This window comes from Desmodus rotundus, chromosome 1 (assembly GCF_022682495.2).
Source record: "Desmodus rotundus isolate HL8 chromosome 1, HLdesRot8A.1, whole genome shotgun sequence".
Classification (NCBI taxonomy): Eukaryota; Metazoa; Chordata; class Mammalia; order Chiroptera; family Phyllostomidae; genus Desmodus; species Desmodus rotundus.
The window spans coordinates 169,465,873-169,606,062 of NC_071387.1; the positions used below are offsets into that span (position 1 = coordinate 169,465,873).

General features: G+C 40.3%; 4 protein-coding genes and 1 non-coding gene across 20 annotated transcripts; 2 read left to right on the plus strand and 3 right to left on the minus strand.

Moving 5' to 3' along the window:
- Window positions 1–367: 367 nt before the first annotated feature.
- On the minus strand, window positions 368–43,512 carry NAIP (NLR family apoptosis inhibitory protein). Of its 8 annotated transcripts, none has more exons than XM_053912904.2 (17): window positions 42,343–43,512; window positions 42,054–42,112; window positions 36,250–36,323; window positions 33,039–33,870; window positions 31,061–31,160; window positions 27,885–27,966; window positions 26,872–26,923; window positions 25,082–25,201; window positions 23,143–23,242; window positions 15,655–15,736; window positions 14,428–14,485; window positions 11,183–13,306; window positions 8,449–8,613; window positions 6,560–6,712; window positions 6,160–6,246; window positions 3,512–3,676; window positions 368–2,439 (listed from the first exon to the last, which is right to left on the minus strand). In XM_053912904.2, exons 4-17 carry the CDS (start codon window positions 33,604–33,606, stop codon window positions 2,075–2,077), a joined length of 4,221 nt encoding a protein of 1,406 aa, XP_053768879.1. In that variant the 5' UTR covers window positions 33,607–33,870; window positions 36,250–36,323; window positions 42,054–42,112; window positions 42,343–43,512; the 3' UTR covers window positions 368–2,074. The 8 variants fall into 8 exon arrangements, with proteins under 8 accessions (XP_053768879.1, XP_053768862.1, XP_053768875.1 ...); XM_053912887.2 differs by having other exon boundaries at window positions 33,039–34,564; XM_053912900.2 differs by lacking the exon at window positions 42,054–42,112 and having other exon boundaries at window positions 33,039–34,351.
- Window positions 43,513–49,101: 5,589 nt separating this feature from the next.
- On the minus strand, window positions 49,102–74,778 carry GTF2H2 (general transcription factor IIH subunit 2). Of its 4 annotated transcripts, none has more exons than XM_045186384.2 (16): window positions 74,737–74,778; window positions 71,874–72,027; window positions 70,258–70,335; window positions 69,904–69,940; window positions 69,606–69,692; window positions 68,490–68,540; window positions 68,106–68,160; window positions 61,920–62,025; window positions 60,688–60,778; window positions 60,437–60,524; window positions 59,820–59,927; window positions 58,108–58,171; window positions 56,315–56,418; window positions 55,657–55,759; window positions 53,113–53,152; window positions 49,102–49,554 (listed from the first exon to the last, which is right to left on the minus strand). In XM_045186384.2, exons 2-16 carry the CDS (start codon window positions 71,927–71,929, stop codon window positions 49,435–49,437), a joined length of 1,188 nt encoding a protein of 395 aa, XP_045042319.1. In that variant the 5' UTR covers window positions 71,930–72,027; window positions 74,737–74,778; the 3' UTR covers window positions 49,102–49,434. The 4 variants fall into 4 exon arrangements, with proteins under 4 accessions (XP_045042319.1, XP_045042320.1, XP_024434351.1 ...); XM_045186385.2 differs by lacking the exon at window positions 74,737–74,778 and adding an exon at window positions 74,390–74,726; XM_024578583.3 differs by lacking the exon at window positions 74,737–74,778 and adding an exon at window positions 74,347–74,726.
- Window positions 74,779–79,841: 5,063 nt separating this feature from the next.
- OCLN (occludin) lies at window positions 79,842–129,345 on the minus strand. 6 transcript variants are annotated; one of them, XM_053912947.2, is made up of 11 exons: window positions 129,227–129,345; window positions 128,003–128,121; window positions 122,844–122,954; window positions 119,318–119,391; window positions 116,945–117,620; window positions 113,784–113,945; window positions 96,659–96,804; window positions 88,776–88,991; window positions 87,003–87,174; window positions 84,056–84,097; window positions 79,842–82,608 (listed from the first exon to the last, which is right to left on the minus strand). In XM_053912947.2, exons 5-11 carry the CDS (start codon window positions 117,587–117,589, stop codon window positions 82,486–82,488), a joined length of 1,506 nt encoding a protein of 501 aa, XP_053768922.1. In that variant the 5' UTR covers window positions 117,590–117,620; window positions 119,318–119,391; window positions 122,844–122,954; window positions 128,003–128,121; window positions 129,227–129,345; the 3' UTR covers window positions 79,842–82,485. The 6 variants fall into 6 exon arrangements, with proteins under 6 accessions (XP_053768922.1, XP_024434288.2, XP_053768916.1 ...); XM_024578520.4 differs by lacking the exon at window positions 119,318–119,391 and having other exon boundaries at window positions 129,227–129,342; XM_053912941.2 differs by lacking the exons at window positions 119,318–119,391; window positions 129,227–129,345 and adding an exon at window positions 129,057–129,105.
- LOC112321230 (U6 spliceosomal RNA) lies at window positions 101,922–102,032 on the plus strand. The gene has a single exon (XR_002976509.1). It is a non-coding gene; the product is annotated as a U6 spliceosomal RNA (small nuclear RNA).
- Window positions 128,083–129,296, plus strand: LOC139440706 (uncharacterized). Its single transcript, XM_071220681.1, has 4 exons — window positions 128,083–128,162; window positions 128,246–128,429; window positions 128,557–128,734; window positions 128,803–129,296. The coding sequence occupies exons 1-4, from the start codon at window positions 128,083–128,085 to the stop codon at window positions 129,294–129,296; spliced, it is 936 nt and encodes a 311-aa protein (XP_071076782.1).
- Window positions 129,346–140,190: the final 10,845 nt, after the last annotated feature.

The window sequence follows — 140,190 nt, forward strand, 5'->3', positions numbered from 1 at the left end:
GTTGTTTTCCAACTTATACTAGCATTATGAATTTGGAATGGTCTTCCGGCCATTCAGAAAGTTCTGCTTAACCAATAGGAGTGAAATTCTGGAGACAGACAAAGATGTAGCAGGGGTGTCTAACCCGCAGCCCATAGGCCGCATGCAGCCCAGGATGGCTGTGAATGTGGCCCAACACAAAATTGTACATTTACTTAAAATCTTTTTTTGCTCATCAGTTTTCATTACTGTTTGTGTATTTAATGTATGGCCCAAGACAACTCTTCTTCCAGTGTGGCTCAGAGACACCAAAAGGTTGGACACCCCGATTGTAGACACATCAAATTTAACACCTTGAGCCATATTGTAACAGGGTGCAGCCGGCGGGGGGGGGGGGGTGGGCGTCAAGTAGTGATTTGTAATGGGGTCCAGAACTCAAGGTGTCCAGGAAATATTAGAAAAATATATAGGATGTCCTCAACCCCACAAGCCTAAGCAGGGGGAAGGGACACATGGAACAGGACCCTTCAGAGCTGTTTTGTATAGCAACAGCTGTGCAGCTAACCTCTGGCATGGTCATTTAACGTATCTATAACCTTTAACTGGTTTCATGGATATGTTAAATAGCTGTGGCTATGCTTTGAGCCAGGGAGATGGGAGTGACTTCCACTCAAATCTAACTGGGAAGCAACTCCCCCTGATTACAGAACCTGCGTGAGAGCTTGAAGAAGACTGGCTCCATGTCATGGGGCCACACCTGCCCAGACTTACTGTGGCAGCCCAGTAAAGCTGGAAGAATATGGGAATGCTGGCAGGTGCAACTGATTGTAGGAAGAGTCGGAAATGGGGCTGCAGAGGAAGACTGGCGCTGGTATTAAAACCCAGGCAGCAGCCATACCAGGGAGAGAACCACACAGCTTTAGCAGAGTGGGGACCCTGTGGCGGTGACACAGCTGATGGTGCCGGGAGCCTGAATCACGGACTTCTACTTCTTTTCCTGAGATATGGTACCCCGGACTGGGCAGAGGGAGAAGGAAGGACTGTGTGCATCTGTGGGTATTCTAGAGGACTTTAGTATTTTAAGAAAGACATTAAGTCATTACTCTAAGTTTGTATAACTTTTAAATAAATAATTCCTTTCCTTTTCACCAGTCTCTGGCATTGAGAGACTTCTTTCCTCTGGCGGCAGGCAAGGCGAACCTAGTGCGGGGGAGCCCAGAGAGAAAGGGGGGACCTTTTGGTAATAGTATATTCACCCCCCCATCTGTTCTGTAACAATATGAGGTCACAAAAGAGACAGTGTATTCTCCCTGAGCAGAGTGGATTATAAGAAAATGCTAAGGCCATTATAGCATATGTTGAACTCTCAAACATTGTCATCTAAAAAGGCATTGATAATCAATTTTCTGGAAAACAAATATAGCTAATCTGCAGTAATACTAAATTCTGCTTTTTTGCTTATGCAGTAATGTTGAATTAAAAGCCTCTGGAATTAAAGTATTTTCCCCTAAGTCCTATTTCTTCTTCCCATTGGCAATGGATAAAGGGAAGGTATAAGTAAACTCAACTACACCGAAGTGAAATACGCAGAACAGATCCTGCAAGGATTAAGGGATGTCTTTGGCCCAACAGATACAGCTGCACCAGTGTTAAAGTGAACTCTTGTTTCACCTATGTGTGAAACTGATTCAACCCTTAAGTTAGTCATTTCATATGTAACCTGAATTCTTCCATATTGTAGCTTTAAGATAGATCAGCGTAACTCCGTCAACCCCCTCCCTGTGGCTTTGTTATTCTTTACCGTAATTAGCCTGAAAACCTGATATTGATGCTGGATGATGGAGGGTTAGATGCTTCAACTTTAGTTGGGAGGATCATTCAGAGACTTCAAAAGTACTAGTGATTTTCTTTTCCCTTTTAAATCTGTTTCTTAAGCTCAGTGATGTGCAGGCAGGGTTGTTGTTATTTTTTACATGCCTGTACATGTTTTATAAATATTATTTTGTACATAACATTAATAAAATGTTTTTGGATAATTAGGTTTTTAGACTTTTTGACCAATATTTTCTTGATTCAGTAGTTTTTAACTAAACTTCTATTTCTGAATGATTGGAGAGAATGGCAATACCCATTTCCAGTCAATAGTTAAGTGTTCAGATTGAGGATGTTTTTCTTTCATAGAAGTAAGCAGTGTGATGTCTTCTGTATCCAGGAGCCAGCCGAACATGTCAATTCTGGTGAGGCGTGGCAGCCGCAACATGCACTGACTCAGAGACTTGACCGTGGCGGCCTGCGCTCTGATACATTGAGTGAAATGCCTGGAAATTCCCAGCTCTTGCAAGTTTGGCAAGTTGTGCAGTGCTCGAAAGAAATTTCTGTATCCTTCCTCTGTAATCTTGTGATTCACTGAAAGATCTAAGTTCTCAAGTTTCTGGAAACCTCCGTTGAGTGCTACTTTGGCTATAAAAGCAAAATATTTATGAAATCAGAATCATCAGGACTTTTATTTCGATAATGGTAGGCCCGGTTATTTGAATCAGCCTCTTCTCCCATCACTACCACCACCACCACTGAAAGTAGAAAATGCCAATAAAATATTTTAAAAATATCTTCTAAAAAGTCCCAAAGAGCTGACTGGTTAATGAAGAACTGGCCAAAACCCCAGGGAAAAGCAGAAACCAGAGACATAAAGCTAAGCCCTAGAGCAGTGAAGCCTTTTTTGCTGTGAGAGTTTTGTCATTCTGTGCCTATCTGGACTTCTCTTCTGGTCTCCCAGGAAGCCAGGTGTACAAGCACAGCATGGCTGAGAAACAGGCTGAGTTTCAAGGGGCAGTAGAGATTGTGGCAACCACACCATCTCCCCTTTCACAGAGAAGATTTGACATCCCTCAGACCATGTCTTCTCACTGTCTACTGCTGTACACTACACCTATGGCCCAAAGGGGGTCCTCTTGTTGTTGAGGGTTTGGAAGGGTGGGGGGCCTGGCACACAGTAAGTTCTCAATTAATAAAGGTTGAATTCAGTTTGGAAGTGGATACCTAGCAAGGTTTTTGTTTTTGGCTTTAAATGTTAAATTTCTTTTTCCTCATTTGGGCAAAGGGTAGGTCTGGTTTCACTCTAGAATCCATGGCTGTAGCATGACTAACTTTAGAGACTGAGGTACTGAGAAAATGGAAATTATTGAGCTGTACATTTATGTACTTTTCTGTATGTGTATTAATATTCAATTTTTTTAAATACTATAAAAAGAAGTGCATAGAAGGTGTGTGGCCAGGAGTCTGAGCACTGGGTGTTAAGAACACAGACTTGAGGGCTTATAGAGTCTGAAACAGGAGGACATCTTTCATTTCCAAATCTGAGCAGAATGCCCAAATCAACAGAACGTGAGAGGGAACTATAAGATAGTGAAAATTAGGAAGTGGCTTGAGCACTTTGAGAGACACAAGAGGTTTCATCGACATCTTGCAGCAGAAAACTTGAATAATGTCACTGGCTTTCATGCAAGCTGAGACAAGCCTGAGGATAACTCACCAATTTCCATTATACTGTCATCATTTAAAGTATCGGTAAATGAGAGAACTCGGAGGCATCGAAGATGCTGACACTGTTGGATAATCAGTTTGGCCACTTGATAAATCCCATCTCCATTAGGAAGGATCAATTCTTCCAGGTTATTAAGAGACCCTAAAGTGTAGGCTATCAGAAGAGACAAAAAAAAAAAAAAAGCTCCTTTTTGTACTGTGTCCCCAAACAGGGATCTCTAGCTTCAAAATCATGCACAGTGCAGGAGGCCCCATGTAGCATAGAGACTGTTCCTCTTCCTCTCCAAGGACAAGAGAAAGGGGTCAGCCTACACCTTGATCTTCACTGCTACTTCCAGACAACCGTTTTTTAACCCTCCTCAATCAATCTTTCCTGCACTGGATTCCAGAATACCTATCATGTATCCATTTCCTCTTTTAGACTGTAGCTTCTACTGGCGTCCTGGATACTCTCCTAGCTCCTCAAGGCCTTCATCCCCCATTTCAATCCAACCTCCTGCTGTTATCTCAGTGATTTCTACCTCCACCTCACAGCACTAAAGCTTCACAATCCACCACTCTTTCTTTTGATTCCTCCTTAACATGGTATGTTATGGATCGCTTGATCCCTAAAAGTTCTCTACTTCTGAGGCCTCACACCTGCAGATGTTTTGAAGATTTCTACCATAAAACAATATTCCAGGCTTATCTTTTACTTTCTCTGTCCCAGTTCTTATATCAGCCATTTCTCCAAGCACTTGGGTTCCTTTTGGGAAAGCCAGTATTAAAAGTCAAGATCTGGGCGATTGGTTTGCTCATTGCTCTTAAGGTGCTTTCTGGTCTCTTAGTTGACTGAACTTAGAAATGCTGGGTTGACCAAAAAGTTCGTTTGGTTTTTCTTGTAAAATGGCTCTAGTTACACTTAGTTGTCTTTAACTTCATTCGAAACAATTTTTTTGGATTGTACTGAGACAGCTTTCATATCAGGGTGCATTTAAAAAAAACATCAAAATCGGGGAATTTTGGTGTAGCCATTTTAATATCGAAGATGGAAGAAAATACACAACATTTTCAACACATTATGCTTTATTATTTCAAGAAAGGTAAAAACGCAACTGAAATGCAAAAAAAGATTTGTGCAGTGTATGGAGAAGGTGCTGTAACTGATTGAACGTGTCAAAAGTGGTTTGCAAAGTTTCGTGCTGGAGATTTCTCATTGAACGATGCTCCATGGTCAGGCAGACCAGTTGAAGTTGATAGCGATCAAATTGAGACATTAATTGAGAACAGTTAACATTATACCACACAGGAGATAGCGGAGATACTCAAAATATCCACACCAATAAAGTTATTGGTGAAAATAAAAAATGTGTCTTTTATTTTATGGAAAAAAACTAAACAGACTTTTTGGCCAACCCAATATATGTGTGTTTGTATATATAGAGAGATATATAGATAACTGTGTATATCTGTGTGTATATTGATCTATTTATCAATGTGAATAGGTTAAAAATCATGAGTGCACACCAATATTTCTAATCCTAATTTAATACCTCAGAGTTCTTCCTAACCTACCCTTTCAATATTTATAAATTCATTCTCTAACCGGAGGAAACTTGGCTCTCATTATACTCAGTGTATTTGCTTAATCAACCTGTTGTATATACCAGGCACTTCCTTGACCCCTGGTCCTGCCCCTTCAGCCTTCCTGCTTCTTCCCTACCCACACGGCTGCCTCCAAAAGAAGAAAAGAGGAAGAGGCAATACAGGTGATCTTTAAGCGTGCTAAAGTTTAAGAGGCACTAACTGTTCAACACTCCGTATGTCCATTCACCTTATGTTTTCCTGTGTTAAAAATGAGACATAAGCCCAAAATGGAGTTGTTTGTGCTAAGCCCCATGTCACCAAACCAAAACTTAGACTTTCAGCTCTCTCAGAAAGAGAGATGGAATCTTAATCCAGTCAGTCAGAAATCAACTGATCAGCACTAGTTAGGGAATCTGCCTGAAAGACCCCTGCCGACCCCTAAGAGAAAGTGACCTTGCCATCACCAACTCACTTTTTTGCCTCATACGACTTCCTGGTTCCTGTTTCCTTCTGCCTATGAACGTCATTCTGTATAGCTCCCCTGTGCTTCTTTCTGTCTCCTAAACTCGATGCTGCCCAGTTCAAATCCATTTTTGCTCAAATAAACTCTTAAAAATTTTAATATGCCTCAGTTTATCTTTTATCTCCCATGGACATACATTACTTTTCTAATCATAAAAATATGCAAAAGTATTTAAGTTCTTTCTATAGCTAATCATTTTGTTAAATCCGGGCTTTTACATACTTAGTTTTCATAACCTTAAAAGACAGTTTTACCCATATCCCAGAAACTGTTAAAACAACACAGACTTAACCTGTTTGGAATGGGTGGGTACCTGCCAATGAAACTGCATAGTGCTAAAAGGAGCAACTATGTATTTGAAGAAATAAAGCACTCTGAGAACATTCAAGGCATTTAAGGGCAAGAGTTGAACAGCACTGTCCCCTTCCTCCTAATTACCTGGGGTAGTTAATACATACCATGATTTGTTGTAGGTAATGCAAACTAGGTGAAGGATTGGGGGGGGGGGACAAAGAATAAGTAAAAGGCACAGTTTTATAAAAACATACCAAATTTTTCAGATGTTTCCTTATCAGGAAAATATTGGTTTCTGAGATTTAATATCTTCAGAGAAACAAAATTTGGCAAAATGGCAACTATAAAAGGGAAAATAAAAATCTGTTATGTTAGCTACAACTCTTATACCAAAAAGTAATGCAATAATTTAGATAGAATTAATTAGTATGACTAAGTAGATAAATCTTTGCTCAGGAAATATTTTGATAACTAGGAATTTAAACTTCTAGAATCAAGTACAACTTATTTGATAACTCATTTAGGATTACATGTCTATTATAATAGTTCTTTAACATCAATTGCATGTTTAAAATTTGGCTATTTTTAGAAAGTGCTTAATATGACTGCCCACAGAAGCATCTTAAACCAAAATTTCATGATTGTACCTCTTACCAAATGGGATGGTGTTAAAAAATGCTCCGGAAAACTTAATTTCTTTGAGTTTCTTACAGGAAGCAAGCACAATCATGAGACACTCAAAATCCGGAAAGCTGTTACATTGCAGATGGAAAACTTGAAGGTTTGGAGAATTCTGAATTAATTTAACTGTAAAAGATCAAAGATTTAAGAAATTAGGGAAAATTACACATTTCTACCAGGACTGGCCACATAATTTGTTATTTTGATTCAACAATTTTGAATTAAAACATAGCACCACAATGTAATGATTCAAGAATCAGGCTTAGGTTCAGGTTCTGCAACTAACTATCGAACTATGTGAATTTGGACATGTAGTGACTCACCCTCTCTGGGGATCAGTGTACTGATAAAATTAGAGCATTGACCCAGTAAATTCACCTTCAGCTTTAACATCCTAATGTTTCTAAGTTTGTACATGACATTTACAAAATAGGAGTAGTATACAAAGAAATAAAAGCAATGACAACTCTGAAACAAAACTAAATTTGATGCAAAAATTGCTAACAAGTCAGAATTCTTTAGCTTCAGCTCAGTGAATTCTTTTACATGCAACTCTGCATGTCAGTTCCATAGAAATTTACATTTCCAGGGTCCTTAGTTTTCAGTCTTTACTAAATTAAGGAATCGATGGTGCCTAAGTCATTTTGCTAAATGACGTATTTAAGAAAGGTGGCTACACAAGCTGTCCATTAACCATGAGGATAGGATGATAAGAATAACAGGGAAATGCTTCCTTCCTATTGCTACCAACCATCACATTTCCTTCCACCTAATCTGGCAGCTCTGTAACTTAAAAACAAAATAAAAGAACTCTACAAATTATTTTGGAGAGGCAGTATACCAGTGTTTAAAGCTCAGACTTTGTAATAGTGAGAATTCCTGTGTTTAAATCACAGATCTACCATTTCCTTACCTGGGTAACCTTGAGCAAATTACTTAATCTCTTTACATCTCAATTTCCCAGATGTAAAATGAGCATAAAAATAGTACCTTACCTCAAGGAACAAGTATGAAGGTTAAGTGAGTTGATATCTGTAAAAGTACTTTTGACAATTCCCCAGCATATAGTAATAGGACAAAAGCCCCCTTTATAGGCCTTCTTTGCCAGAGCTAGCTTGACTGATTCTTGTTTAAGAGCCCCTATCCTCAAGACTGGAAAATTCCTGAAAGCGCCCTGAAGGTGCAGAGAACTTACAAAATAGGACATGCCAGACTGCAGCAACCGGACCCTGCATGCACCCAAAGTAACATGAAGCAAGCTGCAGCCTCTACGAGACCAACTGAAACATCCTGCTCTACAACCACCTTTTTTTTTTTTAATATTTTTATTGATTATGCCATTACAGTTGTCCCATTTCCCCCTCTTCACTCTACTCCATCCTGCCCACCCCACCCTCCCACATTCCCCCCTATAGTTCATGTCTATGGGTCATACTTATAAGTTCTTTGGCTTCTACATTTCCTATACTACTCTTACCCTCCCCCTATCTATTTTCTACCTACCACAACCACCCTGATTACCACATAAAAGCTCAATGCACCCACCCCTCAGTGCTGGTATATCTCTCCACCCCAAGCCCCTCTCCTCTTTTGGAAAGTGAATAAAAACTTTCTTCTCTGCACTTTCTTCTCTTTGTGAATTCTTTCACAGATGGCGTCACTGACCACACTAACATGACATAAGGGCTCAATAATTACAAATAGCTCTCTGCTTTCTTAATGAGAAAGTGCTATTCCCACAATTTACCATAGAGAGAGGCTATAGCCACAGATCCACAGAAGCTTTAACTTTTAAATGAATCATTGGCCAAGTAGCTCTACCAAGTGATGTAAAAACAAGTAAATCAAAGTGGCATTCTTACCTAGTTTGGAAGGGCTATCCTCAGCTGAAATATGGATCAATAATTTCTCCATATGGTGGAGATTTAGGAATTCTTCAGGAATGACTGCAAAAGCATTTTTTTTATTTACACTCACAGACAATTCTTTCAGGCACAGGAACTTGTCCAAATGAGGAAAGAGTTGATCTAGAAAGCAGCACACAGTTTTCCATTATTAACCTAAAGAGTTCCAAATGGAAAATTTGAAACTAACATTTTGACTCATCGAGCTATTTTCACATGAAAACTTTCCACATACCATAAAACATTACTGTCTAAAAAGTATATATATGAAGATACTGTTTTATGCAGCATTATTATCTACTATTGTATGAGAAGCCTTGTGCTACTGTCTAGAGTCACAAAAATAAGACCTTGTTTCACCAAATATTGCTGGGACAACTGGATTTCTACATGCAAAAGAATGAAGTTGGACCCACTACCTATAGCACCATATACAAAATTAATTCAAAATGGCTCAACAACCTAAATATAATAATTAAACCATACAACTCTTTGGAAAAAACATAGGGGTAAAATCTTCATGACCTTGGATTTGTCAATGGATTCTTAGATCAAAAGCACTAGCAAAAAAACAAAAACAGATAAATTGAACTTCATCAAAATTTAAAAATTAGTACATTGAAGGACATCATGGAGACATTGAAAAGACAATCTACAGCCCTGACTGGTGTGGCTCAGTGGGTTAAGTGTCATTCCTGCAAACTGAAAGGTCACTAGTTCAATTCCCAGTCAGGGCACGTGCTTGGGTTGTGGTCCAGGTCCCCGGCTGGGGGTATGCAAGAGGCAACCAGTTGATGTTTCTCTCACACACTGATATTTCTCTCCCTTTCTTTCTCCCTACTTTCCCCCCTCTCTAAAAAGTAAATAAATAAAATATTTTTTAAAAAAAGACAATCTATAGAATAGAAGAAAATATTTTCAAACCATATGTCCAATAAGGATTTAATATCCAGAATACACAAAAGAACTACAACTCAGAACACAAAGACAACACAATTTAAAATTGGGCAAAGGACTTAACAGACATGTCTCCAAAAAATGGCACAAACAGCCAATAAATAAGCACATGAAAATATGCTCAAATAATTAGTCACTCAGGAAATGCAAATCAAAGCTATAACGAAATATCACCTCACACCTAATAGGGTACCTTTATGATTAAAAACAAACAAACAAAAACAAGCATTGATGAGGATGTGGAGAGAAACTGGAGCCCCTGTACATTGCCTGTGGAATGTAAAATGGTGCAGCCACTGCAGAAAACTGTTCAGAGGTTCCTCAACAAATAAATAAAATTACTATTATTAATGTGATGCAGTAATTCCACTTCTCAGCACATATCTAAAAGAATTAAAAGTACACACATATATGCCTACATACAATGGAATATTACTCAGCTAGAAAAGGAATGAAGTTCTAATTCACGCTACAACCTGGATGAACCTTGAACATACGCTACGTGAAATAAGCCAGACACAAAAGGACAAGATGTTGTCTGATTCCATTTGTATGAAATACCTAGACTGGACAAATTCATAGAGACATAAAGTGGAATAGACATTATTAGCGGCCGAGGAGAGGAAGGAGTTATTATTTAATAATGACAGAGCTTCTGTTTGGGATGATGAAAAGGTTTTGGAAATGGATAGTGGTGATGGTCACACAACACTGGAAATGCATTTGATGTCACTGAATTGTTCAGTTAAATGGTTAGAATTGTACATGTTGCTAAAATAAAAGAAATATTGAAAATAGAAAGCAAACATTTTTATAAATTTGATGATAAATAACCCACAGATCCAAAAATGTTCAGTTACCCTCAAGCAAGACAAATACAAAGGAAAGCACACCAAGGTTTATAACAAACTGTTGAAAAACCAAAGCCATACTAGCAACAACTAGAAAAAGAAAAAAAAATTAAATATTATTTACACAAGTATCAAAAAACACAAGTGCCTAGGAATAAATTTAATGAAAGAAATATAAAGCCCACACTGAAAGCTTTCAAACATTACTTAAAGAAGTGAAAGGAGACACAAATAAATGGGAAATATTATTTACCATTTATTTATTTCCCATAATGTATAAGCCCTTCTTCCCATTAAGCAGGTAGGGGGGTAATCTTCAAGAATCATCTTTACATATGGATTATTATTTACTAATAAAAAGTAATGTGTGTCTGTTTATTAAGTTACTATTTTTATTATTACTTTAGGTTTATTGATATTAGAGAGAGAGGAAGGGAGAGAAAGAGAGGGAGAAACATCGCTGTGAGAGAGAAACATCAATTAGTTGCCTCCCATACATGCCCTGATTGGGGATCAAACCTGCACCCTAGGTATGTGCCCTGACTGGGAACTGAACCCCCAACTTTTGGTGTATGGAATGACACTCCAACCAACTGAGCCACACACAGCCGGGGCAATATTTTATTATTTTTTATCTGAGGTGTTTGAAATTAGTTAATTTCTATTAATTTTTATCTGAGTTGTTTGAAAATCATTCTGTTTAGAGGCCTTTCACTAATTCATATTACTGACAAAAATAAATTAGTGAAAGCTCATTTTGTAATAGGTATTCTATCAGCAATCATTTATGGTCTCATGCTTTCATAAGTTTCATCCACCTAAAACTAAGAGTGAGCAAATAAAATTACCATCCGAATAGCCAACTAAAATATATTCAGGTATACCTTGTATCTGGGTTGTTCCCGAGACTTCAAGAGATTCCAGGGAAGGCAGGTTGAGAAGCAATTCCTGTTCTACTTCATTCAGCTCAGATTTGCTTATGGAGCACTTGGTGAAAGAAGCCTTATACTGCTCAAGAGCTGGGCGAAGGCTTTCAACAAAGCCCCTGCTGTCCTCTAAATGAAGCTCAATGTGCTGTGAAGCTGAGAAAACTGCCATCAGAACCCTAAGCGTCTCTTGGTCCACGCCATCCATACCAGTCACGTGGACTTCCAGAAGGGGAATCTTGAACTGCTTTGGAGAAAGTTGCCAATAGCCAGTGCTGATGTCTGGTGGTGCACTGACTTTCATATTCAGAAATCTTACAATGTTTTCCTCTTTTTCAGCTAAATTCCGCTCCCATTCAATCATCGATTCAAAGGCAGAAGCACAGTCCTGATGTATAGTTGGTGCCTGTGATTTGTCCCAATACTTTTCCAGGACTGAACTATCTGGAATGTGTGTCCTGATTTTTACTTTTCCTCTTACGTAGACTTGGATGCTCCTCAACAATAACAGGCTTTCAGGATAGTCAAAAAAATACTGTAAGTTAAGCACATTCAAATTCAGGGTCTTCCCTTGAAGGAACTGCAAAATAAACGGAGAGCACACAGCAACAGTGTTGCTTTGATAAGCAATTTGTATGGCAAGAGACAGTAAACGTTCTGAAACCAGTGACAAGGAATGTTGTGGAGAATATTGCCCCACTATCTTAATTAATGTCATCGTCTTCAAAACGTCCGAATGGTGCTTCAGATTGTCATCTTTTTCAGATATATTCTCCAATGACTCCTTATTATCCAGCAGATGAAGTAAATGAGATACAATTTTTGCCCCTGCCTTTGTTGAAGGGTAGTAGAAGCAGGAGATATACTTCAAAAACCTGATACAATGACTTTTAATCACCATGGATAAGTTGATTTGTTTCAAATAATAAAGTCCCAAATCTTGATCTTCTTGCCTATCTGAATCCAGGAGTACAATCAGCCTCTGCCCAGCAAGAAATTCTTGGAATGCAGGATCTAAAAACTGATAGACTGGTCTCAGTCGCTGGGCTGTGAATTTACTCATCAGGCACATGGTGAGATCTCCGTCTTCGTCAACCCCTGCTTCTCTAAGGTCATCATCACTAAACTCAAAGCAAGATGAAAAAAACCCTTTCAAGGCTAGGTCACCACAGGAGGACACAGTTACTTTCAGAAGGTCAGCTGAAGTTTTGTACTTTGAGAAAAGGCATTCCATATAGGACTTGAAAACAGCAAAATCGTTCAAAGAGTGGTCAAAAGGATACTGGAACCAATTAGCACAGACTGCTGCTACAAAAAGAGGAGTTTTCTGAATTCCCTGCAAATTTGCATTTACTCGAAAGTGAATCATAAACTTTCGCAGACGGGCTATATCATGAGAAAAGAAACTCCGTAACACGTAGATAGCATTATAGAAGGGAAATGCTTTGATCTCCAGAGTCGTATCTAGGTACTGGCGGATGCCCCTGGCCCTGTTTGTGCGGACAGCGATCAATAAACAGGTCCTTGATGAGTGGTTTTTTTGAATCAATTTTTTTATGACTTGAGGGACTGAGCATATTTCTTTATAGTCATCCAAAAGGAATAACACCTGGTTCTTTAACTGCTGGATGATGTTCCTCAGGCACATTTCAGTAACAGATCCTTCTGTCTCTGGGAGTTGGTCACAAATGATGCTGGCCAGCCCGTGTTCCAGTCTGGTGGAGCTAAGGGAGAGATAGAAGACCAGCTGGAACCTGTTTAACAAAGGACAGCATCCTGATGCCCACAGAAGAGCTATTTTCTTCAGGAGGACTGTCTTTCCACTACCAGCCTCACCCTCCACACACATGACAGAGTTCAAGTTGGTAAAGATGTCAGACAACAGCACAGGGTGTTGCACAGGACTGCTGATGTGTTTTGAAACAAGGGACAGGTCACAGCTCAGCAAACGGTCTGTGGCTAGACAGGAAGGGAGCTCAAGCAAATACATCCGGCGGAAACTGGCATTGATGTAGGCCTCTCTCAGTCGCTGGTTCAGACTCTTCGCCTCCCGAAACCACTGGGCTTCACTCAGGGCCATGTCTGTGGAGAGAAGAAAGGAGGCACAATTACAGACCCTCTCTCTTCTAAAAGTCCCCTAATATAAATGTATGCACACATATACAAGGGGGGACCCCAAAACCAGAATTTATTTATTAAAAACTGTGTACTTGTTTTTACGTGTTTAAACTTCAGTCACCTTCCAAGTACTCTCCATTTGATGCAATATGCCTACTGAGACATTTTTTCCACTGCTCAAAACCAGTTTTTGAACTCATCAATTTTGATGCCTTTTAGTGCTTCTGCCATTTTTTATTTCACCTCTTCCACATTGGCAAAATGTTTCCCTTTGAGGACTTCTTCATCCAGGGAAACAAAGAGTCATTTGGGGCAAAATTGGATGAGTGGGGAGGATAGGGCCCAGGGGTTAATAGGACAAAAGCCTCTTTCTCAGGCCCTCTTTCCCAGATCTGGCTGGACCCCATAAAGATGACTGACCCCAATTGTTTTATGAACCTTTATCCTCAGGACTAGAAAATTACTGAAAGCACCCTGAAGGCGCAGAGGCTCCGGGAACTTACGGAACAGGACACACCAGACCACAACAACCAGACCGGACCCTGCACCCAAAGATGGCATGGAAACAAATTATCTTTCCATGTTATCCTGCTACCGCCCAACCAAAATATCCCACTCTACAACCACCTCCTTACCCGAAAAAAGCCCAAAGCCCTAACCCCTCCAGTGCATTTCTCCCTAGCACCTAACCCTTTCCCTCCCATGGGAAAATAAAAATAAAAACTTTTACTCTCTAAACTTTCTTCTCTTTGTGAATTCTTCCACAGCCCATGTCACGGACCACCCTAATAGTGTTTTGGATCAAAAACTGCTGAACACTCAGCATGGTGTGGGCAGGTGCACTCGTAAATCACCCATCATGAAATGGGCAAATGGGTTGAAAGAATCTTCAAAAAAAATCACTGAGGCCAAATGCAGCCTCTCATAACAACGCCAGCTGGTACACTAATACAGATGGGTTCCCAGAACACTCACCTAGTGGGGGAAGCCTGTACTACAAGGGACCTGCCCTCCAAAAGGTAATTCTGGGGATTTATGGGGTCCCCCTTCATACGTAATCCCATGAACTACTTAAAAATCCTTACCTGCTGCTATAGAACTCACTGCTGCTGAATCTTCAAAATTGCTTTCACTTGTGGTTTCCTTTGAAAATAAAATCCTCTATTAGGTCAAAGCTTGTATAAGAGACCCTAGCCAGGTGGGGCAGTTGGTTGGAGCATTGTCCCCAGTACACCAAGGCTGAGGTTTCGATTCCTAGTCAGGGCACATACAAGAATTAATCAGTGAATGCATCAATAAGTGGCACAACAAATTGACATTTCTCTCTCTCTCCTTTCCTCTCCCTCACTCCAATCATTCAATAAATATATTTTTAAAAATTTGCATAAGAGGGTGAGGCATCATGGTATAATTGGGAAGCAAACATCATCTAAACACAGTCCAGTCTCATATACATATTTATGCCAATCGAAGGGAAGAGTGCACAGAGTAACACATGATCTGCCAACAGCTGTGAGTGTGTGCTCCTGGGTGGTGGACATGGGTGAGTCAAACAGTGATCACGGTCCAGGTAGTCAGAATCATTGCGTCTAGAGTAAGACGAGCCTCCAAAAAGCCTTACATACAGCTGTTGACCCTCGTTATTAACATGTTTAATATTATATATCTGGGATGTAGGAAGATTATGTTTCTTCCTTAAAAAATAAGTATTTATATATCCCCAATTTTTTTCTTCAATTTTATGTTTCAGCTCACTAATATAAACTTGAATGAAATGAATAGCCCGTTACTTTTTTCCCTGTGGGATGACAAACAAAATATACCTAATGTACCACCTCAAATGAGGGGTGTGTATGCATGTGAAATGGGCAGTGGCTTATATCCCAGAGAACTAGGAGGGAGTTCTTGGGTTAAAGGGGTCAACCTATTTCCTGGGCTTATGATTTGGTTGGTCATTTGCTTTTGTAAAAGAAACATCTTTCCAGCCCTGAGAATGGCTAAGTAGCAAGTTAGACCTTACAATCCTCCAAATGAATATTGCCAGTGGAATCCAGGCAGCTGGGATGCTCATCACCTCTAAGTCTAAAGGAGTCTGGGCCCCATCATAGAAGGGATTGAGTCTACATTTAATGAAGCTACGCTTTACATCTTACTTGTTTACTGTAGTATTCCCATCCACACCTAGCACAAAATAGGTGCTCCATAGATGTTTGTAGAATTTATTCATTTACTTATTTAGGAAAGCAATTTCTGTTCAAAACCAGTTTTCAACCATGGACTGCACAAACAAACAAGATGGTATTGTTCATTACCGTTAATTCAGCCAGTTCATCATGTCTACGAAGGTTTGGGATCACTTCTGCAGAAGCTTTCAAATGTTGGAGAAACTGACAACTAAGTACAAAAGTTAGAACTTATAACATTAGTTGTAGGCAAGTAAGTGTTTACATTAGGTTTTTAAAAATACGGTTAGAGTTTAATGAAAAATATTAAATATAAAATTAACATTTCCGGCAATTTGTTCTGTCAGGGTCCTTATCAAGCAAGACATTTAGATTGTAGCTCTCAGCAATAGAATGTCAGTGGTTTATAAAGTAATGGTGGGAATAACCAGTGAATTTAGGGGCATGAAGTACATATTTACCACTTAGACATGAAACCAGCTAAAATGAACCTAAAGAATTTCCCTGGTTTGTGTGGCTCAGTGGATTGAGCACCAGCCTGAGAACCAAAGGGTCACTAGTTCGATTCCCCACTAGAGAACATGCCTGGGCTGCAGGCCAGGTTCCCGGTGGGGGGCGTGCAACCACATACTGATGTTTCCCTCTGTCTCTTCCTCCCTCCCTTCCCCTCTATCTAAAAATAAATAAATAAATAAAATATTTTTAAAAAATAGAATAAAAATAGAGAAGAAAACTTCGTGTACAGATTCAGGAACAACAAAAACAAAAACACAGTAGAAAAACTGGTGAATCCAAATAAAGTCTGGAGTTAACAATAATATACCAATGTTGGTTTCTTAATTCTAACATATGTACCATGATAATGTAAAAGATGTTAGTATTAGGGGAAACTGAGTGTGGGAATGTAGGAACTCTGTATTATCTTTGTAAACCTTTTCTCTAAATCTAAAATCATCCCCAAATCCCTGGCTTGGTAGCTCAGTTGGTTAGAGCATTGTCCCAACAAGCAAATGTTATGGGTTCGATCTCCAGTCAGGGCACATACAAGAAGCACCCAGTGAATGCATAAATAAGTGGAACCACCAATCAATCTCTCTCTGTCTCTCTTACCATTAAGCTAAAATCTTGTGAAAGTATTCCCAAATGAAAAGCTTATTTTTAAAAACCTCCATCAATATGAAGATTAAACATACTCTCTAAAATCAATTTGCTAGACTCTGGCCAAGTGGCACAGTTGACTAGAGCATCATCCCATACACCAGAAGGTTGTGGGTTCCATTCCTAGTCAGGGCACACCAAGGTTGCAGGTTCAATCCCCAGTCCAAATGCAAACAGGAGGCAAGCATTCAATGTTTCTCGCATCTCTCCCTCTCTCTCCCTCTTTCTCCCTCTCACATCAATAACATATCCTTGGGTGAGGATTAAAAACTATTTGCCAGGCATCATGAAACTGGGACATAAATACTCTCTAAACTCAGGTTAGGGAGTCTGCCTGAACAATGAAGGGAGAAAATTCTAAAAAGCTCTGCCCCAAATGATTAACTTGGATGGGGGAAAATTATAAGTGTGAGTAGGTAAATGACAAAACTAGAAACAACCAACTGCCTTGGGCTCATTTTCATGCTGCAAAATCTCAGGAAACCAGGAGAAAAAGCAACAGGACACTCGTTTTTTTATTTTCCTAGATGGCTTGGGGATGAGTCTAGGAACAGAAGGGTAGCTGCCAGTAAACAGAAAGTAGGACTTTAATGTTTCTGTCCGAGATCGCTATGCAGATGGACCCATCAAGAAAAAGGACTCTGAAGGAAGGGAAAATATAGGCTTTTACATACAAACAAAGCCAATAGAGTTAGTTGCCAGCAGACCTGCACCTCAAGAAATGTTAAAGGACGTTCTTCAGTTAAAAGGAAAATTATAAGAGAAGGAACTCCACTTGGTTCTACCCAAAGGAATGAAGAGTACCAGGGATGGTAACTAAGTGGGTAAATATGAAAGACATTTTTTCTCTTTTAAAAATGTATTTAAAAGGTAATTGTTTAAGGCAAAGATATAAAGTCCAGCCAAGATGGAGGCATAGGTACAAACCCTTCACTTCCTCACACAACTAAAAGGAGGATAACAACCAATCTAAAGTCAATAAACAACCTGAAGTGCCAGAAAATCAAACTGCGTGGAGCTCTGACAACCAAAGCATTAAAGAAACAGTCAACTAGAACAACTATACCATTAAGAATCTGCAGTGAGGCAGCGGACTGCATGGGTGGGGCTAACTGAAGGGGAAACTGGGACTGAGAGCTGGCTGTGGACTACCGCTGCATTGCCACGGTGGGAGAAACTCCCAGTCTCACATGAGAGAGTTCTTGGAAAGTGCACTAGAGACCAGCAGGGGTGCTGCACTGTTCCCTCTCTGACCCCTCCCCCACAGGCAGTGACCAAGCGCTGCAAGGAGGGTTGCCCTTCCCTGGTGAATACCTAAGGCCCCACACACTTACAACTTAAAAGGTGCACCAAGAAAAAGAAATATGGTCCATGACAAAACAGAGCAAAACTTCAGAAAGAGAGCTAAGTGATGAAGAAGATAGCCAACCTATCTGATGGAGAATTTAAAGCCCTGGTAATCAAAATGCTCATGGAACTGATTGAGCTTGGTCAAAAAATGAAAAAACAAATGAAAGATACCCAAAAGGAAATAAAGCAAAATATTCAGGGAACCAACAGTAACAGGAAGGAAACCAGGGCTCAAAGCAATGATTTGGAACAAAAGGGAAAAATAAACACCCAACCAGAAGAGAATGAAGAAACAAGAATTCCAAAAAGTAAAGAGACACTTACGAACCTCTGAGACAACCTGAAACATTATCCAATATCCAAATTTTAGGGGTGCCAGAAGGAGAAGAACAACAGCAAGAAATTGAAAACTTATTTGAACAAATAACAAAGGAAAACTTCTCCAATCTGGCGAAGGAAATAGACTTCCAGGAAGTCCAGGAAGCTCAGAGAGTCCCAAAGAAGTTGGACCCATAGAGGAACACACCAAGGCATATCATAATTAAGTTACCCAAGATTAAAGATAAAGAGAGAATCTTAAAATCAGCAAAAGAAAAGGAGACAGTTACTTACAAAGGAGTTCCCATAAGACTGTCAGCTGATTTCTCAAAAGAAACCTTGCAGGCAAGAAGGGGCTGGAAAGAAGTATTTGAAGTCATGAAAGGCAAAGACCTAGATCCAAGATTACTCTATCCAGCAAATCTTTCATTTAGAATGGAAGGGCAGATAAAGTGCTTCCAGATAAGGTCAAGTTAAAGGAGTTCATCATCACCAAGCCCTTATTATATGAAATGTTAAAGGGGCTTATCTAAGAAAAAGAAGATCAAAACTATGAACAGTAAAATGACAACAAACTCACAACTATTAACAAATGAACCTAAAAGAAAAGACAAACAACGAAAACAAAAACTAAGCAAACAACTAGAACAGGAACAGAATCAGAGAAATGGACATCACATGGAGGGATTTCAGTGGGGTGGGGGAAAGGAAGAATAGAGGGGAAAAGGTACAGGGAAGAAGCAGCATAATTGGTAGGCATAAAATAGATGGGGAGAGGTCAAAAATGGTATAGGAAACAGAATTCAAAGAACTTATATGTACAACTCATGGACATGAACTAAAGGGGTGGATGCTGGAGAGTTGAGGGGTGCAGGGCAGAGGGGGAAAAAGGGAAAAAAATTTGGAAAAACTGTAATAGCATAATCAATAAAATATACTTAAAAATAAAGCAAAGATGTAATACTACATTGTGAGATTTATATTATGTATGGAAGTAAAATATAATAATAGCATGAAGGACAGGAGGGGAGAAATGGAAGTATACTGTTACATAATTCATACATTATGTGAAGTGTTATAATATTTAAAGATGACTAATATTTTAAACATGAACATTGTAAATTCTAAAGCTGGCACTAAAAAGACAAAGATGTACATCTAATAAACCAACATAGAGATAAAACAGAACACTAAAAAATACTCAAATTCAAAGAAGTCAGGAAAAGAAGAAAAATAAAGAAGAGATGGGATAAATAGAAAGCAAATAGCAAAATAGTAGGTTTGAATACAACCATATCAATAACTACATTAAGTGTACATGTTCTATACACTCCTGTTGGAAAGCAAATATTGTCAGAGTTAAAAACAAGACCCAACTATGTTGCCTACAAGAAATTCACTTGAAATACAAAGTCATAGATAGATTAAAAGTAAAATAATGTCAAAAAAGATATCATGGTGCCCTGGCTGGGTTGCTTAGTTGGTTGGAGCATCATCCAATACACCAAAAGGTTGCAGTTTCGATTCCCAGTCAGGGCACATATCTAGGTTGCTGGTTCAATCTCCAACTGAGGCTCATTCGGGAGGCAACCGATCAAGGTTTCCCTCTTACATCAATGTTTCTCTCTCTCTCCCTCTCTCCCCCTGTCACTTCCTCTCTCTAAAATCAATAAACATATCCTTGTGTGAGGATTAAATTTTTTTTAAAGAGATATAAAACCTGAAAAAGCTAGAGTGGCTATATTAACATCATATAAAGCCTAAGAATAAGGAATACTATGAGGGATAAAGAGGGACATTTCATATATTTTCTGAATATAAAAAAGCAAAGGAAAAAAATAATGAAGACACTTCTGAAAAAAATAATAAAATTGTGTGGGAAAATAGGAAAATATGCTCAACATTATTAGTAATTAGATTGTGAAAAATTAAAATTTGGGACTTTGTCAAGATGGAGGTATAGGTAAAGGTGCTTCATCTCCCTCACAATAGAAAAAATTTAAAACTAGACCACAAAACAAATTTCACCCAGAGCCATCAGAAAATCAAGCTGTATGGAAGACCAACAACCAAGGATTTAAAGAAGAAACATTCACGCAGATGGGTAGGAGGGGTGGAGATTCAGAAATGGGCTGAGAGGTGCGGAGCCACAGTGTGGCACAGAGAGGTGGTGGAACAGGCGGTCCCACATGCACGTGTAGTGGGTAAAAATCTGGAGAGATACCTTGGGATTGAGGGGACCCCAGACCAGACCACACAGCCCAGGGTTCCAGTGCCAGGAAGATAAATCCCCATAACTTCTGGCTTTAAAAACCAGTGGGGGTTAGGGCAGGGGAAGAAACTGCCAGATTTTCAGGAGACTCATCTTAAAGGATCTGAATGACTAACAACTCACGCAGACCCACACCCTCCGGGATTCAACACCAGGGTAACAGCTGGAAGGGCACCAGTGGCATATGGGGAGGAAGCGAAGTGACTGGACACAGGTGAGTGCCAGGAGACAGCTTCCTCCTGGGCAAACCTCCAGAAGCCAGGCAGTGGAACTGTCCCCTGTCTGAGCCCTCATCTACAGAGCCACAGAGCGGTGACATGGGTTGCCCCTCCCTGCCGATTACCTACAACTTTGCCCCACAAAATTTACAGGTGTGCTTTTCTATAATAGGCCATGCTACTAAGACAGGGAGTCAAAGCAGCTCTACCTAATACACAGAAACAAACACAGGGAGGCTGCTAAAACAAAGAGACAAAGAAATATGGCCCAAATGAAACAACAGAACAACACCCCAGAAAAAGAACTAACTGAAATGGAGATAACCAAACTACCAGATACAGAATTCAAAACACTGGTGATCAGGATGCTCAAAGAACTCACTGAGTACAGCAACAACATAAAAAAGACACCGGCAGAAATGAAGGCTACATTAAGTGAAGTAATGAAAAACCTACAGGGAACAAACAGTAGAGGGAATGAAGTCAACACTCAAGTCAATGATTTGGAACATGATGAAGAAAAAGCCATTCAACCAGAGCAGCAAGAAAAAAATAATTAGAAAAAAAATGAGGACAGGCTAAGGAGACTTTGAGACATCTCCAGACGTATCAACATCCAAATCATAGAGATGCCAGAAGGAGAAGAGAAAAGAAAGAAACTGAAAAATTATTTGAAAAAATAATGAAAGAAAACTTCCCTAATTTGGCAAGAGAAATAGACATAAAAGTCCAGGAAGCACAGAGAGTACCAAAAAAGTTGGACCCAAAGAGGACCACACAAGACACATCATAATTAAATTGCCAAGGGTTAAATATAAAGAGAAAATCTTAAAAACAGCAAGAGTAAAACAGAGAGTTACCCACAAAGGAGTTTCCATAAGACTTATCAACTGATTTCTCAGAAGAAACTTTGCAGGCTAGAAGGGACTGGCAATGAAGTATTCAAAGTGAAGAAAAGCAAGGACCTACAACCAAGATTACTTTATCAAGCAAAGCTAGCATTTAGAATGGAAGGACAGATAAAGTGCTCCCCAGACAAGGTAAAGCTAAAGGAGTTCATCATCACCAAGTCATTATTACATGAAATATTAAAGAGACTTATTTAAGAAAAAGAAGAAGTTCAAAACTATGAGCATTAAAAGGGCAACGAATTCAAAACTATCAACAACTGAATCTAAAAAAACAAACTAAGCAAACAAGCAGAACAGAATCATAGATATGGAGATTATTTGGAGGGTTATCAGCTGGGAGGAGGAAAGGGGGAGAGAGGGTGAAAAGGTACAAGGAATAAGAAGCATAATTGGTAGGTACAAAATAGGCAGGGGAATTTCAAGAATATATAGTATAGGAAATGGAGAAGCCAAAGAACTTATATGCATGACCCATGGATATGAACTAAAGGGGGAAATTGCTGGAGGGAAGGGGGTTACCAGGCAGAGAGGGGCAAAGGGGGAAAATTGGGACAACTGTAATGGCATAATCAATAAAATGTATTTTTTAAAAAGGAGCTCTGGCTGGTGCAGCTCAGTGGATTGAGTGCTGGCCTGCGAAGTAAAGGGTTGTTGGTTCAATTCCAAGTCAGGGCACATGCCTGGGTTGCAGGCCAGGTCCTCAGTAGCAGGTGTGTGAGAAGCAACCACACATTGATGTTTCTCTCCCTCCCTTTCTCCCTTCATTCCCCTCTCTCTAAAAATCAATCAATCAATCAATCAATCTTTAAAAAAAAAAAGCAAGCAGATTTATAGCCCAAGGAGCTAGGCCTACTGCAATGGGGTGGGGAGCTAGGGAGTGGCTGCTTAACGAGCACGGAGTTTTCTTCTAGGGCAATGAAAGTGGAATTAGATAGAAGGGGCGGTTGGACAACATTGTGAAGATACTAAATGCTACTTGACTGTACTCTTTAAAATGATTAATATATGAATGTATTTTTTAAAAATTAAACAAACATACTCACAAGACAATTATTACTTTCTATAAAAAATAAAACTCATACAGAAAGGGAAAATGAATCCTGATTTACTACAGGCTCAGCTCTGCAGAGCGTTTATGCAGTCACAATAAGTAAACATATAATGTGAAAACACTGATCCAACCCAAACTATGCTCTGACCATAATGAGGGAAAGTCTAGCTGGAAGGGGTGTCATGAGAGCAAAGGGATAAAGGAGACAAAGACTCATCTTTCAGAGTGTGAATCAGAAGAATTACCCAAGATTTAATAAGAAAATGAGGAAGAAAACAAGGGACACATTGTTTTAAAGTACATCCAAACTCACAGACATGAAGCATTCATTCCACTCACTTAGGAAAATATCTGGTGTGATCTTCTAATGGGTCATCTCCTTCTACCCAGTCTTTCAAACACCCTCCACAGGAAAAACACTGGACAGTGTCCCCCACACCTAGATGTAAGGAAATTCAGTCAGTGCTACTCCCATGTGTATTTGTTAAGTGACACAGGTAATAACCACCAAGCCTTTATTAGCAAAACCCTGCTTGCATTTCCAATCAGATTTTGTGACAAAGTCACAACTTGGGTTACCAGTGAGGCAATCTTCTCCATAGGACCAATGGGGTAATGAGCAAATCATCGTGGATGCTCCTATGTGCCATGCACTTGGATGAACGCCCTCTCCCTGTCCCACCTTCCTTCTGTGGAGCAAGAGATTTGCACATCAGAGTGTGGAATTAAAGGTCCATGAAAGAAGACATTTTTGTCTCTTTTGCTGACCAATAAATCTCATGGACCTAGAAGAGTGCCTCGCCCTGATTAGGCACTCTGTAAGTATTTGTTTAGTAACTAAGACAGAAAGAATTTATTTAGAGCTCAGGGGGAAGAGAATGAACAACTGTTACAGCCCTTGTGTAAGTTCATGAAGAATCAAATGCCTCTCCTCTTACTACATTATTGCCAGGTTTATTCCACTAGAAGTAGGATCAAGTCTCCTTGGGAGACTATATTTCCTTGGTAGGAAATTAGCATGTGAATCTATCAGAGGATTGAACTAGAAATGGAACATCCATCATCTTCCTTCCACTCGAAGCCCTGCAGGCACTGCAAAGCGAGGGCAGAGGAGAACCTCCTTTGTGTCTGGGCAAAAGTATGAGGTCCTAGAGTGGGCAAGACCCTAAGAGGGTCAGATGGTTAGGATTTGTGGGGAGAGGTGGAGGTTCAAAAAGGAAGAGGGTGAGAACACTGGATAGAGGGGGACAGAATAGAAAGAGTAGGGACAGTGCCTTTCCAAATGCTTAAGATTGTGAACCATTAAGATTTTTTGTGCCAAAGGAACATTTGTTGGATAAAGGGACCACTACATCCCCCTACACTGTGCTGCTCTGTGGTTTTTTTGGTGTCGACTTGACCTCTCGGTATGAGATCTACATGGGCCTTCACTGCAACTCAGTTTGTGTGTTTGGTCTGAGGAAGGCCAGCAAGGTACCAAGGAAGGGCGCAGTGTCCTTTCTCTGATCCTTATTGTACCTCAGGCAGAGAGTTAGCAGAAGGGAACCAGCCTACACTTTGTGGATTACAGAGTGGAACTTCCTGATGACCAGAAGCTAAAGAAAATACTATGAACTGGTGGAGGGAAGGTTCTTAATTTAAAAATGTATTTCCTGATTTTCTCTTCCAAGGAGAGTGTGTCAAGGACTCCTTCTTCACATTCCCAGTATCACTAATTCTTCCATAGTAACAGAAACCCTAATTTTTAGCTGGGTACAATGCCACCCAGGAAAAAGATTAAATGTACCAGCTTCTCTTATAACTAGGTATGGCCAACTGACTACTAAGTTCTGGTTAAAGAGATGGAAGCAGAAGGGTCATATGACAGTTTTATTGTGCTTTGCTTTAATGCACTTCACAGATATTACATTTTTTTACAAATCCATTTGCCTCCATCAACAAATAGATTATGACTCACTTATTTGATAGCCGCTTTGCTGCAGGGGTCTGGAGCCAAACACATGGTATCTCCAAGCCCTGCCTGTACAAATGTGTGTGTCTTTCATAAAAACAAAATATCATAAAGCTAACTTTTGAAAAATGGGGGATACCTGCACTTGTATTCATTGTTTGTCTAGACCTTAAGGCTTCAGTTTGGAGCCTCTCTATCCAAGGGAGTTGTAGAAAACTAGTAGAGTGGACATTGTTGAGAGTAGATAAAAACAAGCTCAGGATTACAAGTTGCATGTGGGTTTGAATGATGAGCAATGTAAGAGCTCTGTGTAAACTACTGACTCACCTGTGTAGAAAAGACCTGCTTTGGCTAGAGCGGCAACTGCCGTAGGGGATTCATGAGGCCAGTTCTTAAAAGACTCCAGTCGTAGTTCTTCATTAGCAAAGATGCTGTCATTGCAATAAGCTTGAATAAAAGGCATATGGTGAAACCAGCAAGTTTTGATGCTGCAACTATCAGTGTTCAAGTAATCCCTTCATATTTACAGATAGAGCAATATGAGGTTTGGAATTTGTTTCTGTATAGTCGGAGGAAAGGTTAAAAAGAAGAAAGGGGTTTAGATGAACCAAGGTTGATCATGTGTTACATTGTTGAAGCAGAGTGGTGGAGTAAATACTTATTCTTGTAAACTTTCAAATTTTCCTACAATAAACCTTTAAAAATTATCTCTTCCTCATCTAGCATCAGAATAAAACAAAGAAAAAAGCTAAAGGAGATTCCCCTCCTCACAACTTAGTATCAAGATTGGAGAAAGACAAATTTTCCTTGCAGCTCACTTAAAAGCCGGCAGATTGATTTCTTGCCCTTTGGGGTGTCCACTCTATGGAGTGGTCTCCATTAGACTTCCCGTGTTGGGTGTGTTCTAGGGTTTGGTTGCTGTCCTCTGTGCCCTATAAGGACTTAACAATTAAACTTAGGTTAACTTGGTTCTGCAAATTTTCTAAATATGAAAGCTTGCTTCAACATTCCACTTAACCCCAGGATTCCTGCTGGCACTTCATTTTTAATCTGCATGTACTTAATGTACCAAAAAAATCTCAGTCTTTTCCTCCTGTGTGTCTCCTTTACACTCTCATACTACACAGCACCTGACACCAGATGTGTGATGGTTTTCCCCACCAAGCAATTCTCTGACACCAGCTGCGTGTCCTACTATGTAACTCAATTCTGACACTCTACCTGGAGGCAGAGTCAGATCCCACGAGAGTGCACCCAGCTCACTTTATTAACTAGAGTGGCTCACAGAACTCAGAGAAGCACTTACTCATGTTTACTAGTTTATTAAAGGACACACAAGATACAGATAAACAGGTAGGGGAAGAGACAGGGTGAGTCCTGGGAGAGGCCCTAGAATGGGAGCTCCCATCCCCATGGAGTCAGGGTGTGTCACCCTCCCAGTACGTGGATGTGTTCGTCCACCTGGAAGCTCCCTGAACCCTGTGGTAGTGGGATTTTTATGGAGGCTTCATCACGTAGGCATGTCATCATTAACTCCATTTCCAGCCCCTCTTCCCTCTCTGGAGAATGAGGGGAGCGACCAAAAATTCTAAGCTTCTAATCATGGCTTGGTTTTTCCAGTGACCAGCCCCCATCAGGAGTCACCCAGGAGCCCACCCAGTGTCACTTCATTAGAATAAAAGATGCTCCTAGTGCTGTTAGCACTTAGGAATTTGTCACAGATGGGGTCAAAGACCAATTTTTAGAATAAGGATGCTCCTAGTGTTCTTATCACTTGGGAAATTATGAGAATTTTAGGAGCCCTGTACCAGGAAATGGGGACAGACACTAATTCATTTAAGAATGTTTTCCAAACCATCTTATCCAGAAATTTTCATTGTTTTAGGGCAAGTGTCAGCTGGGGACCCAACCCTGCCATATTCCCTATGCTCATTTATGCTAAAAAGCTAAATCACTCCAGAAGACCAGAAATCTTGTGGGAAATTTTTTTTTAACAGTTATGGCACCATCAAATGAAGAAGAAAATGGAAGCATTAAAAAAAAGAAAAGGATAAAAACAAAAGAAAAACAAAAGAATAAATAAACAAGCAAAGCCTTTGGAAAGTCTGAGTGTTTACCTGATGCCATAGGTAAATCTCTCTGGACCCAGGAATTCACAAAATGTTCTCCCTGAAGAAAATTAAAAATTTTGACTTAGATTATGCACATATCTACCAGCGAAAACTGCAAGAACTCCCCTACCTCCAAATGAAGAGTTTCATTGGATTGAGCGGCAGGATTGTTGGAGATCATTCTTTAAATTTTTGTTTCTATTAATGTTGGACATTTTTATCCAGTGCAAAAAAAAAAAAAAAAAAAAAAAAAAAAAAACAGAAAGAACCTGTGAATGTTTATTTATACCTAACAGGAAGCCTTCTGGGGTCACTGTTTCTAGAGATCGAGCTCCAAAGCTGATTTAAACGTAGATATCACGGATGTACTTTGACTAATGAGGAAGTATAAACTATAGGAAGGCAACTGGATCCAGAAGCATGTTAGGTATTGAGCAGCTGATCCCTCTCTGATAATTGCACCGGATTTCTTTCTCAGGAAACACTTCTCCCTCACTTTCAGGTCAAGTTCTCCCTGCAGGGTTCTCATTTTCTGAGTCATGTTAGCCAATCAATTCCCTTTTGTCCTTAAGCCAATTTGAGTTGGGTTTTCTATCGCCTGCCACTAGAGAATCCTTACTAATAGTTCTAAAGTAACCAGATAGGAGACAGTAACTCTGAGGCCTTCTGTGGGGAATGGTGCCCGTGGTCTCCCGATCTTACCCAGGCACTCAGATGGGGGCAGCCAAGGGAAGCTAGGGGAGGTGGCCTCAGTCAAAAAGGGAGGAAAAACTATCGGGAAGGCAGACAAACCACACAAAAACCAGCACTGGAAAAAGGAATTTTAAGGGGTCTTGTTTAGCAAGAAAAGGCAATTTTCTTCATTCTGCCAGATGAGAAATAGGGGAAGGAAAGAAGGAAATAAGAAAGAAGTAGAGTCTGTGACCAAAAAAGAAACAAAAACTCCCACCCCCTTCTAAGTCAGATATTAAGTAATCAAAGGCCAACTTGAGAAAAAAAAAAGGGCTGTTGTACATTACCGTGACACCAACAAATCCCTCATAGCTTTGAATATACCGGGCAATTTCCTCCGAGGATTTCTTACTTTGAAGAAATGCACATCTATAGTTGATAAACAAAATTAAAATTTACCCTGATGTCGTGATAGAGATGTCCTGTATCTCTATTATTGTCGTGCTGGTTGCACAAGGAACACTGTTAAAACTTACTGAACTGTATATTTAAACTTGGTGAATTTTATTAAACTTTAAATAAAATTATCAAAAGACTTATTCCAAAACTTAACCATTATTCTTACATAATTATTCTTTATTTCTATTAATGACAACCTGAAAATTTTAAAATTAAATATTTTATCTTTTCTCTTGAAACAAAATATATAATACAGACTGATTTACAGTAATATATAGGCTGGAGTTTTTGTTTGTTAAATTAAATTATGATGAATAAATCTAGTTCCTTTGGTTCTGTGAAAGTTACTAGCAATAAGGGGAACTGTGTAAAATAATAATATATTTCATCTGGTGAATGAAACATATCACCATTCCTTAAAAAAACAATGGAAATTAATAAATATAGAATTGTTTTAAGAGAGTACATGGTGAAATCGTCGGTCATCTTCACACAATACATGATAGCTTGTACAAGAAATTTATTCCATACAACTTTATAATCCTTATGACAACCCTACAAGACATATATTACCACCTGCATTTTTACATATGAGACTCAAGAGTCACTTGTGTAGGGTCTGCTAGCTGGGAAGCAGCTCTGTGTGCTTCCCAAGCTTCTGCACTCTGCCCTGCCCTTCTTTGTATCAGCAGGCCTTAGCTCCTTCCCTCTGTGAGGCTGGTCACTGGATTGGTATCTTCCCTCCTATGCTTCTTGTCTGTCCCTCAGCCCAATGTCAGAGAAAGTATACCAGGGCCACTGCAGACAGCATGTGCTACTCTGGTTGGTCTAGTCACATGATGGTCTGTGTGAATGGTGTCACTAGGAGTTGTCCAGTATATAAACAACCCAATGGCACTGAGCACAGTGGCCCTGAGTGTAAGTAAAGCCTGAACTGAGACCAGAGCTGAGATGGGTGCCCAAGAGCCCTGATACTGAGCCAGGACTGACACTCGCCTGGTACCTACCTGTATGGTACATGCCAACCCTGAGTCTGATTAGTTGGGTCTATTCTGATTGCTCAAGGAGCCAGAGTGACCGTCAAAATATTTAGCAATCTGGCTTCAAGCATCCCTATAATTGTCTCATCTGCTTGTCTGGAAGAGCTTTCCTCTCCCTTCCCCCCTCCCCATCTCCCCCATTTCCCTCTCTCTACCTCTTTCCCTACTCCACCTTTGTCCCTTTCTCCCTCCCACCCACCCCCTCACCTTTTCTTTTCAACTTTAAAAGTAATACACACTCATTTCTAAAAAGTTAAACGAAATAGAAGTGAACAAAGTAAAATATGAAAATCTCTCTCCACTTCATCTCCTGAGAAACTCAAACCCAGATGGACCTATTGTTTGGTTCATATTTTTTCATAACTTTTTCTATGTATTTTCAAACAAGTCTGTACATAGGTTGAGTGGCTTTACATATTTTTAAGGTCTTACACTACACATTATTTTGCATATTGCTTTTTTTACTTATCACAGACACCCTTCCATTTTTGTGAGCATGGCTGTCCATATGCAAGACGACTTATAAATATAAATAACTGTCCAGTTATTTTGTGGTTGATTTATGATCCAGCCAATAACTTCTTTGCATGTCGTACGTATGTGACAGATATTTGTTAAAGAAATAGAATATGACCCTGGTCACATTCCTAGATCTAAGTCCTAGGAAATTTAGGAAGTAGAAAACCACATTAATAACCAGTTAATAAAACCACAAAAACAGGTTCAGCCAAACCTAGAGTGTAGGGAATTTGACAGGGAAGATTACATGGTTTATTTAACAAGTTAATGACAAGAAAAAGGGAAGGAGGGAATCTGTAAATTAAAAATCTTAAGAGAGAGATCAACTAAATGTAATGTGTGAACTTCCTTTGGATCCTGATTCAGATTAACCAACAGTAAAGAAAGAGCGGGAAGTAGGGGAGGCGGGCTTTGAACATCGACTCAGATATTTATTTGATAATATGCATTGAGGAGTTAATGTTAATCCTTTTTTAGGAGAGATAATATTGTGGTTTTATTTCTTAAAGATGTTTTAGTATATAACTAAAATGTAATATCAACAAGTGACATTATAAGATGTCTGGGACTGACTCTAATATAATTTCTGGGGAGAGGTGAGTGAGGGGTAGATGGAATATAATTTGGCCATGTGCTAATAAGGGTTTATTATACTATTCTCTCTAGTTTTGAAACTTTCCATAATGAAAATTAAAAATTGTAAAGGAAATGAATATGTATTTGATAGATACAAAGTCATGTAGAAAATACTAGTAAATATAACCCTGTCTGGTATAACTCAGTGGATTCACTCAGTGCCAGTCTGTGAACCAAAAGGTTGTTAGTTCGATTCCCAGTCAGGGCACATGCCTGGGTTTCAGGCTAGGTCCGCAGTTAGGGGTGTGTGAGAGGCAACCAATCAATATTTCGCTCTCACATCAGTATTTCTTTCTCTCTCTTTTTCCTTCTCTTCCCTTCTCTCTAAATATAAATATATAAAATATTTAAAAATAAAATACTAGTAAATATAGCATTAAAAATAATTAAAATGCACTTCATTTTTTAAGCAGGGAACTAAAGACCATTGCAACAATCAAAACTCTGAGTTTTTAAAATAAAATGGTAGGGGGTTTTTGGTATGTAATCAGCAGTACGTGAAACCATTTGTAGTGAAGTCTTAAATATTATTTTACTTTCCAACTTCCTTCTTATGACATTTATATCATCCCTATGTGAATTATTCCTATTTATCAATTAGGGCTGATTCTAATTCTACTTAGAAAAACATGTCTTGGTATTTAGTATAACAAAACAACATTTAAGAAATTATTTTAAAATTAAATGATTCAAAATGCTCATGATGTAATCAGGTCTTTCTTGCTTGAATGAATGCTTGAATAAATTCTGGAATGTTCCAGTTTTAGATAGGAAAAGAGTCAAACTTAAAGATGCTTCTCCAAGAAGGTGACTCTTGTCTTTAGTTTTGTTCCATCTTTTTAAGAAAAGAGACAGATTTCTCTACTTACTTAGGGAACCACTTGGCATGTTCCTTCCAAGGATCATCTCCATCCTCCCAATTTCCTAAACATCCACCACAGGAAAAACACTGCACAGTGTCCCGTTTCCCTACACATGAAGGAAAACATTTAGATTGCCCAGCAATGGCACCATGGGATAAACCAGAAGGTGTGTTTCTGTGAGTTGACTGCTCTGTGCAGGAGTAAGACGTGCTCCAACACATCTGTCCACTCACACTGTCATCTGGCTGAGTCTCTATCCACAGCCCCACTGCCCTAGGACCTCACTCCTCAGCCACAGTCATCCTTCACATACAGAACTCTAAACTGTTTAAATGAATATGCCCGCAAGGTGTTCCCAGAGCAGGTGTTTTGCTATTTGAGCTCTCAGAACCAAAGTAGTGGGGAAGCAGAGAAACCCCAGAACTCATTAAGTAAGGCACAGTTAGAAAACCTAAGTTGTAGCTTTGCAATGAAATTGCCGTGGACACTTAGGCATGTTTTTAAACTCTTGGAGCCTCAGTGAACTCAACTGTGAAATGGCAGGAAGGGGAGAGTTTGTTGGATGAGAATGAGTGCTTAGCCCAAGTCTAGCTAGTGTCAAGTGGGTACTCAGTCAATGGCAGCTGTTACCGTTACTACAGTTCTCATTCACGTCGGTCATAACATTTATGGCATGCCTAGGACAATGCAAACGAAGTGCAGTTTTCTTAAACGCAGTTTTTCCCTTTATAGTAGAGTTAGCCCTGAGGTTAAAACCAGCCATCCTACAAACAAAAAGCCCCTCCAATATCGCAGCACTTAAAAAAATCAGAAGAAGCTTTTTATTTTGATGAGGTCCCATTTGTTTATTCTTTCCTTTATGTCCCTTGCTTTAGGAGACATGTCTGTGAGGATGTTGCTGCATGGAATGCCTGAGATTTTCCTGCCAATGTTTTCCTCTAGGACTTTTATGGTGTTACGACTTATATTTAAGTCTTTTATCCACCTTGAATTTATTTTTGTGTATGGTGTAAGGTGGTGATCAAGTTTCATTTTTTTTGCATGTAGCTGTCCAGATCTCCCAACACCATTTGTTGAAGAGGCTATAGCTCCTGCCTCCTTTGTCAAATATTAATTGACCATAGAGGCTTGCACCCCAATGTTCATAGCAGCACAATTTACAATAGCTAAGTTGTAATGGGCACAACCTAAGTGCCCATCAGCAAATGAGAGAATAAAAAAACTATGGTACATCTAGACAATGGAATTCTACGCAGCTAAGAGAAAGAAGAAGCTTATACCCTTTGCGACAGCATGGATGGAACTGGAGAGCATTATGCTAAGTGAAATAAGCCAGGCGGTGAGGGACAAATACCATATGATCTCACCTTTAACTGGAACATAATCAACAGAAGAAAAAAGCAAACAAAATATAACCAGAGACATTGAAGTTAAGAACAATCTAACAATAGCCAGAGGGGAGGGGGGAAGGGATAGTGGGGAGAAGGGTTTTCAGGAACTAATATAAAGGACACATGGACAAAACCAAGGGGGAGGGTGGAAGCTGGGGAGAGAGGTGGGATTGGCTGGGGTGGGGTAGAGAGGTGGGGAGAAAATGCAGACAACTGTAATTGAACAACAATACAATACAATACAATACAATAATCAGAAGAAGGTCTTATAGGAGCAGCAAAAGGAAAATGGGTAAGGAGACTGGGGTCTGGCTCACCTTCTGGTTTATTTCAAGGACCTTAAAAATGTTGTCAGTATTGTCTAAGGTCCAAATTTAAGGAAAAGTAACTGTTTAATTTTGTATATATTTAACAAATAAATATGCTGCATGAAACGTAAAGCTAAAGTAAAATTACTGAAGTTGAATGTTAATAAAATAGACCTAGTCGAATACATTTAACAAGTGAGGAAAAATTCAGAACATAGTGCAACTGAAAAATGAAACCCAAACTTAAAACTCCAGAGAAAGACTTCAGAAAAGATTTTAAATTACCTGTAAAGACAAAGCCAGCCTCTGAGAGCTCCCTTGGGGATGTTGTCCGGGCATAAAATGGCCAGTCTTTGAAGGATTCCAGCCTGGCCTTCTCTTCCTGGTACTTTGCTTTGTCTCCTCTCAGCTCGTTCTCTGGATTCTTAACTCTTATGTCATACTTGGCAATGTTACCAACATCTTTGCCCAAAAGGAACTCACAATCTGGATGAAATTTCTTGTGCTCTTCTCTGGGGAGTCTCTGGAGGCTGTTTTGGAACAGGATGAGACTGCAGCAGAAGCACTGCAGCCTGGGCTTTACCCCAGTGAAATAGAACCCAGCCGCTGCCATCTCCTGTGGTGACCATGAGCTGTAGGAGTTATAGGTCACAAAAGTCTTTAATCTTTTTGCTTCACTGCGCATTTCTGAGTTAAAGTCTTTCTGCACTTTTTCTCGTTCTTTCTGCTCCTCTTTTTCCATTTCCTTTACATATTGAAAAGCATTGATGCCTAGAAGAGCAGTCAGGTCCAGGAGCGAATCATTGTCATACTGGGAAATCCTCTCTCCAGTGGCCTCCTCCTGAGTGGCCATCTTCTTTTTTTTTTTTCTTTTTTGGCTTCGTTTTTTTTTTTTTTTTTTTTTTTTTTTGAGAAAGAGAGAGAGAGAGAAGGGAAGAAAAAAGAGAGGGAGAGAAACATCAATGTGTGGTTGCCTCTCTGGTGCCCCCTACTGGGGACCCAGCCCACAACCCAGGCATATACACCCTGACTGGGACTCAAACCGGTGACCCCTTGGCTTGCAGGCTTGGACTCAATCCACTGAGCCACACCAGCCAGGGCCTGAGTGGTTGTCTTCCTAGAAGGAAAAGAAAAGCAGGTTAATGGACATTTTCATCGGATTGAGTAGTTCTGAGATTTTCTTCAACCCTTTTATTCCAACTGTTTCATTTCTTCTGAATCATACCGATCTTCTGTTCAGCGTTCAGCCCAAGTTGGAGCAAATATGCTAATAGGTCAGCTTCTCTCACTTCATCCTACCCCCACTCCCGCCCCCACCGGTAAGGTCACATGTGCAGTCCAAGCAGTTGGAGGCTCTCTTATCACAGCATCAATCACCACTTATGTCAAAGGCATAAAACAAGGGATACCTCAGTATAGTCATATAAGAAGTCCAAGGATGCTTGCTTATATCCTCAACACTTCAGAAACCTCAAAGAGAGTGTTCCATTTAATGCCTCCAGGTGGAATTAGATGGTTCCACTTTACGAGATGTGTTTTATGGGCCCCTGCCTTTATCCAGCTCAGCTGATTTGCAATTTGCCCATCTACCTGAATTTCTGCAAAAGTGGCAGTGAACAGAAAATCTTGATTAACACCAAGCATCCCCTTCATTTCACAGTGCCTAAGGCAAGGAAAAGCACTTCTTTGTCAATAATGCTTTAAATCTGTTTCAGCAGTGTTTCCTCAAGCAGCTCTCCGTCAGTCCACAGGGTTACTCGGCTTTTTTTTTTTTTTTAAATCCTCACCTGAGGACACTTTTTTTCATTGCCCTTTAGAGAGAGAGAGAGAGAAACATGGATGCGAGAGAGAGACATCTATTGGTTACCTCCCAAACACATTCAGACCGGGGACTGGACCTGCAACCTAGGCATGTGCCCTGATGGGGAATCGAACCTGCAACCCTTTGGCTTCAGGGTGACTTAGGTTTTTGATTGAACACCTCCTCTGTTTCAGTTCTCTTGATGCCCATTCCCTGTAGTGATTCTTTAGTGGTTCTCTGCCAGATGGGTGTCTCATTATGACTAGAAGAAATACCTGCCCACCTCTCTTTTGGCCTCATGTTCCTTTTCTTCATAGACAGAACCAGCCAAAGCCTGGTGGTGTTGGCAGCCTAAGGCTTTTTGTAGTTACTTTCATTTTTGTCAAAGCAGCCAAAACCAGCCAAGGTACAGTATTCTTGGCTGACTTCCCCTCTATCTGAATTTCTGTTTTAATCTACTTAGCTATTTCCTCTGGCTCTGGATTGACCACCTTTAAATTCCATTGCTGTGCTTTCTCTCCCACCAATAGTTACAGTACTTGAATGAATTCAAAGCAGAAATTCCTCAGCAGCCAGCCTGCCATGAGTAGTTCTAAATCTTTCTCCCACTTTTTGTCTTTCTTTCTGCCAATCAAAGCCTTAGCTATTATTTAAATTATAAAGTCAAAAACCGTTTCAATTATCCCATTCACAGCTGTCTTCAGCAATTACACAGGGTTGGGTAATTGAAAAAACTCACATGACTCTATGTAATTTACTTACATAAAACTTGAGTACAGGTAAAGGATAAAATACAAAAATAAAAATTTAAAAGAAAGGCAAACATTGGAGAGTCTCAGATTCCAGGCCCAGTTCCTTGGGGGCGTTACTCTGTTGAATAGGCTGTGTTGCATTTCAGGTAATGAACAACCCAGTATATGCAAGTTTCCTAGGTCTCAGGAAACCAGTCTCTTCTGAGGGGGGATCTTTTATGCCTTCCTAGTCACATGTCCAAAACGAGGCTGCACGACCAGTCTCAAAAACAGAAAAGCTGGTACAGGCTGCCTCTGGTCTGTCTCAGACCCTAGCCCAGTACTACATTAGTCACTAGTTAGGACATTCCACTCAGATTTCATCAAGAGACAGCACCACAGCTCCTAGACTTCCTGGAGATAAATAAGTACAAGGTTGCAACAGACCAGCTGGGAGCAATTTTGCTGGAGCAGTGGTCAATTTTGCTGATCTGGAGGCCATTTCTGAGGGAGAGAGATTTCCAAGACCCTCTCCAGATTTCATGTCCTTTGACTACAAGAACTTTGAGTGCCAAGTGAGGCAACTATGTGGTGGATCTAGGATTTAAACCCAAGTCTGTGTGACCACAGTGCCTGTCCTCTCGCCTCCAGATAAGAGAAATAAGCCCTGGATGGTGTGGTTCAGTGGATTGAGCCCCGGGCTGAGAACCAAAAGGTCGCTGGTTCAATTCCTGCTCATGGCACATGCCTGGATTGCTGACCAGTCCCTGGTTTGGGGAGTGCAAGAGACGGCCAACTGATGTTTCTGTCTCACATCGATGTTTCTGTACCTCTCTTTCTCTCCCCTTCCCCTCTCTATGAAAATAAATAGATAAAATTTTAAAAAAGAAAAGGGAGAGATAAGAGGGCTATTACTTTAGGTGTGGAAGGAAAGCCCTTTTGCCAGAAATGGTAATTTACTTACCAAGAGGTTTATCCAGAGTCCCAGTCAAATGGAAGGAGAATGGGTGGCTTGAGTACAAATGCTCGGTGTTTGTCCTTGAATAGGAAGCAATGAAAACGTATTTGAAGAACCAAAACTCAAAACAAATTACGGTCACTGAGAGACTTCCAGTAAGTGCTCTAATGTAGTATGTCAAAAAGGCTTAGTCAGGACCCAAAAGGAGTAACGCGACTGGCCAAGTCCCACAACAGGAAGTATTTCCCCCTAAACAGCTGAGATTGGTTAATGTTTACAGTGCTAGTATAAGTCTTATTCCTTGGATGGTGATAGTTTCTATCTTTCTGGTATCTTTTAGGATTTTCTTTTTTCTTTGGGGTTATAAAACTTCAAAATGTTGTGTATAGTTTTGGGTCTGTCCACATTCATTGTACTGGGCACTCATTCGGCCTTTTCAGTCTGATCCCGTCAGTGACCCATCAGCCCTAGGACATTATCTTCTATGATTTTCTCTGATAATTTCCTACTGTCTGCTACTATCTTTTCACTCTTTCTAGTATTCCCATTATTCAGGTGGGGATTTAATTGACCACCTAAATTTGTATTTCCCCTCATCTATTCTCTCTTAGTGCTCTTGCTCTACTTTCTGTGAAACTGCCTCTTCATCATCTTCCAACTCTCCAATAGCAATTCTTAATCTCAGCAATTATACTTTTAACTTCTCATGGCTCTTTATTGTTCTCTGACTGTTCTTCATTCTTATGACATCATCTTATTTTTTTAACCAACTCAACCTTTCTGTATGTCTCCTATGATATTGTCAAATGACAAAACCAAAGCAAGTGAATAACGAGTTTGACGTCCTTGATTGAAGGAAAAGCAGCCCGTGGGCCAGGTGATTGCAGTGCTGCACCAGCAGCAGGGCACTGTCCCCGAGGGATCTGGGGCAGGAGCAAGTTTTATGGAGAAGTGGCAGGAGAGGGGGGCTCTGCCCGCAGAACCCCCCCGTCCACCATGGATAAGAATAAGTCTACCAAGACATGATCTGTTTGGGGAGGAAAGGTGGCCGATCTCTGAAAGGAGAAGGGCCAGGAGCCTTTTCCTCAATGGGCTTTTATTGGGTTCAGTTTACACAGGAATACAGGTAAAGCTCATCAATCATTGTCAGGCAGTAAGGACCAAACAATAGATAACATTCAAAGAACTAGGAGGGCTTATTCTGAGTCAGGGTCAGTTAGCTAAAGGGCTTTAAACTTTGGGAAACAAACTCATTTCATGCTTGGACCCTTATCAGAAAATTGAAGACATTCTTTGCAAAGCAGGTTTCATAGGATTTTATGTACTCTCTTAGGCCTGATCACTCAGGGGAACCGCATGTTCCTGCCTAGGGCTGCACTGCCCTCCCTCATTGTTTCAGGCTTAAATCAGGCAGGGGAAGTAAGGCAGCCAAGAGATTAGGAGACTTCTCACAGACAGAATGAGGACTCAGGCTAGGTCAAAGCCAAGGGGCGAGGGTCCATCACCCCCTTTATCTATAGCCCCCCAAGTCCTTCCCTGAGGGCCCCTTTGTGACTGTGCCTGTCTTAGGTAATCCCTCCCTTGAGGAATTTTACCAGTCACTGGCTAATCGGTCATCCGCTTGAGCCCTAGCAGGGTGAAGTAAAATGGGCAGAGGCGGTGCCCCTTCCAGGGAGATAAGCTTTGTCTCCTTAATGGCTTAGGGTCCCAAGGTCTCTCACTCAGCCCTAGCCATGGGGGGCTACAGCTTCTGAAACCAGGCAGGGCGGTTCCCAACAGAGAAGAGGGGACAGGAAACAGGGCAGGATTGGCCAAGAGGGCGGGGCTTTCCTGATAGAATCACAGTCCTATTTTCTAGGGGAAGGCACACTAGCTAAAACTGAGTTGGAGGATTGTGATTAGTGTAGGTTAGGTTTCCACGACAGGTGTGTCCCATAAGTGCAGGCTGACTTAGGTTTAGATTTGTGACTTGGACCAGGCCAGGAGGATGGCCCCCATTTTGTGGGTCCTGATAAATTAACTTTATCAATATTAATGTTTAGTTCATCTGTCGCCTAAATTATGTTTCCTCCAATGCTATTATCATTTACCTTGGTGTCTATTTTTCACATTACCAGCCATCCTCAAATGTATACCAATCCTCAACTTTTAATTTATGTTCAAGAAGTAGGCCATTTAGCCCTGGTTGGGTAGCTCAGTAGGTTAGAGCATTGTCCTAAAATGCTAAGGTTGTGGGTTCGATCCCCTGTCAGGGCATACAAGCAGCAACCAATGAATGCATAAGTAAGTGGAATAACAAATTGATGTTTTTTTCTCTCTCTCTCTAAAAATATCAATAAATGTATTTTTTAAAGTAGGCCATTTAAAAGCTGACTGGTCAGAATTATAGTTAAAAATCTAATTAAAAGCCACATAACTGTGACTTGAACCTAAGCTTTTTACTTTATGGAGGCCAGATTGGGGAGCCAGGATTTAGCCTGGAGAAGCCTTAACTGGCAGAGGAACTCCTCAGAAAATGTCTTCAGGTTACCTAGCAGCTGAAAGCACACTTGGGATGTTCCTTGAGCATAATGACCAGTTCCTTTTTTAAAAAATAAGATTTTTAACTTAATTATCTTTAGAAAGAAGGGAAAGACAATGGAATAAATACCGCTATTCCATTTGAGTTTCCACATTCCAAAATTTGTTAAAATATTTTATGTGCTGGTGGTCCCCTCTTAGTTTCTTAATTATCTGAGTTTCTACTTCTATTTTTACTTATTATTATTATTTATCCTCACCCAAAGATATTTTTTTCATTGCTTTTAAAGAGGAAGGGAGAGAGGGAGAGAATCATTGATGTGAGATAGAAACATTGATTGGCTGCCTCCTATACTTGCCTGGACCGGAGACTCTACACATCCAGACCAGAAATCAAACCCACAACCTGGGCACGTGCCCTGACCGGGAATTAAACCTGTGACTTCTCAGTTACAGAACGATGCTCCAACCAACTATGACGTACTGGCCAGGGCTCTGGGTTTATACTTTCAAAAATCATTTCAACGTTGTGTATTTATTAAAATAAGAACTAAAATTTATTTAGATACTACTACTAGCCAGACATAGTTCTAAGCACTTCAGATAATAGTCTCAACAAAGCAGATATTGTTATTTCCATTTTACACATGAGGAAACTCAGGCATATAGGGGTTCAGATTAACCAGAGTCTGCACTTCGAACCACTATGTTACGCTGCCATAAAAGCTAGATTTTAAGGAAAGGCAAACCCAGGTATCCCAAAAAACTCATTCCCTCCCCATTTTGGTATGAGCAAAATGCTAAGTTAGCAAAGCTTCTTCTAGCTGTTACCAGTGGCCCTGACATGTCACATCCTCTGCCTAAGCTCTGGTCAAAAGGTCATTTACCCAGCCAAGAAGCAATCCTTATTAGTTGACCAGGTGGTCACTGGCCCTTCCTAACTATTGCAATGACATGTATGATGTTACAGGGACGACATTCTTTGGAACTATTTTCAATGACGCAGCCCACTGCAACCTCTCCACACTGCTGACCCTTCTGCCTGATAATAAGCCTGTTTCCTTTATAATGTTGTGAGCATCTGTCCAATGCACACACTACATTTGTTGTCATACCTTGTAGGTTTTGCTGCCCTTAGGACTGGGATTTTTTTTTTACTCTCCCATTTTCTAAATGTTTATTCATGACACATAAGACTCCTTCTAGTCTATTTTTAATATGATTATAAATCCTCTTTTTTTTTTAAGATTTTATTCATTTTTAGAGAGAGGTGAAGAGGAGAATGAGAGGGAGAGGATTATCAATGTGTGGTTGCCTCTCACATGCCCTGTACCAGGGACCTGGCCTGCAACCCAGGCATGTGCCCTGACTGGGAATCGAACTGGCAACCCTTTGGTTCACAGCCCGCGCTCAGTCCACTGAGCTACACCAGCCAGGGCAAATCCTCTTAAATTTTCTAAGTAAATATTTGAATATTACTTTCTAAGTAAATATTTGAATATTATCTGATTATGGCAGTTTCATCTTTTACAGCCATTTTATTTTCTTGTCTTGTGGCAATGATTTAACATTATGTTGTTTAATAAGGTGATAATGAATATCCAATCTTATCCCTGACTTTGGCAGGAATTCTTCTGAAGTTTGACCACTAAGTATGATGTTTATTGTAGATTTTTACTGGATACTCTTTATGAGTTGAAAGAACTTCCCTTTTACTCCTAGTACCATTGAAAACTTCTGCATAGCCTTAATTGGAAAAAGATCCAAATACACCTCTATGTGGCAGGAAGGGGAAAAAAATCCGCAAAGGAAGTGAATTAAAATACTGAGTGCCAAAAACAAACACGTAAACGCATACATAGTTTGTGGGAGTGTAAAATGGTGCAATGCTTTGGAAAACCAGCTGGGTAGCATCATGTACAGTTAAGTATACATTTACCATTCAACCTAGTAATTCCATTCCTACATGTGAAAAGTGAAACATATGAACACACAAAAACTTAGAATGTCATAGGAGCTTTATTCATATCAACCAAGAAACCACCTCAGTGTTCACTGGGAATAAGCAAATGATAAATTATCCGTGCAATGGGATACTACTATGCAGTATAAAGGAACAAAGTATTGATACAGATAACATGGGTGAATTTCAAAAACATTATGCTAAGTAAAAGAAGCCACACGTGCTGTATGATTCAATGCATTAGAAATTGTACAACTGACAAAACTAATCTCCAGTGATAGGAAACAGAGCAGCGGTACCTGGTGCTGGAAATCTTGGCAAATACTGACCGCAAAGGGGCCAGCAGGGCGGAAAAACATGTTCTCTCCATTGTGGAGGTCACGGCATGGGTGTATACGTTTGCCAAAAGGCATCAAACCGTCCACTTAAAATGGGAGCATCTTATTGTATGCTAATTACAACAACTTGATTTTTAAAAATTCTTAGTGTATATACAAATCCACTAATTTTTAAAGAGAATCTAAAGAAATGAAAAAGTAATTCCATATTTGTTTCCTGCAAAGTTACCCGAGTTAATTTTTTTTTTTCAGTTCAGTAGAATTCTACTATCAGGACCTGTTTTTAAGTTACCTCTGTACCTCTATAATAGAGGTGGTGGTTTTCAAACTTTAGCGTTTATCACAATCACCTGGAGGATTCGTTAAATGCAGACAGATAGGCTCAGCCCCAGGGTTTCTGACTCAATAGGTCTGATAGGGCCCAAGAATTTGCAATTCTAACTTGTTCCCAGGTGATGCTGCTGCTACAGGTCCCACCAGTCCAGGCACAACCCTTAAAATCACTGATCAGTAAAAGATTCCTCTTCCTCCAAAGAGTCAATTCTTAATATTAAAAATCTAAACTGAATTATCCCCTAAGAGGGATAATCCTAGGAAAGCCTGACACCCGAAAATTACGATGTTCTGTCCTGATAATAAAGAATAGAGAAGAGTTCAGCTGGGCTCAAGTTTGTAAACTGGTGGCCAGTAATAAGTTTTATTTAACCTGGATGGTTTTCAAAAGTTAGACACCAACATTTAAAACTTAGGAGAATTCACTTAACAATCCAATTTTTCAGTTTCTGTCTCCCTTTTTAAAAATATGCTTGATTTTAGAGAGAGAGGAAGGGAGAGAGAAACATTGGTGTGAATGAGAAACATCCACTGGCTGCCTCCCATAAGCACCCTGACCAGGGATCAAACCCTCAACCCAGGCATGTGCCCTGACTGGGAATCGAACCCACAACCCTTTGGTATACAGGACAACACTCCAACCAACTGAGCCATACCAGCCAGGGCCAGTTTCTCTTTAGACATCAAAATACATGGCACCAGGAGACCTGCATTCCTAGAAGGAAAAAATAAGTGGGGGCTGAGTAATGGTTACCTCCTTTAAAAAACTTTTTTTTTTTTTTTTGCTAAGTAACAAGTGCATAAAATTCAAAAGATACAAAAGGACATAAAGAGAAAACTACATCTTTCTTCTAACCCTGGGCATCTCAAGGCTGCCTCTTTCAGATGGAACAAGTGCTTTCCAGACACCACCACTTTGCAGCACCCTGGCCCCTTTTCACTTACTTGCTTCATCTGCCTGGCCCCTTGAAGCAGAGTTTGCATCCAAGCCCATTTCACAGCTCCTCTTCTGCATGCCCACAGCACTTGGCATATTATTCACACTTTCACACTGACTCCTTCATAGGTCTCCCTTCGAGGCTGGGAGGTTCACAGATGCACAAGGGTAGGGTTTACGTCCTCTTTTCGGTGTCTGCGTCCTACTGCCTAGGATCCGGTCAGATGGATAGCGGATGTACAGGTTTGCTGAGGGAATCAGTAACTGAACAGATTGTGTATTTTTTCAGGGCTGTGGCCTGAGGTGTAACTCAAATAGCAATTTAGTGGGGTGAAATCAAGAATTTAAATCCCTCAGGACTCCATGAGAACACCTAGTCCACCTTGTAATAGGTCTCCCCAGAACAGCATTACAGAACACAGAAGAAAATAGTGAATCTCCTATTCTTAAAGAACAGGACAGTCCCACGGCTGCTTATTCAGAAGCGTGACAATCTCCTATGCCCTTTTCTTCTTTACCATAGGCCCCACGAACTCAAACTTCTCGCCCTTTCTCCTAAACTCTGTCACCCACTAAAGGCCTGCAATTCGACCACCCCACTTCCCAAGGACTGGCTGTATCCTTTCTTTCTCACCACTTGAAATCATATTATGTTACGAATGTGACAATCATTACAGAGATACAAACTGCGGAACACAGATGACCAGGGACATGAGGAAGTTACAAAACATTGAGAAATCTTAAACAATGTTTATAGTTCTTCTTTCCTACAGCCATTCCGAGAAGTCTGTTGTCTCCTCACTGCTCTGAATATGGCAGTGGGTCACATATGGTTCTTAAATATAAGACTTACATGTTTTTAATCTAATCACCTTTATTCTGCCTTTTGAAGAAGCAAGAGATTGTTCCAAGATGGCTGTCTGACCCGCGTACTGCCCTGGGCCACAAGACTGTGCCCACTAACCTGACCTGGAGACACTCTGATCATAATCGATGCTCCTTCTGACATAAAGCAGTACTCCTGCCCTGCCTCCCATCACATGCTGGTTTCTGGAACAGGCCATTGTCCTGACCCAGTCAATCACATAGAGCATTTACCTGTGCCTGGGACTAGCCACGCACGAGTGCTGGCAACGCTCTCGCCTTGTTCTGTGTAATTTTTGGGTACCTTCCGAGCACCACAGGGCCATTTTGTCTTGCAGCTGCTCGCAGATATGCTGACTATGTAAGTTTCCTTTAATAAACTCTACTAATTACCAGTTCAGTCCTGGGATCTTTCCGTGAATCTGCATATACTAAGCCTTCAAACAGTACTGCCTCTTCACCTTGTATAGATGTACCTATTCTCAAGGGCAAGAGTCACAAAATAGAAACAGTCCATGTGTTGCCACAAATAGGTAGAAAATGTATTGTCTGAACCATGACCCAAATAAATGAAAAGAAACTTTATTATAGTTCCCCTCCAATCTCTAGCTCCATACTTACCACCTCATTTGATGAACATGATTGTTTTTGTGCAATTATTCAGGCCATCAACAGCTAACATTAGCCATGTTATTTTCATTTGCTTCACCACAACTTCCCAGGATTCCATAAATTTTATGTTTGAACACTTTGTTTACAAAAAATTTAAACTATATAAAAATACTTAAAAAAATAATTTTCAGTCTCAGCCCTGCGTTCATCCAGTCTTCTACACCCCTACTCCAGCCAACACTTTTTTTTAACCCTTATCTGAGGATATGTTTTTACTGATTTTAGAGAGAAAGGGAGAGACAGACAGACACAGAGAAACATCAATATGAGAAACATCGACTGGTTGCCTCCTGTATGTGCCCCAAATGGGGATTGAACCCACAACCTGGGTACATGCCCTGACCAGGAACTGAACCCTCAACCTTTGGGGATGACGCTCCAACCAACTGAGCTCCTGGCCAGAGCCCAGGCAACCACTTTTATATGCTCCCTGTGTATTCTCCCAGTGTTTCATTTTAAAAGACAAATTTATTGAGATAAATTCACATACATTTACCCATTTAAAGTGTACCACTCAATGGTTTTAGTATATTCAGAGTTGAACAGTCATCGTCACAATTAATTTTCGAACATTTTCATCACTCCTAAAATGAACCCTGTGCCTGTTAACATTCACTTATTTCCCCTAGTTGTTCCCGGCATTCCCTCACAATCTTCATGCTGGGAAGGTCCACGGTGACGTCTCCTCTTCTGTCCTAAACATTCGTATCTGAGTTTCCTCTCATTTGCCTCGGTGAATCTAGCTAAAGATTTACCAATTTTGTTGAAGCTACTTTTGGTTTGTTTCATTGATTTTTCCCCATTGTTTTCCAGTGTTTCTTTTCGCTAATACAAATCTACATATTCTTATTTTTCCTTCCTCCTTATGCAATAGGAAGCATACTATATACCTTGAACACTAGTGTATTCTGAAGGATGTACTTCAGGTAAAGGAAAACGATCGTAAATAGATCTGAGATGTGAGAACAAATAAAGAGCCACAAAAGGGGCAAATGACTAAATCTTAAACACTAATTAAAACAAGTATTAATGTCTTGTGAAATAGAAAAAAATAAGAATTAAACATACAACAATAACAACATACAAGTGAGGAAGGAGGTAAATGAGGTTAAATGTATTATGTATGGGCGGGTAAAGGTACATCTTCGCTTCGATTTTCATGTTATGAATGAGTATTGGATAAACTCCTAACGCCTCCTCAGATTCCCTTGGCCATTTGCCTCTTCCCAAGGTGCTGCCTGCCTCCCACTCCACACTGTTGCTGCCTTTGCCCAGCTTCCTGAGCGGGCTGGAGTCTGAACTGAAGTACACCAAGCCTATCTGACCTGAGTTGCTCCTCCGCCCCCCAGAACTGGCGGCAATGTCACACCGCTGACCATGAGATCTGGCTTCCTAAGAAGTTACCAAAGGAGGCAATGACACAGCTTTGTATGGCAAACCTTAGCCAATGGGAAATGGGAGATGGGAGAAGTTGGTAAACTGTATTACCCCTCCCTTCCTCCCTTCAACGGACTGCTCAGAAGGGCAGTTTCTCCTTATAAACCTTCTGGAGAAGTACCACACTGTAAGTGAGCACACCTGCTGGGACACTCCTATGAGTCTTCACTGCTTGTCACCAAGCCTGGCCACCGTGGCAACACACTGTATCAATTTTTTCCCTGACCTTACTTCCTTTCCTTTTCTTCCCTACCCTCACTTTCCTGCCCTCCCAAATAAAGGAACAATACTTTCATCTTTGTCTCAGGCTCTACTTTCTTTTTTTGAGTATATTTTATTGATTATGCTATTACAGTTGTCCCAATTATTTTTGCCCCTTTATCCCCCTCTACCTTGCACCCTCCCACCCTCCAGCATTCCCCCACCGTAGTTCATGTCCATGGGTCCTACATATAAGTTCTTTGGCTTCTCTATTTCCCATACTATTCTTAACCTCCCCCCGTCTATTTTGTACCTACCATTTATGCTTCTTATTCCCTGTACCTTTTCTCCCTCTCTCTCCTCTCCCCCTCCCCACTAATTACACTTCATATGATAAATCTGTTCCTGTTATAGTTGTTTGCTTAGTACGTTTTAGTTCTAGTTTTTTTTTTAGTTTCTGTTGTTGATAGTTGTGAGTTTGTTGTCATTTTACTGTTCATATTTTTGATCTTCTTTTTCTTAGATAAGTCCTTTTAACATTTCCTATAATAAGGGCTTGGTGATGATGAACAACTTTAACTTGACCTTATCTGGGAAGCACTTTACCTGCCCTCCCATTCTAAATGCTAGCTTTGCTGGATAGAGTCATCTTGGATGTAGGTCCAGCCAAGATGGAGGCATAAGTAGAAACACTTCGCTTCCTCGCACAACCAAAAGAAGGATAACCACCAATTTAAAAACAATAAACAACCAATTTAAAAACATAAAACAAGAAAATCAAAATGCATGGAACTCCAGCAACCAAGAAGTTAAAGAACATTCATCCAGACCAGTAGGAGGGGTGGAGACAGGCAGCCAGGTGGAGAGGACTGTGTGGGCAAGGAGGGGCTGGCTGACTGGGAAACTAAAGATTAAAAAAACCTCTGGCTATAAAGTTCTGTGGGTGTTGCAAAGATGGGAGAAACTCCCAGTCTCACAGGAGAGGTCACTGGAAAGTGGGGCTAGAGGGGGGCAAGTGAGTAGCATTGTCCCCCCTCAGAACCCTCCCCCCACACAGTGCAGTAAAGAGGGTTGCCCCACCCTGGAAAATACCTAAGTCTCTGCCCATTACAACGTAACAGGCCCGTGGAGACAAAGAAATATGGCCCAAATGAAACAACAGATCAAAGGTCCAGAAAAAGAGCTAAGTGATGAGGAGATAGCCAACCTATCTGATAGAGAGTTCAAAACACTGGTAATCAGGATACTCATAGAATTGATTGAGCTCAGTTGCAAAATGAAGGAAGAAGTGAAGGCTACACAAAGTGAAATAAAGGAAAACATACAGGGAACCAACCATGAAGGGAAGGAAACTGGGACTCAGGTTCTACTTTCTAGAGGACCCAAGTTAAGAAATTTATGTGGATTGTAATTTCTAGTGTCACCACTAAAAGAATAAAAATAGAGTATATAATTTCCAAGCTAGTTGAGGAAAAACCTAGAATGGTAGAAAAGAATCAATCCAAAAAAGGCAAGAAAGAAAAGAAAAATAAAGATGGAATAGTTGAAACAACATAAAGTGAAATGTTAGATTTAAACCCAAATACATCAGTAGACACATTTAATATAAATGGATTAAATGCTTCAGTCAAAAGGCCAAATTAAAAAGAATATGAAGTAAAATGTATACACTTAAAAGTATTTAAAATAAATCTAATTTTCATAATGAATTTTAGGTATTAAGAAGTTTTCTAATTAATCAAACAGCAGAACTCAGAAAGGCATATTATTCAGAAAGATTTCTAAGGCTAAACGGTTTCCTGCAGTATTGTAGTACATTGTGCAATTCGAAAAGGAAATTTAAAGGCCAGAACTAACAATCTTAGATCACCATCTCTATTTCTGTAATCTTAAACCAGGATTTTCTTTACAATTGTGAAAAAGAAAATTCCTCCTTAAGCCTAATTAAAATATTCACCTTAACCTTATTAATTATGCAAATGAAACCTAAAACTGTAGAAAGAGATGGAGTATCCAAAATACGGCACGGAATATTCCTTTCATACACAGTGAGGCTGTGCATCTAATGTGTCTCTAGTAACTGTTCAATAGGTGAGCGCTCACGACCTTTCTTCTGAGTCAGGTATGGGGAGACAGAATACTCTGATCATGTTAAAGGCACCTCCTAGAAGCCACTGATGCCTCCTGCTGACAGAGCGGAAGGAAGAAGGCAGCAGTTACCTAGTTACCGAGAGTTGAAAGCTGTTTCCACATAAAGAATCATTTAGGTATGACTCCTGGGAAAAAGATCTATCACTTTGGCCACATTATGTTTTTTGTGTGTGTGTGTGAGTGTGTGCACACTGTTAAAAGTGCACATTCCTGGGCTCCACCCAGGATTTATTGAATAGAATCTCCAGGGTGGGATTACACTGTCTTCATTGATAAAATACTTCACTAATACTTATTATTCCTAAAATCATGAGTATCACAGTGAAAATCAATCTAGAGTGACTGAACTTAGATTTCAAACAAACATACTTTTGCTATGGAGACCAGATGCACTCTCACCAGGGCAGACCCTGAAAGGAGTTCTGCCTCTAATGGTATTTCTGCATTCAGCCTGAAACAGACCTCATCGTACTTTCTCACCTAAGTTTTTCTGATGACCTAGAGTGGGAAAGTTAAAGAAGATTAAGTCAAATAGTCCCTGGGTACGAACATGAGTGAGGGTAACAGGGATAGATGCCACAACTTTCTTCAGCTTAAACTATATGGTAAATCAGCCTGCTACCAAACGACCAAAATGGTGGTATTAGATATACTCCATGAAGTAAAACAGTTTACCAATTACTACAGAAGAAGCTTTAAAGTAACAGGTTTAGCATGTGAGAGTGAAAAGGTTAACAAGACCTTTTCCTTCACTGCATGTGAATCACCTTCAGTTAAGCTTTCTAGCTCTATTGTCATGGTAACGGATAAAGGTAGGAATGTCAACTACATTTTTGGGCAACTTTGCTCCTGGTAAAAATGACTCCAGATGACCAAATTGTAACTGGACTGGATGCACTATTAATAACCTGATAAGAACCTCATGCTCCAGGCTCTCCTGAGTGTGGTAACTCTTGGAAGCAACATGTCCCTTATGGGAGACATGGAAGTTGTGCTTATGGACCTGTTAGAAGAGATCTTGGCTCCTTGAGGCCTATGGCGGACCTCATGGTTGTGCACCTGAAATGTGCGGGCTGCACTGCTGCAAGGACGTCCGCTGCTGCAGCACTGCCTGCTGCCGCCCTCCTGGCAGCCTCCTGCTCCTCTTTAATACCCCTTCGAGGGAACTGCCACGCATGGCCGTGGTCCTCTTGTGAGTTTGAATGTTTAAGCCTAAAAAGATCCCTGTCGGTCACAGCCACAAATAACTTCAAATGCACTAATTACGTAATTATATTCTGATTGCTTAGTTAAGCCAAAAAAGAGCCTTTGTGTGAGCACAGCAGTATATTAATTTCAAATGCATTAGTTTCATAACTATTGATTAATTTTCATCCTACACTGAATTTACACTTAATTTTCTTTCTACACTAAAAATGAATAAAAATGAGTAAGTCATTGAAATTCTGTATTTAATTATCAAACAATGAAATTATCACATCAATTTAATCATTATAACTAACTTAAATACAGTAATGTAAAATGACTTTGAAAATGTTGTAATTCAAAATGATAGAAAACACAATTAATAAAAGAAGTTAAATTCCAGGCATTTCTGTGACGACACAAATTTTAAAATTTAACAAAATATTACATTTTTTTGGCAAGAAGTTTCTTAATTAGATTTTCCTTTTGAACTGCTTTCCATGTATTAATGGGAGCTTCTTGTAAAGAATCATTTTATTTCCAGTTGCAAATTTCTTTTTAACACATTCAGTGTGTGCTCCGTGCTGGAATCAAATACCTGAAGGAGCCGGAGTGTTGTGAATACAGCCAGGACAACAGTGGAGAGAGTCATGAACAAAAACATCACAGTCCACACAGAAAACATTTTGGCACACAGTGCAGACATAGACCTGCGGTGAAAAGAAGAAAAGTAAACTTCAACAGCAGTTTCAAAAGTTAAGCGGAGCATAGCTAGAAGACACTCAAGTTGCTTTGCTCTTTCAATTTTCTTATCTCTTATCAATTTTCCCCACCTACTTTATTACTTCCAATGTACTATATATTTTCAAATCTAAGGCAATTTTATTTCTAAAAAAAAATATTCCTTAGAAATGAGGGAATAACTTTGATTTTGAGTACTTAAAGTCTCTTCTCTTATAGGATACTTTCAATTGTGTCATTTTAAGTAACTGACGAAAACACACAAGCTTGAAATTAGTGCTAGTTTTGAACGCTTAAAAAGTCATCTGACTGGTTTAATTAAAATGAGAAGCACAATGTAACACACATTTAATTATTCTTAGAGAATGAATGACCTCACAACTGCAAAACTTGTATTACCCTTTTAATTAAACCAGTAAAGAATATGGCATGCCCTGGTTGGTGTGGCTCAGAGGATTGAGGGCCGGCCTGCGAACTAAAGAGTCATCAGTTCGATTCCCAGTCAGGGCACATGCCTGGGTTGCAGGCCAGGTCCCCAGCAGGGGGCAAGCGAGAGGCAACCACACACTGATGTTTCTCTCCCTCTCTTTCTCCCTGCCCCTAAAAATAAATAAATAAAAATCTTTTAAAAGAAGAATATGGCAAAAGACATGTATATATAAGACAAATAAAAAAACCCCTCATTATTCTAGTAGTATTAATTAGTATACAGATCCTAATGCTGGGATAAAATTTCCAGAGCATCATCATACACAGATTCAAAAATCATTAAATCTTAAAAACAGCACAGAAGTAAAGATGACGTGTTTATAAAAACTGTCAAATAGCTGGCCTGCAAAGTGCAAGATCACTGGTTCAACTCCCGGTCAGGGCACAAGCCTGGGTTGCTGGCCAGGTCCCTAGCTGGGGGCATGAGAGAGGCAACCAATAATGTTTCTCTTGCAAATCGAGGTTTCTTTCCCTCTTTTTCTCCCTCCCTTCCCCTTTCACTAAAAATAAATAAATTTTTAAAAATCTAAAAAAAAAAAAAAACCCTGTCAAATAATTCAAAAAGTGAGGGTGAAGCTACTGACATCAAAGAGGCATGTGAAACAATAAAATTGTTTTATAAAATGTGAGAGTAGAATAAATAAACAATCCTTCCCACTAATATTTTATATAGTTTATAATGTATAGTTTTAAGTATGGACATGTAACTAAATTAATAAAAAATTAAAACTAGATCGTTATCTATCTTGTTAGTGTCTTTATATAAGTTTGTACATGCAGAGGGAACCAAGATGGCGGCGTAGGTAGACACACTGCGCCTCCTCGCACAACCAGAACTGACAGAGAATCGAACAGCAAGGGGGACTGACACCAAGGAAACAGAAAATAATCATTCATCCAGACTGGTAGGAGGGGCGGAGACGGCACTGGGGTGGAGAGGACTCGTGTGGCTGTGGCGGGACTGAGACTGGCGGAGTGTGGGACAAATGGCGCAGGCAGTCCGAGCACTAGCAGACCCTGCGGCCCCACATTTGCACAGATAAACCCAGAGGGCCGGACTCAGAGTGGCGGAGAGCGGGGCAGGCAGAGCAGCGGGTAGCACCTTGCGGCACCACATTCGCCCACAGATAAACCAGACAAACGGCGGGCAGCGAAGCAGACCGCTGTGCAACCCAGGGCTCCAGCTCAGGGAAATAAAGACTCAAACCTCTGATTGAAAGCGCCCCTGGGGGTTGGGGCGGCAGGAGAGACTCCCAGCCTCACAGGAGAGGTCGTTGGAGAGACCCACAGGGGCCTAGAGTGTGCACAGGCCCACTTACTCGGGAACCAGCACCAGAGTGGCCCAGTTTGATTGTGGGTATCGGAGTGGAAGATTGAAATCCGGAGGAGAGTGAGGCGGGCGCCATTGCTCCCACTCGGCCCCTCCCCCACACACAGCATCACTCCGCAGCGACCAGCATTACCCCGCCCCAGTGAACACCTAAGGCTCCACCCCTTAAAGTAACAGACGTGCCAAGACAAACAAACAAACAAAAAAATGGCCCAAACGACAGAACACTTCAAAGCTCCAGAAAAAATACAACTAAGCGACGAAGAGATAGACAACCTATCGGATGCACAGTGCAAAGCACTGGTTATCAATATGCTCACAGACTTGGTTGAATCTGTTCGAAAAACAGATGAAAAAATGAAGCCTATGCTAAGAGAAACAAAGGAAAATGTACAGGGAACCAATAGTGATGAGAAGGAAACTGGGACTCAAATCAATGGTATGGACCAGAAGGAAGAAACAAACATCCAGCCAGAAAAGAATGAAGAAACAAGAACTTGGAAAAATGAGGAGAGGCTTAGGAACCTCCAGGACACCTTGAAACGTTCCAACATCCGAATTATAGGGATGCCAGAAGGAGAAGAGGAAGAACAAAAAATTGAAAACTTATTTGAACAAATAATGGAGAACTTCCCCGATCTGGCAAAGGAAATAGACTTCCGGGAAGTCCAGGAAGCTCAGAGAGTCCCAAAGAAGCTGGACCCAAGGAGGAACACAACAAGGCACATCATAATTACATTACCCAAGATTAAACGCAAGGACCTACGTCCAAGATTACTGTATCCAGCAAAGCTATCATTTAGAATGGAAGGGAAGATAAAGTGCTTCTCAGATAAGGTCAAGTTAAAGAAGCTCATCATCACCAAGCCCTTATTATATGAAATGTTAAAGGGAGTTACCTAAGAAAAAGAAGATCAAAAATAGGAACAGTAAAAATGACAGCAAACTCACAGTTATTAACGACCACACATAAAACAAAAACGAGAGCAAACTAGGCAAACAACTAGAACATGAAGGTTGTCAATAAGGGAGTGGGAAGGGGAGAGGGGGATAAAGGTACAGAGAATAAGTAGCATAGATGATAGGTGGAAAATAGACAGGGGGAGGGTAAAAATAGTGTAGGAAATGTAGAAGCCAAAGAACTTATAAGTATGACCCATGGACATGAACTATGGGGGGGGGGAATGTGGGAGGGAGGGGGGTGAGCAGGATGGAGTGGAGTGGGGGGGGAAATGGGACAACTGTAATAGCATAATCAATAAATATATTTAAAAAAAAAAAAGTTTGTACATGCAAACTGGACCTGTTCAAAAATTTTAAAATATTTTCTCATTGGCAAAATGAGGGAATAGCCTCTGGTCTGTGGCCACCTTAAATGGTAACTTCACTTCAAAATGGGTTGTGACAGAGCCAAAAGCACAGGAGGGAGAAGAAAACATTTAACACTTTAAAACTAAATGCAGTTTTAGCCTGCAAACTGAAGACAGTTTAAAGTACTAAATGTCTTTGTAGCAAAATTAGAATGCAGAATTACAAAACAACTATTTAAACTATTGTGCTACCATTTTATCTCTTGCCTACTGTTGTTATATTTCTGAGGAATAACCTGGTACGAGTCTAGTCTTCAGTAATTTACTGAAAACTTATACTAGTATTTTATCAATATTTCTTGTACAATACTTAATATTTAGAAGGAATATGAACTTACATGTTGGTCTTCCAATTCCCCCTGACATCCATAACAAAATCTGAAAAAGTTTAAGAATCATTTTGTTTAGAATTTACTCACTAAAATAGCTCAGCAAAATCTCAGTCACAAAATCCTTTAATTAATAAGTAATTTTACTTACAGTTAATTTACACATGACTTTTATGAGAAAGAGTTAAGAATACTGGCAATTTAAGAAAAGTACACAGTAAATCTCGAAGTTACCTTAACTGGCCAAAATCTTACTTTAAAAAAAAATTTACTTTTCTTTAAGAAGGAAGTTGGTCCTAGTGACTTCAGCCCATGCATTAAACAGGAAACAATAGTAAATGTGGAGAGTTCATGTTTTTCTAAAGGGAACTTAAAAACTGCTGCAACATGTTATGTACAAAACTGGTTTATGCCACATGAACAGAATTACAAGTTTGGTTTGCTCCGTTTGTTCCTCTTTGTATTCAGTTGTATTCTACTTCCAAATTCAAAATGAGAAGAAAAGCTGTTTGTATCAAACCATCTAAGTAATAAATGTTGTATTTTAAAAATGGCAAAAATTTTTTTTTTAAATTTCATCAAGGTTAAACACAAGCGTGCTCTCCCAGCTGGGATCATACGAGGGCATTAAACCCTACAGAAAATGATTTGAGTGACTATTTTTCACCTCTCCCACAGATAATAGACAGCTGGTACAAGTCCAGATAGACAGGAGAGAAGTTAATCTGTTGTATACAATAGATGCCTACAGGCTTTAATATTCAAGGAATGGAGTCAAAAGTTCTCAAAACTTATTACAAAAATAACAGTTCCCTGACTGTCCACTCCCACACTTCATTTCCTGTTCCCCAGAGCAGACACTTTCAAAACTTAATGGTCTGATAGTAACCTATGCTTACGTGCTCTTCCTTGTTTTTTCTCACGTGCAGTGGCTATGAACCTCTTACTACAGAAGATGAGAATTTAATTCTCTTTCAACCCTCTTGAATCAATAGCATGTACATGCATAACTAATGTCATTCTCAATTCTATGTAGTTAAATAATTTTAGGTAGAATAATATTAAATGGTTAGTTTATTTTGACTATATAAACATATTCAGCTGAGACATGTAATACAACTTTTCTTCTCTTTTAAAACATTTTTTCCTAGAGTTAATTATTATAGTTATTCACAAGCTTAGTTTTCTATGAAATTACCATTAACTCAGCCCCAACCTTTCCCTACGAAGCCTAAACATCCTCTTGTATGTTCAACTACATCAGGAATTACATAGTTTTTGTCCTCCTGGTGACCTCTGTCCTGAAGCAGTATAACCTTCTCCAAACTGGACTGACAGTTCTCCACATGTGACAGCCAAGTGTCATTCTGGGGTTTTCCCTTATCACCCTCCTAGGCCTCTCTTCAGCCAGTCTGAATTACATAGATATTCCTATTCTCCTTCATCCATTCTGTCTCAGTTACTTTGAAGCATCTTTTCCACAGCTTCTTCAGAAAGTCTCTTTCTGAGACAAGTCTGAAAATGTCTTTATTCTACTTACATTTAATTGGTGTGTTGGCTGGGTATATAACTTAGGTTGATAATACTTTTTCATTCCAATTTTCAGGGAAATTGCTCTTTGTCAGCATTCAGTGTTACTGATGATAACCCAAACAATCTTAATTCCAGATTATGTGACCTATTTTTCCCTCTCCAGAGATGTTTAGGATTAGTATTTTGCTGCATATTCTGAAATTTCACAATGATATACTTTAGTGTGGATCTGTTTTCCTTCAATATGTTAGACACCTGACAGTCCCTTTCAATCCAGAAAGTTCTATCCTTTAGTAGTAGAAAATGCCCTTGAACTATTTCTCTTCTATTCTTCATTTGATCTTTTCTTTATTTTTGTATTATTCTAATATCAGACCTTCTGGATAAATCCTCCAGTTTTAGCAAGTGCTAAAAAGCAGGGCTTTTGGTTCTTATTTTCATTGTGGAGAGCTGATTTATTAGTATACCACCATTCTCACTATAATATATACATACATAGGTGGATTTAGGGAAATTACCGTATTTTGCCATGTATAATGCACTCCTTTGTATAATGTGCACTCACGTTTTTGGCCCAAACTTCCAGGAAAAAAACCTTTCATTTTAATTTTTTAATTCATTTATTTATTTACATATAGATCCTTATTTTTTTGTATTATAAAGGAATTTTAGCATTTATTTTTTAACATATTATGTTACAAGAAATTTTATGTAACAAATGATTACAAAAGATAAAAACAGATACAAGGTATTTCAGGTACTACCCATGTATAATGTGCATCCTTATTTTTCCCTCAAAAATTTGGGCAAAAAAGTGCGAATTATACATGGCAAAATGTGGTAATAGATTTCTGGAAATCCAGATCTATTCAATTAAGTCATTTCAGTCATAACTAAGGCATTGTACATCTCATTTTCTATATTAGAAGTAATTTTGTCCAAGTTAATGTAACTTTTTAAATGTAGTAACAATGTACTGAACTACCACTCATAACATGTAAATTAACCAAACGCACATACCTTTCTCCATTATGTTCTTCCAGTGGAATTTCTTGAAAAGCATCCAAAGGAAATAAATGATGGTAAGACCGTGCCAAATGGGGAGCAGACACCAAAGTAAGACCTGACACATAAAGCAGAGAGACATATTTAATAACCCAAACCTCATAAAGACAATAGCTGAAATGTCAAATGATATGACATGCTAAATCATTTCAAGTTGTTTTTTTTTTAATTGAAGCTATTCCTTTCTTCAGTTTGCCTGTGGCCATAAAAGGAAATTCCAACATGGATGAATTCCAACTTGTCACTAAGTGTGTGACCTCTCTTTGCCTACTTAGTCACTAATAAATAAAATAAAGTTCTATAATTCTGTTAGTTCAATTCCTCATTCCTCTTTTATACATTTACTTTATGAAGTTAAGAGCTGCAAAAATGTCTACCAGGTCTGCTTCATTTCCTTTAAAGAAAGAAATCAGGAAACTCTTTGGGAACACCAGGTTTATTTTTAGAAATGGAGTATTGGGCACTCAATAAAGAAAGTAATCTATTTCTCTTCTCACTTTAAACCCAGAAACATAGACAGGCAGAACTGAATATTTACATCTATTTTAATAGCAATACAGGTAAGAAGTTATGAAGGGTTAGTTTACTGAAAAATAAACAGTTAGTTTCTTACCACAGATTTTACATTCAACAGGAAGCTCACAATACTTTGCCCGACACTGTGGGCAGAAATAGCCTCCTAATGTAAGTCCCGGCTCAGTATTGCTATCCAAATGCCTGTGGGGGAAAAGGTTACCTTAAAAACGTGATATATAAAGATGTGAACAGAGCAAAAGAAAGTATGCTACCTTGATTTCAAAATCATGAAGTTGTTTCATAGCTCACTTATGTTCATTTTAGTTTTTTTGAGTATATGCATTTTTGTTTTGAATAGTTTCCATTAATGTCTTTGAATTCACTAATCTTTCCTTCTTCAGTGACTAATCTGCTGTTAAATTTTTCATCTTACACATTGTATTATTCATCTCTAGAAATCTGATTTGGGTCTTCCTTCTGTCTTCTATCTCTCTCACCATGCTCGTCTTGTTCTCCTCCACTTTCCTGAACATATGGAATTTATATATAATAGCTGTTTTAACCCTTTGTCTACTAATTCTACCAGTTGTGTTATTTCTGGATATGTTCCCATTCTATGATTTTTTTTTTCCTTGTTATGGGTACTTTCTGACTTCTTTGCTTGCCTGGTAATTTTTGATTGGCTGCCGGACATTGTAATTTTGCTTTAGGGTAGTGGACTTTTTTTATATTCCCTTAAATATGTTCAGGCTTTTTCTGGAATATATGTAAGTAACTTGGCAATAGTTTGATCTGTTCAAGACTTGTTTTTAAGCTTGTTAGGCTGCCCAGAGCAGTTGTTGGTCTACAGTTACTCTGGTTCCATCACTGGGCTCTATTCAATGCCTGTTGTGTTAAGAGTTCTCTCCAAACTGACTGGTGGGAACGTAAACTATTCCTTGCCCCATGTGAGCTACAGGGACTGTTCTGCCTGCCCCTGTCCACTGGCTCTCTCCCTGGCCCTGGCAGTTTGCTCACAGAAATGTGCTGATCAGTACTCAGCTAATGACTCATGGGGAAGTGTCTGCAGATCTCAAGAGCTCTGTGTGCAGCTCTTTACTCTCCAGTACTCTGCCCTACAAAATAATAACCATTTCAGCCTCCCCAAACTCTGAACTTACTTTCTTCAACCGAGCAGAAACCTCCAGGCTCTGTGTGGGTTTTCCTTCTCTGTACTGCTGCCTGGAAATTCTCTCTAGGCAGTAAACTGCAATCATTGGACCCGCCTCACTTGTTTCCCTTCTTTCGGGGATTATTATCTGCACTGCCGGCTTCCAATCTCTGAAAACTGTTGTTTTATGTATTTTGTCTGGTTTTCTGATAGGAGGCAAGAGGGTAAATCCAGTCCCTATTACACCTTTATAGCTGAAGACAGTAGTCTTATTTGTAATTTTTAACAATTACTTTCTTTTATTTAATTTTGTTTTATAATTATGTAAAATATAAAGCTCCAAAGTTAAAACAAGGTATATTCAGAAAACTCTATGGTCTACCTCTCTGCCTTTCTTCATACACAGTGGAGGTAAACATATTTTTAGTTTTCACTTGTGATTTCCATTACTATTTTTATTATTAATATAAGCAAGTATATCTATTCAAAATTTCTACCCTCTTCTTAGATGACTGGTAGCATACTACACATTTTTCTCTACCTTGTTTTACTTAGTAATATAACCTAAAGATTACTTCATAGGAGTGTACAGAGATTGTCCTCACTCCTTTTTACAGCTACATACAGGGTAATCTTTACAAAAGCCATTATATTTCAAGCCCATCTTTTTCATTTACAACTTAATAGAAAAAAAATAAAATAAAAAACATCATCACTGACAGTTCCCACGTTTTACTTACGCCATGCTGAAAGAGGGTTTTGCATCTTGATCAGACAGAGAAGCAACTGTATGCTGAGGAAATCCTTCACAGAAGAAAATGCATTACTTTCCCAAGCAAGTAACATAATTCTAGGGCTAGGAATCTAAAAACGTTTCTTCTCTTTCATGCCTTTAGATATGCTTATTATAGCAGGGCCAAAATGACTATTCCAGGTTGCAAGAGGAAGAGGAAATGGGGAGAAGATCTGTCCAGATCTATGGCCTCAGATCCTCAGTATTTTCTAACTTAGTAACAATGAACACATTTTGCTTTTTAAAAAGAAAATGTTTGTAATTTTCAAATAGTTTCTGGCACAACAGAAGAACCTATTATATAATCTACCTTCACGTTATATAAGATATGTCTATGCTTAAAATTTTGGAATGCCCAAAAACTTAGTTTGTTTTTCATATGTATTTTTAAATTTGAAGTCTAAGAAAAACAGATACCATAAACAGAAAGAGATTTTATTATATAAAAATGTTAAATCTATGTATCAAAACAAATAAAAGGTAAATAACCAACTGAAAAAATATTTATGTCAGATGACAGAAAATGGTTGATATTCTTAAATGTCTCTAACAAATCAATTTGAAGAATAAATTATTATAAGATTAAATAACTTCAAAATGGACTTAAGGAAGTATATTAATAAATCAAAAAAGGTTAGCCAACATAGTATCTAAAATGTAATGGGTAGGTCAAGCATTATTCTAAATGCTTCATCAGTATTAACTCAATCCTGGCAACACGCAAGACAGATACTAATCTCATTTTACAGATAAGGAAATAGGTTAGAGCAGTTGACCAGTATATAAATGGCCCAAAACAAGACAGAAAAGTATTCCCTTACACTGACAGTTAAAAAAATGCATATTAAACATGGAGATTCTTTTTAAAGTTATGTTTCTTTCAATTATAAATGTAATAAATGTTCATTATAAAATTTTTAGAAAATAAAGGAAAACAAAAATTTTTTGAAATGACACAGAAGCCATCATTCTTCCTGTCCTGAAAAAAAGCACACTAAGCAATTTGATGTACCTTCCTGCAACCTTGCCTTTGTAGTTTGTATTACATAGCTTTGATCAAACAGTACAGAGAATTTTGCAGCTTATTCGTTAAATTTCCTAATACAACAAGGATATTTCTATAAATACAGTGTCTTTATACCTTTCATGTCTTAATAATAAAAGAAAGCCAATAGTGTTCTCTGAGTGATAGGACTACAAATGGTTTTAATTTTCTTTTTACATCTCTGTAATTTCCCAAAATTGCTTCAACAGCATAATTTTCTCTTATTATAAAACATTTAAGTTAAAAAAAAATCTTAAATGATTCCCTAGCCGAGTGACTCAGTTGGTGGGAGCACTGTCCTATACACTGAAAGGCTGTGGGTTCAATTCCCAGTCAGAGCGCATACATAGGTTACGGGTTCAATTCCCAGTCAGGGTGTGTATGGCAGGCAACCGGTTGATGTTTGTCTCTCACATCAACGTTTCTCTCTCTCTCACTCTCACTCTCTCTCCCTTCCTCTCTCTCTAAAATCAATAAAATATACCCGTGGATCAGTATTAAAAAAAATCTTAAATGTTAAAATAATGTGTTCAAATGAAAATAGAAAGTCTAGTTTGGGCAAAAATATATTTTTTTAAATATCTATTCTAAAATCACACAAAATAAACACTTACCCATTCGAATAAGTGAGCATTCAGAACTTGAGCTAGCAGGAGGAGGACTAACATGATGGGTTAGCAACTCTTTGTAATGGCTTTCATCTAAAATAACATGGTATGTACCTAACAAGATGGAAAGCAAGAGAAAATAAAGTCAGTTTTCCAGACATAAGAATGAATTACATAACTTCTAAGTAATTCTGTAAAATTTTACTACCTGATAATGTATATCTTCAAAATAAATATTTAAATTAAATTATAATTTTTCAAAAACCTTATTTAAATAACATCTTTAAATTGACTTCTCTAGGAATAATATGATTACAATTTTACTAAAGTCAAGTTAAAAGAGCTTAACAAAGTATTACATTTAGTGAAATTTCTAGCTTTTCAAGAGTTATACTGCTTTTTCTGAACACTAACATAGCTTCTGAAAATTCCTTGCATTTTGATATGATATCAACAGAATTGCTGATATATTTAAGATGATTACCCATATTTTGGATTTTGGGACATGAACTGATTTAAGCTGAGTAGTTTAAAAACAGGTTAAAACATCCTACTTTAATTAAAAAATTGTTGCTTCTTACATAATAATTGTGAGTAAATATTAAAGAACTCTAGATAAATACCACCAGTTTCACGAGCAAGCACAGTGCACACCCGAACCTCGGCAGACAATCCAATGATAGACACTCTAATCTTAGTTGCCTTCAGGGTCTTCATAAAATCCAAGTAAATGGGCGGTTTTGTGGGGGGAAAAGCATTGAACAATTAATGTTTTTGAAAAAATGAATAGAATGCTCTGAAAACTAGTAATGAATTTACTACAGAATTTTCTTAGAAGTTGTAACTTTGGTCTGATTTAAAATTAATGGCCTACCTTTATTAGGTCATATATATTAGATGGATCGCAAGTTGTGAGGCTGCTGAAGATGATCAGTACTTCTCTACTTGTATGTCCAGGCATGTGTCTGAAGAAAGATAAAATACACTCCAATTAGGTATAACAAATCACACTCATGAAAAGCTTACCAAAAAGGATAGTGTACACGGTTTATACATTTAGACTCTAGAATATCTCATCTGTTTCAACATTACAAAACAGTGAGTGGAAATCTCTTTTAAGTTCTGGGGACAGAGTGAACAAGACTGACAAAAAGTCCTAATGTCATAAAGCTTTCATTCTAGTAGGTTTGTTTCATACGAAATCTAAAGGGTACATTAGGAAGTATGACAATACCATACGGATCAACTTTAAGATGTGTACATGTGGGGTAACATCAGTAATGTACTTCTTCCTTATTTAAAGTCTATAATTTAACCTCAAGGTGATTCAGAGTCATAATAATAACAAACATTTACTTTTGTGTACCATTTAATTAAATGATGGCTTATGGGATTTTAAGATGTGATAAGCAGTTATTCCAATGCTAACTGGAGATTTCTACGTTTTTAGAAGCAATTTTATCAGCTATTTATAGTCCTCTTGCTTATATCTTCTTTGGCAGGCTCTCAGCTTTCACTTGTGGATACTGCTATTGTGCCTACTTTTATTAGGTGTATTACCTACTATCATCTACTTCTAAACTAGAAAAATATCTATTACATAAAGGTATAAAAATTTGAGTCAGGGTAGACTAGCCAGGGACAAAATATATAAGCTTTAACTATACTGAATACTTCCTATCAGGTCTAAGTTCTATTGAACATAGTTGAACTTGTTGGAAAAGAGTGCTATTAATTTACAGATTAAAAAATAAGCTAATAAAAGTCAATAAATGTACAACAAACTCAAAAACACTATACACAATGAATTCCATATACAGTTTTCAATAAAATATTTTTTTGCCAATGTATTTTGTTCTACTAACATTGCTACAATATTATGTTTTTCTAAAACCTTTAAGAACATACTGCATCAATTAAAATGTAAAATAAAAATTACTAACACTATATGATGACTAAACATCATAAATGACATTACATATTTGTCTCATTAATGACTTCACTATAGCTGGGTTTATAGAGACAGTATTAACATACTATCATTTCAACTTAACTCATTCCAAAAAGTTTGAAATCAATTATATATAATAAAGGTAAATCACTAACTTTAGAGTTTGCATAGCCATGTTTAAGGAGTTATAAAGAGATGGCTCTCCATGGCAGGTCATATCTACAGCTTTCTTCAAAGATGTTATGTGTTTTCTAGGGTTTCCTAAAATAGAAATGGAATAATTTACTTTTATTTTTCTTTAATTGTATGTATTTTTTCATTGAAAAAAATTTTTAAATTGCAGTTAACATTCAATATTTTGTATTACTTTCAGGTGTACAGCATAGTAGTTAGACAATCACACACTTCACAAAGTGCTCCCCCCGTTAATTTACTTTTAATAAAACTCTACATATACATTGTGGAAATTTATGTCTCTCCAAAAATTTACATATTTATGTTAAAGAACAAAATCCTTTCAACTTATGTTTTTAGCAACTTGCACTTTTGACAGAGATGTTTGTTATATAATGTTTCAATTCATACTTAAAAAATAGTACAGCGGGAGAACCAAGATGATGGCGTAGGTAGACACACTGTGCCTCCTCGCACAACCAGAACTGACGGAAAATCGAGAGGCAAGGAAGTCCGATACCAAGTAAATAAAAAATAAACATTCATCCAGACTGGTAGGAGGGGCAGAGACAGGCACCAGGGCGGAGAGGACTTGCGTGGCCGTGGCGGGACCGAGACTGGCGGAGTGTGGGACGAACGGGGCAGGCAGTCTGACCACTAGCAGACCCTGCGGCCCCACATTCACACACAGATAAACTGAGAGGGCCGGACTCAGAGTGGCGGAGAACGGGGCAGGCAGAGCGGCGGGTAGTACCCCGTGGCCCCACACTCGCGCACAGATAAACCAGGACGAACGGTGGGGAGCAAAGCAGACCGCGCAGACCGCGTAACCCAGGGCTGCAGAGCGGGGTAATAAAGCCTCAGACCTCTGATTGAAAACGCCCGTGGGGGTTGGGGCGGCAGCAGGAGAGACTCCCAGCCTCACGGGAGAGCTCGTTGGAGAGACCCACAGGAGCCTAGAGTGTGCACAAGCCCACCCACTGGGGAGCCAGCACCAGAGGGGCCCAGTTTGATTGTGGGTATCGGAGTGAAAGACTGAAATCCGGACGAGAGTGACGGGGGCGCCACTGCTCCCTCTCGGCCCCTCCCCCACGTACAGCGTCATAGCCCAGCGACCAGCGTTACCCTGCCCCGGTGAACACCTAAGGCTCCGCCCCTTTACATAACAGGAGCGCCAAGACCAAAAAAAAAAAAAAAAAAAAAAAAAAAAATGGCCCAAATGACAGAACACTTCAAAGCTCCAGAAAAAATACAACTAAGCGACGAAGAGATAGCCAACCTATCGGATGCACAGTTCAAAACACTGGTTATTAAGACGCTCACAGCATTGGTAGAATTTGTTCAAAAACTAGATGAAAAAATGAAGCCTATGCCAAGAGAAACAAAGGAAAATGTACAGGGAACCAATAGTGATGCAAAGGAAACTGGGACTCAAATCAATGGTGTGGACCAGAAGGAAGAAAGAAACATCCAACCAGAAAAGAATGAAGAAACAAGAATTCAAACAAATGAGGAGAGGCTTAGGAACCTCCAGGACGTCTTGAAACGTTCCAACATCCGAATTATAGGGGTGCCAGAAGGAGAAGAGGAAGAACAAAAAATTGAAAACTTATTTGAACAAATAATGAAGGAGAACTTCCCCAGTCTGGCAAAGGAAATAGACTTCCAGGAAGTCCAGGAAGCTCAGAGAGTCCCAAAGAAGCTGGACCCAAGGAGGAACACACCAAGGCACATCATAATTACATTACCCAAGATGAAACAGAAGGAGAGAATCTTAGAAGCAGCAAGAGAAAAGGACACAGTTACCTACAAAGGGGTTCCCATAAGACTGTCAGCTGATTTCTCAAAAGAGACCTTATAGGCAAGAAGGGACTGGCAAGAAGTATTCCAAGTCATGAAAGGCAAGGGCCTACATCCAAGATTACTGTATCCAGCAAAGCTATCATTTAGAATGAAAGGGCAGATAAAGTGCTTCTCAGATAAGGTCAAGTTAAAGGAGTTCATCATCACCAAGCCCTTATTATATGAAATGTTAAAGAGACTTATCTAAGAAAAAGAAGATAAAAAATATGAACAGTAAAAATGACAGCAAACTCACAGTTATTAACAAACACACCTAAAACCAAAACAAAAGAAAACTAAGCAAGCAACTAGAACAGAAACAGAACCACAGAAATGGAGATCACATGGAGGGTTATCAATAGGGGATTGGGAGGGGGAGAGAGGGGGGAAAGGTACAGAGAATAAATAGCATAAATGATAGGTGGAAAATAGACAGGGGGAGGGTAAGAATAGTGGAGGAAATGTAGAAGCCAAAGAACTTATAAGTATGACCCATGGACATGAACTATAGGGGGAGAATGTGGGAGGGAGGGGGTGGGCAGGATGGAGTTGTGTGAAGGGGCGGAAATGGGACAACTGTAATAGCATAATCAATAAATATATCAAAAAAAATAATAATACAGCAAGTCCTGACTTAACATGGTGATAGGTTCTGCAACTTCAAGTGAAACAATGTAAAACGAGACCAATTTTACCAGAGACTAATTGATACAAACAAGAATTAAGTTTCTAGAGCATCTCATCAATGTTACAATGAAATGATGCTGAACTTGATGTTATTCAAGTACCTGCTATACAAATAACCTCTTTTTACCTATTAATACACATTTTAAATAACATTAACCTAGAGTGCATAATTTTTTACTTTTAACATTTCCCTATTTCATCATTTTTAAGACTGATGTATATGTCCCCATTTTAACATCTCTGAAATCACGATGTGTCTTACCATCACTAGCAGCAGTGAGGCATCCGTGACACAGCTGTCATTGCCTGCTCCCGTGGGAACCTATGAATGGCTATGGAGGTGCTTTTGTTTCAACTGCATTATGTACATTGTTTGTGCTTTTCATGTTAAGTTTAACTGTGATTTAAAGTGTTTTTAGAAAGGTTATTAATACAAAAGTTTAAATCTTTAAGTAGAAAGGCATGGAACAGAGCAATGAGGTATAAATTTGTTGTAAGTAAAGCAAAAATTCATGGATAGAAAAATGCCTGCAATTCTATACTTTTCTTTAGTGAAAAACGCAAGAGCTTTATAAACCTAAGAAAGGAGGGTTTCCACAAATAAACAATGCTGTGTTATCTTCTGTTATGGAAACAACATCTCAAAAGGTTAACATCTCAAAAGATTCTCTATCTCAAGTTAAGCAATACAAACGAAGGGAGGAGAAAATGCCAAATTCTTTAGAACAGTTGACAAACATATCGACTCACCAAGAAGCTGGTGTGAACAAGTCACATACCATGTTTCCTTCCTGATGGCTCAAAAATTAAGGGTATCTCATAAAAGAGAATCTGAGATTCAATGAAATATGGTATTCTTCAGCACTGGCTGGGTAGCTCAGTTGGTTAGAGCATTGTCCTGATACACCAAGGTTGTAGGTTCAATTCCCAGTCACAGCAATACAAGAATCAACCAAAAAATGCATAAATGAGTAGAACAACAAATCACGTTTCTCTCTCTCAAATCAATTCTTTAAAAATGATATTCTTCATTTTCTCTTATTTCAAGTGTCTCCATATTACTGTAATTAACAATAATCAAAACATCATTAAATTGACTTTCTTGTATAGTACAATCCATCAAACTACCTACCTACAGTTGAACATTTAAGTTATTTCCAGGGGGGAAGGGTTTTCAAGAACTACTATAAAGGACACATGGGCAAAACCAAGAGGGAGGGTGGAAGAAAAATGCAGACAACTGAAATTGAACGACAATAAAATAATTTTAAAAAATTAAAATGAAAGAGTATATTTATTGAGTTAGGTTTTTTCTTCTTTCATAACATTTTCTAAGTATAATTCATAGGAACAACCATTTTTATGGCTCCCTCCAATAAATGTTCAACTAATTAACCAAGCTATCAACACTATAAGTAGCAGTTTCTCCGTGGTTCAGTAAGCAACATATTCCTTTTGAAACTTCATTTTGCTAATTTAAAATATATAAAACAATAAAATGTTGTTGAGTGGTTTATTTGTTTTTGATCACTTGTTTGGCTAGCCTCTCTTTAGTTTTTTTTTTTTTTTTTTTATCCTGGTATGAATTATGTCTTCTTTGTCCATTCATCTACTTGTAGCTCCTTGGTGTTATTCATCTGAATAAATTTTAGTTTATGTGCTGCTGAAGTGAGCACAGAGTAAGTTGGGTTTTTTTAAAAAGACCTAATTTTTGTTTTTTTAAAGAAGTTTCAGGTTTACAGCAAAACTGAGCATAAAGTACAGAGTTCTCATATACCCTCTGCCCACCCGACACACAGTCTCCCCCACTATCAATTATCAAAAATGTTAGTTACAACTGATGAACCTGCACTGACACATCATTATCACCTGAAGTCCACAGTTCACATGAGGGCTCACCTTTGGCCTCACCTTATTAGATTTGTACCTTCAATGAAGAGAATTAAGTTTTAAAATGTTAACCATTTGCCATATTTTATATATATTCAAGTATTTATTTTTGGAATAAAATCTTAGAAATAAAAAGTATCTCACTAAGTCCAAATTCCTCATTTCATCAGTGAGAAGCAAATCTAATGAGGTAAATGATCTGCCCAGACACGTGCCTACCCAATGGCCAGACCAGCACTCAAACCTACATCTCCTGGCTTTCTCTATCCATTTCTCTTTCTACCATAATATGCAAATATTTCTTTCATCTCCCACTGTATGGTATGAGAAATAAAACATACTACATTACCATCAGTGAGGGTTAGAGCAGTGATTCTGATCAGAGAGGGGGGTGGGTGCCTTCCAGAGTTCTATCACAAACTGTAGAGAATTTTTCATCTCTATGTGTATGACTTCCTTGGCACACATGGAAAACTATTCTCAATCTGGGGGAAGAGGCAGGAGGGATGGCCTTACATCCCTTCCTTCGGAGAACCATCCTTTCTCCACTGTGTAATAATCCAGCTTAGACCATGTGATTCTGATGAAGCCCACCCTGCTTTCATCCTGCTCCAGGCACAGACATGTAACCCAGGCCTACCAACCAAATACTTCATTCCCTTGGCCACGTTGACTGTTCATGGGTAGGCAGGCAATAATAAGTAAGGTCAATACTCACTTATTGACCTGTGACTTTAGCACATGGGACTTGTGCCAAAGCTACAGACTACAAAAGTCATGCAGACTTGGGGTATTAATAGACATCTTTTCAGTCACAGAAAACCTATCAGAGAATGAAGCCAGACAGAGGTAGGACCCCTGGAAATAACTATATTTAAAACCAGCCTATCTTAGAACATGAGTAAATAATTTCCCTTTTGTGCCTAAACTAGTTTGAAATTTTTCTGATTACTTGCCACTAAGTTTGCTGGATCACTCCAGGCTAACAAACATTTCACTCCTCACCGCCACAGTGAAAAACTATTAGTGATAAAAGTATGTCATTACCTGTATTAGTGGGGAAGAATGGTTGAGAATGACATTTAAGAAAAAGTATTTCACAGAAAATAAAATAGAACTAGTGATGTAAATTTATAACAACACGTAATAAAACAAATAAAACCTGCCATTAGCTATTAAAAGACTAAAATTCAGTTAGACATGCCTTGCAAACAAAGAAACTGAATCATTAACACTTTTAAAAAATTTAATTTATTGATGAGAGAGAGAGGGAAACACCAATTTATTGTTCCACTTGTTTATGCATTCATTGGTTGATTCTTGTATGTGCCCCGACCCGGGATGGAATCCACAACCTTGGCCTATCAGGAGGACGTTCTAACTAACCGAGCTACCTGGCCAGGATTATGATTAACTTTATATTCTCTGCTCTTTAAATGAGAGATTTAATTTGTAAAAAACTGATTTTAAAATGAAGTAATTTTCTGAATGGTTACAATAATTTTACTACTTTTGGGATGAATGTATGTATCTTAAATAAACGTATTTACTTTCATTGAAATACTATTTATCACTGTGTAGAACTCAACTTAAAACACTTCATCTTCGATTCCAAGTTCAATAGAAAGTTTAATAGAGAACATACAGGAAAGCCTAATCTTACTTATGAGGCAAACTTATGAACCGGGGTACAAGGTTGGGTAAATAAAGCCAAGCCCTTGAGTCCTGTAAAGGTATTAGATGCATACCTGAGAGTTCTGTCAGTTTTTCGGCTCTTTTACTCTTTGTCACAATAATTCCAATCTAAAAATAAAATTAAAAAATGATTATTAATTTAACAAATTATTTCTTCTTGATAAGAATGTACATTAATATGAATTAGTAATTATAAAAAAAAATACTAACATCTGAGAAACTTTTTCTCATGATGCTGTTGACATAAATTCAGCAGAGTTCACTGTACATAATTTAATTTTTAGAGTTACTTGTTTTCATTGACAAGTGTACCAAAAACTGGTACATAATCTGAATCACTTAACAGTTCAGGGAACAGATGCCCAATGTTTTGAAAATAAATTATATTTGGCAGTAAGATCAGGAATTTAATCCTGAATTTCATCACTTATACATACCTGACTAATAGGATTTTGATCAAAATACTCCTCTACAAAGTACTCCAGCAACTGTTCAAATACAACAAAAAGGAAATACTAGGTAAGAGCAAAATAACAACTGCAGAGGGACATATTTTGGGAAACTTATTTATCAAGCATGATTTTTAAGTTTATAGATTTTCAAAAAATGTTCAGTAGTAAAAATTATTTTAACATTATTAAATAATGATAACATTTAAAATATGAAATAAATAAAAATTAAAACATTACACCTGAATCTGAAATGGTAAGTGATGAGACGGGTTTCAGCTAGGCCTTAAAAGATGGAACCATTGGATGTGTGAGACAGATGCCATCTAAACAAGGAGGAGATGCAATGAAGACAGAAAAGGAGAAGGAGCAGAACTGGGGATGGGTTTTGACAAATCAGGAATAATCTGAATGTATTTAGAAATTGAGGAGATTGATTCAAGTAACCCAACGGAGGAAAAAGATTCAACGAAGAAAAGGAGTAACAAAACAAGATCCTGACTTCAGGAGGGAGGGTAGAAATTAAGGGCATAACATAGTAGTCCCCCTCCGTATCTTTGGGGAATACATTCCAAGACCCCCACGGACGCCTGAAGCTGCAAATTTCTATACATACATACCTATAAATGAGTGTAATTTATAAACTAGGCACAGAACAAAATAACAAAAGTAACTAATAATAGAACATTTATAATACTCTACTGCAATAGAAGTTATGTGAATGTGCTCTGTCCTTGTCTCTCTCTCTAAATATCTTATTGTATCGCACATACAGACTGGGTACCCAGGACAAAGGGATGACTCATGTCTGTGTGGGACATGGCAGGACAGAGCAAAACACTGGAAGACATCATTATGCTACTCGAAACGACATGCAATTCAAAACGTATGAACCGTTTATCTCTTGCATTTTTATTTAATATTTTCAGACCACAGTTGACCATGGGTAACTGACTCTGAGGATAAGGGGGACAACTGTAATCAGCTATTTTTGTGTATCATTTCCTTGAATAATCTGGTAGCACTTCTACTTAGCTATAGTTTATATTAACTCAAACTTAAAAAAAAAAATAGGACTATATCCTTTAAAAAATGTTCTTTTACCTTTAAAGTACATGTCAGTCTATTCGGCTTTAAATCTTGGTCTTCCATTGTTCTTGACCCATCTACTACCACATAAAGATGGCGCATCTACAAAAAAGAAATACAAAGGAGGACAATTTTCAAACATTTTTGACCAAGAAGTAAAAATGGCATTTGGTATTCAAATAGTCTACACATATATTTTTAATATATTCTTTTAAAAGGTTTGTTGTTTCACTATTGTTTATTCTATTAAACCAAAATGCTTCTTGACCCCAAAATAGTTCTGCACAAGTAAAGGAAAAAAAAAATAACATACCATTCCAAGTCGAACTTGTCCATGGTGCTCAAATACTCTGTTAAAATTATGCAAACATTTTAATGAACTGCCATATACTACTCCCCCCCAAAAAATCATTATGCTTGTATTTTTTTAGTGAAGCAAATTATTAACTTAAGGAACCCACATTATTATAGCCACTTTAGTTAGTCCCTGAAGACCCATTTCCCTGCTGAGGCATTAGGTTGCTGGTTCCTTCCTTATATTCAGGTTACAAGTCAGTTTCCCTGAACACTGTTGAAGTTAAATACTGAGGAGTGGGTACAGGTAGGCAGAAAGGCTTAAAGGAATATATTTTACCTTTTGTAACACACTCACAAAAAGCTTACATACCTTTTTCTCTTTGCTTTGAAGAGAATGTCTTCTATTGTAGCTTTAAGTGATCCTGATTCATCTTCTTTAAGAATCTCCCTATAAGCAGTAACTACTTGTTTAAAAAGATAAGCTAAAAATTTATCAACCCAAGAAAAATGAAAATGTCCACATAAAGATTTGCATGTAAATGTTCACTGGTGCATTATTCTTTTTTCTTTTCTTAAGATTTTATTTATTTATTTTTAGAGAGGGGAAGGGAGGGAAAGAGGAAAAGAAACATCAATGTGATTGCCTCTCACACGCCCCCTACTGGGGATATGGCCCGCAACCCAGGTTTGTGCCCTTACTGGGAATCGAATCAGTGACTCTTTGGTTCGCAGGCCAGCACTCAATCCACGGAGCCACACCAGCCAGGGCCATTGGTGCATTATTCTTAACAGCCAAAAATTGTAAACAATCTAAATGTCCATCAACTGATGAATGGATGAATAATAATATGGTATAACCAATATAATACTATATTCACCAAATAAAATAATGAATTACTGATAATATGCTACATGGATGAAATTTAAAAATAGCATGTTTTGAAAAACATTTATTTTACAGGGGGAGGGGGGAGAGAGAGAGAGAGAGACACAAACATCAACCTGTTGTCCCACGTATTTATGCACTCACTGGTTGCTTCTTGTATGCACCCTGACCAGAGGTCGAACCTGCAACCTTGATGTGTCATGACAATGCTCTAACCAGCTGAGCTGCCCTGCCAGGGTGAAGACAGCATGTTAAGTGAAAGAAGCCACATACAACTGACCATATATTATATGATTACATTTACATGAAATGTCCAGAAAGGGCAAGTCTATAGAGACAGAATGTGGATTAGTGGTTGCTTAGGGCTAGAGGTATAAACTGAGCATGAGGGACATTACAGGGGTGGTAAAAATGTCCTAAGCCCTGGCGGGGTATCTCAGTTGCTTAGAGCATCAGCTATACACGCCAAGGTTGCGGCTCCATCCCTCGTCAGGGTACATACAAGATACAACTAATGGCATATAGACACAGAGATCAATGAACAAAATAGAGGGCCCAGAAGTGAAGCCACAACTTTATAGCCAATTAATATTTGACAGAACAAGCAAGCACATACATGGGCTAAAGATAGTTTATTCAATAAATGTTGTCAGGAAAATTGGACTGATACATGCAGAAAAATGAAACTAGACCACACACACAAGAATAGATTCAAAATGGATTACGGACTTAAATTTAGACCTGATACCATAAAAATCCTAGAAGAAAACATAGGCAGTAAAATCTGGGACATTGCTCGTAGCAATATTTTACCTGATGTATCTCCTCAGGCAAGGCAAACAAAAGAAACAACCAATGAATGCATAAATGGGTGGAGCAACAAATCAATGTTTCTCTCTCTCTCTCAAAATCAATTAAAAAAAATTTTTTTTAATGTTCTAAAACTGATTTATGGTGATGAATGCCCAACTGAACAAATTTCTAAAAATCACTGAATTATACACTGGAAACAGGTGAATTTTAACATTTCTAAGATATACTTCAATAAAGTTGAAAAAAAATGTCTGAAAGAGGAGAGATTGTAATAATGTTCTACTCACCATGTTCTTTCATAGCCTCCTTCCCATCGCTTAGTTCTTTCAGGTTCTTCATCCATTTTTTTTCTTAAATGTATTATATTATTCAATATTCTCTAAGAATCATTAGATTGTGAATTTCCTAAAGATTTTTGTCACCAAATGCCTACAATTAAATCTGAAAAATAAAGAGGGGGAAGTAGACATACAAAATTAAAAAAAAACTCAGAATGCAAGGTAATCTTATATTCTTAAAATTCATTCACTAATTGTTGTTAGGTGAAATACTTTACAAAATCCTCATGGAACTTTTTCCCATCCCCAAGATACAAATATTTACACACAAATCTGGCACCATAGAAGTATCTTCTGATAACTTTTTTAAAAACAAAAGTGCTTTATAGATGTGTCATAGGACAGGACCATAGGTTATGAGAAGTGGGTATGGATGTAGATAAAACAAGATGGGGCAGGGGCAAAGGAGGAAGAATTGGGACGACTGTAATAGAATAAACAAAAATGTGTGTTTTTAAAAATTTTATTTATTTATTTTTAGAGAGAGTGGAAGGGAGAAAGGGAGGGAGAGAAACATCAATGTGTGAGAGACCCATCGATGAGTTGCCTCATGGCCCACAACCCAGGCATGTGCCCTGACTGGTTCCAGACCTTTTGGTTCACAGGCTGGCACTCAATCCACACCAGCCATGGCTAAAAAAATTTTTTAAAGATTAGTTACAACTGATGATTATTATGGCTGAGTAATGGATATATGGTGATTCATTGTACTACCTCTCCACCTTTGTGTATGTATGAATATTCTCATAATCAAGTTTTTAAATGAAATTTATTATTTATAAATAGTAAATGCTTATGGCTCATAATTCAAAAAATTGACACAATATTAACCTACACTAATCTCAACTACTAAAAGAAAAAATATTTAATAATAACTAGGACAATTTCAATAAATAGGACAATTTCAAAATAGGCTTCATCTGGAATAAGTATGATTTGCTTTTTACTTTATTCTTTTCTGTATTTTCATATTTTCAATATGAACATGTATTTCTTTAATAATCATGGTTATAATAGGTAATCAGGGGAACCTATTAACCATAACCAAGTAATAATCCCATCACATCCCCACCTCCACCCTCCCCAAAATGGAAATCTCCCTCCCTACCCCACACTCTCATGCTCAGCTTCCTTTGTTCCTAAGTGAAGGTTCAAAGGAAACCTAAGTGCCAAGACATTAAGGACAAAATAAATCCTGTCACTGGCAGGGTTAAAGAGTAATCTTTTTTTTTATTGTTGTTCAGGTACAGTTGGCTCCATTTTCATCCCACCACCCAAAATTAATCTTTATGACAAGGCCCATAACCAAGACCTTACCCTCCATTTATAATATTGTTGCTATAAAGTATATACAGGGTCCAGCAGAAGTAACACCTGCTTGAGTGTGGTTGGTAGGGTAATAAAATGGGTGTAATAATTTATAGTATTAATTTGAACATTTCACCTGTCATATGGTGTGCTTGAGTGCAATATTATGTTACAGAATTACATGCTTGTGATTCTGTAATAAAAGATTTTGTAATTAAAAAGGGGCATTATTTGTGCTGGACACTGTATTTAAACATTTAAAGAACTGAGCTATAAATGGAATTCTGGAATTAAAATTATTGACAGGTTGGACTGTTTTTATGGCATCACTGTCTTCTGTGGCACCTGCTTATAAGTGGATCACCAGATTTCCTGAAACAAGCAAATCTTTCCCTGACATTGAAAGAAATTTGCTTGTTTTGGGAAATCTGGTGATCCACGTTAACATCCTGAAAAGGAGAAATGACTTGTTCTTACTTCCATGCTATTTCAATAGCTAACTGTGTTGATACCTTGTAGGTTTAATGATGTGTAGTAACATAGTATACAGTGACTAAATTAAACATTTTGATCCTCCAGGCAAGTGTTTTCAGTGTTTTTAAACTCAAATTCTTTAATAAATACTTACTGCCATCCATCGTATGAACCTATTTTATTTCTAGTTTATCACTTTGAATTCTCGGGAAGTTCAGAAACAAAGTGAGAGTAAGGACAAATCGCCAGCGGGAACACTTCTGGCTCACTGCGCACAAGGACTGTTTCATCAGACCTGCCTGCAATGGGGAACTACAGGGGTAAGACAGGTGTTAAGCTCCCCATTAACTGCAGACGTTCAAAGGGAAGTTGGATTTTTACAGTGCATGCTGTTAACAGAGAAGGGGGTTATGTATTCTGAAGAAAGATGTACTTGGTGACTTCTTAGGTCAGTCATCTCCTGTGACTTCCCAATATTCCATCTTAAAACATCACTGATCTGTTTCCTGGGAATCCAACCCCAGAGAAGCCACTTCTCCCGGAGTCAGCCTGTTAGTGTGATTCCTGTCACAGCAGATTTGCTACCTGCAAGCAAATGAGGTCTGCACCAAACGTCCAATTTAATGAAGCTTTTCCTCACATCTTATCCTAGAAAGCGCTGTGAGACGGCAAAGGGAGATTACCGCCCCGATTTTCCGGTGTGAAACTCGAGGCTCAAAGGCTGGTCACTCTCTCGAGGCCACGTAGCTGGAGGCAGGTCACAAACTCGAACCCAGGATCACAATTCCCAACGCTCGCGCTCTGCTTTTCGGACGTTCCCCAGAGTAGCAGCCCGAGCTGCTTCCACGCGGCTGCCCAGGCAGAAATTGCCCTCCTCTTCCACACGCTCCCTCACACCCTCATTCCCTAAGACGCTGCTCAGGGCCATTCAGCCTCCGCCCGGGAGAGTGAAGATCCTTCCCCGCAGTCGTGCTCCCCAGGCGGGCGGTCCCCGCCTCCGCTCTGCGCCGAGTTCCACCCGCGGACTCACCCGTCCTGCCGGCCGCCGCTCTGCCCGGAAGCCGCTCTGTCCGGAAGCTCCGCCCAAGCTGCTGCAAGGACGCCTTCAAAGGCCTTCCGCCAGGCCCGGAGACCAGGCAGAAGCGTTCCGACTGCTTCCAGCGGAGGTTGTCGGAGCCGGCGTTCGGGGGCGGTGGCATCCCCTGAGCTGATGTGAGGTGCGGGGAGGCACCTCTTGTCCACCTTCCAGCTAACGAAGAGGCAGGGAAAGCGTCATTTGGTCTTGAAGGGTCCGAAGGGTAATGTAGACCCGACAACTGAGGAGCATGACTTTGTTTTATTTCTAAAAGGTTGGCATAGAGAACTCATACCACAACAGCAGCAGTCACTAAACTTGCTGTACAACAGTTTTCTGGGACGCTTCTGCTGCTGTTGCTGTTGAGGCACCAAATATTTTATTGCACACTTATTTTGGGCCTGATACAGTTCTAAGCACTGAGGAAATGCAATGAAAAACGGACCAAAATCCTTGGCCTCGTGAAGTTTCCTTCTACTATATGGAGACAGTTATCAAGAATAACATACTGAGAGAGAACCAAGATGGCAGCGTAGGTAGACACACTGCTCCTCCTCGCACAACCAGAACTGACAATTGAACGGCAAGGGGGTTTGACACCAAGGAAATAAAAAATAAACATTCATCTAGACCGGTAGGAGGGGCGGAGACAGGCACCGGGGTGGAGAGGACTCGCGTGGCCGTGGCGGGACCGAGACTGGCGGAGTGTGGGACGAACGGGGCAGGCAGTCCGACCACTAGCAGACCCTGTGGCCCCACATTCATGCAGATAAACCGAGAGGGCTGGACTCAGAGTGGCAGAGAGCGGGGCAGGCAGAGCGCAGGTAGCACACCGCAGCCCCACATTTGAACATAGATAAACCTGATGAACCATGGGGAGCGAAGCAGACCGCGCAAACCAGGGCTCCAGCTCGGGGAAGTAAAGCCTCAAACCTCTGATTGAAAGCGCCCCTGGGGGTTGGGGCGGCAGCAGGAGAGACTCCCAGCCTCACGGGAGAGCTCGTTGGAGAAACCCACAGGGGCCTAGAGTGTGCACAAGCCCACCCACTGGGGAGCCAGCACCAGAGGGGCCCAGTTTGATTGTGGGTATCGGAGTGAAAGACTGAAATCCTGACGAGAGTGACGGGGGCGCCACTGCTCCCTCTCGGCCCCTCCCCCACGTACAGCGTCATAGCCCAGCGACTAGCGTTACCCCACCCCGGTGAACACCTAAGGCTCCGCCCCTTTACATAACAGGCGCGCCAAGACCAAAAAAAAAAAAAAAAAGGCCCAAATGACAACACTAATACAACTAAGCGATGAAGAGATAACCAACCTATCGGATGCACAGTTCAAAGCACTGGTTATCAAGATGCTCACAGAATTGGTTGAATCTGTTCAAAAAGTAGATGAAAAAAATGAAGCCTGTGCTAAGAGAAACAAAGGAAAATGTACAGGGAACCAATAGTGACGGGAAGGAAACTGGAACTCAAATCAACAGTGTGGACCAGAAGGAAGAAAGAAACATCCAACCAGAAAAGAATGAGGAAACAAGACTTCAAAAAAATGAGGAGAGGCTTAAGAACCTCCAGGACATCTTGAAACGTTCCAACATCCGAATTATAGGGGTGCCAGGAGAAGAGGAAGAACAAAAAATTGAAAACTTATTTGAACAAATAATGAAGGAGAACTTCCCTCATCTGGCAAAGGAAACAGACTTCCAGGAAGTCCAGGAAGCTCAGAGAGTCCCAAAGAAGCTGGACCCAAGGAGGAACACACCAAGGCACATCATAATTACATTACCCAAGATTAAACGCAAGGACCTACATCCAAGATTACTGTATCCAGCAAAGCTATCATTTAGAATGGAAGGGAAGATAAAGTGCTTCTCAGATGAGGTCAAGTTAAAGAAGTTCATCATCACCAAGCCCTTATTATATGAAATGTTAAAGGGAGTTACCTAAGAAAAAGATAAAAAATATGAACAGTAAAAATGACAGCAAACTCACAGTTATTAACGACCACACCTAAAACCAAAACAAAAGAAAACTAAGCAAACAACTAGAACAGAAACAGAACCACAGAAATGGAGATCACATGGAGGGTTGTCAATAGGAGACTGGGAGGGGGGAAGGGGGGAAGGTACAGAGAATAAGTAGCATAGATGATAGGAGGAAAATAGACAGGGGGAGGGTAAAAATAGTGTAGGAAATGTAGAAGCCAAAGAACTTATAAGTATGACCTATGGACATGAACTATAGGGGGGGAATGTGGGAGGGAGGGGGTGGGCAGGATGGAGTGGAGTTGGGGGGGGAATGGGACAACTGTAATAGCATAATCAATAAATATATTTAAAAAAAAGAATAACATACTCTATCAAATGGTGACAGTGACATAGAGAAAAATGAAGCATGGAAGGGGGAACGGTTTGCAGTTTAAAATAGCGTGGTCAGAGGAGTCCACACCAGGACAGTTAAATCATGATCAGAATAAGGAAGGAAGTTAACCACGCTGATACTAGGGAAGATCTCTCCAGGTAAAGGAAGATGCAAGTGCAAAGGTGGAAGAGCACTGGTGTGTTTGAGGCACTGCGTGAGAAAGCAGGGTGGCCGCAGAAATCTGAGAGGTGGGTGGCTCCGAGCATGGTGAGAACTTTGGGGTTGATGACGGCTCGAAGTAGTGTAGTATGGCAGTGCAGCAAGTGAGAAGCTGTTGGATTCGCAATCTTGTCGATAGACTGGACATGAACGAGGAATCAATAACTCCAAGCTTCTTTAGTTGAGCAACTGAAAGACTGGAGTTGCAATTATCTAGAGGGGGAGCAGGGTAAGATCAGTTTTGGAAAAGTTGAGATGCCTGTTTATACATATGGAATGATGTGTTTCCCATGCTCAAGAAAAGGTGAGGCAAGGCACCCCAGAATATTTGAAAAAAGGTTAGGCCCAGGAGAGGAAGAGCAGAATGGAACTACCTTATCTGGAGATGCTCTGCTTCCCCTCTGTTGCCTGTATTGCTTTGTTGGCACCCAAATCTTCCCATGTTTTCTACCCCCTCAAAAACAAACAAGCCATCCTGCATAGTAGTGGAAAGAACAGACCTGGATTTAAAATCAAGCTCTGCCACACTAACTGGGTGACCTCAAGCAAATCACCTATAAAATGGGGATAGCTCCATCCACCCTACAGTGCTATGCATCACACAGTGGCAGCTCCATAACCAGCTCCTTTTATTTTTCCACAGAAGACGTCTTATTGTTTAGTGTTGGTGGTGTTGTCTTTAAAAGGGAGAGGGGAAATTAGTGTTGCTGATTCTTTGCCAGCGCCAGTCACCTTCCATTTTTGCCTCCCTTGTATCTTTGACTCCTCTACAGGACTCAAACTCCACACCTTTTTCCTTTCCCTTCCCACTTTCCTTCCCTCCTCCTTCCTTCCTTCTACAAACCCCAGGCTACTTTTCTTTCTGTTCTGATTGACCTTCCTATTCCAAGATGGGATGCATAAGACAAACAGCCACAACCCCAAGCTCCAAGTTTCTCACTTATGTTTACTACCCTGGAAACTTTTGTAATGGAAAACCAGGGAAAGGACAGAGAACTCCCAGATAAATTTAAATTAAAGCATATTTGTGGAGAGGAAGCTGAATCATTCAGCCTTTTAGCAACCATAAGTTTACTCTCCTCTTACAGATTTTGTAGATCTTGACTCACCTAGAAATGGTACTAAAGCAAAGCAGAACAAAATATATGTAAATCCATGCTAATCCCTTGCCATAATTATGACACAGAAATCTAATTGTGTACAAAGTAGTAGAATGAATGATCTAACTTAGCCAAATGTTTAACTTGTAAAACTAAGGCACAACTATAAAGAATGGAACAATTTGTTCCTTGCTCATAGGTGGCTGGACACAATCCAGAGTTAGGAAATTCATCAACAGCTCGGTCAGTGGAATAAAGTTGAAATTCAAAGTGTGCAACTTTAAAGAATAGGAGTGGTGAACCTCCCTACTCCAGTATCTTTTTATGGAACTTAGATCATTCAAGAGACTCATCAAAAACCTCCAGAATTGCTTATAACACTATCTAATAATCCTTATCTTGATATGTAAACTCTATGCTTTTAAAGCATTTGTTAAGTCATTTATGAGTAGTCACAATGCCAAGCCTAATGCAGTTGTCCAGGAACTTAGAATGTTCACCCTAAAACTGCACCCAACGCAGATGAAGCATATAGGGGATTGGGGTGATACATAAGTATTTGAGACACAATTTGCTTTTTAAAAAGTTGTTCAAAGTTTCACCTTCTGGCTTTGGGAATTAGATATAATTGGCCATATTTACTTTCTGACAAGGGCTGGTCTAAGACACACATTAACTACTTTCATATAACCATATTAGGTACAAATATCTCTTTCAAAAAAGCAAAATGTGATACAGGAAGGCTATTTGCCCAAGGTCACACAGCAAGTAATTCCTAAAGGACAAAGCAAGAACACGTGCAGGAAAGAGCAAGCAGATTCTTTGGCAGCAACTAGAGCGGTTTTTTTTGGAACACCCTTTCACACACACACACACAGAAAAACCATAGTTCTGTGTTAGTGTTCTTTCTAACTCCAAAGTGGCATTACTTTAACATAGTGTTTTCAAAAATCTACCCAGGATACTTGGGCATTTTATTCATGAAAACTATTCCCATTACAAGAAATGTTAACAATATGAAACAGAGGAGGAGGGATGAGATAATTTTCCACCTAGTTTGTTCATGCTTTCACACAAGAGAGATGACAAGGTAAGTATAGTGGAACCACGAGCTGCCAGGAAATTGAGTTTGAATTTTTATTTCTCTGGCTGAGCCTTTAAAAATGTCTAGTTGACACACTTCCAATGCAATGCTGAAAAAGGAAGAATGTGTTTTGTTAGAAGACTCCCCACCCCCCACAACTGAAGCAGAGATCCCTGAACTGATTAAAGTACACTTTTGCCCTGACCTTTCTTTACACTTGCATACCCCCATTCAGGTCGTTACAGATATATTTGTATGAAAATATTTCATGTTATTAAAAGTACTTAAATGCACTCAAAATTAAAACAGGACATTTTATTAATATCAGAGCAACTCTACCTTATCCAACTCATTAATTTATTACCAAAGTCAAGATAGAATGGGAGTATAGAACCTAATAATCAATGATTCAGATCATTAGTTCTCTTTACTGTAAAATGAGAATTGGTTGCAATAGTGTTGTAAGAAATTAAATATTTCATGTGTGTATGTATATATAGACAATGTAACTTTTACTATAAAACTAAGACTTAAATTTATTTCAAAAAATACAAAGCACATGTGACAAACTAACACCTGTTATTTTTTTCTGGGCAGTGGGTTCACGTATGTTCATAGTTTCCTGTATTTAAATTTTTTAAAATAAATTAAAATGTTGATCTACCTTTAATACAAAACACACAGGTAAGGAAATTATGCAACGAACCTTTATCAAGCAGACCACATGCTTTCACAACAAAATCTTGAACAATGGTGAACAGAGTAGAAAGCAGAATGCAGACAGAAGAATCACGGAAGGTCAGAGGTGGAAGGGACCTCTGGAATCTAATCTAAACCTCTTATTTTCCAGACTTGGAAACTGCTTGAGTGGCTTTTCGAAGTTATATCTAGCTAGTTAATATCAATCCCAGCTGAAACCCCCTGATCCTGGCTCCTGAGGTGGTCTTTAGTAAGTACTGCATTTGAAAAATGATTTTGTTATTTTATTTCAAAATCAAATTGTATGGCACAATTTTACAATGCAAAGTTTTATATGGCCAGAACACTGGCAAGCTGGCCATCATAAATCAAGTACACTGACTTCCAAGAACAAAGAGTTAAAATTTTAGCACACATAAAAATCAGTTAAGTTGCTCAACAGTCCTTACCACTTGGTGTGACTCCAAAAGTTATGAAAAGCATAGACTATTTAGTTATAAGTATGTAAAGCACATAGAAAATTAAGAATTTCTTCAATTTTTTGAAATATATTTTTTAAAGATTTTATTTATTTATTTTTAGAGTGAGGGGAAGAGAGAGAAAGAGTGGGAGAGAAATGTCAATGTGTGGTTGCCTCTCAACATGCCCCAACTGGGGACCTGGCCCACAACCCAGGCATGTGCCCTGACTGGGAATCAAACCGGCGACCCTTTGGCTCGCAGGCCGGCACTCAATCCACTGAATCACACTGCCCAGGGCGAATTTCTTCAGTTTGAAGAAATCAATCAGAATTTAGTGGAAACATTACTTAAAAGTTTATCTTTGGGCCCTGGCTGGGTAGCTCAGTTGGTTAGAACAGTGTCCCAATACGCCAAGGTTGTGGTTTTGACCCCAGTAAGGGCACATACAAGAAGCAACCAATGAGTGCACGAATGAGTGGAGCAACAAGTCGACATTTCTTTCTCTCTCCCTATCTCCCTTCCTCTCTCTCTCTAAATGACTGAATTGCATACTACTAAAGATTAATTACGGATTCGTCAAAATTCTTTCACCAAAACAGTTCTAAGCTGGGGGGATGCTCAGAGTCAACTTGGCTAGTGATGTGCCAGTATGATCAGCTAATTTTACTTTACTAATAAAAGTGTTGAGATTTAAGGGCACGATTTGAAATATTTGATGTTTTGTGGTATTGGATTCTACTTTCAGACAATTGTCCTTCTTAGAGCTAAGAGATTGGGAAACAAGCAACCAGTACAGCACCCGAAAGAGTTTAAAACAATAACAGATACCATTGATGAGTGCAGTTTTGTACAGCTTAAATTAAGAGCACTAATGACATCAAACAGGCATGTTATAGAAAGAAAACACCTGGTTTAATACCTTATAAAATATGTATAGAACTTGAACATTCCTGTAAGATACATTTCAAGTCATAACCAAATTACAAATGTAATCAGATCCTCTAATATAATGAAAAAGCCTAATTGGTTTAAAAAAAAAAGCATGTAAACCATAAAAGATTAAAAAGTATTTAAAAATACACAATAAAATTCTAACCAGTGATTTTAAATTTTGATTTTAAAAAGTAAATATATATTTACAAGCTTTAAATTTCAAAATTTGTTACTTTTACATGATCTTTATTACCAAGATAACATAAAACAATAAAAAGCTCTTTTAACCACTTACACACAGAAAAATATCAATAAGGAGGTTCGTAGAATGCAATATCCACAGTAGCTAAAATGTGAATGGCCAGGGATTTCATTAATGGAGTCATAAAACAGACTTAACCAAAACTGCAAGCTAGGAAACAAGCAGTTTCACTTGATTGCAGGGACCCAGTTTCCTTATCTGAAAAGGAATGATTATAAATAATAGTTATGTGAAGGGAGCAATCTGGGAGGATTAAATGAGATCACCTATTCGAAATAACGAAGTACTAAGGCATGACCGCCTAGGGCATGAAAGTCCACAGCACAGTCCACTCAGTGACCTTCCTTTAAGGACAACAGTTTAAAAACCTCAAACAACAGTTAGTTCTTAATAAAAGAACCAAAGTTTAAAGCATAATATCCTTAATTGGAGTGTTCAGCCCAGATGATTATCAAAAGCTACTTATAAAATGCTTTAATACCGATGATATTAAAGCTACCAAAACTTCGTAATGGCCACAAAGGTTTGGTCTGGTTGGAGTCCAAAGTCATTTTGCATCCTGACAGCATCGCAGACACCTCTTAATCACTCAAACAATCTGGACTCTGCCTTCTGTCTTCCCTCTGTCATAGTCTCCAACCATTTTCTTGATGTGTGACAACTTACTCTTCAACTGCTTGCAATAATTCCTTTTACTTTTGTAATCTGCAGACTAAAGGGAGGGGAAAAATGACACAGGTAAATTTAACAATATAAAAACGAGTTATGTGTAGCTGCTGGGAGGGCAGAGGTGAACCGAAAACCAGGGGAGTACTAGTCAGAACTGTTGGGAGTGTTAAATGCTGTGACCTACACAAAGCACGTGGCAGGATCTCAGACCAGACAGGCAGCTAATTCTCTTGGCCAAACAAGGTCTTCTAACCTGAGTTCTATAAAGGATACACTAATTTCCAATGATTTGTAAAGCAACAAAAAATGATTACTGGTCTTTTTGCTAACACAAAGATCATCTAAAAATTCAGGAAAACAACAAACTGGTGATATCAGTTAACTTGGGAAAGAGGAACTGGATAAATGGCACATGAGACAGGAAACTGTGCATGCTTTTAAACTTTTGCATTTAAAATGATGTTTTGTAATTTAAAAAAATTAATATAAAATCTTTTAAAAACAAAAACATTTGAAGTCAAGAAAAAGTGATAATGGCAACTGTTGGTAAGGATATAGAGCAATAGGAATGCACACTTCTCGGTGGGTCCGTGAACTTGCCCAATGACCCTACAATTTCACTCCTAAGTATACACCTAACAAGTGTGTGCACACGTGCACAGACACGTAAATGTTGGAAGCTGCATTGGTTGTAAAAGCCCTAACCAGGAAACAACCCAAATGCTCATTAATAATATAATAAGTAAGCTGTGTTTTATTCACAAAATAAGTAAAATTAAATGAGCCACAACTACATGCCAAAACATGAATGGATCCCACATAGTACTGAGCAAAAAAAAATCAGCCCTGGCCCGGAAGCTCGGGTGGAGCATTGTCCTGATACACCAACATTGTGGGTTCAATCCCAGGTCAGGGCACATACAAGAAGCAACCAATGAATGCATAAATAAGTGGAACAACAAATCAATGTGTGTGTGTGTCTCTCTCAAATCAGCAAATATATCTTTTTTAAAAATCACACATACATATTTCCAGTTATGTAAGGTTCAAAACAGGTAAAATTAATCTATAATGTTAGAAGTTGGGATGGTGGTTACCTCTGGAAAGAATTTAAAAACTGGAAGAGTACAAGAGGGCATTGTCAAGGGTACTAGGAAATATATTCTTTGAATACAAAGTAACCACACACCAGGCGCAGAGGTATGTGGTTGCTTTGTGAAAATTTACCAGGTTGTACACTTTGATTTGTGTACTTTTCCATATATATACTTCAACCTTTAAAACAGTTAAAAAATCAGTGTTGGTTGCAGCTGCAAACAACTGAAATTAAGGTTCCAACTTCTTGGGTATAATTTATCTTGCAATTACTGGGCCTTTTGTCTATAGTCAATGTGTGAGTGACAAGGGATTCATAGTTATTCTAAAGATTAAAGGAAAAACATGTAACAGAAAAATTCTTCCTAAAAGAATCTTACAATATGGATACTTACTCCTTTAACTTCTTTCAGTCTATTGTATTCATCAGCAGCAGCCTATTAATGAGAAACACAAGGGAATATGTTCAATGGTGCATTTCCTCTTTCACAAATAACATTACAGATGCTGTATTTTGAAGGTAAAACTGCCAAAAATATAGGAAATTAAAATAACAAAGTCTTAAAGCTCTTAAAACTAAGATGGTCAGGAGGAGGACTGAGGAAGCCAGTGAAGAGAAATCAATGACCTACATTCCGTTCACACAAGCAGGTCACGACTTGTTCTGCTGTCTGTCCCCTTTCCTGTGCCAGTCCATGTGCCACGCTGACACCACAGAGGTCTTGTAAAGCACAGCTCTAATCAGGTTATAGCCCATTATAAAACTGGTCAGCGCTCCCCATTCATTCCTCTACTAATTTAGTCTCCCACCTTTCCAGCCTTAGCCCCCATCATTTGCAATTCCTTTCAAAAATTGATCATGTTAATGCTTCCAGATTTCTACCATGTTTTCCTTATGGCTGTCCTCATGTACCACTCCCTGATTTGGGAGAATCTGCAATGGTTACCCCGCAACTGGTTACTCCTGAACTTTTCAGCCCTTCATCAGACCTTGTTCCTTCCCCTAGCAATCAGTTACAGTACTTTCTACACATGATGTGAATATGGCATTACTGACATTGCCTAAGTTGTTTAGACGTCAGCTTCTCTCTTAGGATATGAGCTCTTTGAGGGCTGACACAGGGTTTTATTTATCTTTCTCATTTCTGCACTTCTATATCTAGGGCACAGTAATTATTCATAATAATTGTTCATTGAGTTGAGAAAGGTTTATGACAACACCATACAACAGCCATAAAACAATAGTTAAATTGAACTGTGTAAGTAAATGCTTCAAAACTGAAAAGCAGATCACCCCAATTAAAAATAACAAAGGGTATTTTATAAAATGATATGAGGTTCCAATAAATAAATGATGATAAAAAAAGTTTAAGTACTAATAATCTAAAACATAAGGCAGTAATTTTTCGGGCACTAAGTATTAGTGAAATGTGCATCAGATGAGCCCTCCAGAGCATAATCAGCAGAAATGCAGTTGATATAATCTTCCTGGAGGGAAGTTTTGCAATAAAAATTTACATGTGCATAACTTCTGACTCAGCAATTTTATATTCTGAAATTTGTTCTAGCTAGACAAATACACAAATATGGAGAGGTTCGCCAGTGTATTACTGGTACTACTGAGTGGGCGGGGACAGGGGGTAGACATACCTGAATGTCTATTCACAGAGGATGACTTTTTTTTTAAGATTTTATTTATTTTTAGAGAGGGGAAGGGAAGGTAAAAGAGAGGGAGAGAAACACCGATGTGAGAGAGAAACATCGAACAGTTGCCTCTTGCATGCCCCCAATCAGGGATCTGGTTTGCAACCCAGGCATGTGCCCTGACTGGGAATCAAACCAGCAATTTTTTGGTTTGTAGGATGATGCCCAACCCACTGAGCCACACCAGTCAGGGGCAGAGTGTGACTCTTCAGTAAATTATGGTAACCACAGAATTGAATATTGTATAGCTATTTTTAACACATACATTTTTTTCCAGTAAGTATGGTACTTTGCCGTGCATAACGCACTCCCACGTATAATGCACACCCACAGTTCTGTATGCATTGTACATGGGATGATTATACCCATTATTATACCCATGTATAATGCACATCCTTATTTTTCCCTCAAAAACTTGGGCAGAAAGTGCTCATTATATGGCAAAATACGGTAGATCTTTATTATTGATATGAAAGGATCAACATAAGCTGCTGTTGAGTAAAAAAGCAGGATAGCCCTGCCTGGGTGGCTCACTTGGTTGGAGCGTAGTGCAGTACAACAAAAGGTTGCAGATTCAATCCCTAGTCAGGGCACATACCTAGGTTGCGGGTTCGATCCCCGGTCAGGGTACCTACAGAAGGCAACCGATTAACATTTCTCTCTCTCTGTCTCTCCCCTTTCCTCCCTAAAATCAATGAACTTATCCTTGGGTGAGAATTAAAAAAACACAGGATATAGGAGTGGCAGAAAGCATTTAAAAAGAAAACCCCCCACAATGATGGGGGTACGTTGAACAGACAAAAGAGGCAACTGAAAGAGTTCCCAATGGTCACAGCTATAACAATGCAAGGAACAAAATAAAGTAGTATTTGACTATAACCCAAAGTATAAGTTAAGACATCCGTGAATCCATGCTGATATAAGTGACTGACTAAATAAATTTAAAAGTGTCAGAAGTGACACATTTCCCACGCAGAGGAGCTCCAAATAATTTCTGTAGGTACACTGCCTTCAGCAAGCTGCAGCATAATTCCCAATTCCTTAAGTCTGATCGATGCAGCGTTCCTTCCTTCCTAAGAGGATAGCGTGGAAGGGGGGATTAAAAAGGACAGAGTAACTTTACACAGACAAATACTGTCTTAGCCCGGTGATCACAAAAACTATTTTTGAGTAAAAAGGCAGGAAAGATACAGATAAAACACTAAGACAATTCTTTATTATAGATGGCGTGTGTCCAGGTGCACTTCTACATGGAGGGGCTAGTTCAGAAACTAGTATTTTGGCTGATAACCAGGTGATGGAATTTGAGGAATTTATACAATTCCGTATTGTTTGAATTTTTTACAGAAAAAATGAACTGGGTATATAAACAGAAAAAATAATATAGCTGTTTTCTTTTAAATAAGATGGGGTATATGTACATAGACTATTGCTTTGTAATTCTTAACTCCATTAGTATTAGCACACTCTTCAATTTGGAAGACTTTCATCCAAGACTCAATTTCAATTATTCTTCAATAAAGTTCCAGTTTGACAATTACTAGCAAATTTTGTATCAACATCAGTATGAGGGATACTGGATCTCCACAGATCAGAATAAAAGTATATGAAATACAATATTATCAAGTTTGAATTTACCATGTACTCTTCACTTTCTTCTCTATAGTCATCCAATTCTTTATCCAGACGGGAGAGTTCTTTATTGATCTCATCAAGTTCTGCTTGTAAGCGCTTGTATTCCTGCAGGCCAGTGTCAAAACTTCGCTTATAGAGTTGTCTTTGGTGATCTGAAGTGATAGGTGGATATTCCCTAAAAATTCAGTGAGAAAATGACTATGTATCCTTAGCAGACATAATATGCAGTGCTTCCTCCTCAAACATAAAACTGATGGGATGTGGAGAATAACATTGTTTTCTTTTTGTAGCTTATGGGGAAGAGGAAAGTGGGTTGCAAATAAGTTCTCTTAAGAAGAATTATACTTTATATATCACTGATCACGTTTTTAAAAAAACTATGCCTACATAATTTTTAGAAATAAAGTTAAAAACAATTTATGAAATTTAAGGTTCAAGCCATAAGAACCCATTTATTCTGAATATACAACATGATAATGCGACACATGTTTAATGTCTTAAAACTGGAACTCGCGAACAGAGCATGTTGGCCCACGGCAGTGGCAGAGCAGTCAAGCAGCAGCTGGCTATTCGCCAGCACCACCTACAGTTTTCGGGCTATTTTGGAGCATGGGGGGGTTATTATTGTTGTTGATCTTGGTCTTGGTTCTCTTAAGTGGAAATAGCTTAAGTTTCTTTGATTATAAAATTAGACCTTAAAATGTACACGTATAAAAATGCATGCTCGTTGTACAAATAATTTATTAGCAATGCATTAAGCTATGGAAAAAACTCTGCAATTCTGATCACTTGTACCTCTCAGTATACCAACTATTATTTACATATGAAGATAATGCTATTCACCCGTAATCCATGGAGGAAATACTCTTGAGTTGTTTACCAGAACTAAGGAAACTTCACAGCAATACAAAATTTCCAATTTTAGATTTAAATCACTCTAATATCTTCATTTTACAAAGAGGAAAAATCAAATGATTCCCTTGAAATGGAAACAAGAATTCAGGATTTCTAAACGTAATTATTTCACAGATAAATGGCTGAAGTAGGCCAAGAACTCTTAAGGACAGAGGGGGAAATGAGGTATGAGAACCACCAGTGAGTAGGGGAATTCAGACTATACGCACCCCACCATCCCTAACACCTTGAGAAGCAACGTTTGACTAATCACCATCTGTTCCACAAATGTGTCTGATTTGTGTCCCAATCCTCACAATATTCGGGCACAAAAAGGCTACACATCAAACAAGAGTAGAGTTGGTGGTGATGGACTAGAATGCACACACAGAGGGACTTAACCACAACCTTGACCAGAACATTAAATTGTTAACTGTTTACGGAACTGTTTTTCCAAGTCCTTCAGAGAAACTTTTAAAAGAATCTCTGGTCTCATTGTGAAGGCTTACAAGTAAATGCCGAAGCAAAGCCATACATAGCACTGGTCTGGGAATTTTATAATCAGTAAAATAAAGTTTCTCTTTACTTGTATTTTATTTGTTTGAAAGGCCTTTCTTGGGTGACTAAGTGAAGGGAAGCGCCCTGGTGAACTTTATCAGCCGTTTTGTGGGGGCTGTAGAAAGTGTTTTTGAGCCATGGTTACAGCCAAACATACCCCCTCCATGCCCACTTTATGACGAAAGAGCACTAAGGAAAAACGTTAAGTCTCCAGTCCTGGCTGGCAAAGAACAGAATTGTACCGTCCACCCCAGTTTAGGAGGCAAGGGCTCCACAACGTGAAGACTAGCTGTGTGGTGTTCCAGCACCAGAGGCTAGCTGTACCTGACCCAGTCCTCCTCCAGCTCCTCGCAGGACTCGCCCCCCGTTGTGTAGTCCGTATCGTAGTGGTCCTGCTCTGGCCTCTTCGACTTCCCTGCCCTTCTCTTTGCCAGAGCCCTTTTTGAAGGTGTCTCAAAGTTGTCACTGCTGCTGTAAGGAGTCTGCCTGAAGTCGTCCACGGGCGAAGTCACTGGAAGTTCCTGTACCACTTCAGGCGCCCTAATAAAATAGGAATTATTGTTTAGTGATCACTGGGCACACTACAAGCCTTTGCTAGCACACCGTAAGCAGGAAGAGCAGCACAGTAACTATTAGATCTGTTGGGAACTGCCCTGCCTGGTTTCAGAAACTGTAGCCCCCCATGGCTAAGGCTGAGTAAAAGACCCTGGGACCACAAGCCACTAAGGAGACGAAGCTTATCTTCCCAGCAAGGGTGCCACCTCTGCCCCCTTTACTTCACCCTGCTTGGCCCCAGGCAGACGACTGGTTAGCCAATGACGGTAAGATTCCTCAAGGGAGGGGCGACCTAAGACAGGAACAGTGGTGATGCTGCCATCAAGGAAGGACTTGGGGGACTATAGGAAAAGGGGGTGATACCCCTTGGCTTTGACATAGCCTGAGTGCTCATTCTGTCTGTGAGAAGTCTCCTAATCTCTTGGCTACCTGCATCCCCCACCTGACTTAAGCCTAAAACAGTGCCCGAGGTGGGTGCAGGCCTGTGCTGGAAAGGGCAGTTCCTTGGGGCAATCAGGCCTAAGAAAAAAATACATAAAATCCTGTGAAACCTGCTTTGCTAAGAATGCCCTCAATTTAAATGATAAGGGTCGAAGCATAAAATGAGTTTGTTTCCCCAAGTTTTATGGCCCTTTGGCTATCTGACCTTGACTCAGAATAAGCCCTCCTAGTGCTTTAAATGTTATCTATTGTTTGATCATTACTGCCTGACAATGATTGATGAGCTTTATGCATACGCCCTGTATTCCTATGCAAATTAAACCCAATAAAAGCCCATTGAGGAATAGGGTCAAGGTCCTTCTCCCTCTTGAGAGATTGGCCACCTTTCCACCCCAAGCAGATCATGTCTTGGTAGACTTATTCTCATCCCTGATGAGGGTGGGGGGTGGAGAAGGGTGTGCTCTGTGGGAGGAGCCCCTGCACAGAGATCTACTCATAGGTGCATCACTCAAGCAGTTTACATATTCAACAGGGAGCAGACCCCTGGTGTCCTGTGTTCAGTGCGACACCAGCTTAGACCCTCTAATGCAGACAAGCAGCTTTGAGGTTCCTCTATAAGAGGAGCCCGTGTGTAAACCTTCTAAGTAAAATGGATCTAAGGTTTTATTTAGGTCAGGCTGATCTGGAAGATGTGCTCACTTGACTTGTGCCAGGGATATATTCCACAAGAGGCTGTCAGGAAAGTAATGGTCATGAATCTTTGCTACAGGCTCCTGGAATGTTGAGTGGGGAAGAGGAACGCACAGACACATCTACTCAACACCTCTGGAAGCGGACTCTTGAGACGCAGGTCTTTGTAATATTAACTTTAGAGTCCTACACATCAAGTATCTTTTCAAGGTATTTCAAAAAGCTAAAAACAGTAAAAATTTAAACTAGAACAATTAAATCCAAAAAACTAAAAAGCTTTATATCATAATAGATAAAAAAAAATCATTAAGACTTTTTTTTAATTGCTTTGTTAATCCTGAAGCATCAGATTTTTCAATGCATATTAATGTTTCTGCCACAAGCTTAAAACCGAAGCCTAACACAGAATAAAATACCGAGAGCTGTGGCAACTGTACACCACTTCTGAGTACCAGAAATGCAGTGCTCCCTTTCCCTTGTAGCAGAGCTGGGGAAGGGCGAGAGAAAGGAAAGGAAGGTAAAGCAAGCACCCGAGACTTCCCAACCATTAAAGACATCTACAGATTTTCTTTTCTTATGTCTTTCAACTCAGCAAAACTATAATCTTGAGATTTATCAACGAAGTTTGCTCTCTTTTCTAGGTGATCCAGAACTGATTGATTCTGGTGGTCAAAGTCTAAAGCTTTGGTGTGTGTGTTTGTAGTTGGGGATGGTGTTGGTTATTTATTTCTTCTTTCTAAATTTATGCAGGTTAACATGGCTTTGTCTGCCATGTTAATAGTACTTGTAAAAGAGGGAAAATGTGACTTTCTCCATGAGTTGATAATTAAACAAGTTCCTAGATCCACTGCCTTCACGTGACAAACCCTTTAGCATGCATTCTGTTTATCTGAGTAGGTGGGAGCCAGCAGGGAAGGAAGCTTAAGGGCAAAATAATTAGAAAAAAACAAAATTATTAAGTCCTGGCCAGGTAGTTCAGTTGGTTGGAGCATCGTCCTGATACACCACGGTTGATAATTCGATCCCGAGTCAGGGCACATACAAGAAGTAACCAATGAATGCATAAATAAGTGGAATAATAAATCGGTGTCTCTCTGTCTCTGTCTCTGTCTCTCTCCCCTTCCTCTTACTCTCTAAAAACAATACATTAGTTTTAAAAAAACACATTAAAGCAGGCTTCTTCCCATAATTTTTTTTTTAGTTATTGATATTGTAAATCTTTACCTTGGAAGTTTTCCACCTTCCCTCTTCCTACATCCTTTGAAATGCTAAGGAGTAACATACTTAATATGACATAAAAGATGAAAAAAAAATGCTTAGTATTAAAGCATATATAAATTTAAAAGCTAGGGAATATGTATACTCTGAATAATCTTGGAACCTACCTTTTTCTTTCAAACCTACTTTTAGACACAAGTCCTACTGGGAAAAACATGCACAACCCAGAACAGGTAACCAGCTGTATACTTTCCTCAGTATCCACCTCGGTTTCCCAGGGCTGGAAGTCCCCCCATTTGTAGCTTTTGGATTGCTTCTTTTTTATTCGTTTGTTTTATTCTCTCTCACACACCCTCACATGACTTTGCTGCTCCTATCTTGCCCCAAGTCTCAATATAGTTATTATATACTTTCTTCCATGCCTGTTAGTTTGCAACCTCCATGAGAGCATGGTCTTGGTATTCCCAGGGCAACTGGCCCAGTACTGTGTTTACATGGCAGGTGTTCAAGGTAATTACTAAACTAAAAACAGTTACAAGAATCCTGTCTTCTGATGATACCAGTTTCAATGAGGGAGAAACAATGCATGATCAACATCACTGCCTTGACTGCCAGAATGATGTCCATTATATACATGGTTTTTAGAACTGTCACCACTATTGGGGGGAGTAACTAAGCCTTGCTAATCAGAGAACTTCATCTTCCTGACCTTGGAGATGACAATGACCCAAAAGAACCAATCAGAATCTTTTCAACAGATTTGAAAGGCAAGCTTTGGGAAAGGGAAATTCCATTTTCTGAATCCTGGGCTGGAAGATCAATGCAGCTTGAGGAATGTGGATGGCCCAGCCTGTTATAGCTGAGAATAAAGACAACATAGCAACAACAGCCCTGATGTCTTCTGAGTCCCTGGATCATACCACACCTGATGTAGACCCGTTCCTGGGCCTCATGTGAAACAGCAAATTCCTACAACTCACACAAAAAGCCCTCACAGATCACCCCACCAGCCTATTTGCTACTACCAAACAGTGGTCTGCCTTTTCTGTCACTCTAGGGTGTCATCCTGCCTTGAATGCTATTTGTAGTATCAACACTCAAGTTCCATGACTTACTAAGGTTAATTCACCTCAAGTGTGGACAGTATAGTAGGCAGTGGACCTCACAGGGCTCTCCCAAATTCACTTAGAAAGGGTGAAGCAGCAATCATCTTCAGCTGAATTCTCCTGTCATCTAGTCCACGGTTAATTCTAACAGCACTGAAATTCTAAGGTACAGAGCATTATGATGAGAAAGAGGAACCAAATATGAGAGTAATTACTATATAATTCCATTTAATAACAGGCCCTGGCCAGGTAGCTCGGTTGGTTAGAGCATCACCCCAATCACCAAGGTTGTGGGTTTCATCCCCAGTGAAGGCAAAAACAAGAATCAATCAATGAATGATAAATAAGTAGAACAACAAATCTATGTTTTTTTTTCTCTCTCTCTCCCTTCCTCTCTCCCAAATCATTAAATAAAAATTAATAAAAAAAAAGAACTCCAATAACAAGCTAAACTAACAGATGGTGATAAGCACCAAAAGAGTGGTGGGGGCTGGGGTATTGATGACAAAAGGACCCAAGAGGACCTTCCGGAGTGCAGTTTGACCACGTCGAATGAAATCAAATACATCAGTTCCTTTAGCCCAGCAATTCTACTTTTAACATTCTTCCTCCAGATAGATTCACTTAGGTGTTAAGTGATAAGTGTGCAAGTTTATTCCCTGCAGCAGTCTGTAATCACAAAACAATGGGGAAATACCGTGCCTCATATGCGATTAATAAAATAAATTACTGATGGAATATTATGCAGCTGTGAAACAAGCCAGTAAACTCTTTGTATACCAATATGAACAACTCAAGATATATTGCTAACAAGGCATTTAATATGCTAGTATTTTTTAGCCCTGGCTAGTGTGGCTCAGTGGATTGAGTGCCAGCCTGCAAACCAAATATAGCTGATTCGGATCCCAGTCAGGGCACATGCCTGGGTTTCGGGCCAGGTCCCCAGCTTGGGGCACACAAGAAGCAACCAATTGATGTACCTCTGATACATCCATGTTTCTCTTCCTCTCTTTCTTCCCCTTCCCTTCTCTCTAAAAATAAATAAAACCTTTTAAAAAATATAATATGCTAGTATTTTTAAAGAAAAAACAACCAGCCTTGGCTGATGTAGCTCAGTGGATTGAGCAAGGGCTGCGAACCAAAGGGTCACTGGTAGGATTCCCAGTCAAGACACATACCTGGGTTGCAGGCCGGGCCCCCACTAGGGGGCCACATGAGAGGAAACCACACATTGATGTTTCTCTCCCTCTCTTTTTCCCTCTTTTCCCCTCTCTCTATAAATTAAAAAAAAAAAAGAAAAGAAAAGAAAGAAAACAAAGGAAATCTTTCCTTTAAAAAAAAAGAAAAAATAAACAATATTCATATTTGGCTAGCATATTGTATTTAAAAATAACTGCTGGAAGGATATAAAAGAAACTGGTAATACTTGCTGTCTCTAGACAGAAGACCTAGGGATCTGTTTTTTCCCTTTAAATTTTACATTATGAATGTATTGGCTTACTCAAGAATAAGATTTTTAAATTGTTCCAAATGAATGTGTAAATACTCAGTTTTTAGACTCATTCTATCAGAAGGTGCTACTTACGGTGAACCTATCTTGGTTTTCATGAAAAGGGACAGCATGTGAGAATGAGAATGCTGTGTGACCATGCAGGCCTTACAGTTAATTTAGGGGCACAGCTGGTCACATGTATTATAGACACTTGTTTTGTATGTGTGAAAGTCCCGTAAATCATAGCTTAAAGCTTTCACAAGGATTGCACTGCTACTATGTCCCTTTGCCCTTGTTAGCCTCAAGTGCTTTGGTTTTTGTTAAAATCCAAAGAGAAGAAGGAGAACAGAGAAAATGCTCTTCCTCCAAATCATTCACAACTGAAATGAACAGCGAGGTTGGTTCTGCAGGGCAAAGCAAAATATTTGGAGGGTAAGGCAGACTGCCAGTGTGTTTCCAAATTCCACTGCAGGATAATAATCAATCTATTGTCTTCAAAGTGACTCCACAATTAACTCAGCTGCTGGCATCACTTACGGGGTTTCAGCCACCCAAACTGTGCACTCAGAGTGGACCTCTATGTAACTCAGCCCACTAAATAAGGGTGTGGGGTTGGAATAAAACTTTAAAAAACAGAAAGTTTTCCAGCAGATACACCTTTAACTAAGAACAATCAAACTAGCTAAAGGGAAGGTTTCTTTCTTCAGTCTATAAAAGAATTTGCAGTTCTAGAATTATATATAGCAATAGTAATCATCCTTAGGCAAAAATTACACCCAAGTCCTTAACAACACTTCCAGCATCCCTCCCTCACCAGTCATTAAGCTGAATCAGAATTAGTCTTTAGGGAAAACTGAAACCACAAGGGGGACACCATTTCAGTAACTATAATGGCACCTACTCCAGGCCAGAAACTCACTGTGAGGTTTCGTTTTGGTTTTTTAATCCTCAAAGACATGTTTGTTTTTTTTAAAAAGATTTTGTTTTTTTAGAGAGAGGGCAAGGGAAGGAGAAAGAGAGTAAGAGTTGCCTCTCACTAAGAGTTGCCGCAACCCAGGCATGTGCCCTGACTGGGAATTGAACCTGCAAACCTTTGGTTTGCAGTTCAGCGTTCAATCTACTGAGCCACACCAGCCAGGGCAAGGATATGTTTATTGATTTCAGAGAGAGGGGAAGGGGCGGGGAGAGAGAAGAAAAGAGAGAGAGAGAAAGAGAGAGGAACACTGATGTGAGAGACAAACATCGATTTGCTGCCTCCCATATGTGCTCTGACCAGGGATCAAAGCCACAACCTAGGTAAGTACCCGAGCAGGATTCGAACTCACAGCCTTTCAGTGTACAAGACGACATTCCAACCAACTGAACCACAAGGCCAGGGCACTATGAGGTTTTTTACACTATATATAAAACAAAACCTACTGGCTTCATCAGCAACATGGAAGCTCTAGCACAGCAAAGGAGATCTCAGAATTCATGAATTTAAATGAAGCCTTATAGTTTAATAAAAATATATGTGGCCCTGGCTGGTGTGGCTCAGTGGATTGAACACCAGCCTGTGAACCAAAGGGTTGACAATTTGATTCCCTGTCTAAGGCACATGCCTGGGTTGCAGGCTAGGTCCCCAATGGGGGGCGTGTGATAGAGGCAACCACACATTGATGTTTTTCTCCCTCTCCTTCTCCCTCCCTTCCCCTCTTTCTAAAAATAAATAAAATCTTAAAAACAAAATGTATGTGGACAGGGTTGATCAACGAGCAATCTCTTCTTTCTATTGAGGAAAGAGTGAAGACAGGGAAAAATATAAAATAGAGTCATTTTAACCAAGCTGCTAAATTATTTAACATTAGGAAGGTTGAGGTATGAATAAATTATTCTTTTTCTTATCTTAATTTGCTTGGGATACTCAACTTTTGAACTTTTCAGGCCTGAGCCAATACCTAGGTAATGCCCAGACATCCATCAAACTTGCAAATAGCCCTGTGACTACCTCCTAAAGGATGTAGGACAAGACCAGACCTCCTAGTGCCCATCTTCCTGACCACCTGGCACCTGTCATCCAGACTGCCTGACATCCAACTGATACGTGTCCTGGACCAGTGCAAGGGCTAAGAACACAGGATTGATTATTCTCAAGGCTGTGACTTACACTAAAAGAACTCTTAACTTTTCTTTCTTTTTTGAAACACTTCTAGGTTTTTACCTAGCTATGTTACCAATCTGCAAACTCTAATATTCTTGAGTAAATTTTTATCATTTATTCTAGCCAGAGCCTCCTGACTGTGTTTATTCAATACTCTTAATGAGATCTAATAATTATAGGCAAAAGGAGAGACTGAGAAACGCCCTTTAGCTCTGCCATCCATCAGTAATGTCCTTTTACTTACACCTACATTGAAAACCTGAAGTAGGAAAGAGAACCACATTCCTAGAGTGAAAGAACCTAACCTACCGTCTATCTATTAAATCAACAGAAAAGCACTTCCAGCTTGGAAGGGGAAGAGAACCCTACCGCAGAGTCCCACTCTCCTTATCTTCCAAATAACCCTAGGCAGCATTCACCTACAATACTAAGATAGGTCTCCAGCCTTCATGCAAACTGTTGGATTTTTTTTTTTTTAAGACAAATGGCACAAAACAGCTAATACTGTTTGTAAATGTGCAAATACTCAGTTTTTAGACTCATTCTATCAGAAGATGCTACTCACAGTGTTGATTTATAGGAGGACTCTGGAAACACCCGCTTGTCATTCACTCTACCATTGGAGGAGTAGGCCACGGGACTGTACACTCCATCCACATAGTCCGAAGGGGGAGGAGGCATGTCTTGTGTGCCTGCAGACACATTTTTAACCTAAAGAAACAGCCCCAAGAGACACAGGTATTATTTAGCCTATAATTTAAAGGGGGAAGAAAGGGAGAAAAATACACATAAAATGATCTAGTATTTATTGGGCTCATTAAATACTACTAACCTGTAATGACTGCTTGTTATTATTAGTGGTAACTGCCAAATCAGTATCTTTATAAACACAAGTCCAGAATGAATTACAAAGAAGGAAAAAAAAAAAAATCCCAATTACCTCTCATCCTGATGGGATTAGGTGGAAGAATTACCCACCTAAGTGCTCCTCCCCCATATTAGGAAAACTAATCTCATTTATCTAGGCTAGATCTGTGTTAGGGTGAGAATTTTCATTTCTAACAAGTTCTAGGGTAATGTTTATGTTGCTGTCTGAGGACCACACTTGGAACACCTCTTAGCTAGGACAAAAGAAATTGGCTCTTCTTAATCTGTTCACCGTAAATATGGACCATTAAAACCACAGAAGGAATTAAACTCAAACTGATTTCTGCTATAGTTCTTTAATGAGATTTGTGTATTCTCCCTTAACATACATTCTCAATGGCTCTGTTATTAACAGCCTATACAGTACAGTCCCAACATTGTTGCCAGCCCTCTCTGCTTTCCAGTGAGTCTGTCCTAAAAATGAGTATATATCAGAGACTATGCTTTGTTAACATGAAAGGTTTCCCACAGAAACTTTGGAAGAAAAGTTTAAATTAAATAAGCATAGCTGATTAGATTTCCAAGATTGTTAGAGTTCATGAAGTAGATCCAACATTCTTTAAATTTCACCTAAAAATTTGTTCTGGCTGGTGTGGATCAGTGAATTGAGTACCAGCCTGCAAACCAAAGGGTCGCCAGTTTGATTCCCAATTAGGACACACGCCTGGGTTTTGGGTCAGGTCCCCAGTAGGGAGCGTGTGAGAAGCAACCACATGTTGATGCTTCTCTTTTTCTCCCTCTCTTCCCCTTTCTCTAAAAATAAATACATAAATAAATAAATAAATAAAATTTCACCTAAAAATCTTTATATATTACTCTGTAACTGACAGTAAAAAAAAAGAGCTACACCCATAAAAGTCATTAAACTGTTTCAAGGTAAAGGAATAAAATAGGGAGGTAAAGGGAAAAAAAATAAAAGTAATTCTAATAAGTTATTTCTGTGAAAAAAGAGCAACTTTTCAAAAACAGGGAGGGTTGGGACTACTTTAGCTTGGTGATGAGAACAATGGCATCAGATTACCTGGGTTTACTCCAGATCTGCCAACTACAAATTCTAGAAAGCTTCAGTCTGCTCATCTGCAAGAAATGGGGGAGCTACCTGCTTCACCAAGTTGTTCTGACAATTTAATGACATGATAAGGTATCATATTCAGCACAATGCCTTTATGTGAAAACTAAAATGCTGGATTCTGGAATTGAAGGCATTAGAGCTAAACAAAGAATTTTTATAAGTATTTGAATGTGACAGCAGACTTTTAATTGGATTATTTTGCAACTGTGAATACTTGCAATTAGGTTCGGTATCAATACAGTGTATTTCCTTGCAACACACACACTTTATATCTTGTTTCCTGTTAGGTATAGCATTATAACATGACCTGCTCCTTTTCCTATTGCTACAGTATCACATGTTGAATTATTTATTTACCCACCCCTCTAAGGACATGGAGGTCTTCTTGATTGTTTAATATTCCCGTGAGTCACAAAGGAATGGAATCATTTCCTCTTGAAAGCGGAGTTTGGCAGCAACTGGGAAACCAGTGGGTGGGTTACCAGGGAGTGTGCTTAGATCCCACCACAGGGGGTGGGGTGAGGACTACTCTTGGCTCCCCCAGTGAATTCCTTCATGCCATCACCAAGCTTCACAGACAAAAAGCTCTGCCAAGCCAAAGGCCTATTGCTATTTTGGAGACTTCATCAGAGCTCAAAAAGACTTCCTTTTCTTTAAACCTCATTTAACATCTTGCCCTTGCTGGTGTGCCTCAGTGGGCTGAGTGACAACCTGCAAACCAAAGGGTAACTACTTCGATTCCCAGTCAGGGCACATGTCTGGGTTGTGGGCCAGGTCCCCAGTAGGGGGCACATGAGAGGCAACCACACATTGATGTTTCTCTCTCTTCCTTCCCTTCCCCTCTCTCTAAAAATAAATAAAATATTTAGGAGGGAAACCAAGATGGAGGCATAGGTAGACACACTGCATCTCCTTGCACAACCATAAGAAGGACGACAACAATTTTAAAACAAAAACAACCAGAACTGACAGAAACTGGAACCGCACAGAAGTCCCACAACCAAGGAGATAAAGAAGAAACATTCACCCAGACCGGTAGGAGGGGCGGAGACAGGCAGCCAGGGCAGAGACATGGCGGAGCGAATGGGGCAGGCAGTACAACCGCTAGCAGACCCCACGGCCCCACATCCGCGCGTAGATAAACCAGGAGGGCGGGACCCACAGACCGGTGGATTGTGAAACGAAGGGGGTAGGCAGTGCAACAGCTAGCACACCCCCTGGCCCCACATTCGCTCATAGATAAACTGGGAGGAATGGCAGGGGAGTGAAACAGACCATGCAACCCAGGGCTCCAGTGCGAGGAAATAAAGCCTCAAACCTCTGATTGAAAACATCCGTGGGGGTTGAGAAGCCAGCAGGAGAAACTCCCAGACTCACAGGAGAGGTTGTTGGAGAGACCCGCAGGGGCCTAGAGCGTGCACAAGCCCACCCACTTGGGAATCAGCACCAGAGGGGCCAAATTTGATTGTGGGTAGCGGAGGGAGTGACTGAAATCCGGCAGAGAGTGAAGCAGGCGCCATTGCTCCCTCTCGGCCCCTCCCCCACGTACAGCGTCACAGCGAAGCGACCAACGATACCAGGCCCTGGGGAACACCTAAGGCTCTGCCCCTTTACATAACAGGCGCGCCGAGACAAACAAACAAAAAAAAGGCCCAAATGAAAGAACAGATCAAAGCTCCAGAAATAATTCAACTAAGCAGCAAACAGATAGCCAACCTATCAGATGCACAGTTCAAAACACTGGTAATTAGGATGCTTACAGAATTGGTTGAATTTGGTCGCAAACTAGATGAAAAAACGAAGGCTATGCTAAGAGAAACAAAAGAAAATGTACAGAGAACCAATAGTGATGCAAAGGAAACGGGGACTCAAATCAACGGTGTGGACCATAAGGAAGGAAGAAACATCCAACCAGAAAAGAATGAAGAAACAAGAATTCAAACAAATGAGGAGAGGCTTAGGAACCTCCAGGACATCTGGAAACGTTCCAACATCCGAATTATAGGGGTGCCAGGAGAAGAGGAAGAACAAAAAATTGAAAACTTATTTGAACAAATAATGAAGGAGAACTTCCCTAATCTGGCAAAGGAAATAGACTTCCAGGAAGTCCAGGAAGCCCGGAGAGTCCCAAAGAAGCTGGACCCAAGGAGGAACACACCAAGGCACATCATAATTACATTGCCTAAGATGAAACAGAAGGAGTGAATCTTAGAAGCAGCAAGAGAAAAAAAGACAGTTACCTACAAAGGAGTTCCCATAAGACTGTCAGCTGATTTCTCAAAAGAAACCTTACAGGCAAGAAGGGGCTGGAAAGAAGTATGCCAAGTCATGAAAGGCAAGGGCCTACATCCAAGATTGCTCTATCCAGCAAAGCTATCATTTAGAATGGAAGGGCAGATAAAGTGCTTCTCAGATAAGGTCAAGTTAAAGGAGTTCATCATCACCAAGCCCTTATTATATGAAATGTTAAAGAGACTTATCTAAGAAAAAGAAGATAAAAAATATGAACAGTAAAAATGACAGCAAACTCACAGTTATTAACAACCACACCTAAAACAAAAAACAAAAGCAAACTAAGCAAACAACTAGAACAGGAACGGAACCACAGAAATGGAGCTCACATGGAGGGTTATCAACAGGGGAGTGGGAGGGGGAGAGAGGGGGAAAAGGTACAGAGCATTAGTAGCATAAATGGTAGGTGGAAAATAGACAGGGGGAGGGTAAGAATAGTGTAGGAAATGTAGAAGCCAAAGAACTTATAAGTATGACCCATGGACATGAACTATAGGGAGGAATGTGGGAGGGAGGGGGTGTGTGGGGTGGAGTGGAGTGGGGGGGGAAATGGGACAATTGTAATAACATAATCAATAAATATATTAAAAGTAAAATGAAATAAAATCTTTAAAATAAAAAACACATTTAATATCTCTCCAGGCTCTTTCCCTTTAACAACTTTAGCAGATGCTCAACACTGATAGATTTCTTACTGACTCACAAACAAGAAAGCAAAACCAAGGTGCATGGGTATCCTTTTAGACTTCTTACTGCCTGGGATGGAATGTCCTTCCTCTTTCCTTTGCCAGATAATCCTTAATTGGGCTTCAAGTCTTGGCTCACTACCAAGGATTAGTAATGCCACTATCTTCTGGAGGCCTTCCACATGTGTCCCTGCTGGGTGAGGTACCTATCTGTCATCCTATCTCCCCAAGCACCTGTGGACACAATCCTCCCACCCACCACAGCACTTCTGCACTGTGGAACAATTGTTTACACACAGTGTAATGGCTTGCTCCCATATCTCTAACCTCAGTAGGCAGTCACCTGTTCTAAAAGCCATCTCTGTCTGCCTACTTATAATGTGCCAAATGCTGAACTGATACATCATCTAGAAGGCACAACCTAACACGTAAATACTATGATTCCCTTTTCAGAAATGAGGAAACTGTGGCTCAGAGAGCTTGCCAACTTTCCCAAAGACCTATACCTAGTAAATAGTAATGTGGGATTTAAATACAGGCCTCACTGGGAAACCTCTGCTACAATCCACTACCTCTCTCTGAGCAGCCCCCTGCCTTCTCTTTGGGTCTCCAAAGCCCTGCATAGTCCCTGGCACACATTAGGAACGCAGAGTTTGCTACACAAAGGTTACCTCACTTACTGCCGCTCCACACTCTATGTATCCAAAAATCTTATTACGTGAGCAGCTGTGAGCAACCTTTATCTCTGAATCGGCAGGACTGGACTAACTTGTCCACTAGCTTCACCCTCCAGCAGGTCTTTGGTTGCTTAAACCTTTTTTATACATCTGCACAAAAAATTCCAAAGTACTGTTTGCTTTGGCAGAACATATCTAAAGGTGGAACAATACAAAGAAAATTAATTATTAGCACGGGCTCAGCAAAAGGATGACATGCACATTTGTGATAGGTTCACATTTTTAAAATACCCGAGACGTGGCAAACACACAATGCAATATACAGATAATGTATTATAGAGCTATATACTTAAAACCTATAAAATTTTATTAACTAATGTCTCCCCAATAATTTTTTAAATTTTTACTTCTATTGATTTTAGAGAGAGAGGAAGAGAGAAAGAGAAACACTGACTTGCTGTTCCACTTAGCTGCGCATTCATTGGCTGATTCTTGCATGTGCCCTGACTGGGGACGGACCTGCAACCTCGTGTATGGGGACGACGCTCTAAGTGCCTGGGCCCCCCCCAGGCCAGGGATCAGCCCAGCAATTTTAGTTTTAAAGAAATCCCCAGACAGATTCAAAAAAGAATAAGCAGACTGTGTCCTTAAAAGGAGCATAAGATTCTAGAGGCAGAAGCAAAACATATTTGTAAAACAAGGAGTAAGGTCTGTTTTTTTCCCTTTTATGCTTCACTTTTTATGAAAAAAAGCTAAAATATTACTTTTTCTCATGGTAGCAATGCAAAGTGAGGATAAACCTGCTTCTCTGAAAGGACAGGAGAAGGAAGGGGGAAGCCCCAGTAGGGAGTGACCACGTATTAGTAATTTATACAGCGAGCCCTCAAACTGTGCATCCTAGGATTTCTGAGCTTCACTCTCGTTACTGATGGACTCCCCACTCAGCCAACACACAAGGCTTGATGATGGAGTTCAAGTTCTTTAAAACACATACACATACTAACAAAATCTCCACCACTATAATCACTGTAATAAATGAAATTTGTTTAAAAGATGTAGAACCTGAGAAAAACTAGGCTTAATTCTAAACAGCAAATGGTGAGCAATTTTCCTCAACTATCTTGGGAACAGCTCTGAAAAATTAGGGACAGAAGTAAAAACATGAATTACGGAAGATTTGTCTTCTACCAAGTACTGAGGGGAAAGAAAAGTTGGAGAGTCAACATTCCAGAAACCAAAGGCTGGAATTGTTGCTCCAAAGCAGAGAGGAGCCTGGGAGGCGGATCCAGTGCTCCTGACTCCAGGGCCTTCCAGTGGGGAGGAGACCCAAGTGAAGGGGGGAGCAAGCTGTGGGCAGCGGAAATCCACCCAGCAGGGCCCCCCAGCTCCCCTCATCTGGGATCTGCCGGAGAAGTCCCTGGTCCTCCGGGCACCCTCCCCCTACAGACAGACTATAAAAGGGAAACAAGACATACACCTCAAGCAACCCAAAACTGACTCAGACTTACTCTTGAGACTGAATTCAAAAAGGACAAGCACTTACACAGACCTTGTTTAATTCAAAGAATATGAATAATTAATTTAGGGCAAGACACAGGAAAAGTTTTACTAAGATTCATATTTCAATCCCGGAAAGAACAAGAGTGTTTCTGAAATGTCAAAATGAACTAAATTCAAATGAAATAATTTCAAAAGCTCTTCACAAGAAGTATTTAGGAGAACAATATTTTATTCAAAATTTAATTATACTCATTAGAAGTGTTCCGATTATGTCACTTATGAAAGAAAGCTTTGTGACAACCTAACACTCCTTCATGAAAACACCCTAAATCCCTGTGGGGCGCCTGAAGGACATGGCTCCCTCCAGCTCCTCTCCAAACCCCTGCCATCTCGGCGTCTCCTCACCTGGGACCCAGATGGACAGAGAGAATAAAAAGCAGAGTGATTTAGGGCCCTTTGAAAGAAAGTCTGTCCCCCAAAACAAAGTCTGGGGAAAACACTTCTCTCCGTGCAAAACAACTTCATGTCATTGGGAATCAGCACAAGCAAATAGGAGCGACAGCAGCCATTCCCCATCTCCTCATCCTGTCTTTATTCCCACTCGCTCCTGGGAGAAAGAGTCAGTCTCCCCTGCATCCAACTGGTGAAACAATTTGACAAAAGTCGCGGCCTCTAAGAGTGAAATAGACAGTTCATCTGTGGAGTATTTATGGCCATGTGAATTCCTCGCCATTGCCCGAGTAGATACAATTATTTCCATTTTCAGATGAGGAAATTGAGCCTCTGTGTTTAAATTAATTTGCTCAAGGTCACACAGAAAGCAGTGTGGTAGAGAAGGGGGATTTGAATGCTGGCCCACCTGGCTCCAAAGGCCAGCTCTTTTTCTCTTGGCAAACTGTCACCTAGTAATTTAAATGTGGCTTGAGGTACCCACGTTGTTTGGGTACTGACTAGTCCCTGTAACATTGCCTGAACTCCTCACCTCACCTTGACGAGACGTGAGGTGAATCCATTTTGCAGAGTTTTATTTGCCTGTTAGACTAATGTTGCAAAAACAGCTTCTGACACGAAATTACTATGCATGCTGCTTTAGTCACCAGGTGCCTTTCCGTCTGAGTGCAGAAACACCACCCTCAAAGGGAAACAGAAGGACTTTTCCTGCTTGGTAATTACAGTGGAGAAAGACAACAGACAAACCTTAATCTCAAAGTACCATCTCCAGTTTTACCACCTGCATCCACTTTCAGACCAGTAAGTGGTCCAACTCGTTTTTCCTGTTTTATGATATTAAATCCACAAGATGCTCCCCCAGCAAGAGCCTCAAAATTGCCCCTGGAAAGTTCCCTCAAACCTTTCTCCACCCTTGGCCTCTTGAAAGCAGATGTTCCCCAAATGTACTAACCCCACAAATGAAGAGATCATGCATGGACCAGGTATGAGCGAGTCTGAATAATTTCCTGTTGATCAAATGGCACTGAAGATTTAGCAAACACAATGCCTCCAACTGAAACGCATGTGGCCTGTCATGAACCAACAAAAATGAATTCTGAAACTCCCTGGGAGCCAATGAATTGTTAACAGAGCTTTGGGAGAAGGTGAGCTGCAGAAACCTTATAGCCAGTGAGTGACACCATTCAAGGACTCCTTGCTCTAGAAACGAAAATCCTGGTACAGACTGTATTTTAATACCCGTGCACCTTACACCAGCGCTCCCCAACAGGAATGCCACAAGGCACAGAACACCTCAGTCCTCAGAGCCTGTGGCCATTGGTCAGTCACCACCTGAGGTTCCAAATCCCCTTCGGTTTACTCCAGTACTCGCTACAACGTTGTTATTTACTAAGTGTGCCATGATGCAGAAAAGGCCCTATGCATACCTTAACTCAAACTGGGCCTGCAGGACAGTGGTTCTCAAAGTGTGGTCCCCAGACCAGCAGCAGCAGCGTTACTTGGGAACTCATGAGAAATGCAGATTCTCAGCGACCACCCCCCCCCCCCCCGCCCCCCGCCAGAGCTACTGAATGAGAAACCCTGGGGGTGGGGCCTAGCAAGCTGTTTCAAGCAATCCTCCAAACCATTCTGATGCTTACTGAGGTTTCAGAACCACTGACCAAGGCAGACAACTGCCCTGTTTGGACCATTATAACCATCAGCTACCGTTAACATAATATTAATTCTATGTAGTGCTGGAAATCTAGGAACTCCTGCTTTCAGAGAGCCACAAAGATACCATCAGCTTCAGCACATATTCTGCCTCCACTACAAACCAGCTCTCTAAACCAGCTCTCCAGGATGCCCGGCCTGTCCGCCCGCCCTTTTTCATCACAGGGGTGCCGGGACAGACAGGGCCTCTGTTCTCCATGCTGGTGGTTCCAAAGCCAGTCGTCAGAAAAGGCACTTCCTCTTCCGTTCCATTTTGACCCACCTGAGGCCACAGGTATTGGTAAATTCTTTCCCAGGGTTAAAGCCTGGTATACCAATTAGTCAGCAGCAGACAGGACCGCTTTTACATTGAAGAAAGCTTATACTGGGTGAAAATTAAAAAGCTATTCAAATTTCTTTAGATGTCCAGTGTTGATTGCCACCCCTGTCCTGTCCCAGTCACCTTCCCCATGCATATCTGTCTCCCCATCCTGTGTGCAAGCAGATAATATGCAGGGCCTGCCTATGCCCTTCAGAAAAAACAAAATAAACTGTTCTTATCAGAACTTGTAACAAGTTTACAAGCTTACAAATAAGAGGAAAATTAAGTTAAACTGCACCCAACATTAATTTTAGGTCCTCTTACCCAAACTCCCTTATTTAAGCTCATCACTGCAAATGCTAACAATTATTACTCTAGCTAAAATTTATTGGGCATTAATAAATTATTATTATTTATTATGTGCTGGCCTGGACTGACCTAACACCTTTAATCGTTACAGAATCAGAAATCTGTAGACGGAACTTGTATCTTCCCCATTTATACATGAGGAACCTATTAAATAAATATACTATCTTCATCCAAGTCCAAGGAAATCAAAAGCTCCCCTGGGCTGACCACAAAGGACAACCAAAGGCCCTGTCCCTTCTCTACCCCCAGCCAGCTCATCCTCACTAACTCTTACCTTGGCAAGTAAATACTGGGAGTAATGCTACATACGTGTTGTATCACAATGTCAAAGCCTTAGAAACTTATAGAAATAGAACTACCTTCGTAACACTTAGCTTTAAATATTTCCTTCTTTAAAATGGACTCTTGTTTAACAAATTTTGCTTACTACTTGGTAGCAATGGAGAAACAAGTTTATGGCACGCTCTCTCCAAACTCAGTCTATGCCTGCTTCTGCTGTCATCGTCCTGTGTCAGTAACAAGGGAAGGTGCCAATTAGGAGACGTGCAGAAAATACTCACTGAGAATCAGTCTGCTGATCTGTAGTACAGACGGGCATTTTACCCATGTATTATCATTTTAATCTGTTAGTTCTACTAAGTACAGTGGACCCTTAAGCTAATGCAAGGATGAGGAGTGCCAGACCCCACCCCCCAGTAAAAAATCCACGTATAAGTTAAGGTGACCCTCCCCATAGGAAGTTTCTCAATTGCACATGGAAAATATACTATTTTCCCCAATTCTATGGACAAAAAACCCCGAGGTCCAGAGGGAAAAAAGACACACATACACCCCCCCCAAAAAATACAAGTTATAACAGCAAATATAATATTGGTCCTGCTGATTAGTACGTCAAGTCTCAGACAAATTACTGAAGTTGTCGGCGAAACTCGGCTTCTCCTGTGAGCGGGCCCACACCGCAAGGGCTGCAGTTAGAATAATAATGTGGCTGCCCTATAACGGTTACTTAGGAAACGGTGGCTCCTACATTTCTTTGTTTTGCTGTGACTGTTTTTAGCTTTGTTACCAAATGAAGACGTGATGCCCAAACCTGAGTCGGCCTGACGCCCTACACTGAAAAGAGCACTGAACTTCCAGTCCTGACTCTGTCGCCAACAAGCCACCCACTTGTCAGCGTGTCCAACGGGAAGATCTTCCGCCTCCTTCCTGTAAGTTCGCTGGGGTACACTGGACCCCTCACCCTAAGGTCCCCCATGGCTCTGTTTCTACTTTCTTTCACCTGACCAACACCAAATCAAAATTTATTCATGGGACCTCCCAAAACTGAAGTTCTTAACTTTGAGGGACCATTTCACCAGAGCACGGTAGGTATCAATAAAAACTAATCTCAAGTACACGTTTTATAATCAGCTCTAATATTTACCATAGGTGTGGGATTTTCTAGAGGCAGATCCCAGTTTTAAGTCTTTACTTTAGAGAAAATGAATATTTATGTCCTGATATTTATATTTATGACCTGCTGAAAATGCAGGTGGGAGAAGAGAGGTTTGAACACAAAGATTAATATGCAGTACTTATATCTTCATGGGCTGAAGTCCTTCCTGTCAGCCCTGGCACCCACGGCTCTCCCGCCACTGGCATTCTCTGTATACTGGCAGGACACAGCTTTTCAGACCACAGTTTCTGCCCTTGGATGAGGCCCAGCTCAAGGAGGGGCAGACAGGGATCTGAGCACCATTACACCTTCTGGGAGGAGCCCGCAGAGTACTCAGGGGCACTGGGGTGAAACAGGCACACACCTGCTCAGAAACTCATCCTAAGCTATTCAAATTGCACTTTGAATTTAAACCTGGCCAGATGACCACAGGCATCAACAATAAGGGGACAATTACAATTACTTCATATAGAGCATATTCGTGTACAGTTAGTCCCCCCTTACCCGCAGTTTCACTTTCCACGGTTTCAGTTACCTGCAGTCAAAAGCAGTCTGAAAACATGAAATTGAAAATTACTGGACTAAACAGTTCACAAGTTTTAAATTGCATGCCGTTACGAGCAGTGTGATGAAATCTCATGCCGTTCCACTCCGTCCTACCCAGGACGTGAATCATCCCTCCGCCCAGCATCCCCTCACTTTGTCTCCTCACACTGGCACTGTGTCCTCCCACAGCATCACAAGAAGGTGCGCACAGTGCAATTCGATGTTTTGCACTGTGCAAAACACATTCACATTCACATAACTTTTATTAGAGTATACTGTTTTAATTGTTCTATTTTATTACTAGTTGTTAATCTTATTGTACCTAATTCATAAATTGAAGTTTATCTTAGGTAAGTATGCACAGGAAAAAGCAGTCGATATAAAGTTCAGTACTATCTGTGATATCAGGTATCCACTGGGGTTCTTGGAACGTATCCCCTGCAGATAAGGGGGCAACTGTAGTCCATATTGTCCACAGAGCGCCATTTCTCTAGAAACCATCTCCCTAGTCCACACAGTAGCTGCCATATGCTCTATTATCAGGAGGGCCCAGCCCCTGGGCACAGCAGCCCCTGGATGTGAGCATAGTTACAATGGAATGTTATTAGAAAAAGTGTGTAGAACCAGAATTTTATACATTGCTGATGGTTGTAATGTCCGTTGGTACAACTCCTAAGAAGGGCGATGTCTCAGTATCTATCAAAGGTACAAATATATATACCCTTTGACTCAGTAATACTAGTCTGCAAAATCTCGCTGATAGAAAGAAGTATACATGGACAGGCATCTATACAAGATATACAATTTTTTAAAGTTATATTATTGTGCCAAGATACACTGTGAAGTGAAAGGCCCAGGTGCAAGCAGAATGGTGTGAGCAGTATGCTAAGTTTTGTATAAAAGTGCAGGAAGTCTATTTTTACTTGCTTTATTTTTCTAAAATAAAACAATGAAGGAAATCACAAGAAACTAAGAAGAGTGTGCACAAGAGTGGAAAAGGGTGGGAAAAATACGTGAAAGTAGGCAAACGGGGACACAATGATAGCACAGAGACATTTCCCCTCAAAACATTTTTTTTAATTATAATTCTGCCATGGTCGGTGTGGCTCAGTGGATTGAGCACCAGCCTGTGAAAGGTCACCAGTTCGATTCCTGGTCAGGGCACATGCCTGGGTGCCTGGCCGGGTCCCCAGTTGGGGGTGTGCCAGAGGCAAACAACAGATATATCTCTCACACACTGATGTTTCTCTCCCTCTTTCTCCCTCCCCCCCCCCAAAAGTAAATAAATAAAATCTTATTTTTTTAAAAAAAAGTTATTTCTAGTAAAGAACATCTTTCTGTTTATAAATTTTAAAATGAATGAATGAATAAATAAATAAATGTGATTCTGACCATGGGCTTTTAAAAAAGGGATGGTTAGGAGAGCTTTTTCTTCCCCCCAAATCCACAAATACAGATGCAACAACATAAATGAATCTCATAGACACTATGTTCAGTGGACACAAAGCCCACAGTACGTAATTCCACGTATATGAAGTTTAAGGACAAGCAAAGCTAACAGATCTGATAGAAATAAGGGCGTTACCACTCTGTAGGGGATACTCATTGAGAAAAGGCATGAGGAAACCTTGGACACTGGATGTTCTGTATTTTGATCCGGGTGATGGATACATACATGGGCCTATAATATGTAAAAAGTCACCAAGCCCTACATTTAAACAGTGTACTTAATGCACTTTACTCTGTGTATAAGGATATACATTATACTTCAATAAAATTTTAACAGTATCAAAAATGTTTCCGAGGAAGATTTAATGATATGACAAAAGCCTACAATATAATGTTAAACAAAAAAAGACAGGACTGGCCCTGGCCAGGAAGATCAGTTGGTTGGAGCATCGTCCCAAATGTGCCAGAGCTGTGGGTTCGATCTCCAGTTGGGGTGCACACAGAAGGCAGCCACTGAGTGCGCGGGTGGGTACAAGAGTGAATTGATACATGTCACTCTCTCTCTAAAGAAATCAATAAATTTTTTCAAAAAGGATTTTACACTGACAGGGAATACAGTCACACTTGTGATTTAGAATAAGAAGTAGAAGGGGGCAAAGGATTAAAAAAAATAAACTAAAATAGTAACTGAGAGTAGCAAAAATTTATACTTTACTGTATTTTCCAAATTCTCGACAGTTACCAATCAGATTGACTGATTAAACAAATAAACACACACACATACACACAGTCACACACCACATAGCATTTCAGTCAACAATGGATCACATCTAGGACAGTGGTCCATTAAGACCATAACAGAGTTGAAAATTTTCTATCACCTACTGACTCGTAGCTCGTAAATGTAGCAAAATGCATTACTGCAGTGCCAGTTGCATAAAAGTGTACTGCATACAATTATGTACAGTACATAATACTTGATAATGATACTGAACAACTACGTTAATGATTTACTTACTATACTCTTTATCATTATTTTAGAGTGTACTCTTTCTACTTATAAAAAAGTTTTGCTATAAAACAGTATGCTGTGTTATGTAGGCAGGAGCCTCATATCTTGCGTTCACTGTGTCTCTTGATTGCAGTGTCTTGTAATTGATATAATTTTGTGTTTTATACAGAAACATGCTGTGCAGACTTGTAGCTTAGGAGCAGAAGGTTATACTATACAGCCTGGATGTGCAATAAGCTGTACTACCACCCAGGTTTGTGAAAGTGTGCTCTGCAATGTTCACAGTGATGAAATTGCCTAGTGGCACATCTCTCAAAAGGTATCCCCATCATTCATCAATGAATGATTGGTTTTTTTTTAAGAGTATATTTATTAAAGCTGGGGACAGTGAAACAAAGGAAGGGCTTACAAGTACAAGAGAGCGCCTAAGCAGGGCTGCTTTGGCTCTCTAGAAACGTTACAGGAAAGGAGTGAGCCAAGGCGGGGCTGCTGTCAGCTCACTGGAGAGTCAGAGAAAAGGGGCCTTGGAGACAGGCTCAGCGGGTGAGCCCAGGATGAGCTGCTGCTGCCCACTGCTCCCCTGGTTACAAGTCTCGTGCGGTCCCTTAGAGTTTAGGACAGAAAAGTAAAAATGCATGCCTGAGAGGGAAGAGAGGCAGGGGTGTGCTCCAGAGCCAAGCGATTATATTTAAATTCAGAAAGAAAAATACCCATTAGATCTGGGGTTTGAGGACATACAGAAAAAAATAAAGATCTATAAATTTATTAAAAGAACTTTTAACATTTAAAATATAACAATGTTGGCACAAATGTAAATGACTTCAAAGAACCAGGTTAACACCCAAACGGTGGGCAAAGATGGTCTGTTTATTTTACAAAGTACAAGATATACAGAAAGGGGAGGGGGAAAAAACCTAAGAGCCCCTAGGAAGGCAGAGAAACCATTATGCTAAAGATTCAAACATAGGCCCTGGCTACTGTAGCTCAGTGGATTGAGTGCGGGACTGCAAACCAGAGGGTCACCGGTTTGATTCCCAGTCAGGGCACATGCCTGGGTTGTAGGTCAGGTCCCCGGTACCAGGCGTGACAACCACACATCGATGTTTCTTTCCCTCTCTTTATCCTTCCCTTCTCCTCTCTAAAAAAAAAAATAAATAAAATCTAAAAAAAAAAAAAAAAAAAAAAAAAGAAAGAAAGAAAATTGCACCTCTGAGGAGGTCCAAGATGGTGGCAGTGGTGGCAGTACAGGAGGACACTGAACTTGACCCTCCAAAAAATTTGACATATACCTATGTCAAATATTCCTACTCAAACATTCCTCTTCCTAAGAGCCAACAGAGGGCTGGATGCACAGGTTCTGAACAACAAACAGAGAAGACTGGGGAACTGCAGGAGCTCACTGGGAAATGGAGGAGCTCTCTCAAGATCAGAGGCACTGGTTCTAGTTTCAAGTTTAGCAAAACAAACATGAGCAGGTGAGCAAGGAACGAAAGGAAAAGCAACAGGCCTGTGGCTAAAACCACCTTCAGGTCACCTATTTCAAATGCTACCCTTCCTCAGGAATTTCTGTTGGGGAAACAAGGGGAAAGGGAAAAGAAATAAGGAATTTGCAAGTATCCCATTAAACAATATACCAAAACCATACAGGCACTATTCAACAGATCATTCTTTAAGTTTCATATAACAAAACAGTTATTACTACAGTAAACCTGCCAAGTACACGTAAAACAATCAAGCCTGGCTATTCCATCTATAAAAAGTTAAGTCCTCTACAATTCACCATCATCGTCACCTCCCTAAGCTACTATGACTATCTTTTGCCCAATTATCAAAAGCACCTAGAACCGATTAAACCTCCATGAGAGTAAAATCCAGTGACAGCCCAAAGTTCACTGGGACTCTATTATTACTGGCTAGTCTCTCGTGAGTCAGTTTTTTTTTAAGGCTCTCGAAACCTTAAGTAAACAAATCCAACAGCCAGTAAAAACTAACACACCCAGAAACTCTCCACAAAACATTTACTTCATAGTTCACAACAGACTGTCTTATTCCATCTGCAGGTGGCCTCGCCTGGAGCTCAAGGTCAAAAGAAAACATTCCCTAACACCTTCTTGCTTTCCGGGTGGGAGAAAAGGGGAGGAACCAAGAAGCAGCAGGCTTCAAGGAGAGGGCAGGGACACTGCACTATCATCTCCTTGGCATATACTATGCATACCACACCTTCTGACTTTCCCAAGACGGCTTCATTTTTGCTCCCTAACTAACTATTAAAAACAAACAAACTTCATCTACATTTCTAGAATTAAACACAGATGTGTACAATGCTGGAGCTGAAAGAGCCTTTGGGATGATCAATGAATGTGTTTACCACGGACCAGCAGTACCCACCCAGTCCTTTCTGCTTAACTCCTACAACACCTCCCCACCCCCCACTTCATTCTACCCTGGAACGAGCGTCCAGGATTCTAAACTAACTTTCATGGAAGAAATCAATCTGCTCAAAGAAACCTGTGATAGTTTCTGAGGTTGCTCCCAACATCATCTGAACAGAGGATTTCTGAGAAACAAGTCTTATTCCAAACACCTCTAAAGATAGGTTAGGCTAGCAATAACATGCATTGGGGAGATATTTTTGAAGAGAGAGACTCTGTGGGCTTTCAGCAAGTCACATCGTATAGGAAGCTACTAGAGGTAGGATTAACAGTATAGACAAAAAAGGAAATTATCCTAATTTCTCTCTGCCTCACTAAAAGTATTTCATAGGTAAATATGAGTGCAAAGGTAGACACTATGATTCACCAGGCTGTTCTCCATGCAGAAAGTTTAAAGGTCTGCTACCTGCTAACACTCTAAAAACACCCTTTGGCGGCAATCTTAACCCAAGACAGCACCTTGAGTAATAGTGTTTCCCTCCAAAAGATAAGCAGGAAAATAAAAGGGACTGGGGGTGGGGAGGTGGTGGGGGGTGTGGTTAGTTTTGTAAAGGCCAAACTCTTTCAGCAAGACTCCTGTGTAAGTAATCTCTTTTTAATGCCTACATCCACTTCTTGGAAATGGAAATCTGATTTTTACCTTGTAGTAACATAATTTCCACTTATCCCACCTTCCTCAGGTCTAAGTAAAATCTGAGGCCCCAACTTTGCAACACACAATAATTCTAAGAGCAAAGTTTCGGAAAGCACCAAAAGTCGAGTTTAGACACAGAAACCTAAGGGTTTAATATAAGATTGGATGCTTGCTGATTTGTTTTTAAATACTTACCCACTCTTCAACATTGGGGGGCTGCTCATCATAAATGCGTTCCTTGTCCCACAAAATATTTGACTTGTCATACTGGTCCATCTTCCTTCGAGTTTTCACAGCAAAGAAAATTATTAAAGCAAAAGCTACAATAACCATGAACGCCAGTACAATGGCAATGGCCTAAAAAGAGATGGAAGATATTGACATAATCAGATTTTAATTGCTTATTTTATCCCACTGCACCCTCTACAAGTACCTAATCCACCCTCTATATACAATCACCCTACTAAATATCTGTGGCTTACTCAATATAAAACGGATACAATGTTACATTTTAGATATATAAAACCTAGCCCATACCCGTTGGGCTAAGGCTAGCAAAAGACATACACACCTTAATTCAATCCTCAGAACATGGTTAATTAATGTGAGGTACAGCCATCAGCCCATTTCAGAATGTTTTGGAGAACTACTCCGAAGCTGGAGCACCAAGGTGCCATATTTTACAGAGGATCTGTCTTACCATATCATGCAGACATGATCTGACCAAGCTATAAATTAAGAGAAAATCGACTAACGATTCATTTAGTCTGGCAGGTTTCTGTTTGTGGAGTCTTTTGTGTACTTGCTAGAAAGGGCTCTGTGGCAAGGAAACCCTGCCCAGGACAGTCCTCCCAGAGCCTGGTAGGTATGCTAAGTGGTGCACTGGCGCAAGGCGCTTGGAGTCCGGCAGGCACCTGCACTCTGCCCTGGATGCCTCCTAACGGGTAGCGGGCGTCTTTCGATGCAGCTGTCTACCTAACAGCGACAGCCTTTTCCAAAGAACACAGGTTTGGGGTGGTCCGAGGGCTAAAAAAGGACGGGGTACCAACCCTGCGCCCTGTTTACCATAAGTACATCTGAATGTCAACAACAAACATTGTGAAAACCTACATTTGCAGGGAAACCATTTCAGTCTTCAAAACAGAGTGACTCATTCAGGTAAAAGAATGAGAATTCCTGAGTCAGTGTGAGGAGAAAAGAAGAAAACACAAGGACAAAAAATTAGTAACCCAGAAACATTTTCTTAGTATAACTAGTGGGTGACTCACGGTTGCTGAAAGCAGGGTTCTTTGAACATTTGAATCACCTGGGTAGCTTTTAAAAATATTGACTTACACTCTAAAAAAGTTACAAAACACTGTTGAAAGGAGTTAAAGACAACCTAAGTAAATGGAGACATTGTATGTATCAGTGGACTTGACGTAAAAATGACAATACTCCCCAAATTGATCTGCAGGTTCAATGCAAAATCCTAGCTGGGTTTTGTTTGTTCGTTGGTTTTGCAGAAATTCATAAGCTGATCCCAAAATTCACACCCAAACGCAAGGGACCCACAATCTAGCCAAAATAAACTTGACATAGAACAAAGTTGGAGGACTCCCACTCCCCGATTTCAAAACATACTATAAAGCTACAGTAATCAAGACAGTGAGGTACTAGCATAAGGACAGAAATATAGGTTGATGGAATAAAATTGAGAGTTTCAAAATAAACCCTGACATTTATTACCTGTTTTTGACTAGGGCATGAACAATTTAGTGGTGACTAGTCTATTCAAAAAAGAATACCAATACAACTGGATATCTACATGTAAATAATGTTAATTTCTTCCTTATACCATGCCCAAAATACCCTCAAAATAGATCACAGACCTAGCTGAAAGAGCTAAATTTAAAAGTCTTAGAAGAGCCCTAGGCAGTATGGCTCAGTGGGTTAGAGCATTGTCTGGTAAACGGAAAGGTCGTGGGTTCAGTCCCTGGTCATGGCACAAGCTTAGGTTGTGGGTTCAGTCCCACAGGACTGTGGGTAGTCAGAAGTGGGGGCAATGTTTCTCTCGCTTCCTCTCTCTGCTTTCCCCTCTCTCTAAAATCAGCATGTCCTAGGGTGAGGATTTTGAAAAATATGTCTTAGGAAAAAAAAACACAGCAGTAAGTCTTTGTGACTTTGAATTCAGTAAAGTGTTCTTAGACATGATACCAAACACAAGCAACAGAAAACTCAAATCAAATCAAAATTAAAGGCTTTGGGGCAAAGAATAGTATACAGAAGGTGACACAGGAATGACAAAATGAGAGAAAATACCTGCAATTCATGTACCTATAAGGGACTTGCATCTAGCTATAGAAAGAATTCTTACAACTCAATAATAAAAATAAAAACAGCCCACTAAAAAACGGGCCAAGGTTCTAAACAACATTTCCTCAAAGAAGACACATGCACTAAGAAGCTCAAACAAGCTCAACATCAGTGGGTGTCAAGGAAATGCAAATCAAAGCCAAACCGAGGCACCACTTCCCACCCACCAGCACGGCAACAATCAGAAAGACAGAAACAGTGTTGGTGAGGACACGCATACATTGGAATCCCACATATTTCTGGTAAGTGTAAAGTAGTGTAACCACTTTGGAAAAAAGTTTGGCAGTTCCTCAAAAGATTAGGCACAGAGTCATCATAAGACCCAGCAAGTCCACCCCTAGGTATATACTCAACTCAAGAGAAATTAAAACAGGTTCACATGAAAACTTACACACAAATGTTCAGAGCATTTTTCATAACAGCCAATATGGAAATAATCCATATGTCCATCAACTGATGAATGGATACATAAAATATGGGATATCCATCTAGTGGACTACTATTCAGCAATAAAAAGGAATGAAGTACTGGTACCTGTTACAACATGGATGAACCCTAAAAATATTATGCTAAATGAAAGAAGGCAGTCATAAAAGACTGCATAAATATTGCGTGATTCCATTTATATGAAATACCCAGAATAGGCACATCGACAGAACAGGTCTGAGGAGAGGTGGGAAATAGGGAGTGATTGCTAATGGGAATGGATTAGTGAATGTTCTTTGGAGAACAGTGAAGATTTTCTAAAATTGATTGTTTGCACAACTCTTTGAACAGACTAAAAGCCAATGAACTGTACTCTAAGTAGATGAATTATGTGGTATATTAATTGTATCTCAATAATGACACCTAGCCCCTCTCCCAGATTCTGATTTAAATAAAGTGGGGCCGTGGCATCAATATTTTTTTAAAGTTCCCAAAGAGATTCTATTAAGCCTCCCAAATTGAGAGCCTCTGACCCAAGGAGAGAGGGGGTGTGAAGAAAACAAAATTATCCATACCTCCTGGGGGTCCACCACACAGTAGTGATACAAATACTGATCCACATAGAGTCCAGAAGTTGCGGGTGTGTAAAACTGGTTGCAGAGGGCAATAATCTGTGAGCCATACAGGGACCCAGAGGCCTGGGCAGTTGGGTTGACTCCCATTATATAGACGATTGCGGCAATAAACAACATGAAGCCCAGGATAGCGCTCACTATTATCACGGTCAGGTAGTATCTCCTTGTTCTAGAGATTTCAGATCTTATAACACTGGTGACAAATATCACCAAGGCAGCAATGAAACAAAAGGCAGCCATAGACAGCAGGAAGCCCTTTGCTGCTCTCGGATCTGTATAACCTGCTCCGTAGCCATAACCGTAGCCATAACCATAGCCATTTCCGTAGCCTCCGAAGCCACCTGCTCCGAAAGGGTAGCCTACACCACCTCCTAGTATGTTGTTTCCATAACCTCTGTCCCAGGCAAGTGTGGAGGCGACACAGGCAAATATGGCAATGCACATCACGATAACCAGCACAGACAGAATCCGAATCACCCCTGGAGGGGAGGTCCACTTGTAGTAGTGAAGAATTTCATCTTCTGGGTAGAAGGAATATGCAGTGTGAGAAAGCATCGGTCGAACATTCATCTCTCCGCCATACATGTCATTGCTTGGTGCATAATGACTGGGTTTGCTGAAATGCACATGAAAACAATCTCAAATTAGCACTCTTGGGAGGTAACCAGAGAGAATGTATAAAGCACTTGGAATAATATAAACAAACCACTGACCAAAAAAACTATTGTTAGTAACTGTCCCACTGCAATGGGGCAATCTGCATCCCCCCCCACCCCAAATTCAAATGTCAACATCCTAAGACCCAAAGTGATGGTATTAGGAGGTGGGGCCTTTGGGAGGTAATTCAGTCATGAGGTGGAGCCCTCATGAATGGGATTAATGTCCTTATTAAACAGGCCCAGAAGAGCTCTCTTGCCTCTTCCACCACGTGAGGACTCAACCAAGAAGCTGGCAGTCTACAACTTGGAAGAAGGCTTTCACCAGGACCTGATAATGCTGACACCCTATCTCAGACTTCCTGCCTCCAAAACTGAGAGAAATAAATTTCTGTTGTTCGTAAGGTACCCAGCCTACAGTCCTTTGTCAGGGCTGCCTGAATGGGCCCAGATACCATCTGAACCGTAAAGAAATCTGTGCATCAGAATCCCCCGCAGGGCCTGTTAGAACGCAGATTGCTGGCCTGCACCCCCAAAGTTGCTGATTCCGCAGGTCTGGGTAAGACAAGCTTCCAGATGATGCTGATGCGCCAGTCTGGGGACCACAGATTGAGAATGACTACTCTAGTTTCTATGTGTGGAATAGACGTTCTCAAATTCTGCTACACATGGGGAATGTGTAAAATCCCCAGGTGGGACACTCCATGCCAGTTTAATCACAGTGCCTGCGGATGGAAGCCCCGAAGCTTCAAATAACAGTGTCAACCTGTCTGTCTGCGTGACTTGAGACCGGTGCATTCAGACTTGACACCTACCATGACCCACTGATGACCACGTGTGATTCCTGGTAGCCTCGCTCCCCTACCTAAGAAGGCACATTTGTTCATTTATTCATTTTACAGCTATTTACTGGAGCTGCCAGGCTGGGGTTGTGCCCACTACTGGGGATACAACAAGGAACAGAATGGTCTCGGTCCAGGCTCCTCATGGAGTTGAGTCTCTATCAGGGTGGTAAGACATTAATCCTTACAGAATCTATAATTAGTATGATAGGAGTTACAAAGTAAATCAAATATGTAATGAGGACTCAGGAGGGCAGTGCCTGACTGGATCTTGATTCTCCTTTATAAAGCTATCTCGCAAACTCCAGTAATTTTATCATAAGCACATTTGTAAAAGGCACACTGATGTGTGGACGCACTGAATGTAAGACCTGCATGCCTTGGGAAGGCAAAATTCAATTAGCAAACTGACCTCAACCCCTTTTGTTTTTGCCATTATTTCCACAGTTCACCTTCTTCACCCCAAGGCAAGACATCTTACTGCTATACATGCTTCCAAAAGCTACCTGAGTGTATGCGAATGAAAAGGCAGTGGAGAAAGAGGAGAGAACACTGATAAGCTGGTCTGTGACAACACTGACTATGAAAGCTCCATAATCCACTCCACTCAAATATTTGGGCTGTCTCTGGCTGGGCCGTCACAGACAGCGCGGCTCTGAGTATCCTGAACATCTCGTATCCTGGCGCTCACAAGCACTTGTTCTTCTAAGGTATGCACCCAGGAGTAGAATTTCCAGGTCAATTTTTTTTTTTTTTTAGCTTTAGCTCTACTAGACAATGCCAAAGTGTTTTCCAAAATGATTGTATCAACTTACTCCCATTAACAGCATAATGTCCACAGAAGCACTGCTTATGATAACCCCACACTGGAAACAGGCCAAACACCTACCTAAAGTGGAATGGGTACACTGATGTCATTTATAAGGAATATGTATTTGGTCACTTATTCAGCTAACCAAATTTTTCTCATATACATTTGGCCTTCCATAATTCCTGGCTCACTGCTCCAGGAACTCTTGGAATTTCCTATGTATCGAGAGTGAAAAAGGTGTCTTTTGTTAATAAGGTGGCCAGCAGAAAGCACTAAGGGTAGGATAAGGTTGCAACTTTCAAGTCTTTTTTTTTTTTTAAACAGGTATTACCATACTCTATTACTATTATTTTTAAATATTTTATTTATTTATTTTTAAACAGAGGGAAAGAAGGGAAGGAGAGAGGGAGAGAAACATCAATATGTAGTTGTCTCTCATGCACCCCCTACTGGGGACCTGGCCTGGAACCCAGGCATGTGCCCTGACTGGGAATGGAACCAGCAACCCTTTGGTTCACAGGCTGGCACTCAATCCACTGAGCCACACCAGCCAGGGCTATTATTATTTCATTTCTCTATTTTTTAGAGAGAGGGAGAGAAACATTGATGTCCAAGAGATACATCAGTAGGTTGCCTCTTGCACACCCCCAACTAGGGACCTGGCCCACAACCCAGGCACATACCCTAACTAGGAATATCGAACTGGCAACCTCTCAGTTCCCAGGCCAGCACACAATCCACTGAGCCACACCAGCCAGGGCAGGAACTTTCAGTCTTAACCCCTACCCTCCATGCTCCATCCAACCACTCACACCACCTCCAGGTAGGGGAGAGAGGCTACAGGTTGAATCAATTGCCAAAGGCCAATGACTTAATCAATCATGACTATGTAACAAAGATGAGCTTCAGAGAGCTTCCAGGTTGGTGAACATGTGGAAATTCAGGGAGAGTGGTGTGCCTGGAAAGGACATGGAAGCTCTAAGCCCTTCCCACCTACCTTGCCCTAGGGATCTCTTTCACTGGCTGTTGCTGAGTTATGTCCTTTACAATAAACCAGTGACCTAGTAAGTAACATGTTGCTCTGAGTCCTGTGAACTGTCCTAACAAATTAACTGAACGCAAGGAGAGTTGTGGGAACCTCTGATTTATAGTCAAAGGTGCAGGTAACAAACTGACGATCTGAACTGGAACCTCCAGTCTGTAGCCAGTTGGTCAGAAGCACAGAGAACCTGGGGCAGTCTTGTAGGACTGAACCATCAACTGTGGAATCTGAGACTGTCTCTGGGTAGAAAGTGTCAGAGAGTTGAATTCTTGAACACCCTGTCGGTGTCCGAGAATTGTTTGTTGGTGTGTGGGGAACGCCCTACACTGGAACTGGTCCGGGGACCCAATTTAATGGGTAACTGTGATACATCCTATGATGAAATGCTACAGAGCTATGCCAACATGGCAGCCACTAGCCACACAGGTTTACCGACCACTTGAAGTGTGGCTAGTCCAAACTGAGATGTGCTTTTAACTGTAAAATACGCAGCAATCACAGTATGAAAAGAAATGTCAGACCAGCAAGAGAGAAGCCTGATATTAACTATGTACTCTGGCTGACACTGATGTGCCAACATAGGCTCATCGATCGTAACAAATGTTCACTCTGGTGGGGGGTGTGGATAATGAGGGAGGCTGTGCCTGTGTGTGGGCAGGGGGAGTGTGGGAAATCTCTGTGCCTTCCTTTCAGTTTTGCTATGAATGTAAAACTGCTCTAAAATACAAAGTCTTAAAAAAAAAAAAAGAATGTAAACTATGCCCCGAATCAGTCTTTATATCAGTCATGAGTTAAAACATTAACATTTTGGATATATTAAGTGAAATACATTATCAAAGTTAATTTCTTTTGTTCTCAATGTGCATTTAAGGAAACATAAAGTTACACACGTGGCTCACATTATGTCACTAGGGTGCTGACCTGGCGCTGGGTCAGAGCAGGACTTTGAGGTGTTGTTTCTTTCTTGACCTAGGTGATAATTTTGCTTTGTCTTTACTCATCAACTCATACACACGTCTCTGCCCTTTTCTATTCGTATATTATATTTCACCATCGTTTATAAATGCAACACAAAACAAACATCAGGTAATGCAACACTACTCAATAACTATATTCTCTAACATTTTTTTAAAGATAATTCTTGTTTTTAAAGATTTTATTTATTTTATTTTTAGACAGAGGGGAAGGCAGGGAAAAAGAGTGGGAGAGAAACATCAATGTGCGGTTGCCTCTTGCACACCCTCTTCTGGGGACCTGGTCCACAACCCAGGCATGTGCTCTGACTGGGAATCGAACCAGCGACCCTGTGGTTCACAGGCTGGCACTCAATCCCTCAATCCACTGAGCCACACCACCCAGGGCTATATTCTCTAACATTTTTAACAACCACGTTGCCATAAACAACTGTGTCCAATACCATGTTCAAATTATTAGTCAAGAGACTAACCCAACTACAATTATCGAAGGGTTAAAGCTACAAACTACTTAAAGGAGGAAATCCCAAGTAATGCTTGGTAATGAATTTAAAACTGAAGAGTCCACTGTTAAACCCAAATTTCTAGGAATGCCAAGAACCCTCAATGTTGTTTTTTGTTTTAAATAATGGCAAGAATCACCCTTAAAATTGGCAATGCAGTACACATTATGCTAAGTGAAAGAAGTCAATCACAAAAGGCCACATACTGTATGATTCCAGTTATAGGAAATGTCCAGGATGGACAAACCTGGAACATAAAGTAGATTGTTGGTTGTTATCTAGGGGGGGAACTGGGGGAATGACTGCTAATGGGTAGGGGTTTCTTTGGGAAGGGAGTCATAAAATGTTCTAAAATTGTAGTGATGCTTCCACACTCTGTGACTATATTAAAATCACTGAAATGAGTCAGATGTATGGTATGTGAATTATATCTCAATATAAATGTTAAAAAATCGTTATGTTGCCAAGGGCCATTTAAACAAGGCACTAACATGGCCCTGACTGCTGTGGCTCAGTGGATTGAGTGCTGGTCTGCGAACTGAAAGGTCACAGGTTCGATTCCCAGTCAGGGCACATGCCCAGGTTGAGGGCCAGGTCCCCAGTTGGGGGCGTGCATGAGAGCCAACTACACATTGATATTTCTCTCCCTCCCTTCCCCCCTCTCTAAAAATAAATAAATAAAATCTTTAAAAAAATAAAGGCACTAATATGAAAGCTTCATACCAATTGTGAAAAACAAAAAGGAATAAATATACACACAAATAAAAGCCTAGACTATATTGAAGCAAATATTAATAACAGGTAACAACAGTTGCCTCTGCAGAGAAAAACTGTCATCCTGGAAGTTATGGGTAAGAGGGAAATTCATTTTTCAATGAATACACATATTTTATTTTTAAAAGCAAACAAACAATAGATTTCAACATTGTAGAAACAAAGTTTCAACAATGCTAGGTACATATTTTTTACATGTAGCAGACTTTTTAAAAAAATGAAGAATTATTTACTTACAATTCATCAGGTCTATATGGAGGTGGACTTTCAAAAGGCCTCGATGACATGGTCAGTGGTCACCTGATCTTCAAGATGAGCAATGTCCTGAAGCTCCCAAGATAAGCCAATCTAGGCAACATAAGTAGGGTAATGACATCACTCTGAGCTCACAGTTTCCTTGCATCACTAAGAAAACGAATGATACCGATCCCAAGTAACCTTTCACACCGTGTTTACTTCTCTTGTCCTTCCTCCCATGGCTCTGTTTACAGATTGGACCATTGATTCCTTCAGCCCAGGAAATCACTGAGCCCAGCAACCACTGAGCCTGGCAGTCCTCACAGCGCCTAGCACCATGCTCTGTACATCACCGGCAGACAAATATTGTCTGAACTTCAAATCCTACATTGTAGTGATTTTTAAAAATGGTATTTATTTTTTTAAAGTCACTTCAAAGAATAAGAAAGATAGGCATAAGAAAAAAAAAATTTGAAATATGTTGTTTCACATTACTTTGGAAGTTCACATAAAATGAGAATGCATATAAAATTGCATAGCTAGCAGAGTCTAGCACATACTAGCCCCTCAATGTTAATTAAAGCATAATCTGGTTTAAAAGTATGCTTTTCTCAATACAAACGATTACAAGATGCAACTCTGAATGGTGGGACTGTGGACATTTTCCCCTTCTGCTTTTTTAGTCATCAAAACGGAGCACAGTTTTTACAAATTATGGGGGGAAACATCAAACACACATTGTATTAAGTAGTCCTCTTCTCTAAGGGAAAAGCGGAATGATTTTGTTCTAAAAGTCCTCAACTTGTTCCAACTTCACTCAATCAACAAGCATTTATTAAGTGTCTCCACTATACCACGGGAACCTGTGGAAGTTCAGTGTGAGACACAGCTCTCCTGAAGGTCACACCCAAAGAAAGCAGCTCTGCCACAGGCATTAACTTAAGGCCGAACTTCGAGATAAAGTGGTATGGGGATGACCAAAGGCAGAGAGAGGAAGTGGAAGAGAAGAAAGGAGGGAAGAGGGAGGAAGATCTTGAGCAAGACCTATTATCTGGGTATATTAAAGTGTCTAATATTTTTCCTTCTCAAATAAAGTATGTGCAATCTTACATCACTGTATGAGGAACAGTGTATCAATTCAAGCTCTTTAATCTTTGTTCTTTAAAATCAATAGCAGCGATCCCTCATATCCTTAAGGACAGCCAATTCCAAATGTCTTAGAATAAAATACTGCCCAAATGTTTATTAGGTAAAACCTCAAAGGTGGAAATACAGTGAATGTTAGTAACATCAACACAATTAGCATAATTTTCCAAACACATCGTAGGAAGACTTCTCTACATTGTTTTACTTCTAAAAGCTGCTTTATTGAACTGTAACACACTGAAAGCCCACTAATCATAGGCGTACACAGCCCTGTAACTAGCACCCAGACACACATATAAACGAGCACTTCAGGCCAAAATATGACAGTGCTGTAAGAGTAAAAGTCAGATAAAATGTCTCCCTACTTGACATTTTCAGAAAAATATTAAGAAAGACTGAATTTAGACATTAAGGAAGGCAGGACACTACTTCTGAAGCTGAATATCACATACTGACAAATGGACTCAGGAGGAGGAATCTTATTCCTTCTATACCTACGACTCACTCATTCAAGACTATGCCAAAAATTCCAGGCTCAGTGATGGTTTTGGAAAATTCTAAATGAATCCAGACCCAGGCTGTAGTTTCAGTTTTGTCAAAAATCCAGACAAAATCCCTTTCCCAACTGCTATTTCCTAGATTCAGAGTTTAGCTGTCTTGTCTTCTCTAATAGCCAAGATTTTAAATTGTGAAGCCAATAATTTTAGAAAGCTAATTAAGACCAAGCCACGCCACTCCAACTTCCTTTCCTGAGGTTACCAGACTGGCAGGTGAAGGAAGTGCAGAGGGAATCCTGAGAATCTTGAGCACATCCTTGCTGTGTACACAGTGTCACTATGCAGATTTCTAAGGGGCTGGATAATGGAACCTAATTAGGACAAAAGAATGGACCATTTATGTCCACCTGGAGGGAGGTCTCTACTGGTGACTACACACAAAGTGGATGCAACAAGCTAACCCAGGTGTGCACCTAGCAAACCCAGTAGCTACAGGGATTATCAACACCAGTCAGGTTCTCTGTTAGACCGGAATCATCGGTTGAAACAAACACAGTGGTTGTAAAAGCTCATGGCCTGACACAAATTCCTCATCTTGGGGCCTCACTACCATCCTCTGTCAAACAGGGAATAATCCCTACCTCTCAGCTGGGAGAACTACGTAAAACATGAGTTAAGAAAATGTATTATTCACCGCCAGGTGGTTGTCCTGAAGGTGAGAAATTTCAGTGTTTAGGCAATTAGGTATACTCTATACATTTTCAAATATTGGTGGTATGGATAAATCACTTAAAAAATGTAAACTTGATTTTTAAAAATTAATAAAGTACTAGATAGGGAGATCTGACTTAATAACTCCATTTTTAAAATAACTTTTTAAAAATTGATTTGAGAGAGGAAGGGAGGGAGAGAGAAACATCAACTTGTTGCTCCACTGATTCGTGCGCTCACTGGTTGCCTCTTGTATGTGCCCTGACCAGGAATCAAACCCGCAACCATGGTGTATCAGGACGACGTTCTAAACGACAAGCTACCCAGCTGAGGCCAATAACTGTCCATTTTTAAGGGCATTTCCTTGGTGAGAATTTCAACAAAAGCTAACGTACTAGTGCAAACTCAGGCAGTATGCACAGAGATAGTGCTTGGATCTAGGAATGACATGGTTATTAAAAAGAATCAAACCTCTGCAAAACCTTAAAATTTGTGCATCGTGTTCCAACTAAGTGCCTCTCCAGGACGGTGACTAAAATTATTAAAGATCTTTTTAAAAAACATTTATTTATTTATTTTGAGATAGAGAGGAAGGGAGGGAAAAAGAGAGGGAGAGAAACATCAGTGTAAGAGATACATCGATCCTAGGCACATGTCCTGACTGGGAATCGAACCAGTGACCTTTCTGTTCGAGGGCTGGCACTCAATCCACTGAGCCACACCAGTCAGGGCTAAAATTAGTAAAGGTCTTAAAAAATCATGTCTTAACACAGATGACTGGAAAAACAGGAAATGTTTGGCCTGGAGAACTCGACATTAAAAGGACCACTGAGGCTACCTTCAAATATGTAAAGAGCTATCTTTGTAATCCTAGAAATGGTTCTTTGAAAAAACTAAAAAATACCACAGGGTCAGATTTCCTCTCAAAGTTAGGAAGAATCTCCCCTACCCTCCAAAAATAACAACTAAGAATTTCATCTCATGGCAATTATGCAAAACTTAAGTTGTTTGACATTTTGGGGAGACTGGAACAGAGGACTTAAAACATCTCTTTCAAGGCAGCCTGTGATGGTGCTTTAAGGCCACAACCGAAGGAGAGCCAAGACACAAGAGACTGCTGTCCCCTGCCCAGCACAGCAAGTCATGGCAGTGAAGGGACCTAAGTAAGTAAGAGTCAGCTAAGTAAGAGTCAGGGGCACACAGCAGCAAATACCTGTCGGTATGTTAAGCTGAAAGCAAGCTGATGTTAACATATAACGAAAATTCTCCCCTTGAAAATGTTTAGTGATCAAAATCTGTCTTAATTAAAAAACAAACAACAAGCTAAGTTGAAATTTAAAAGTCTGAAAATCCTATGCCCCAAAATTATTCTTTAAAGCCAACTGTCAAAAAGTAAAAACTAAACTTTATTACATTTAAGGGCAGACTATTCCTTTTCAATCACAGATAACAAGTTAATTTGCTTTTAAAAAGTTTTTTAAGTGTGCCTGATATTAAATGATTCTATTTAGGTTATAGGCACATCATTTAGTAAACTGCTTAAAATTTTGAAATTAGGCAGATTTTGAAATAGATGAGCTCTGTGTCAGAAACTGGATTTTTAATAAGCTCTCCAGATGAATTTTAAGCACACCATATATTTTGAGAATCATTGCCTAGAATAAAAGCGGCAATCCAAGGAAGGCCTTGAGTTTGTGAGTCTCCTGTCTAGCACACTTAGATCTTTACATGGCAGGTGCCTGTGGTTCAGGTCTCAGCTCAAACGTCACCTCCTCAGAGATTCCCTCCCAGTCACACACTCCATCCACGACATCTGTTTTACTCTAAAAGCAAGTTTCCCCCCTAACTAAAATTATTAGTTTTCCTTTTCTTTTTTTTCTACTGCCACCATCTCCATCCCAACTGGAACACCAGCTTCGCAAGCCCTTAGATGTCTGTTTTGGGCATCACTGCCTCGCCTGATCCCTGGTAAAAAGTATCATCTACCAATATCTGATTTATAAAAACCAACACTCCATATTACAGGTGGGGTTTCAGTCCGGCAGTGACCGTCCTGAAGTTCTTCACTCATAAAGCCCAGTAAATGCAATCCTTTAAGTTCAACAAACATAGTTAAGAGTATATAGTCTGAGGGGAAAAGAGAGATAAGGGTGAAATACACGGCCACGTGGGCATCACCTGGGAGCCTGTTAGAAATTCGGAATTCCAGGCCCCACCTCTGACCTATTAATCAGAATCTGTATTTTAATAAGATCCCCAGCTGATTCATACCACATTCAAGACTAAGAAGGTAACTAGGTTTAAAGGAGTTTATTCACTTTTAAAAGAGTTCTAATAAGGTCTACCTTTTAAAGTGGTTGATTAAATTATATAACGGACACTTTTAGAACAGAGCCCCCAACACAGGAGGTACTGCCCATCATTCCGCTAAATCGCCTACAAGTTGTCTAAATCTCACTATTCTCTTCTCCATCACCTAACAAAGGAGGCACCTAATAATTAAATACATGCAAAACTACAAAAAACTGAAACTGTCGCTTTGTCTGAGGAGATATCTATTACTGTGGATCCACCATTTAAAATGTCTATTTTTTAATCAGAGAAAATAAAGATCCGTTGGTACAATGCAAAAGAAACACTGTTATAGTTGAGAATGAGTAGTTTGAGAAATCTACCTCGTCTAGAAAGAACTAGTTTCAATCACAGCAAGAACTGCCAGCAGTGCCTTAATGGTAAGGGTTTCTCCTTTCCCTTTTCCGGGGATCCCAATAATACACCTGTTGTGCGAGAGGGCAACTCACTAACCTGTAAGGCTGCCTCCTCCCCGCCCCGGGTCCTCTCCCAAGTGGGCAGTTTGCCCCGCCGGCCCCAGGGCAGGCCTGCGGATGGATGCCGCGGCTTCTCCTCCCGCTCAGTCGCTTCACCTAGGACACAAGGGGTTCGGAGTTGTTCTTCCAGCCCCAAGGTGCAGAGGCCATTTTGGCCCCTCAACTCCCTTCTCCCCGCACACTTCCTCCGACAAAGGCAACATGTCTGCTGAACCTCAAGGTCTCAAAACCCGGCTGCCCGGCCGGGGCAGGTTCGGGGTTCGCGCGCCCAGGAGCGCCCCAGGCACGGCGCGCTGCCAGAGCGAGGACCGCCCCGAGGCCTCCGGTCACGGCTGAGAATCCGAGCGCGAGCAAATTCCCTCGAAGTACAGCCTCCCTCGAAATTAAATCCCCGGCCCCCCGGCGTAAACCCACGAGGGCTCACCCGACTCCCGCCAAGGGGACTCAGAATTCAAAGTAGTCCGTCGGCGCACACTGTCGCTCCAGGAATGCAGTATTTCATGGATTCAACGCGGCCACCCCCTCTCCCAGAGATACCCAAAGGGGTGCGGCGGGGGCGGAAAAGATGAGGTCTCCGGGGACCGAAGCCCCCCGGCCGGCGAGCGCCCCTCTCGCTCCGGCTCCGGGGCTCAGGACCCCGAGGAGCTGGGCGCCGCGCTCCTCTGCCTGAGGATCCCGCAGAACTGCAGCTCGCCCGCTAAAAGCGACGGTGCCCGCGCCGCCTGGGCACACTCGTAGTAAAGCATTTCCGCCGAAGGAGCTGGTCGGCGCCTCCAGGTGGCCCTGGTGGCCCTGGGGCGCAGCTTCAAGTTAGCCCAGCGCGGCTGGCTCCGCGGACCCGCACCTCTCCGGTTCCCGCGAGTCCCGGCCCAGGGGCGAAACCGCCACCGAAACTAGCCCTGAGCGCCCTCCCCCCGCGCCGCCCCTACCGGACACGGTCGCCGCGGTCCCCCCGCCGCGTCCAACTCTCACCTACTGACGGCAGTCCGCCCAGCACCCCCAAGACGGTCGGAGCAGAGGAGCGCGCTCACCTGGCGGTCGCACCCAACGCCGAGCGGCCCGCCAGCACGCCGCCGGGGACGGGGTTCGGGACCAGCCCCCTCCCCCCTCCACCCCCTCCCCGACCCCCCGGTCCCGGGCATGCGCACCAACGCCCGGCAGGGCTGCGGGAGGTCCCCGGCCCCGCCCGGGCGGTCCCCACCTGCAGCCCTCCGCACCGGCTCCTCCGCACTCCGGCCGGCTCTCCCGGGAGTCCCTCAGTGGCCGCCTAAGGAAGGAGAAAGGGGGAGGTGGACACTGGCGGGGGGGTGTGGTGTGCCCGCCTCCTCCCTCGGCTACCCATTCACCTGAAACTCGGGTGGGAGGGGGAAGGAAGAGGTGGAGGAGGAGGCGGGAAGAACCGGCCCGGCCCCGCACCGTCTTGCGGAGCGCGGAGTTAAAGGAAAAGCTCCACGTTCCAGTGGGGGAGACTGGGGACCCAGTGCGGAGGACGGCCTAGGGCTCCGGGGGCCGCGGACCACCCTGGCGCGCTCAGAGCTTCGCGGGCTTCTGGTGGACCAGTGGAGGGAGCCACACAGAAGCCTGTTTTCCTCCTGAGGAAGGAGGGGGCGGGGTGCTCGGCACGTTGGCAGGAAAAGCACGTCTTCTTACAGCATTTTCGTGCTCCAAAATTTGGTTAAAAATTTGTTGGAAAGAAGTATCCAAGTGTGGGAGGTTTTCAAAAGTCATGCGTAAGTTTACGAACTGTTTCTGAATCTCTGATTTACAAAGAAGACCATTACTCAGAGTGGTTAAATGAAGGTGAAGTACCGTAGATACTTGTGTCGGTAAATTTGCCATCAAAATTAAGTACATACCACGGTATACATTACTGTAACTTAAGGGTCCTCTGCCCACGTCCCCCCATTTCGCTGTGGCATGACGGAGAATCTCGGGGAAGGAATTGAACACTTTTAATACTATCTTTGACTTTTGAAAAAGCCGAGTTTTATGTGCTGTCTTCTCTTTCTTGATCTGGAGGCTATTTCCAAAGGAGTGTTCACGAGGAAAATTCACAATCGACCCTTAAGGATGTATATACTTTTATATACGTATGTTCTATTTCAATATTTCAATGTGTTTTTTTTTAACTAACACTCCAGAATGTGGCAATTTTGGTTCTTGCTATTTAACTACTGCATTGAAGACTAGAGTGTAGATTTCCTAAATCTGCTTCACTTTGTGTTCCAACCTGGAATGTCAGCATTGCTAACAAACTTCTACCCAGTCCCACCCACTTCTCTGCCTTTACTTAAGTGGTTAGAGATGTAACACTCCCATACAATAGATCTTAATCCATAATTCAATACTGAAGGAAGTAAAAGCAGTATACAAATGTAAAATATTTAAAATGATGACAGTCTTAATGGATAGTTAATCTGATTGGCATTGTTTTTGTGGAAGTCACTGCTACAATTACTTTAATATGACTGTAGTCTTTGAATGATGCAGTTTAAATTGGTGGTGTTAACACCAGGGAAGTTAGGTTAATCCTCTTAATGTTCCCTGTCAGATTACTGAGATCTCCAAACATTCCACTCGGTTTATAATTAAACAAGGGAACATTTCCCAATACTCTCAGATTTATAAACACTTGTTTATTCTTTTTTAGTGTGCATTGACATGTTCCAAAGAGAACTTAGAGTTTTTTCCCTACTTTTAAAAATTGAAATGTTTCTTATACCATAAAATTCACGCTTAATTTTAACGTGTACATACAACTTCGTGGTTTTTAGTACATTCGCAATGATATACCACTACTGCCTAAACCCGGAATGTTTTCATCACCCTAAAAAGAAGCCCTGTATCCATGAGCAGTTACCCCCATTTCCCCTGACCTCCAGACCCCGGCAACCACTCACCTGCTTTCTTTCTGCACTGCTCTGCCCATTCTGGACGTTTTATGTGAATATATAATACAATACATGTGTCTGGCTTCTTGCACTGAACATAATCTTTTCAGGATTCATTCATGTTGTACTTAACCCATTTCTGTCTATGGCCGAATAAGATTGCATTGAATGGATACACTGCATTTTGCTTAAACCTTCATCGGTTGATGGACATTTGGGTTATTTCCCCTTTCAGCTCTTATGAATAAAATGCAGGTACAAGTTTTTGTGTGGACGTATGTTTTTAATTCTCTTGGGTAAATTAGGTTTTTAAATTCAACTTTTTATCATTTTAAGAGACTAACTAATGCATATCATGTTATTTTTCTTTCCTTTTATTGGTTTTTAGAGAGAGAGGAAGGGAGAAAGAAAGAGAGAATTGTTCTACCCATTTACACATTGATTGGTTGATTCTTGTATGTGCCCTGACAGGGATCCAACCCTTAACCTTGGTGGGTTGGGACGACACGCTAACCAACTGAGCTACTCAGCCAGGACCGTTATTTTTCTTATCCCCACACCAAACCTAAACCCAAAGGTGTGTTGTGTTAGAATGGAAGGTTAGTTGCCACGTTTCATTTGCTCTCCTTATTCATTCATTCAACAATTTTTTGAGTGACTACCCTGTGCACAATAGTTACTGAAACCCAGAAAAATCTTGTCTTAGCAAAGTTTACTTTCCTATTAAATCCATACATATGGAATATTATAATTTATTAAGTTGAACTATATGGAATTAGAAATAGTTGATCATTTTTAACTGCAAAATGGCAATTTCATGTGATTAACTTAATACTAAGCTAAATTTCTGTTGGAACATTGTATGCCATTCTTATTCCATTCAGATTAATTTTCTAAATGATGTTCACAAAATTGAAAAATGAAAAGCTGTGTTCTTTTAGCTATTGCCTAATAGTGTGCATATCAGGTAGTAGTTGAAAATGTTCAGAAAGAAAATGCAGCCTCAAAACCTAAATATATCATTCTTCAATAGCAAAACAAAATTTGCTGGATGCTAAATGATGCCATGCTTGATGTATTCATGTTACATGATCATAAATTTTAGCAAAGTTTTAATTATTTTTAATTAAACATTCCTTCTTGGCAACTCACAATAGAATTATGGACTAGGATCCACTATTGAACATTTGATGACAATCCTCACAACTCAAAGGAAATATTCTCAGAGATACTATGATTAGAAATTTGTTGATTTTCCCTGTCGTCAAATGCATGGTAAAATTTTTTAAAAACATTTTTTTTCTTCAGTTTAATATGTAAAGGAGAAACCTAAGAGCTCAGAATATGGTGTCAGAAATTTGGTTTCAAATATCATGTTGCCATTTATTAGCTGGATAGAATTAATCCGTAACAGAAGTTAAAAGTACTTAAGCCTCATTTTTCTGTACTGTCAATTTGGAATGATAATAAATAGGACTTATTCATAACATTGTTGAGAGGCAGACGGACTGCTCACCCAGATAAACCACATGCTGGGCCACAAAACAAGTCCCGAGAAACATACCAAATCATGGCTGTAGCCTACCTGCCTCACAGTTTCTGTCACAGTGCTCTTGCACACACACTTGGTGAATGAGCAAATGAATATGCGGTAGCCCTGATTTTTGAATCCAACACGCCTGTGCAATCTTGTCCATCTCTCTGATAGCCTCCTGCCATTGTGAAAACAGCATCTTCCTTAACAGCATTTCGAGGCTTACATCTCTAGTACTAGGTCTCAGAGGAGAAAAGAGAGGGGATTAAAATATTTCCGCTCTGCCTCACGGGCTTAATGAATGGATCCAAAGATCGCTATTTGTTCAAGGTGTGGAGGAGTTGCTGAGGGCCTGGCAGGAAGGGCCCGTAGTTTCCCCACCCAGACACAAGGTGGGACAGATTATGGAGGAGTTTAAGGGGAAGTTACCAGGAAAGCAATTTCTGAGGAGATGATGACATGTGGTGAGTAAAGCTCTATCTCCTCAATTCCTAACTATTAGGCAAGATCCTCAAGGAGGAGCCGAGGTTAAACAGAGGCCCTGAACTGGACCGTCTTCAACAAGCAGAACAGTCATTGTAATCACCATCATTTACTCAGGGTAACCACGTGCCAGGCGCTGTACTAAGTGCTTCATAGACTTTTTTTTTTTTTTTTGTCTTTACAACAATCTTTATGATGTAATAGTTTCCCCATTTCTGGAAAACTAAATCTCAGAAAGGTTTGCTCATTTACTCAAGACGATCCACCAAGTTGTAGAGTCCAGATTCAAATGTACATTATCTAATTCCAGGATTAATGTTCTTAACCGTTTTACTGCTTTTTGTCTCTAAAAAAAAAACACCCCAAACTCCTTTAAACTACCCATAAAAAGAATTCAGAGTGCAGCCATGGAAAAAATAACCCTAAGAAAAAAGCTGAGATGCAGTGGAGTGTTATGGATGAGAATGAACCAATGCAAGCACGCTTCCCAACAACATGGTGAATCATTAAAACATAATATTGAACAAAACAAACAAGAAACGCCAAAATGCAGTATAATTCCCTTTATATAAAGTTCGAAAACAGGCAAAACTAAATTATTTCATTTGGGGGGTAAGTAAGCAGTAAAAACTACAAAGGAAAGCAAAGAAATTATCATCATAAAAGTTAAGATAGCAGTTACCTCCAGGAGGAACGAGGGTAAGGATGGGATGGGAGATGCTCTGGGAGTGCTGGCAATGGTCTGCTTCCTAACCTGGGTGCAGGCTACATGGCTGGTAGCTTTCCAACAACTTATTAAACTGTACACATTTTATGCACCTTTGTATAAATTTGTATGAATTTTCTATTTTATAATAAAAAACTTACATAAAGTAATAGAATTTAGAGACATTCTTAAGAGATGATTAGAGACCTGCGTCTAGGGGTTTTGTTTTGTGAACAATAGTCCTCAAATGCCAGCAGAAAATAACTCTGGAGTCAGAGGAAGTCGAGGTCATCACTTGAAAAGGGAGAGGAGGGATTTTGATCTGGGACAAAATATTGCCAAAATTATAAGGATGGTGCAGAGAAAAGGGTAGGACTGATTTTTTAAATGGAATCAGTCATAGTCATTTCCACTGCGTACGGTGTAAAACTGGCCTTGAAGGCTTTTTCAGCCACCGGCTTCCTGAAGCTTTTAAGTTCAAAAAAGGAAAGAGGAAAAACTAAACATTAACCAAATAGTGCAAATACTATGTTCTCATATCTAATTTTAACTTCACGGGTCTCTTTATTTCCTGTGTCCCCAAACTTTAAAATGCATTAATAATAATCTGTTATCAACAAGGAATCCTAACCCTAGAAAAAATCACTTGAACTGGGCTAGTATGCAACTGATAGACTTTAAGTAGGTCACAAACCTATCTTGACATTCTGTTGGCTATGAGGTACAGTTCTTGTATTCATTACAGGGGCTTCCACATGGCAGCTTTGCTGATTTTATTCAGATTTTCTTTAGGAAAAAACTTCAGGAGCCTACAAAGAGAAACTCAGTGCAGCTCCCGAAATTGTTAACAGGAAATGGCGCCAGATGTTAGACCTCAGTCCTTGAGTTCTGGCTAAGAAAGAATTCAGAGTCAAGACTCAAATACAAGCAAAAGTTTATTTAGACAGTCTAAGAGCCCTGACTGGTGGCTCAGTGGGTTGGGTGTCGTCCCACAAAGCGAAAGGTTGCTGGTCCCATCGCCAGTCAGGGCACATGTCTGGGTTGCAGGTTTGGTCCTCAGTTGGGGAGCATACAAGAAGCAACCAATCACTAAAAGGTAATGTAAAAAGAAATACAATAAAGATTAAACTTTAAAAAATCAATAAATTTAAAGCTAAGTATTTGTGTCCTAAAAAAAAAAAAGAAGAAGCAACCAATCAATGTTTCTCTCTCTCTCTCTCTCTCTCTCTCTTTCTCCCCCCACTTCCTCTCTCTCTAAAAATAAATAAATTTTTTAAAAAGAAAGTCAAAGAGGTAGAAGAAGTGAGCCAACTGGGCTGTGTGGGCTCAGGAAACAAATTACAGAGGCAAAGGTAGGGCCCTTTCAACTTAGGAGAAAGAAAGCAAAGGAATGCATCTTGAAGGAAGAAATGGGGAGAAAAGGCACAGCATGCTCCCGAGAGAGAGTGAGAACTGTACAGGGTCCTTCACCTTAAGGCCTTTTACCTGGGGGTCTTACGGAGGATCTCAATAGAATATTCATTCATTTTCCAGGTGTGTCCTGTCCTTTCAGAGTCATCGTCTCTACTGATTGGTAGGTGCCAGGGCAGGGGGTCATTAGTGATTGCAGCTGGTCCTGATGTCAGCCATGGTGTCACCCCACCTGGCCTTGCTGCTCTTCTGGACCTGGAGCTGAAACACAACTGAGGCTTAGATGTTATCCCTAGGGCTTAATGCTAAGGGAGTGGTCGTGCAAGGGGGGTTGTGTGGGATGGGAGTCCCCTCGGGTTATTCTCTGGCCCCGCTGTTCCTCCTCTAAAAGACTCTAGCATGTGACTAGCAACATGCCAGGGGAAGAAAGGTCACCCTGGGAGCAAGTTCCCACCTTACAACTGTCCGGTAGTTAGTTTTTAGGCACGCGGGGCTTGCCACCTGGTGACCCTGCATCCCTGGCTTATGGTTCCTATTCTGCCCCAGTCTAACTGCCTGCAACATCAAAATGTTGACGCTAACCCACAGAGTGTGGTCAAAGTGGCACATGTGTGAATTGTACATGCAAAGGAATACTTGCTCAGTCGCAAAATGTTTACTCCATATCTGGTGTGTACGGAACCCCAACCTATCTAAGCCCTGGAGATACAGTGGAGTCCAGACAGACCGGGTCCCTCGTGGAGGTTTGCATCTGAGTTGGGAGAAGACAGGCAACAAAGATGATTGCACTGAGAATGAGCCGGATAATTTCAGATAGCAATGAGTGAGTGACCTGAAGAAGCCAAACAGGCTACAGGGACAGAGAGGGCCAGCTGAGGCGTGGGCAGGGGAGCTGCCTCAGGTGGAGAGATCACTGGTGGCTGCTCTGAAGAGATAACATTTGAGCTGAGACTAATGAGGAGAAAAAGCCGGCCATGCAAAGTTCTGGGCCAAGAGCACTTTAAGGCAAAATCTAGGATCGTTTTGGAGATTCAAAATACAGGAGGCTGGAAGAAGGGGTGAGGACGGGAGGTGACGTCTGAGGGAGGCAGGAGCCAGACCCCAGGTGCTGTGCCACCGGAGGGCGTGGCTTCTTCTGACTGCACTGGGAAGGCAGGGGGTGGTTAGGCCTTCATGACCATGAGTGTATGTGTTCACTTTTGTGGTATTCTGTGGGTCAACCTAAAAATTTTCCTGTGTTTTAAAATAATGTTTTTGTCACACTTGAGTATTTATTTTTAAAGTTTGTAGCTTCTGCAAGGAAAGGATTAAACCTGAGGAAGAGAGCCAAGGTGATCTGAAACCCAGTGGATAGGATCTCTGAGAAATGCAAATGACTCCTGTTCCTCTTCCTCCGAGACTCCTCATTAATTAGAGAGACTGCCTGAGGGCACCAGATGCGAGGGACTAGAAAGGGAGGTGGGAAGGGAAGTTCTCCCATAGCACCTGTTATTTTATGATTTTTTCCTATTTTGTCTAAAATTTCTCAATGAACAAGCATACATGATGTTTGATGATTAGGAAAAAGATATAGTTTCACTTTTTCCTAACTTACTATGTCAGAAAATTCAAACCTATAGAAAATCTGATAAAATAACACTCTGTGAACTATATCCTTCACCTAAATTCACCATTTGTTAACATGGTCCACATCTGCTTCTCTCTCACACACGGTGTGCTCAGTACATAGTATATTCTTTTTGCTCAAGCATTTATACACACATATTTATACTTTTTTGGTTCAACCACTTAAAAGTAATTTGCAGATATGATGGCACTTCACCCCTACATACTTCAGCAAGTATCCTGAGAACCAAGGCGTTCTCCTGCATAAGCACTGTCTTGTGCTGCTCCACCAGAATGCCGCAGACCGTGTGGTGTGTATACAAAAGAAGCTTCCTTCTCACAGTTTTGGAGGACAGAGGTCTGAGATCAGGTTCTGGTGAGAGCCCTCTTCTGGGCTGCGGAAAGCAGTTTTTCCTTCTATTGTGGAGAGGACGAGAGAGCTCTCTGGGCTCTCTTACTAGTGCACTAGTCCCATTCATGGGAGCCACCCCCACATGACCTGATCACCTCCTCAAAGGTGCCCACCTCCTAACATCATCGCATTGGGGGTAAGGATTTCAACATGTGAGTTGCAGGAGGGGGACACAAACATTCAGTCCATACCAACCACCACCACATTAACATACCCTTCCAAAATGATGAGCAATACATAATCTTAGTGAATACACGGCACGTATTCACACTGCACCGATTGTCCTAAAAATGCCTTTTATGGTTTGTTGTGTTTTCGAATCCAGGAACCCGTCACGGATCATTCTTTGCATTTCGCTGGCATGGCCCTTTAGTGTCCTTAATTCTTGAATGGCTCCATCATCATTTTTTAAAAGAATCTGGTCCAGTTGTCCTGTTGAATGTCCCACGGTCTGGATCTGCATGCCCCTTCTCCCGCAATTACGTTTAGAGGAAACACTGTTGGCAAGAATACTACATAAGTAATGTTGTGGACTTTGTCCTGTATCACGTCAGGAGGCTGACACTACAGATCAAGTTGTCCTGGGAGGAGGGATGCTAGGTTTGAACCAGATGGTACCCTCCAGATATCCCTTGTCCCTCTATAATTAATCACTATCCCATGGGGTGTACTTTGATTCTGTGTTACTATTTTATTCCCCAACAACCATTCATCTCATGAAAGCTCTTAGTGTCCATTGCTGATTCTTGCCTGACTCAAGTATTGCATCTGTTGGTACATGTTTTTTTTCAAATACTATTAAATATTAGTATCAACACTATCTAGTACTATCAAGAAAAAACCAAAAAGCCCTGGCTGGGTAACTCAGTTGGTTGGAGTGTTGTTTGATACACCAAGGTCTCGGGTTTGATTCCTGGCTGGGACACGTACAAGAAGCAACCAATGAGGACATAAGTAAGTGGAGCAGCAGATCTCTCTCTCCCTCTCCCTCTCTCCCCCCCCCCTCTCTCTCCTGTTCTCTCTCTCTCTGATCAATAAATTTAAAAAAAGAGGAAAAAAAACCAAAGCATTTTTAAGTGTGAGAAAAAGAAGATGGAAAACATTCTAATTCACTAAAATATCGACCTGACATGAAAACAATCTCCTTTAGATGACACAATTTCTTTCTGTTTTGCCTTTAAGAAGTCAATCAATCCATTCACCTACATAACATAGGTGTTGTTACTTACTAAGGTGACATGGGGCGAAAGCAAAGCATGCTTTTGCACAGCACACTTCCCTTACATAGTCTAGATGAGGTATACACTAAGAAATAAGAAAAGGACAGATACGTGCTGGATGAGTGGTAGAGATAAGAATACTCTCTTTTCTGACTGAGTGAAACTGCTCACCTGGCTGCCCACATGTTCCTCCTATTCTTGTCTCTGTGACTTGACTTTTCCTGACACTAATTCCTCTACTGGAAATGTTCTCCTACCTTTGTGTCTGCAGATTCATATACTAAACTACGCCAGTGCTTCAAGACTGAGCTACCACCTCCTTTCAAAAACAGTAACAACAAACCTCCTTCAATCTCTCTTCTCTAAGATGTGGCTTCTCCCAATTCTGCACACATTCCAAGATCAGTTTACCCAATTCTTTTGACTGTCCAGTGTTAAATCACTTCCTAACTTGGATTACATATGTGTGAGAGACCTTCTCCTAGACTGCACTCTCTGAGGGTGAGCTCCCCTGATTTACCTGGGCTCTCTGTGGGCCCCCTTTTCTGGCACTTCGCACTTCTGTTACTTTACGTAAGTGAACAACCATCACTGCTTCAGTAAACTATCCCTCAGGTATACTGGCATTGCATTGTGCTGGTCATAATCTTGATGAGAACTCTAGTCTTGCCCTCAGTGCTTCTTTTTTTCAAACATGTTCCATACAGGAGTAGGTTAACAAGGAAGTTTCCTTTACTCCCTTCCTCTAGACAGAGGGAAAAAAATAACAGGAAACCAACCCACAGCAAACAATGAAGATGAATATCAAATATTTGTTCCTTTCTGTACAAGAGGAGTTGTTCAAAATAGGTCATCATAGCAGCACTTGAAAGAATCAAAATTGTTTTGAGCTTTAAGAATTTCCAGTACAGCAATTTAGCTGTTTTTATGTAAAGGAAGTAAAATTAAAATACAGCCTTTTAACAGAATAGTCCAAGTATCCTTGGTCATCACCTGGAAGCTATGCTATTCACCAAACTTGTGACCCAGCAACCTGGTCCCCGCTGTGGCCAGATAACTTGCTTCTTTAACTGTTCCTCCCCGCACGCGGCGCATTGTAAGAACAGAAAGAGAAGGCACTGTTCACTGAGTAACTTCTGTGTCACTGCACTATCACAAGTTAAATATTGTCTCCACTTTATAGATAAGAACACTGAGTTTCATAGATAATAAAAACTCGCTTCACATTACACAGCAAGAAAGGATAAAACTGAGATTTTATAACACATATCTTTCTGCCCTGACCGGAATGGCTCAACTGGTTAGGTGTCTTCCTACAAGGTGAAAGGTTGCTGGTTCAATTCCAGATCTGGGCACGTGCCTAGGTTTTTTGGTCTGGTCAAGGTCGAGGTGAGGGTGGGGGGTGGAGCACATGTGAGAGGCAACCGGTTGGTTGACGTGTCTCTCCCTCCGCTTCTCCCTCCACTTCTCCCTCCCTTTCCCTCTCTCTAAAAGAAACCCCCAAACAAACAAGCAAAACCCCATGTCATTCTGTCCCCAAATCCACGGCACCCTACAACTATGTTTATACAGATGCCTGCCTCCTACACCAGAGTGAGATCCTTAGGTCTGCGCCACATACCCCAGTGCCTGGTGCATAAATACTGTGCGATTGAATACGTCCCAGTTCCCATTGCCCCTTTCATCTTATCTCACAGAATCTCACCTTTGCTTTACATTCACCCTCCCCAGGCAGCCAGGGGCTTCAGGAGAACCTGACCCCACCCCAGCTGCAGTACCTGTGAAGTAGGTGTAGTAGATAGATGTCAACCTGTTTTATAGGAGACTGGAGGCTCGTGGAGGTAACCCATGTTGCCCAAGATTACGAGTAACTGAGCTGAGATTCGAACAACAGTTTGGCTCCA

Coding starts and splice junctions, on each gene's coding strand:
- NAIP (XM_053912900.2), bottom strand. CDS start 33,606: ATGGCCACTCAGGAGGAGGCCACTGGAGAGAGGATTTCCCAGTATGAC. Junction 23,243..25,081: donor AGCAGGTCTTTTCTACACAG/GTGAGTCAGTAG, acceptor CCTTACATCTAG/GTGTGGGGGACACTGTCCAG. Junction 14,486..15,654: donor ATGAACTGGCTGAATTAACG/GTAATGAACAAT, acceptor TTATTTTCAAAG/GAAACCACAAGTGAAAGCAA.
- GTF2H2 (XM_045186384.2), bottom strand. CDS start 71,929: ATGGATGAAGAACCTGAAAGAACTAAGCGATGGGAAGGAGGCTATGAA. Junction 68,541..69,605: donor GACTGACATGTACTTTAAAG/GTAAAAGAACAT, acceptor GTATTTGAACAG/TTGCTGGAGTACTTTGTAGA. Junction 60,779..61,919: donor ATGGCTATGCAAACTCTAAA/GTTAGTGATTTA, acceptor ATCTTTCTTCAG/ACACATGCCTGGACATACAA.
- OCLN (XM_024578520.4), bottom strand. CDS start 122,893: ATGTCATCGAGGCCTTTTGAAAGTCCACCTCCATATAGACCTGATGAA. Junction 117,621..122,843: donor CCATATAGACCTGATGAATT/GTAAGTAAATAA, acceptor TGTGCATTTCAG/CAAACCCAGTCATTATGCAC. Junction 96,805..113,783: donor CCCCCAATGTTGAAGAGTGG/GTAAGTATTTAA, acceptor CTGTTTCTTTAG/GTTAAAAATGTGTCTGCAGG.
- LOC139440706 (XM_071220681.1), top strand. CDS start 128,083: ATGGATGCCGCGGCTTCTCCTCCCGCTCAGTCGCTTCACCTAGGACAC. Junction 128,163..128,245: donor GTTGTTCTTCCAGCCCCAAG/GTGCAGAGGCCA, acceptor CTGAACCTCAAG/GTCTCAAAACCCGGCTGCCC. Junction 128,735..128,802: donor CTCGCCCGCTAAAAGCGACG/GTGCCCGCGCCG, acceptor CGGCGCCTCCAG/GTGGCCCTGGTGGCCCTGGG.